This window comes from Galleria mellonella, unplaced genomic scaffold, assembly GCF_026898425.1.
Source record: "Galleria mellonella isolate WM207_F2 unplaced genomic scaffold, CSIRO_AGI_GalMel_v1 utg184, whole genome shotgun sequence".
NCBI lineage: Eukaryota > Metazoa > Arthropoda > Insecta > Lepidoptera > Pyralidae > Galleria > Galleria mellonella.
This window is the reverse complement of record NW_026442025.1, coordinates 13,023-152,500: the sequence shown is the minus strand read 5'-3', so window position 1 is coordinate 152,500 and position 139,478 is coordinate 13,023. Positions and strand designations below refer to the sequence as shown.

General features: G+C 39.6%; 11 protein-coding genes and 1 pseudogene across 18 annotated transcripts in view; 7 read left to right on the top strand and 5 right to left on the bottom strand.

The window, feature by feature from the left end:
- Positions 1–5,354, top strand: part of LOC113512097 (tRNA:m(4)X modification enzyme TRM13 homolog) — a 232,565-nt gene extending 227,211 nt beyond the window's left edge. For both annotated transcript variants that reach the window (XM_052893901.1, XM_052893900.1), the window contains 6 exons: positions 476–513; positions 625–815; positions 1,421–1,615; positions 1,976–2,230; positions 4,087–4,280; positions 4,854–5,354. In XM_052893901.1, coding sequence (XP_052749861.1) covers positions 476–513; positions 625–815; positions 1,421–1,615; positions 1,976–2,230; positions 4,087–4,280; positions 4,854–5,180 — 1,200 coding nt within the window. In that variant the 3' untranslated portion in view covers positions 5,181–5,354. The remainder of the gene's footprint in view (positions 1–475; positions 514–624; positions 816–1,420; positions 1,616–1,975; positions 2,231–4,086; positions 4,281–4,853) is intronic.
- Positions 5,355–5,870: 516 nt separating this feature from the next.
- LOC113512004 (ADP-ribosylation factor GTPase-activating protein 2) lies at positions 5,871–15,558 on the bottom strand. Of its 2 annotated transcripts, XR_008252726.1 has the most exons (11): positions 15,455–15,558; positions 15,188–15,379; positions 14,969–15,100; positions 14,700–14,816; positions 12,794–12,922; positions 12,465–12,563; positions 11,784–11,941; positions 11,188–11,307; positions 10,647–11,049; positions 10,061–10,254; positions 5,871–9,161 (listed from the first exon to the last, which is right to left on the bottom strand). XR_008252726.1 is itself a non-coding variant. In XM_026895749.3 (10 exons), exons 1-10 carry the CDS (start codon positions 15,527–15,529, stop codon positions 10,153–10,155), a joined length of 1,527 nt encoding a protein of 508 aa, XP_026751550.2. In that variant the 5' UTR covers positions 15,530–15,558; the 3' UTR covers positions 5,871–10,152. The 2 variants fall into 2 exon arrangements, 1 of the variants encoding a protein (XP_026751550.2); XM_026895749.3 differs by having other exon boundaries at positions 5,871–10,254.
- Positions 15,559–18,232: 2,674 nt separating this feature from the next.
- Positions 18,233–36,233, top strand: LOC113511990 (E3 ubiquitin-protein ligase TRIM33). The gene is made up of 19 exons (XM_052893795.1): positions 18,233–18,721; positions 21,197–21,518; positions 21,861–21,977; positions 22,226–22,340; positions 23,558–23,672; positions 24,163–24,273; positions 25,784–25,932; positions 26,370–26,677; positions 26,833–27,047; positions 27,452–27,469; positions 29,802–29,988; positions 30,565–30,696; positions 30,792–30,865; positions 30,899–31,106; positions 31,407–31,612; positions 31,889–32,223; positions 32,652–32,865; positions 33,848–33,979; positions 34,533–36,233. Exons 1-19 carry the CDS (start codon positions 18,578–18,580, stop codon positions 34,662–34,664), a joined length of 3,234 nt encoding a protein of 1,077 aa, XP_052749755.1. The 5' UTR covers positions 18,233–18,577; the 3' UTR covers positions 34,665–36,233.
- A 3,628-nt stretch (positions 36,234–39,861) lies between these two features.
- LOC113512191 (glucosamine-6-phosphate isomerase) lies at positions 39,862–48,370 on the top strand. Of its 2 annotated transcripts, XM_026895992.3 has the most exons (7): positions 39,894–40,068; positions 43,282–43,507; positions 44,460–44,642; positions 45,120–45,304; positions 45,616–45,789; positions 47,653–47,769; positions 48,198–48,325. In XM_026895992.3, exons 2-6 carry the CDS (start codon positions 43,282–43,284, stop codon positions 47,719–47,721), a joined length of 837 nt encoding a protein of 278 aa, XP_026751793.1. In that variant the 5' UTR covers positions 39,894–40,068; the 3' UTR covers positions 47,722–47,769; positions 48,198–48,325. The 2 variants fall into 2 exon arrangements, with proteins under 2 accessions (XP_026751794.1, XP_026751793.1); XM_026895993.3 differs by lacking the exon at positions 47,653–47,769 and having other exon boundaries at positions 39,862–40,068; positions 48,198–48,370.
- Positions 48,371–51,894: 3,524 nt separating this feature from the next.
- LOC113512070 (replication factor C subunit 2) lies at positions 51,895–54,085 on the bottom strand. Its single transcript, XM_026895841.3, has 4 exons — positions 53,547–54,085; positions 53,219–53,440; positions 52,566–52,802; positions 51,895–52,378 (listed from the first exon to the last, which is right to left on the bottom strand). Exons 1-4 carry the CDS (start codon positions 53,910–53,912, stop codon positions 52,151–52,153), a joined length of 1,053 nt encoding a protein of 350 aa, XP_026751642.2. The 5' UTR covers positions 53,913–54,085; the 3' UTR covers positions 51,895–52,150.
- Positions 54,086–55,271: 1,186 nt separating this feature from the next.
- LOC113512006 (charged multivesicular body protein 2a) lies at positions 55,272–61,160 on the top strand. 3 transcript variants are annotated; one of them, XM_026895754.3, is made up of 6 exons: positions 55,272–55,339; positions 56,027–56,213; positions 56,913–57,125; positions 57,581–57,678; positions 58,075–58,172; positions 58,816–61,160. In XM_026895754.3, exons 2-6 carry the CDS (start codon positions 56,046–56,048, stop codon positions 58,920–58,922), a joined length of 684 nt encoding a protein of 227 aa, XP_026751555.2. In that variant the 5' UTR covers positions 55,272–55,339; positions 56,027–56,045; the 3' UTR covers positions 58,923–61,160. The 3 variants fall into 3 exon arrangements, with proteins under 3 accessions (XP_026751555.2, XP_026751554.2, XP_026751552.2); XM_026895753.3 differs by having other exon boundaries at positions 55,293–55,524; XM_026895751.3 differs by having other exon boundaries at positions 55,293–55,578.
- Positions 61,161–61,355: 195 nt separating this feature from the next.
- LOC113512019 (lysoplasmalogenase-like protein TMEM86A) lies at positions 61,356–70,188 on the bottom strand. Its single transcript, XM_026895769.3, has 4 exons — positions 69,670–70,188; positions 65,928–66,103; positions 65,251–65,674; positions 61,356–64,393 (listed from the first exon to the last, which is right to left on the bottom strand). Exons 1-4 carry the CDS (start codon positions 69,688–69,690, stop codon positions 64,298–64,300), a joined length of 717 nt encoding a protein of 238 aa, XP_026751570.2. The 5' UTR covers positions 69,691–70,188; the 3' UTR covers positions 61,356–64,297.
- A 6,480-nt stretch (positions 70,189–76,668) lies between these two features.
- On the top strand, positions 76,669–81,556 carry LOC113512149 (zinc finger protein 330 homolog). Its single transcript, XM_026895953.3, has 7 exons — positions 76,669–76,936; positions 78,772–78,922; positions 79,019–79,130; positions 79,217–79,336; positions 80,053–80,229; positions 80,596–80,682; positions 81,315–81,556. The coding sequence occupies exons 1-7, from the start codon at positions 76,797–76,799 to the stop codon at positions 81,422–81,424; spliced, it is 897 nt and encodes a 298-aa protein (XP_026751754.2). The 5' UTR covers positions 76,669–76,796; the 3' UTR covers positions 81,425–81,556.
- A 3,425-nt stretch (positions 81,557–84,981) lies between these two features.
- LOC113512212 (rho GTPase-activating protein Graf) lies at positions 84,982–112,149 on the top strand. 3 transcript variants are annotated; one of them, XM_052893894.1, is made up of 15 exons: positions 84,983–85,404; positions 88,710–88,867; positions 93,414–93,485; positions 97,443–97,544; positions 98,181–98,396; positions 99,376–99,447; positions 99,687–99,759; positions 100,778–100,878; positions 101,607–101,687; positions 101,838–102,355; positions 103,077–103,346; positions 109,783–109,825; positions 110,309–110,462; positions 111,400–111,616; positions 111,787–112,149. In XM_052893894.1, exons 1-15 carry the CDS (start codon positions 85,245–85,247, stop codon positions 111,956–111,958), a joined length of 2,409 nt encoding a protein of 802 aa, XP_052749854.1. In that variant the 5' UTR covers positions 84,983–85,244; the 3' UTR covers positions 111,959–112,149. The 3 variants fall into 3 exon arrangements, with proteins under 3 accessions (XP_052749855.1, XP_052749854.1, XP_052749853.1); XM_052893893.1 differs by having other exon boundaries at positions 101,592–101,687; XM_052893895.1 differs by lacking the exon at positions 93,414–93,485 and having other exon boundaries at positions 84,982–85,404; positions 101,592–101,687.
- Positions 112,150–119,546: 7,397 nt separating this feature from the next.
- Positions 119,547–127,926, bottom strand: LOC128200398 (hamartin). Its single transcript, XM_052893755.1, has 3 exons — positions 127,655–127,926; positions 121,432–123,058; positions 119,547–120,690 (listed from the first exon to the last, which is right to left on the bottom strand). Exons 2-3 carry the CDS (start codon positions 123,046–123,048, stop codon positions 119,680–119,682), a joined length of 2,628 nt encoding a protein of 875 aa, XP_052749715.1. The 5' UTR covers positions 123,049–123,058; positions 127,655–127,926; the 3' UTR covers positions 119,547–119,679.
- Positions 123,091–125,122, bottom strand: LOC128200399 (uncharacterized; annotated as a pseudogene).
- Positions 127,927–129,219: 1,293 nt separating the features above from the next.
- LOC113512211 (apoptosis-inducing factor 1, mitochondrial-like) lies at positions 129,220–136,029 on the top strand. Its single transcript, XM_052893756.1, has 10 exons — positions 129,220–129,500; positions 129,797–129,840; positions 130,107–130,289; positions 132,089–132,140; positions 132,224–132,527; positions 132,848–133,227; positions 133,345–133,476; positions 134,022–134,407; positions 135,134–135,427; positions 135,888–136,029. Exons 1-10 carry the CDS (start codon positions 129,404–129,406, stop codon positions 135,957–135,959), a joined length of 1,944 nt encoding a protein of 647 aa, XP_052749716.1. The 5' UTR covers positions 129,220–129,403; the 3' UTR covers positions 135,960–136,029.
- The last annotated feature ends 3,449 nt before the right edge of the window (positions 136,030–139,478 follow it).

Below are 139,478 nucleotides of genomic sequence, written 5' to 3'. Positions count from 1 at the left end.
GGGTAAGGGATTGTTAGCAGTGGAGTTTGATAGCCCCATTGCTAGCAATATGCCTTATTAGGTCGACGTCCACGTGGTTCCCCCTGGAAATCATAGTGAACAATTCTTGTTGAATTCATCATGATAGGCTAACTGACCTATTTCATCCTCACCTATCATCCTTCACTGGTGCCTCGCCGGTGTATACCGATAGCGCGGGTAGGGTTACCATACCATTATCATCCATTAAAAAAATACCCTCTACTTTTCAGTTTAATGGTTGCCAAATAGAGAATATTATATTTATCTATTGCTATTTTTACAAACATTACTATTCTTTCTTCATTATTTCACTGACAACTTTTTCAAGCATTTTGATTGATCTTAATCTATGTAACATATATTTTTTCATAATCTTTCAATATTTCTTATCCTCTTCATAATCTTTACAATTTTCCTTTTCATTTGTATTTATGAGCGTTCAATCTATTTTCAGGTTGATAATCGCATTCCATGCCCAAATGATCCTAAACAGTGAGTTGGTTTTTGTTTTTTATAAAAAAAATATTGAATACAATACACAAGAATTTTATATATTTGTGTTAATATAATGCATATATTGTACAGTATATGTTAATTTTCTAGCACATGCTATGCCAGCAAGCTAGAGAAACATCTGAAAATTTGCAACGCCAGACAAGTCGAGCAGCCCCCTTACATCATTCCAAACATCAATGCACCTCTGGAGGGTGATGCAGGCCCCAGGAAACCCCTCGCTGAAGTATCAAGGGAAGATCTCATGCAGCTTATTGATAAAGTCAATCTGTTGTATGAAAGTAGGTAGTTAACAACAATTAATGCTATTAGCTTAGACTGCTGCTTTTTTACAATAGGCTACGTACCTTACAGTGAAGGAAAAGCCATAGTCACTAAGTCTTGCAAGCAACAATCAAAATTCTATATCTCTATATGGAGGGCTATGTCCAGCAGTGGACTGATAATGGCTAAAATGATGATGATATGGATATAAGCTATTGGCATTGGCACTTTGTTGTCGGTTATTTAATTATATATAAAAGATAAGTATAATCAGCAATGGAGTTGATAGATTTTGGAGTTGCAGTTACCACACAGTTTTTGGGCTTTAATGTATATTAACTAGCTGTATAATAATTATACTCATAGCCATATTGTAATATTGATTTAAGTAATGAATAGTACTCAAATACAAAAATAAAATTCAAATCTAATCGGTAAATGTATACATTAGCAAAAATCATTTTTTACTTTTTTATATTAATATAGATATCTCTATCTGATGAAGGTGAAATGGAAATAGATCTGTAATCTGCTTATTGAACAAATTTTGATTTCTTAAGTATGTATTAAGATTGTAGCGAATTATTAACTAAAATTAATTTAATGTTTCCATTTGCAACAGAGTATGTGCAAGATAACATAGCAACTTTTCCGGAACATCCGATCCACGCAGCGGTGCAGGCGGACTTTAACGAAAGTAATCGCACAGAGAGCTCGCGGCGGCATCTCCGGCAGGTCTCCAGCCTGCTGTGGATCGTCGAGGAAGAGGGTCTAGCAGGGGACCAAACTTGTTATGTAGAGCTGGGAGCTGGCAAAGGTGATTTTGGGAATCATTGTCACTTGGTGACTTTTAGTCACTTAAAAATGTATATACAATGCATGTGTATATGTGTGCAACGTAATTACATGAACAATGTGCAATTTTGTGGTTTATTTTCCCGATTGATGTTATATTTAGGTGCATCACACTTAATTCTAACAGGTTACATTAACTTAAAACTAGTTCCACTTCAAAACGTGAAAGTAATTAGAAATCAATTTGTTTACATTCCCGCCAAGTCAGCTTCGAACATATATAGTGCAAATTATTGTTCGATTATCTATCTCGCTCTAACAGATAGGTTATGATATTTTGTCTGCTTCGCATTAGCAATGTATATAGTTGAGACTGGTGCAGGGCGGCTGTCGGAGTACGTGGCGGCGGCGTGGCGCGGGGCGCGGGTGCTGCTGGTAGACCGCGCGGCGCTGCGCCACAAGCGCGACGGGCGGCTGGCGGCGCGGCTGGCTGCGCGACCGGCGGCGGCGGCGGCGGCGGCGGCGGCGCGGCGGCTGCGCGCCGACCTGGCGCACGTGGCGCTGCGCCACGCGCCGCTGGCCGCACACGCCACCCGCCTCGTGGCGCTCGCCAAGCACCTGTGCGGCGCCGCCACCGGTACTGCCTCCACTGCACTGCACTACACTACACTACACTACACTCTCACCGCTTTCTCTTAACTTTAGGAACTGTAAATCTATTATCGGGCCCCAGTGATATGTGACGTTTTTTTTTTTTTTTTTTACAACACAGGGGGCAAACGAGCATGCGGCTCACCTGATGGTAAGTGACTACCGCCGCCCATGATCACCCACAACACCAGCGGCATTGCAGGTGTGCTGCCGGCCTTTTAAAAAGGAATATACTCTTTTCTTGAAGGTTATGTTGTCGTATCGGTTCGGAAATACTGCTGCTGGAAGTTGATTCCAAAGAATGGTTGTGCGTGGAAGAAAGTGCCTTGAAAAACGCACGGTGGAAGACCGCCACTCGTCCAGATGATTGGGATGAAACTTTAGTTTGTGGCGGGTTGTACGGTGGTGAAAATCAGCAGCAGGTATCAATCCGAACAATTCCTCAGAACACTCCCCATGATAAATTCGGTAGAAGATGCACAGAGATGCAACATCTCTGCGCAGTTTCAATGGGTCAAGTCGGACAGTAAGGCGTTGACTATCGATAATTCGAGCCGCCCGACTTTGAATGCGGTCTAACGGAAGGAGTTGGTACTGTGGCGCTCCTGCCCACAGGTGAGAACAGTATTCCATATGCGGCCTGACTTGGGCTTTATATAATTTCAGGCGGTGTTCTGGCATGAAATATCGTCTCACCCTATTGAGCACTCCTAACTTTTTGGAAGCTATCTTAGCCTTCTCCTCCAGATGACCGCAAAACTGGACGTCGCAAGATATATCAACGCCCAGAATTCCTAGACTTGACTTTTTATCGAGGGAAGTGCCCTGAAAGTGAGGAGATACGACAAACGGCGTCTTTTTTGCGGTAAACGCGCAGACTTGTGTCTTTTTGGGGTTAAATTGGACAAGATTTTGTTCACCCCAGATCGAAACTTGATGGAGTGAAGTTTCGATTTCAGACACAAGTCTATTCCGGCACTCATCGGTATGTGCCCGCGAGATCTTTGCATGACCGGTATATAATGTATCTCCTGTACTGTCGTCCGCATAGCAATGAATATTACTTATCTGTAACATATCATTGATATGCAGAAGAAACAGAGTCGGAGATAGTACACAGCCTTGCGGGACACCAGCATTCAAAGGTTTTAAATCAGAGCATGCACCGTCGACTACGACCTTAATGCTACGTTCCTTGAGAAAACTGGCGACCCAAATGCACAGTCTCGCAGGCAACCCAAATGAAGGTAGCTTTGAAAGCAGCGCTCTATGCCACACCCGATCAAAGGCCTTCGCAATATCCAGACTAACTGCTAAGGCCTCTCCCTTACTCTCGATTGCCACTGCCCATCGGTGTGTTAAGTAAGCTAAAAGATCACCGGCCGAACGTCCCTGTCGAAAGCCGTACTGGCGATCACAGATCAGCTGGTGCTCTTCTAGGTACCGGAGCAGTTGACGGTTAATGATGGATTCCATAACCTTCGAGAATAAGGAAGTGATAGCTATGGGCCTATAGTTAGCTGGATCTGAGCGATCTCCCTTTTTAGGGATCGGATCGTGCTAGGACAACTACTATCATTATCAACCCACTACAAGGAGGTTCTCAATTCAGTTGTATATATTTTTTTTATGTCTGTTACCTCGTAACTCCTACAATGACAGACTGATTTGAAACGAAGTTACATACAACAGTAGAGTGATATAATATGTAATTTACGATTTTTTTTTTCAGTAGTTTAGTAGTTCATACCGGCGGTCACAGTTGCAAACGAGCGGTCGTTGTTTACTTTTTAATTTAATTTATTTTCGACGTTATATTACTGTAATACCCTATGTCCTTAGACTATGCCCTGCGGTGCGTGGTGAACGAGGACGAGGAGTGCGAGCGCGAGGCTGGCGGTGCTGGTGCTGGTGCTGGTGGTGCTGGTGGTGGTGGTGGTGGTGGTGACGGCGGGCGGCGGCGCGGGCTGGTGGTGGCGGCGTGCTGCCACCACCGCGCGCACCGCGCCTCGTACGTGGCGCGCGCGCACCTCGCGGTCAGTGCTCCCTCGCCAACTTCATTGTCTGCTGCCGACTGCAGCTGCTCGCCGGCGGGCCACGCGACATGGATAACGATATCATGCTGGAATTACAGGCTACGGAAATATCTCAACTCTCAGGAATTCAAGGGGAAAGGGATTATCAGTAATGGGACTAGAGGCCTCATTGCTAGCAATATACCTTATCAGGTCGACCTCCACGCGACTCCCCCTGGAAACCATCTTAATTGTTTTTATGAATTCGTCACTCTAGGCCACTTGACCCGCTTTCATCCTCACATATCATCCCTCACTCGTACCCCACCAATTTATACTGTTAGCGCAGGCGGAGTTACATTCCATTTTTATCTATTAAAAAAAAAACCTCAGGAATAACCTTGCGATAAAAATACATTCTTTGCGCGTGCTCAACTGTTTCGGTAATATTGTTACGATTCTATTACCAGGTTCGAAATGTTCGGCCTAGAAGACCCTGCAGGAAACTCGACAGTGAATCTTTTGAAATTATTTAAAATTTAATTTATAAACTTGACCGGCAATCAATGAATTAAAATGAGCTTATCTTGGTAGGAGTTGGGAGTAAACGATGCCGATCTGGACATAATGCTGGGCATCGTGTCGTGGGCGACGTGCGGCGACGGGCGCAGCCGCGACTCGCGCGGCGGCCGCCGTGACGACGCGCACAGCAACACTAACACTCAGGACAGTATAGAAGTAAAAGAACAGAAGTTAAGTCAGGAGTGGCGCGAGCGCGTGGGCCGGCGGACGAAGGCGCTGCTGGACTGGGGCCGCGTGCTCTACCTCGAGGAGAAGGGATTCGACGCTCGTCTTTGTTATTACGTGCCCACCTCGGTGTCGCTGGAAAATATGTGTATTATTGCTAAAAAAGTTAGATGAGTGTGAGGAAGTGTCCTTCGCATAAATATAAATAAATTAATTAGATAATTATTTTTATTTCAATACACTTAATAATTATTAGCGGCTCCTTCCGCTGCTATGACAATAATATTCCAATGTATGTTACTCACTGATATAATGTAGTTCTGTACAAATTAAAGTTTTTATGATTGGTTAAGTAGTTTTGAGCTTATCCATTACATACAAAAAAATCAAATCCTTCCTCTTTATAATATCAGCGGACATGACAATTGTCAATATAGAGAACAAAATTTAATAACCTTGTGGGGGAGAAAGGGATTATTAGTAATGGAGACTGAGAATCCCATTGCTAGCAATATACCCAACCAGGTCGACCTCCTCACAGTTCTCCCTGGAAACTATCATGCTTAATTCCTGATGAATTCAACATGATGGACTAACTGGCCTGTTTCATTCTCATCAATTGCCCTTCACTGGTGCTCCGCCAGCGTATCCCATTAGCGCAGGCGGGATTACCATTCCATTTTCACCCATCAAAAAAAAACTTTGTGACTTTAACTAGTACTATATTTATTGACACGATAGTTTAAAGCAAAATTTAAACTTCTAACATATTGGTCATGTTTATAAAGCAGGCTGTACCAATTAACTGCTTGTATGGTATGTAAAGCGTATCTGGAGAATATTTATAAAATAAAAGAAACCAAGGCAAATATAATTTTATATATTTATATCAATAATTAATATCTAATCAAAACAATTTGTCTATACAAACTCAACGCGCGACGCGATTTCGCACAGTTGTTTTGAAAAAGTCATAAAATTATATAATATTACAAAATACTTTAATATTGAATTAAACAAGATCCTATTGTGGTCCGCGCTCAGTCGCGCCGCCCGGTCTAGTATATCTTTAATAATTACATATATATGTGTATATGTGGCAGTCAAGACTCTCGACCGGTTAAGGCAAAGTATTATTATATGAAAAAAAAAAAGCTTTTGACCGACTGCAAAAATACTAAGGAAACATTTTACTGTTATTTGCATTTAACAATAAGTTTAAACCATTTAAAATAAAAGCTTTTTATACATTTTATTATTGATGACCGTTCAGGCCCATGATTAGTTAATTGTGACAGGTCATTGTCACTGTTTACATTGTATGCATCTCGACTTAATCAGATGTCGGTAGATACTTGAAAAGTTTATGAACGGAAAGAGCACAATTTAAGCAAATAAAAAAAAATCTAAAAATGTCTATACTTTTGCCCCGGTTAAGAGTTTTGATCGTGACACACCTCATACACTGAACTGTTATCAACAGTGATACTGAACTATATATAAAGAGTGGAAATATTCATCAAAAATCGATCCTAATAGAATTTCAGCCGATCATTATTTGATCATAACGGAGGGCGCGGCCGAGCCGCCCCGCCGACACCGCGGCCGTCACAACAACGTCACCGCTACGACTGCAGGCTGGAGGCAGGCAACCTCTGCTGCGTCCCGGCGACTAATCAACTCCACCTACTTAACCTATTACAATTGTCAAGCATCAGACATGAGGCATGCGGCGCGCTCACGAATACAACAAATTTATGTCTACAGTCCATCGTGTGCAGTGCCGCCGCGCCGCCGCGCCGCAACCACTACAAAAAATATACGATTCTACACAAATAAATAAATCATTTATAAAAATTAAATGCTGTAAACTATCTTAACTAACATAAAACTTAGTAATTTGTAAAACAAAACTAGGGCTTTGAAGAAACTTCGATATCGTAATAACCATGTTTTATTTCTCCTTATGAAACATAGTTTTTGGAAAAACAAGTCGAAATACAATGGAATGGATCCGTTGAAGCCAAATCGTACAGCCTAAATAAGTAGGGAGATGTTTCAAGAATAATCCTACTTGTTCCAATAAATTTACCCTATTTTGAAACAAGTATGTATATTTAATTATTTATTTTACACTTGATTGCACCAGTTACAAAAAGAAAAAATACAGTAAAATTTTAATGCGTAGTGATACAAAAGGCTGCCTTATCGCTAAGCAATCTCTTCCAAACAAACTACATATTACAATATTTACAGTTTTGTTAGACTAATTCGTGTGTCGTTCTGTGTTAGCAGAACAATCGGCAATCGTTGGTGGCGTTTGCTTGATTAGCAGCGACAGTGATGTAGCGGTAGTACATCAGTCAAGTATTGATAATTTTACAAAGACCACTGCTCGTCAATTACGTATTATCGATGTTATTAATAATAACATATATACTGAGCTGGGGCCCAATCATGAGGATTCCATATGTGAAGCGTTCGTTACAATTCGAATAAAAATAATTACAGCGAAACAAAAAGAACTCCATGATACAAAAGTTCGGGATGTTACTCATAATTGGTCCCAACTATTCTATAATTTTCCACAGGGTAACACAGTAAAAACACAATCTCACCACTTATCTTCGAGTGTCGTCAGAACAGTCCACAACAACAAAGTACAATGCACCAGTGAAGGAGAAAGAAAACTAGAAATAAAACCTTACACCGAAAAAGGAGCGGACACTTGCATGTTTTCTTCATGAAGTTTACATAATATCGAGGTGAAATGGTTTCTTTGATTATGTCATGTTGAAACCCTACACCAAGCCGCCTGCTCAACGTGGTGACAGTATACTTGAGCAGTGAGTATCATTCACTGATAGATCGGGTGACACTCGAGCCCGACTATGTGCTAACAGGTATTGCGATGCTGGTTATATATACATAGTTATTTACTTTTATATTAATTGATACATTGTATTTTGATTAATTTAATACTATTCATAGTGTGGATCCATAACATACTGTACAGTTAGTACTAAGTCAGTACATGAGTATAGATACTGGCATGATTTGTTGACACAGAGCTACAATAGATTTTGTTGTGGCCAATTACACTAAAATCAGGCCATGGTGTATGGTCTGTTTGGTACTACAAACGGCTAAACGACACGTTTCAGTTGAGACTTGTAAAATGCTACTGGTTTTTTTTTTATTATTATTATAATCCCTGCAGACACGCCATAATATGTAGCAACGTGTACAATGCATATTCTAGTTGCAACACTGTGCCTGCTACAGACAGATACAGTCTGATACAAGTAATATACCACCACATGTTGGTTGCATGCAAATCTTGATTTCTCTGCCTTATTCATTAATTCATGTCAGCTGTTAACAGTCCATTGCTGAAAATAGGCCTCACTTATAAGGTTTGCTAGTGGTTGCTATGTTTGGCAGGCGCGTTAGCAACTATAGCTAGGCATTTGTGGTGTTTTAAAAGGAATACAGTAGTATTCCTTTTAAAACACCACAAAAACAGTAGGCAGTAGCCTATTTCTTGACTTTTCAAGTTCCTCTAGGCACCTGCTACTACATCATTGGAAAGGGAAAAGATAGCTTGGTATGTTGGGATTACACAGTCTACTCTGAGGCAACAATCTATCATGAGGGTATAATCAGAACATATTCGAGTAACAAAACTATTTCAAGATGTAGTTCCACACATCACATTCAGTATACTGGCTCGATTACAACAAAGATTACGCTGGCCCTGAGCTCACGCGTAGCTTATAATTACAGAACCTGAAGTCTCCCTGAAGAACTACTGTAGCTATCATACAGCACGTACTCCGGGTAGAATATGGTAAAAAGTATCTACATGGAAGAGTCCAAAACATAGTATTCAATTATAAATTACATATACCGATACTAAACGTTAATATAAATAACTAGTGTATTGTATAGACTTACACTATATAGGTAGTGTCTCCATAGAAATGCTTCGAAAAAAACGGGTCAACTATTTCATACAATTTTGCGTGATAAATAAGTGATTCCTTTATAACTTGTATATTTATTTTGCCTTATAATTTCTGCATCTTTTTAATGCGTAAACTTTTATTTTATTTATTAAATAATATGTCAAGATAGATTTTATGCGTAAGTATACGAGGTCTGTCCGGAAAGTTCGTATAAAAGTGTTCTGGAATGCGAGAAAGAGGAGTGGGGAGGCCAGGTAAGCGCAGGACCCCTTCCTTATGTCCCTAACAATGCTTCAGTTCTGGTCTGACCGCCGTGCGGTGCGAACTGGCTTGTCACGCCATCTGTGAAGTTACCTCTTAACGAAACCCCGTCGGCATGGAGCCCGCTTCCGTTGAAGAGCAGCGCGTCGTAATCAAGTTTCTCTCGAAACTCGGCAAGAATGGCCGTGAAATTTTTGCCGATCTCAGAACAGTTTATGGGGATGATGCTGTGAAGGAACCAACCGTCCACAAGTGGCTAAAAAGATTCAGAGAGGGCCGAGAAAGCGTTCAAGATGACCCACGTTCAGGACGTCCTTCCACTTCACATTCCGACGAAAACGTGGAAAGAATTCGAACTTGTGTTAATGGGGACCGTCGTTTAACGGTCAGACAGGTGGCTGAAGAGCTTAATTTGGGCAAAACCGTGGTCCACGAAATTCTAAGAAACGAACTTCAAATGAAAAAAATTTGCGCCAAGATCGTTCCGTGAGTTTTTGAGTAAAAATTCCATTACGGTGACCGAACACCCCCCTATTCGCCGGATTTGGCCCCGTGTGACTTCTTCTTGTTCCCAAAAACCAAATTGGTACTTCGGGGGCGGCATTTGGGGGACATAAATGAGATAAAAAAAGCTACGACGGGGCAGCTGAGAAACCTACAACCAGAGGACTTTCAAGGAGCCTTCTCACAGTGGAAACGGCGTTGGCACAAGTGCATTATGTCACAGGGGGAGTACTTTGAAGGGGATAAAATTGATTTACCTGAATAATTGTAAAATAAAATTTTTAAAAAACTTTTATACGTACTTTCCGGACAAACCTCGTATAGAACATTGATAAAAAACGACAAAAACTTGACCCATTCTGGAGGCTGGATGTTGTATGTATACAGGCAGGCAGGTGTCCGGGCGCGGTGCATCAGTAGCCGTAGCGCTCCTGCAGCGAGGACACGACGCCGTTGGCCAGCGACGACAGGCGCCCCGCCACCCGCGACACGCCCGCGCGGACCGACTCGCGCACCTGCACCATTCCGCACTCATCATATCAACCGCTAACGCTCCACTGCTCAACATAAGCCTCTTAGCCCTGGAGAGCATTTCCAGTAGTTGCCACGCTTGGCGGATGGGTTGACAACCGCAGTTAGCCTTTGATATTTTATGAGGAGCACTGTTGTCTATCCTTCAACAATTAAGCTCCCTTAGTCGCCTCTTACGACACCCACGGGAAAGGAAGTGACCCGTCCTTTGCCGGGACCAAACGACACACGGTAACATATATTTTAGGATATATTAGTTAGCAGCCCACAGCCGCTAAGTACACTATGAAACAGTTCTATTTATTTTTTCTAAATCAACTTATTTAGTTAAAAAATGTTAGTGAGAATCCAAGTGAAAAACTAAAGTTGTACAGACCTCGTCCAGATCGGGTGCGGAGACCGTAAAGGAGGCGGGCGGCCGCTGCGGCCGGTCGCCGAAGTAGTCGGCCGACGAGATGCTGGTGCTGCCCTGGAACCGCGACAGGTTCGAGTCGCGCTCCCACCGCGACTCCTGCTCGCCGAAGAACTGCGCCGAGCTGATCGCCTTCGCCGAGCCGAACTTCTTCACGGCCGACTCGTCCTCCACGGGCTCCGGCCGCCGCGGCCGCGACCGGGCCGGCGCCGGGGCGGCGGCGGCCGCGGGCTTGTCCGGCGAGAACATGGTATGCACCGTGCGCTGCGGCTCCGGCTCGATGTTCTCCCACGACGAGCTCAGATTCTTGCGGCTACTGTCACCCAACATCGAGTCCAGTCCTCTACTGCTGCTGTATGGTTCATTTCTGTTAACAAATTGGATATCAAAAAGTTTACTATCTACTTTTTTAATATTTCACCATTCCTACAGATACTAATATGAGACAATAATACAGACAAGGAGTTTCATCACAATTAAAAAAAAATGTAGTCAATTTGCACACCTGATCATGGTGAAGACGGAGTTGAAGTCGTCGATGTCGTCGAGGTGGTCGCGCGGCGGCGGCGGCGCGCCTTCCTGCTGGATGCTCGTCATATCCGACGTGGCCGAGTGCGACACGCCCCTGACCACACATATAACACACGTTAGCAGTTGCCTACAGGTGTCTTATTTACATTGCAAGGCAATAAACTTCCACCTTCTGAGTGTGATGACGTAGGAACAATCCTTGCCATCTCCAGAATGTTGAAAGAGTCAATAATGAGAAAACTGTTTAATATGCTAGATTAAGAAAAGAAAATTATCAACCAAATGTTCCAACATTTATAACTTCTTTTGATACCACTTGCACTTCATTATTATAGTAAAACAAGTAGTTGCACAGATACAGAAGCAGTCTCTGGTTTCAATAATGACATTGACATATATGAACATACACACAATACTCAATTAAACAATAGTCATGCATAGGAGTCAGGCTTTTATCGCCCGGGTGGAGCCCCTTTCAGAGGGGAAAAATTATTTTATAAATATAATAACTATGATTTAGAATCATAACGATTGTATATATAACATAATAGAACTAGATGTATGTCTCACGCGCGAGTAACTCTGGTGGCGCCGGCGATGCCGAGCCGCTCGGCCGCGGCGGGCGGCGCCCCGCGCGCCAGCCGCAGCGCCGCCACCTCCTGCTCCACGCTCTCCAGCGTCGCGCCGCCGCCGCCGCCGCCGCCGCCGCCGCCGCCGCCCGCCGCCGCCTGCGGCACCACACGTGTTCAAATAGGCGACGCTCCAAAGGAGAGCTAAATTCATAGTACCCGTAACCGGCGAGCGTGTATGAAGAGACTGATGAGTGTGAAGGAAGCGAAGGAGAAGGCCTGTTTGCTTCTACATACCGTAATGGAAGACAGGGAGGTAAAAGGATTGTTAGTAATAGGATCTATCTGTCCCACTGCATACAATATACCCTAGTTTTCTACCTCACCAATGCTCACACACTAACAACACACTAATGTATAGCGCAGGCAGGGTTACCGTTTCATTTTCACCCATTAAAAATAATTTAAGGTAAGCGTAAAAGATAAGACGTATAAATATGATCATGCCACATCTCTTTCATTTCCGTCATATCACTAAAAACTTTGTTTTTACAACATAATACATGAAAAACTTTGTGTATTCCTTTCTACCTATTCTATGTTATTAGAACATGGTTCATCAAAAGTACTTACCATCCATTACATTGCACTCACTATGCACAATCACTACCAATTCACATACCTCCATTTTCAGTTTCTCCGCCATAATAGCTTCGCGTTCTATGTCTTCGAAGTTGGCAGCCACCTTGGTTGCGCCTAAACCGCCCTTTCGGGCGCCAATCTACAAGAAACATACGGCAATTCAATCACCTGACAGTTGTTAAAATAGGCGAACATCTGCATCATATTACAGTCATAAACTAAAATTGCATGTCGCAGGTCGCATGAAAAAGTACAAACCGCTAGATATCCCCACATCGTTCAGTCTCATGGATTCACTTGGAATAACAATTCTATCAATTTTATTTGTTAAACACTACAAGAGACATAAACAAGTGAACATGCACTTACACCACTACGTTTAGCGGCAGGTTTCCTCGCTCCGATGGAAGACGGCCGCGGTGCATCGCCGCCACTGCTGACACCTGAGTCCCACAGACGAGCCTCCGAGCTCAGGGGCTCCTGCTTGGGTGCTGATATCTGTTCAGTTGTTATTTATTTTTTGTTATTATTTCTCTTTGCATTATCCTAACCTAACCTAACCATACAGCTATTTTACCTATTGCCATACGAGATGAAGTTTTTAAGAGGTCAGTTACACGGTTGGTTTTAGCTAACGGAGTACTCATATAAGGTTAAGGCGAGACAAGGACGAAGTCACCAGAAATTAACTCTTTTCTCATAAATTCGTCACAATAGATTAGGTGATGATTAGTTAATAATGATACTGGCAGTCTGTTGTTACCAGAGATAATTATAATACCTATCAAATAAAACATAATATCAAAGACCTCTAAGCTTCATCCACTTAGTTCAATCTCAATACACCTACATCCCTTTATTCTCGCATCATATATTTTATATTGTTTACTATCCACAAAAACATTGTCAATGTAAAATAATATAATTATATAGTGTAGATATATATTGTTTGTTGTAAATCTAAACAAAAACTAGCAATAATACATCATATTAAAACATATCTTAGTTAATTTCACACAAATTATAAAAATATTTTCATCATCATCATCACATCATATCAGTTTTAGCACATAATGTTCCCACTTATGTTCCATATCAGTTAAGTACTAAGCTACTCACTCACACACTTATTGATCACTAATGTTAGATGTAAATCTCACAGTTTGTTTTCATTTTGAATACAAAAGTCAGCAATCAGTCAACAAAAGCAGAATAATTTGGGAATAAAGGGCAAATTTTGAATTGGAAAAAGTCTAAATTCCAATATATACATACAGTACATTTTTATCAAATGAACTTTTTCTTTTTATTTTTGGGGAGGCAAACTAGCAAACAGTTCACCTAATGTTGCTTGTGTGTTGCCAGCCTTTTAAGTATTTCATTTGTAGCGGCATGTATAGATTATGCAAAATTGTAGGATTGAATGTTCTAATTTAAAATTATAGAATTTACAGCAATCATCTCAAACTAAATTTTCTATTAAACTTTTAACTATAAGTTATTTTCAATGGCAGCAGCAGACAGCCTCTGTCAACAATTGAATCCTTATAAGATCAACAAAACGGTATACCAAGTGCCACATATAGCCATCATAGAGAAATCCTTCAACTACCTTATAAGACATTACAATAATTGTTAACAGGTTGCCTTTGTAATACAACACACTTACCAAAATGCCATGAGATTTAGTTTTAACATAATTAATCTATTTTCATCTATCTACAAAAAATAAAAAACAACACCTACATATATCTCTTGCAATAAAAGAAATTCAAAGAAAATGTAAAATTATATATAAAGCACACACAGATGTGTGCAAGCTTAGTGCACAGACAGTTGCTAATATTAAATCTAATGATTTTTATACAGTCTATAATAAGTATGTAAATTTTTTTAGTTTGTATGAACTTGAAAATAACTTTGAGATCTGTAATAATTTTTAAAGATTTATGAAATACACAACCATCTCCAACTAAAACACTTCTATATACTTTTTTGGCTACAAAGAATAGCCTCACAGTTTATCAACATAGCATCAAAAGTGGGTGCTTCACAAGGTTGTCTATATTATTGTATTTTTTTACTCAAAAATATTCACTGAATGTCTTTCAAGGCAAGTGAAAGTGAAAAGTTACTAATTATTATTCATAAACTCTTATAATGAAAGTCTATACAGGGAGGGATTCAATACCCTCTAATGTAGGTCCACAAATGGGTAGTGTTTATGATAGCCGTGTCAGTATAGACAGTTGGGCAAGCAGGCAGTGTGTGTTACCTGTGCAGGTGAGACAAGCTCGTTAGTATTAGTGTCACCCGTATCTCCATGCTCTGCAAACCAGTCTACCTCAGGCTTATTCTCCTTGACTTCTGTTGGTGCTGGATCCAAATGCAACTGTTAAAGCATATGTAATTAGTTTAGGTTCACTTATTATAAAATTAAAAGTACCAATGAAAAATAAATATGTAAGAAAAATACAAAACCATACAGAACACTAAATCTAAAACAGAAATATAAAAGTATATATCTACAAATTCATCACTCACTCTAGTTCCATATGTCTTCATCGCCTGTTCGGAGGCAGCACTCAATTTGTCACGGTACATCTGTGCTATACGAGAATTGTACTTCTGTCGAGCGTCATCCGTCACTAGACCGTGTGTGCGGAAAAATTGTGTCTAAAACAAAGGCAAACGTTGCTAGGCACATCATAAGGAATGAAAAATATATTTATATACAACAATAAAGTTACAAAAGCAACATACTGCATTGACGTTCCCGCCCAACTGCATATTCCTTAGTTGCTTCCATGTCCAGTTTGTGTCCAATTGTGTAGAACGCACGAATGTGAGGTGTACGCCGAGGCTGCGGTGCACAGCTGAGCAGTCCAGGCATATGAACACTCCGTACGTCACCGATGACCACGTAGGGTTCTTGGCGTTGCAGTCGAAACATACCTGCACCGAAGAATATCGTTGCAATATTCACTGAAATATTACTTCTGTGAATATAATTAAATTAGAAATACTAACTTTATTGGCCGGAATACTACGTAATCTTTGAAATATTGCTTCAATATCACTTTTAGTAGGGGCCGTATCAGCCATTTTCGACGTGTTGTCACGTAAATGTCTTGTCAAACTTTAAATGTCATTTAGTTTTTAAAATTATTTGTACCTTCATAGTTGAAAATTTTACGTTTTTGGAATCGTGTATTAACTACCTTAGATTATGTAGTACGCTGTACTAAGTCTATGTTAATTACATTAGAAATTGAATTATTATTGAATTATCATTGTTTTGTAGAAAAAAAAATCTTGAATTCATACTCCATTTTACATCATATGGCATTTTATGAAACTTTTTGGCAATCGTAATTTTTAGGATAATTCGATCCTGCTGAATACGATTCTGCCCAATATGTGGTACTGAAGGGCATATCCTTCCTATGCCCTCCTCCCCTCATTCTTCCTTTTATTCTAAACATATCCTTAACTACTGTTATAATAGAAAACTGGTAAGAAGAAATATTATCTTCATTAAATTCTCTACAATATTTACATATAGATTATTTTAATAGGACTAATAATTTGCATGCAAACATGATAATACTTTTTTATATGTATTTTGCATTGGCTATAAATTTTTTGAAGAAATGTTCATTGTTCTGATAAATTATCTAAGCAACGACTTAATATAAATGCATTTATCTATAAATTAAGATCTTATTTATTATTATTATATGACATATATTTTCCTATATACAAATTTGCAGATTAAAAATCGCATATTAAAAGCAATAATAGCATGTTCGATACACAATCGTTGTTATTCCTTTGTTATCATTTAGAACATTTTCCATGCTCTTTTGCCTCCTGTGTTGTAAAAAAAATATTACTTAGAATGGCAAATAAGCTCGCGGCCTATTTAATGAAAAGTGATTAACGTCACCTATACAACATCATAACGAATATCATAGAAAACAACGCTTGCACTCTGTAAATAAGTACCAGAGACAGTATACTCTACTGTTAAGCAAATTATCCAAATTTATTTTTTTTTATACTTAAATACTTTTTTAACAAAATTTTTATTATTGTAAAAAACAATTAATCTATAGATAAATGTGATACCTTCAATTTATTATTTCCAATGATGGGTCAATGGTAAAAATTTATAAAAAAACAAACCAGTCTTACAACAATGGGGAAATAAACAAATGGGTTAGTTTGTAATTTCACTATCAGAGATGAAATTTAATCTTCAAACCAAGTTGTCTACTGCTAACGTTAATTATAGCGTTTTGTTAAGTTAGACATTTATTTATAATCAAATCGAATCAACCAAATTCTTTATATACAAGAAATACAGGTTATTATGATGACACAATAAATAGAATATTTTTATTTACAATGAAGAAATAATAAAAATATATGCCGTATATTTTCGGTGCAATCCAATCATTATTATATAAAAAAAATTGTTTTTCATACATTACTGTGTGTGAAATTTATTTATCGCGTGGATTGTATATAATTATATAATATATCACAATAACATTAAAAAGATAAATAAATCGCACACAAAAATAAATAAATAAGTAAATAAATAGCTCTATTTTATTGTCTAGAAATTGCTGAATAATATATCACATGCCTTGTCAATGTGTATGCAATAGTATGCAGTAATTTATTATATATTTTTAGGTCATACCCAATATACGCCGTATCTTAATGCCGATGCAACATAAGCATGATATGTTATCAATACTGTAGGTAGGCTAGAGTACTTCACATAAAAAAATTTAAATAACTCCTACGTTCTATTCCAAATTTTGAAAAATCCTTCTTGGCTCATCATTATTCTAGCCGTTAATTATTTTGTTTTCATTGACCTCATGCAATGCGTTTAAGGTCGTTGTTCCCTCTAATAATGGTCATCCTACAGGCTGTATCTTGACGGATGTATGTATGTATATTCAGACACGCGTCTATCTGTATGGGGTCGCACACTTGAAAACTATTCTTCATCATTGGTTATTACTTAAAATTTCTTAGAACTAAATATTTTTCACTCATTTTAGTATTTTATTTTACTATATAGATAAAATAAGATTTTCATATTTCTTACATCACGTTTCTATAATGGAATTATTAGATAAGTAATTTTACCATATGTCAAATATTTTTAGATCTTGCAATGGCGTCCACGCTGCAAGCTTGTATATCATGAAATAAATATCATACGATAATAAATCCGGTTTTTTTTATAGTTAAATGCGTCTATATTAACTCATTGCTTGAATGGTTTATCACAGTAACAACCGTTATCCTAAAAATAAAAAATAAAAACAAAATATTTGCAAAAAAAGAATTTTCGGGGAGCCATATTTCATAATTAGTCCTATTAAAATAGTCTATATTTAAATATGAGAATTTAATGAAATTATATTCGTCTTTGACAGTTTCCGATAGATTTTACAGAAATAATAAAAAACCAAAGATTTCGGTGTTCTTAAAAAAAATCCGCAGTTAGTGATATGTTTAATGGTAACAGGAGGCAAGGATGCAAGGTAAAGGGGCAAAGAGTATGGCACTGGGCAGAATTTTATTCAGCAGGGTTGAATTACCCTGAAAAGTACTAGTTCCAAAAATTTCAATAAATGCTTATAGTACCCTATTTTTTCAGATTTTCCCACTGATCTACTATGATGATGATGCCGTAGATATCTATTTCTAAAATTTGTTTTATGCGAAATCGATTATTAACTTGTCAAAAGAGGATTAAAAAAAAAATACTTTTGTCTATGACCGGCATAGATGGTTGTCTTTCTAATCTGAAGGGACGCATGTTATTTTTTTAAATATTTTTCATGAATTTCAAAATAATATAAATACGCTTCGCACCGGAAAAATGACTAGGAATGTAATAATTATATTTAGTCTTTATAGTATAGTGCTTTTGTAATTTAGAGGGATTTAATCCTTCCTTAGAAGTCGGTTTGTCCATCTCGATCGCGATAAGTGCCTAATTAGCCATGTCTACGTGCCAAAGCCTTCAAAGTGGCGAGTGAAAGTTTCATGTTAAATCTTTCATGATCTCAAAAAAAATGTGTAGATATAGAAATATATAATAGAGTGTAAAGTGCAGTTTTGATGGAAAACGTAAACTATCAGCCTAGCGGCGAGGAGATTGAGCGGGCACTAATGGATCTCGGCCCGCTGCTTGGAGTTGCCATCAAGGAGGAGGTGCAGGATGAGCTGCCGGACGCCACTGCCGGCCCGCCCTCCACCCTTAGCGTAAGTTAATCGCTTCATACCAACTGTGCTTGGTAGAAAGTTTGTCAACGCCCGGTGAAATCGTAACTTTCTAAAGAATATGACTCCTGTATTATGTGAATATTACATGGTACAATTTTAGTATACTGTACCCCTCATAAGATGTTAAAGATGTTGGCAGGATTGTTTGAGTCCCCTGATGTACACCATGTCTTGTTTCAAAGTGTAACCCCTGCAAACCTTGTCATCAGTAGAGGAAATGCATTAAGAGTATCATGGATATTAAAATATAATTATTATTCATGTGTATAAGTACTCATATAAACTTCCTATCAGATTAGCTACGAGCTTATTTACATTTGTTGTGACTTACAACAAATATTCAGTATTCACTCTATCCTATTTAACTGAATATCTACTTACTATTCAGCTGAATACTAATGTGTTGATGTATGAGCATTTCTCTACAAACTGAAAACTTGTTGTTCCACTGCTATTTTTGATAAAATTAAGAAATTATGTATGGGAAGTTATTGATGAATATTTTTTTTATCTATAAAAGGAATTAGTACTATCCTCTTAGTTTATGATATATGAAATATATATTTTTATAAATTGTAATCTATTAAAGTATTTTTTTTTATTTTCCATTAAGTACTTAAAGTAATGATTAAAATGTCTATAAACAAAATCACTTTTACACAACTGCTCAAAAAATTAGTAAAAAATAAAAAAAAAAATAGTGACTAAAATTGTAATATTATGTCAGTATGTCACAAAATGCCCTAAAGATTTTTTTACAGAGCACTAATTTAATAATAAAAAAAAATATTATAATATTAAATCATTTAAAATTTTCTTAAATATTATGATAAGAAGTATTGATATTCATAGTGAACAATTACTCTATAATTTAATCACTTAAATTACTGATACATCAACTCATCAGAGAAATGTCAATGTCTCAGGCATGTAACTTTTCTTTACATTCTAACATAGAGCTGACAATAAATAATTATTCATTTGGCTTTGCTTTATAATGAATGCCATTAGGTGCAATTTTAAAATTATATCAGGGAAGTCCAAAAATTCTATAGACAATATGTGATTGACAATTTTTAAAATTAATAATGTACTTAAAATTATCAGTGTATATGAAAAACATGGTATTCTATTATTGCTTACATTGATGTTTAAATTCTTCTATTTTAAGAAATAAATATTCAGCATAGGACTTGTCTTCCTGGAAATGGGATTTACCAAAGGACTGTGTTTTGATGTATTTGGAAAGAATTTATTACAATATTATATTATTAAAGGAACTTGACCCTGCTAAGAGTAGTTAGCATTTTATTTATTTATTCTTATTTATTCAGTTCAATAGTTGGTATTGGACATGAGGCCGAACATATTATCTGTTCCAAGCCAAACTTATAGTAATACTAGCAACAGGTTTTGAGTTGTACGACAGGTTATGTTGTATCCTGCAGCTTCACAATGTGAATCAGTATATAATGTATCATATCTTCAAAGTTACGGCACACTCCAGACATATACAAAATTGCCGCAATCTGTGCTTGTCACAGCTATTGAAACAAGTAACATCTGTACATGTTATATTTTACTCATAGTTATGATTAGTGTGAGAAAATAGAGTTTGGGTGTTGAAGTGTGTCTGGAACGGAGTGAGGTCTGGTCGCAGCGGGTAGCAGGGAGCGTCCATACTATACTTGAGTACTATTACTTATATTGTGGTTACTGAATAATCTATCCATTATACACTAAACTTTATTTAAATCTATTTAGTAGCTTTTGTGTAAAAGGGAAACAAACATCCATTCATACATTATCATAGACTTTGATCAGTGAATATGCTTAAAGATATTAATACCAGAAACTAGCTGAACTATTTTTTATATATATATAATTTTTAAACAATTTAATAACAACAATATACTATAATATTAAAACATTTCTTGAATACAAGGACAACTTTCTAGGACTCTTTCTCTCAGGAGATATGATTATTTTACCTCTGAATAAATGAATTTTTTATTTACTAAATATTAGTGATTGCCAGTAGCAGATCTTAAAATTAACTACAATTAATCAACAATATTTATCATTACAAAGGTGTGTTATAGTAGATACCTATCAAGTATTACGACACACCCTCAACGGCGATCCGATCGGACCACCTAGCATGACGCAAGAAGGTGTGCTACCGAGAAAGACACCTGTGTTGAGTCAGCATTTCAATTCCCGTAGCAAAAATACCCATTTCCTTTATGTTTGATTTTATATGACTTCACTTACGGATCACACATCGATCTGAAGACACTTGATATTGTAATAATTAATTTTACAATTAAATTTAGTTATATTTATAAAATTGTTTTTTTTTTTTTGGTCTTCTGTCAGCGACTTCAATAACTGGTGTGTAAATGTTATTTTTTATGAAGATCACTATTAAAACAACAAATAAAACATGAACAGGTTGGTGGAGTGGCAGAGAGCACTGGGTCGAGTGCAGTGAGCGCGGCGGCGGGCAGCGCGGCGGGAGGCGGCGGCGGCGGCGGCGGCGGCGGCGGCGGCGGCGGCGCGGCGCCGAGCTCGGAGCCCGAGGCGGGCGCGGACTCGCTGGCGTCGCCGAGCGCGGCGCGGCCGCCGTTGGCTGCGGCGCGCTGCGTGCTGTGCCAGACGGCGCTGGCGCTCACCGACGGCACGCCCAAGCTTATGGAGTGCCTGCACTCCGCCTGCGAGCCCTGCATAGCCGCCAAGATCGAGGAGAGGACCGCCAGCTCTCGTGACTTTTTAGGTATGTTTATGTACATACATTAACAAGCATGGAACCATATCTATGTTAATGTGTTACACACACAATAAAATAGTTTGTTTATTAAGAAGTTTATTAATTGCCAATTTAGCATTGCGCATACTGGATTAATGTGGCTTTATTATATTCATTAATATTTATCTTGTATTAATTGTAAGCAAATTGTTAATCAGTTGAAATGTTTGGCCCTACCCTACCTGTCGCGCCAGTATGAGTATTTTCCGCAACAAGTGAAATCAAAAGTCAGACTTCAATGTTGGACGATTTGTTATAATAATAGTAAAATTTATTATTAACTTTTAAATATTAAATATAATGTTACAGGTGCAGAAAGAATCACAATAACGTGTCCTGCGTGCCGGCTGCAATGTCAACCCGCCAACATGATTGACCAGAGATTTGTCTTGGAAAAAATGGCACTTGAACAAACTGGGAACAATGGTAAATATTTTACATTTAGTAATAAACTACTTCACGCGTGACAACAGCCATGCAAAATGTAAATTAGTCTATCTACAAGAAATGTGTAACTAATAAATATATATATATATATATATAACTATCAATGTTTTGACTTTCTTATTGGCCTAAATTTTCAATTTAAAAATGAAATGATACAGTATTGCAATAGGTTTATGCAGTGTCAGTTGTTGCGAGTGAGTAGCGAGTTGTTGTGTGTGTGTGCGCAGGCGCGACGAGCGGCGAGCAGCAGTGCAACAGCTGCGAGGACACGGAGCCGGCCACCAGCTACTGCGTCGACTGCGCCGAGTTCATCTGCGACAACTGCGTGCACGCGCACCAGAGGTACCTGCACACTACACACTGCACACTACACACCGCATGCTAGTTAGTACCGCTCTGTGCCCAGCCGACGGTGTTACGATGCCCAATATAAACATGATCACCAGCCCTCCATTTATTAATGTGCATTATTTAAACTGTTTATAGTATTACAAATATATTTATCACATGAATAGGCGAGTAATAATATTTATATGCATAGGTAACATGTACCATATGTGCCATGACCACATCTTAGATCACTTCATGAGGTGGCCGACACTGTCATGATATAGCCAGTAAAAACTGACTGTATCTTTTAAATATTGACATTTAATGATATGTCAATCCACTTTTGGCTATATCATTAATCTAGGGTTTCTATTGTAACAGGTTTGTTACCACCTTACCTTATAAATAAATAAAAAAATATAGAATTTTTATTAATTTCAAAATTACTAAAATAATACTACAATTTCAATAATATTACTCCTTACAATACAAGCAATTAGTAAGTAATATAATAATAGTGTAAATTGAAAAATAATATGTGTTAAATATTAATTAATAGGCACTTACTAACATGCTAAACAATAATGTATACAAAGAAAAGCATTCACAAATCTTAGAACCAAAAACTAAAAAATAAACACGATCAAATAGTATATGTGATAGTAAACCCGGGTCGCAGTATGTGTTTAGCAAATGCAAGCCGCGGTAGCGAGCAGCGAGGCAGGGTGGGTAAAAGGAACACCATAGCCGGTCAGCGTTGATATTGTTGTTCTTACAGCGGCGCCTGGACACAGACACATGAGCGTGCATCCTTCTTACTAATTTGTTCACAACACCATGGTAGATACCACTCGGTCGAAGAATACATACTTATTTCCAGTGAACAACTAGGTAGCGTGAGTCAAAAATCTGCTACAGATGGTGTTTTTTTTAATGGATGATAATGGAATGGTAACCTCGCCTGCGCTAATGGTATACACTAGCGAAGCATCAGGGATGTGGGATGATAAGTGAAAATTAAAGAGCAGGTCAGTTAGCCTATCGTGATAAATACACCTGGAATTCAGCACGACGGTTTCCAGAGGGGACCACGTGGTGGTCGTCCTGACGATCCTTTCCGACCATTCATACGAATAAGACATATATAACCAATATTCTGGTAAATAAATGTATGTGTATATTGTGACATTGGTCGAAGGACGTACACAGATTACGTTGTGGCGTTGCAGGCTGAAGATCACGAAGGAGCACACGATCAAGTCGAAGGACGAGGCGGCGGCCGAGCAGGGCGCCGCGCCGCCGCCGCGGGCCGCCCACCACATCTACTGCCGCGACCACCCGCAGGTAGATACTACAATCAATCACCAGCAACCATACTAGTTTTATACAGATTATTATAGTTACGGTATTATTATAATTTTGTTATGATCTAAGTTTACAATCCAATTTTTGACCGAGTTCTTTCGACATGCAACGCAACACAATGATTCATGCAGAAGAATCCAGCCTACCTGCTAACATGCCCTGGATGCTATTAGAAATTGCCTGCACTCTGCAGGACAGGGATGCAGATCACTTACGAATAATAGAGTGGAAACAATCCACACGCATTACTGCAAAATCGAGGCAGCCCCGATACACCCGGAATGCATTATTACATTGTATGAATTCTTAGAGTTGCATGATGTTTGAGTACATCTTGCCCATAGTGCACTAATATAAAATGGTGACAATGATGAGAATCTTCTCTTACTACCCACTTAGTAACTTGTTTTGTACATTTAATCCTTGTATTACTGTAATGCTGTGAGCTGACGTGATGCGATATGTTCAGGAGCGGCTGTCGCTGTTCTGCGAGACGTGCGACCGGCTGACGTGCCGCGACTGCCAGCTGCAACACCACCGCGATCACAAGTACCAGTTCAGCACCGAGATGGCCGCGCAGGTACGTATCCACGCTCTCACTCGCCTCACTTCATCCTGTCCCTAACTCGCACCCTACAGTGTAAGCGGGGCAATAATACTTAATACCAACTATAATCACTGTTGTGTTTCTTGCGGGTTCTACTCAGTGGATAACAAGATCCTGAATCCAGCAGTACAGTCAAAAACATTGACGATTTGAAAGAGCTTGTATACAAGACTGTTTGAATTAAGATTATTATTATTCTATTTCCATAAAAAAGAAAGAAATAAATAAATAAAAGAAAAACATATATAAGACAGATAGATAATAATTGTAGAAACTATTGCAATTATTTCTATTATATTACATATTCTTGATTATCCATTTTTTTTTTTTTCTTACAAATATAAACAATTTACAGACATGCGAAATTGACATTATTAATATATGCAAGACTTGCTTTGACAATTGTGAAAAACAAACGTAAAAATGTGTAAGACTGACAATGAAATAACAAAGAATGTTAAATTATTAACATTTTCACTTATAATTTTTATAAAACATAGGCATATAAAATCCTCGACAGTTTAGAATATACAGTAGTATCGGCGAGAGCATCATTTACATATAGAAATAAAACATTTAAACGGGTTTTACTCACATGTTTATATAGTTAGGACTATGTACACCGACGCCCCCGTGTCCGTAGTCCGCCATACACTAATGTTCTGATCTATCGTCGACTGACATTACTGTGTATTAACATCCGTTTAAATCTTTTATTTCCATGTCTTTACTTGTGAATAATCAAAGGAGGTACTTTTAAAATTTACTATTTATTCAGAACTAAATATGAAACAATGTTAAATTGGTATTAACGTTGTAAAAGGGAATCGTAAGCGTGCATGTGGTGCAAATATTTGAGTACTGGGTGAAAAAGGTAGGGCGTATATTATGTATCTGTGTATGTTTGTACGGGCAGATACTGATCTGATGTAAAATGGTTTGAATCTACATATAATGTCAGAAGTACTACATATACAGCTACGTAACGACGATATAAATAATAAATAGGTACGCTCACAACTATAACAAGTATAAGGAAAGGTTGATGGTAACATGCAACGTGTAAGCCTCTCTACACACGCATCCACTGGACTATAACACGTTTGAAACGAGGCTATGATTCGACTTCATTGTACTGTCATTAGACGTGTCTGTGGTCGTCATTGAAAATTCGCGTACGATATGAATTATACTGGTCGAGTCGCAAACAAGTTAATACGTGTACGAAAACACTAACGGAACCTGTGTGATATGAATCCAGTGAATTTACTCGTATTCACGAAAATGACCAACTTTCCACGGGAAATTTAAATCCAAAATATGTATAAATTATTCTTTAAAATCCTAAAGCTAAGTTAAGAAAGTTTCATGAATAGTTCCATCTGTTATATTAATTTATATATATACACATGGTACACTATGTTTAATAATTTGTGGGCGTGCGCGTGCGTGCGTGCGTGCGTGCGTGCGTGCGTGCGTGCAGGCGCGGGCCAGCATCGCGGGGCTGCTGTCCGAGGTGAACTACAAGCGCGTGCTGCTCGGCTCCGCCATGAAGGTCATCCGCGACCGCCAGCAGCTCATCGCCGACAAGAAGAAGGCGCTCGTGCACGAGATCACGCAGACCGTCGTCAAGTACGTACTACACTGTATTGACTATTAACAAAATATGCTCAGTTCTACAGTGGCAACACAAAATAGGACGACTCCCACTAAGAGTCATCACTCTTAGTGGGAGTCGTCCTACTTCGTGTGTCATGTCAAGTCGTCACTTCAGATGCATTGTAGGGAGTCAACGGACGCTAGTGACTCGGGATCGTTTTTATGGCAAACTCGGAGGGAAGTCCTATTTTCAGTAGTGGACAGATGATGGCTGATATGATGATGACGTTGGTTTGTTTTACAAATGTAATTTGTACCATAATTCTACTAGTATGTTAATTATGAAAGCTTGTATATATGTTTGAATGTTTTACACTCAGCCATGTTCAAACAACTTTTTTAATACGGTTTTGTAGCTTCGAGTGAAACACGGTGTTATGTATTTGTGAACGCGGCGGGTGATGTGACAGGTTGACGAACGCGATCAACACGCGCGGCAAGCAGCTGGTGCTGCGGCTGAACGAGGTGTGCGACGCGAAGCAGCGCACACTGACGGAGAAGAAGGAGGCGCTGGAGCAGCTGGCCGCCGTGACCGACCACTGCGTAGAGTTCGTGGGCGCGGCGCTGGACCAGGGCTCGGACACGGCGCTGCTGCACTCCAAGCGCCTCGTGTCCGCGCAGCTGCAGCGCGTCAAGTCGCGCCGCGCCGACATCCCCAACCCCGAGATACCCGTGCGCATCAGCCTCGCGCTCGACAAGCTGCCCGACCTCGTGCGCGGTGAGTAGTGCCGCCCTGCCGCCCTGCCGCCCTGCCGCCCTGCCGCCTCGCACACTACACACCCGGCCGCAGCAGCCTCGCGCTCGACAAGTTGTTTCGTTCGACTACTTCATTGTTCATAGTAAATGTATAAAAAAACGTGTTTACACGTGCAGTGCTGTCGAGCATCGGCGCGATCGTGGTGGACGGCAAGGTGGACGGCGCGGGCGGCGCGGGCGCACAGGGGCCCTACCACCCGCCCGCGCCCGCCGCCGCCGCCCCGGCCGGCCCCGCCGCCGCCCCTGCAGCCCCCGTCGGCCCTGCAGCCGCCGCCGCCGCCGCGCCCGCGCACTCGGCCGTCGTCGCGCTGCAGCACGTCGCCATGCACCAGGTGACTGACATATTGTCAGGAACGGGATCTAACCACCCCATTGCTACCAACGTACTCTATATCTCCACGCGGTTCCCCTTGGAAACTGTCGTGATTATTTTCTGTGGAAATCGTCACAGTGGGCTAACTGACCTGCTTTCATCGTCACCCATCATCTCGCGATAGGGCCTCGCCAGTGTAAACCGATAGCGCGGGCGGAGTTACCATTCCCTTTTCACCCATTAATCTCCCCTTTATTTAGAAATGGCTGATGTCATATTTAGACAGCTATTTATAAGAGAGACATCTATACATACTTTCTCCAGTGTTTGTCAGTTGCTACGAGTAATTAACTCTCCACCCGTTTACATGTAGTAAGATGTTCAAATCCATCTCTGATATAACGAAATTGTTCCATGTCTAAGACCCTGGCACGGTATCAGGTCAGTCTATTCCATCTGCCCGAGTAGAAGTTGCTTTAGTTTGTGAATAATTATTATTGATGTTCATAAATGTTTTAGAATTAAGTACAACATGACATATTGTTATCATTACAGTTGTATTTGTTCATGTATTTTTATTACAATGGGATCGTACAAACCGATCCACAGTTTCCTGACGTGTAGTTAAATGGCTAAGCAAACAAAAACCCCAATTTAGGGCTTAAGGTGTTGTGAAAAAGTTTTGTATATCAACCTTAGATTATATAGATAGAGTATCTCCATACAAATGTTTTGAAAAAAGCGGATCAACTTTTTCATACAGTGTTACCAGATTAGAAATTATTGCTTTAGATTAAGGTACATAATTGAAGGTGGCAACTTAAAATATTATTAGAATTTAATAATCCTTTATTATGTTTAAATTTATTTATATACTATATCATTATTATGTGAGAGAACTTCACAAATCTCTCATATTGCTTTAAAAATTAATAATATTTTAAAGTGAAGGTTGAAAATCGCCATGTAGATTTTAAATATGGACAGATAATGTCACTAAAAGTGACAATCATTTTGAGTTTAAATTTTAATTTAACCGATTTCTTTGAATACTAATAGTTCAGGATCTTTGTCTTAAAACATGTATCGGTATTCAAATTAATTGAAGTAATTACGTGTAATTAAATTGGCTAAATTTTTTTTTATACAACTTAGAATGGCAAACAAGTTGACGGCCCACCTGATGGAAAGTGGTAACCGTCGCCTATAGACATGAGCAGTACCATCGACACAACAGAGTATACTGTTTCGCCCATGATACCCCCCATGCGTTGCCATTCTTGAGGACTCAAGTGTTATTCCTCTGTACTCTGTAAATTCACGCCATATCCCACCCTTCAAACCGAAACACAGCCATACAAACACAACTGCTTCACGGTTGTAACACGAATGTAAAACGTAATGTATTATGTTTTATCTCAAGTTTAAATTCTTAATGCTATTTCGTTAATCCTTATCCAAATAAATACTTTTATCACTTTAAACAAAACTGGCGCCTATTTGAGTAATTCCGACACCGGATCTATATTTAAAGTGTACACGGATCGTCATTCCTTTTGGTTACATGATATATAAAATAAAAACAGAGGCCATTTTCTTTAATTCTAACACCAAATTCATATTTAAAATGTATACAGGCCTTCAGATATCTATTTTGAAAGCAATCGGTTGAATAAGTCTATATAATACTCAATAATATCTCTATGTAGTTACCTATATACGTACTATACTTATATTATGTAAAAATAGCACAAAATACAAATAATATTTAAAAATAATACTATTCTTATTGAAAAAATTCCACTTTATTTCGGGAAGTTTAATTCATTTGTGGGGAATTTTTTCGAACACTTGCAACACTAAAAATGGCGCGAATTCTGTAAAAAAAAATGTGATTATTTATGCTTAAAATGTAAGATATTTACCGGTTATAAGCGATTCCTTTATTAGTTCTATTTTTGTCTTATTATTTTTGCTCCTTTTTAGTACGCAAATACTCATTTATTTAATAATTGAATATAGACCGTTGTGTGCGTAAGTATACAGAACACTAATAAAAAAATGAGTCGGCTAATTTGACAATTAGCTGACAAAAAGTTGTCCCGTTTTTGAGGCTCGAGGATCTATCTATATAATCTTAGACGGCAATATAATAAACACTGTCGACCAGTAATATTGCTATTGACACAAAACATGGCGAAGGAGTTTTACTTTTTAACCGTATTATTATACGGCGCGTCCGCACCGACAAAATTGGATGAAACATCACATATAGCCAATCATAGCGCGCTACCGAAGCGAACCTTCGTCGCAGTGATTTTGTCGCTACGGACACGCATTCTACCCGATTGAATGTTTACGTTTTACACAGGAGAATATAAAACTTTTGTAGTAATATTTTAATGTCGTGATGCATGCTATTTGTTTTACAAAGTAATATTTATGTAGCATGATATACGAATAGCTACTGATGGTTTCATTTTGATCTTAGTTAGTGTTATGTATGTGACATATTAAGACGTGCCACACAGACAAACTACCAAAACATTAAAAAAATAATATTTATTTATTTATTTATTCATAGGAAAACCAGGACTACACTACAGCAAATAGATACAGTTTTAGGATAACAAAATAAGCCACTAATAGGTTTTCACAAGTTTGAGTAAAGAATATATCGCGAAGTGTTATGCGCAGATCCTATATAGAAAATTAAAAATAACTATAAATAAACATTGTGAAAAATATATATGGATGAATGTATTGTAAACAGTCATACGTGCAATCGGTGTCGGGCGGCAGCGGAGGCGGCGGCGGCGGCGCGAGCGGCGGCTACATGTCCCCGCTGCAGCCGCTGCAGGCGCTGCAGCCGCTGCAGCAGCAGATGCGACACGCGCGCCCCCACACGCCGCTGCGGCACCCGCACGTCACTTCCACCACGCACCCGCACCACTTGCACGGTCAGTCGCTTCACTGAAGCACCAAGTAGTTTAATAAATAATATGTGTTTGACAGTTTTGTGCAATATAGGTTTTTGTATTTTATGCGCGTAAAATTATTAATCCACTCTTACGCCATTTACGCACTTTTTTTTGTACTTCTTTAATCAATAGTTGTCTGTAAGAGATTGACCTAGCGATAAGACCGCCTTTTGTATCTTTATGTACATATTTTACTCTGTACTTTATGCTACTGTATTGCACCTGAATTGTTTAAATGTTACTGTATATTTTTATATTGCTGGGGCAAAAAAGAGTTCAATAAATAAAATTCAGTGCATATAAAGTTAGCTGGCGACGACAGTCGATGCAGGTAAACAATGTATGTGAGCATACGAAGTCACATGTTGTTCCCAATTCGACATCTCGTGAAGGCCACTGTACAGTGTGTTCGGCGTCTCGCACGGTGCTGGTCATGCTTATAAGTGACTGTTGCCATGTCGGACATCTGGAGGCGGGTGTCAGTTTACTTGGTACTCTCCGTCCCGGAATGAGTACGGCGTGTAAAATGATTGAGAGATGTGTGCGTGGGCGCAGGCATGAACGAGATGAACCTGCGCGGGCTGCTGAGCGCGCAGGCGCAGGCTGCGCAGGCGGCGCAGGCGGCGCGGCCGCCGCGGCCGCTGCAGCACCCCGCCTCGTCGGCCATGCACCACGCCTACCAGCAGAGTGAGTGAGGCTTGCTACAGTTTGCTTGTCGCTCCGTGCGAGCGGTGCAGTGTGAGCGCGACGTACGAGTGTCCGAGTGTCCGGTCCGGTTGCAGTGATGGGCGCGTACGCGGCGGGCCCGTACGGCGGCGCGGGCGGCGCGGGCGGCGCGGGCGGCGCGGGCGGCGCGGGCGGCGCGGGCGGCGGGCGGCGCGCCGCGCAGCCGCGCACGCCCTCGCCCGCGCCGCCCGCGCACCTGTACCCGCCGCACCAGCAGCACGTGCAGCACCAGCAGCACCAGCAGCACCAGCAGCACCAGCAGCACCAGCAGCACGCGCCGCACGCGCTGCAGCACCAGCAGCACGCGCAGCACGCGCAGCACATGCAGCCCGCCGCCAAGTGGCACATACCGCAGCAGAACCTCGCCAACGGTTCGTACTCTCACTACCTCTTCCTACTTCATACTTCATTAATATTGTCTCTACTAATTATAAATAAATAATTCATACTGAAACCACTCTGCCCTGAGTACGATATAGAAATTTTTTTGAAAATTAATCGTTACAATTATTGTATAGCACAGCACATGGGCAAATTCCTGGGTAACAACTGAAAATTGAGAATTTGCAGTGGCACGAAATTGCCACCAATTCTTTGTGTGTCCGGAACCTTATGACTAGTATCGACTTGTATATCTATAACCGCAGTTATGCGCTATGTGTGGTCGACAGGTGGATTCGAAATGATGCCGATGCAGGGCAGCGCGGCGGGCGGCGGGCTCAACGACTTCAAGATCACGCTGGCGCGGCCGCCCGCCGCCTCCTCCTCCTCCGCGGCCGCCGCCACCTCGCGCCCGCCGCACACGCCCACACCTACGCCCACCACGCCCTCTATCGTCACCTCTACCAACCCCAAGACGCCCAGTCCCAGCTTAAACGTAAGAATTCGTCTTGTATTATTATATGTATCTAACACTATATTTCAATCAGTTTAAATATATGGAAATCTATGTATTTGATAAAAAGAAATAATCTCTAGAGGGGCTTCATTGAGGTGTACCTCAAGGCACACTTGTAGGCCCTCTGTCTTTGTCATTTAAATTAAATTTACTGTAGATATATAGATTGATGAGGTGAGAGATTATGGAGCGATCCAACTAGTGGGTCCGAGGTCGGTAGGCATGCACTGAGAGTGGCGATGCGATGGTGAGCAGGGCGGCGCGTCGTCGGAGCTGGACAAGGTGTGCGCGGAGTCGGTGCAGGACCTGATGGCCACCATCGCCAAGCTGGACTCCAACGGCGTGCAGGTGGTGGCCGAGGGCGCGGCACCCGAGCCGGCCTCGTCCGCCGAGCCGGCCTCGTCCGCCGCGCCGCCCTCGCCCGCCGCCGTGCACTCCTCCACCGAGCCGCGCGCGCGCCCGCCGCCGCCCGACCCCAACGAGGACTGGTGCGCCGTCTGCATGGACGGCGGCGAGCTCATGTGCTGCGACAAGTGCCCCAAGGTCTTCCACCAGTACTGCCACATACCCACCATCGAGAAGCTGCCCGAGTGAGTTGCAGTCGCTCCCGCCTACCCTCCCCGCCTCTCCCCACTTCTTTTACTCTTCTTCTACTTGCATTTTCAATTTTTTTGTTAATTCTTTCTCACTTCTGATCTCCTGTATTAAAAAAAATTAAACTAATAATTTTAACTCAGTAATAAGTAGATAGATGAAACTTGTTTATTTAAGAGTTTTTGGATGTATGTGCGTGTACCCACGCGTAACGCATCGTACCTGACTGTCGTTGCATTGCCATTGAATACTAGAGTTCGCCCTGCAAACAATGTTACAATTTTTTTATTTAAAATAATTATAATATACAAATAACCTATGGACATGTACTTCCTTCAAATAACACCTAGTTCAGTAAATATATATATATACTCTATCACTAAGTGACTGTACAAGAGAGTAATTGTTCGTGGTCATGTATCAGTGAGACGGAGACGTGGCAGTGCCTGTTGTGCGTGAACTTCGCGGAGCTGCCGCCCGAAGAGGTGGAGGCGGGCGGCGGCGGCGAGGAGGAGGGCCTGACGCCGCGTCAGCTCAAGATCATCGAGCGCATCACGCTGGAGCTGTACTGCCAGTACGAGGCCAGCCTGCCCTTCCGCGAGCCCGTGCCCGCCGACAACTTGCACTACCACTCTAAGGTCTCGCTCGCACACCACACTACAACACAACACAACACAACACAACACAACACAACACATCATCACTATCACTTATATAGTTCGACAAGGCCAAGAGATTGTTAATTACTGGCGGCGTCCATTACTGTTTTATTAATACACTACCAGTTAGACCTACACACAGCCCGCGATGGAAGCCATCTTGGTGAATTTATCAAGATGACCCTTTTAAACTGAACTCATCGTCACCATCATTCTGTCTGCGTACGTCAATAGCGTAGATGGTGTTAATATATAATTTATTAATTCATACAAACACTCTATTATTAGATTAACTAAAAAAAAATTTTTGGTTTCCTGAATTTGTATAATAGCATAAAATATAAGTCTATATTATATATAATTATTAAGAATGTAACCTTCAAGTATACCACCCCTGCATGTAAATGAATTAGTAATAGTGACTGTTAGAACATAACAGCAAGTACACTCAAATTTCCCGCGCCCTCTCTATCCATTCAACTTGTCAACGAACGCGACCAATCAGAGCTGCCCAGAATGACAACATTCGAGAAAAACAAATAGCATCGATGGCGGCCGTTTCGCGCGTTCACAATAAAATATTCATAACTAAAGTGCTTCAGTTTGGTATTCATACAAATTTATGGCTAAAAGTGAATCTAAGACGATCGACAACCCGTACACTTGTGGGCAGCTCCAGGCAGACTACAACAAGAATATTCCGTAAGTCCTTACCTTTCTACGTCCTGTCTGTACTTGTTCACTTGTGCCGGTATTTTACAGCAGTGATAAAGCCTTATTTAAGTTTCTACAGTCCACTTAAATCAATTTTCATACCAGTGACGTAGAAAACAAGTAGGTCCTATGAGGGGCCTAAGGAATGTGATGGTTAGTTAGTTAGGCGAGTAGCGTGTAGGAGGGTGGTGTGTGTGTGTGTGTGTCGGTGGTGCTATGTTGGTGCACGTGTCGTGTCGTGGCGCAGATCTCGCGGCCGATGTGCCTGGACCTGGTGCGGCTGAAGCTGCAGCCGCGCGCCGCGCTGCGCTACACGCACGTCGCGCAGTTCGTCGCCGACTGCCGCCTCATGTTCCGCAACGCGTACGCCTACAACCCGGTAACGTACCGCAAACACCGCAACATTAACAAACCTGTCTATAAGTATCAACATTTGTGTACAATATAACACTAATTTCATATTACAAAATAGTTTTTTTTATACAGCTTAGAATGACAAACAAGCTGACGGCCCACCTGATGAAAAGTGATAACCGTCGCTTATAGACATGGACATAGTAGAGCACACCATTTCACCCATTCCCATGCGTTGCCATTCCTAAGGACTCGGGTGTTATTCCTCTGTACACTGTAAATTCATGTCGTATCTCATCCTTCAAATCCAAACACAGCCATGCAAAACACAACTGCTTTACAGTTGAAACACGAATGGGACAGAGGTACCCAAGCAAACAACTTTTGTACAATGTCTCCCTCTGGTAAATAAATAATGATTTACTTTTAATTTGTGTTTTAATTTAAAAAATGCAGTGTATAGTACTCTCACACCTATAGTATGAGGTTTTCTAGCTTAGAGCTCAGAGAACTTTCCCAACGATCACTCAAATATTGTAGTGCGTCAAATAAATGATTGTTACGTGTGTGTGGCGCAGCCGGAGTCGTCGATATACAAGGACGCGAAGCGGCTGGAGGAGTTCTTCGATGCGCAGCTGCTGAAGTGGCTGCCCGACTACGCGTACTGCGGCGACGGCTCGCCCGCCGCCAAGCGGCCGCGCCACGACTGAGCGCCGGACACTCGCAGCCGCCTCGCACCCGGCCTCGGCCATCCGATACAGTATCAGCGGTTCACTCTCACTTGTCCACAAACAGTAACTCTTAGAAAGAAATTCATTTGAACATATACATGTGCATACTTATAATTGACAGCTTCACACAATTATGAAAAATAAATGCGCACTTAGTGTGCGCATTCGTGAAAACAGATTTTAACAATTGTTTAATTAAAAATATGGTTCATACACTGATTAACAATATAGAATTAGTATTGTTTTGGTTTAATGACAGCAAATTGAATCGCATCCTGCGTGATATGAATCATACGTGATCATCACTGTTGGAATGACATGTTAATGTCGGAGTCGAGTGTCACCCGTACACCGTACATCGTACACTGAACACTTGTACTCTGTGTACTAAACAAGCGATGGACTATATCAGTATTGTTGTAATTAGAAATTTCATATCTAAACGAGCTTGTTTCAATGAAGCATAAAGTTGCCTTCTACCAGTCGAGACATATTGATCCTCTAGCTAGTAACACTTGTCTGAAAGACTCACCAAATAAAAATACTGGGCGTGTTGTAATACATTATTTATAACTAGTACATTGTAAATTAACTTTTATATGAAGTCATTAGAGGCGACGAGACGTACACACGACGACATGGACAGTGGGCTTAATTCTAAGTCGCAACTTCTCTAAACCTATCTTTTAATCTGATATTTTAATTCATAAACTAAATTACACAAATAACACAGACTCCTGTTATGTTAATCTTACAGAAGATCGATGAAACAAACTTGAGCGACTTCAAAATATTCGTACACTGTTTATATTTAGTCTTCGCAAATATGGCCACGTCTCTGATTTCCGTGATCAACTCAAGTGGCTTCCAATTCTCTCTGTATCTATCTACTATGTTAGCCAGGTCGTCTTCCAGCGGTAAGGCCGCCTCTTGTATATACACATTCTGTATACATCTCTTATACGCAATAGAGAGCTTATTACTATATTTTTTTTTTAAATTTATAACAGTCTGTTAGTAATGTAATTAATATTGGTCCTTACAATAAAGATTTCGCTGTGATAACAAATTGAAATTTTGTCATAGGTTTAGAGAAGCCTCACAGGCGACCCCGTTGTATGTGTGTGCGTCGCGTGTCGGTGTGCCTGTGTCTGTGAGCTCGGAGAGTTGTTACCACTTTGAGTCTCATTATTTTTTTATCACTATGGTACACATCAATAATAGCGCGTAGTTTAATTTGGTCTGTAGAAACAATCGTCATCACAAAATTGTTCCGAGTGCTACCTTATAGACCGCCGTAGAGGCTGCCCTAGTTTACAAATCATGTTTCTAAACGTTTCCTACGTAATTCTAATCTACAAATCTAACTGTACCTTTAAGTACATAAATAAACAAAAGAAATATAATAATAATTATTAGAATAATTAATTATTTTTAAATAGATTCCAGTTATAATAAGTATTTAGATATTTATAAAATAAAAGACTTAACGTGCGTCTTTTCTCGATTACACCTGAGTAAAGATATTAGAAGACATTTTTTTTTTTTTTTTATTAAAAAAGTACCAATTTAGGGCAAATTTTATAATACAAAAACATAACTGTGTGTTGCAGTGTAGTTAATAACAACTGAAAAGTTCCTTTATGTTAAACAAAAGACAGGCGGACGACGAAGCGGTGTCGTCTTGGTGTCGTTCCATTGGTTGTATTGTACTGTACTGTCGATGCGAGGCGCGGCACTGGCGACGCAGCCGAGCGGCTGGCTGTTGGCCGGTGACGCGACCCAGCGCCGCCCGCTGAAGGTCCACATTCACTCAGACGCTGGATCAGGAGATCCACACGTAACGGTCTTCATACTTGTTTTTTATGTAGTTCAAACTTATTTGAATGGAAACTGAAAAAACCTGTACGCTCGGATTATTTATTTACTTAAAACATATTTTTTATCTTTTTTTTTTTTATTTACTACTTTGACCTGAACCGTGTTATGGCTACTTAATTTAAAAAAAGTTTTAACCAAAATTATCTTGTATACGTGTACAGGATAATACATATCTTCGTTAAAAGTTTCAGGCACTACTCTCAAAGGTAATAAATGACCAAGCCCGCTAGACAAGTGGCAAGCGAATTCGTCGATGGAGTCGGCATCGTTAGCGACTCCGTGAGTTGGAATGAGACATCCGACGTTGCTATCACTTTCTATCTCACAGACTCGCTAGCGATGTTGATTTCATCGTCGAATTCGCTTGCTACTTGTCTAGTGAGCCAGTAGTATTTACATTTTACATTTGTAACAACAAAAATGTGTATTACATTCTTTATTTTGTATTTTACAAATATAAAAAATACTCGACAACGTTGTCGCATGCATAAAATGCCGAGCGTTCAAGTTTTTTTCTCGAATATTGTACATTTGTTATTTATAAATTATGACTAAGTGTTAAGTGTTAAGGATTTTACAAGATTACATTAAATGTATATTAGGTATTGACGTGTGGCCGTGTGTCGGTGTCGTGTCGCTGGCGCACTGTTTAGTTCGTGCTGTCATATGTATACATTCGCTATTGTTTTGCTCGACTATCGATTGATTGTATTCTGTGATATAATGGATGTTATGGTTGCGTTCCAAGTGGTTGCCTATGTGTATAATTCAGTTTATTTGCAGCCATATAAGGTGCACACACTTAGTTCCGTTCGTGTTAGCGCTGCTGTATTTATTATATTCCTTAAGGCTGTACAACTGTGTCTGTGGGGTGAATGCTGAGGCGCCATTCGTCTAAACTTATCGCTTGAGATAATATTTTAATTTCATAATTTCACGATATTACTGTTTTATGAATCGTCATAAACTAAAATGTAAGTCATTGGACAATCATAGTAAATGGACAGTGCTCACTTTACTCTGAATAATTAAATTTTGGTTCAGTTAAAGTTATTTATAGTAACACTGTTGTGATTGTAAACGTACTAATGTTACGAAACAGTAATTTTATTGTCATAGATAATAGATTAATAATAAAAAAATAATATATTTCCACATGGTTGTCGCTGCTCGTGAAATTTAATAGTAAAAATAATAAAAACTAATTTTTTTTTATATAAATTTTATAATTAATATTTTTTTAAATTATAATTATATATTCTGAAATATATACGTTACACTATACTCTCTCTCTCTCTTCAGTAAATCAATATTTCCAGATAATTTTGAAATGTCCAGTAATTGAAACCGCTGATTGTCCAAATTCAATGATAGTCCATCATTGCTGTCCAATAGCTATGTTTCATGTAAATATATTATATTGTATATAATATGCCCAAGGTCTATGTATTTATAATCTAGTAATTTGAAATGTTATTCTCATGTTTCAGTGATTACAAGTACTAGGTTTTGGACAGCTCTAAACTAGTCCAACTTCTATATAATATATTTAAGCATACAATGACTGGTTAAACATGTAGGTACAGTAGGTAAAACATTTAATATCAACCTCTTCAAATTTCTCAAGGTGTAGAATTTCGTTTAGTAGAAGACTCTCCAGGTGTTATTATCAGTTTTTAGAAACCAGCACCGCCAGATGGAGCCGTTGATACCTGTGTCAGGTAGAAGACAACGGCCAACGACTCTTTACACTGCGAAGTTTTGGATGCTGAAGAGTCGAAAGACCATTGATATGAAAGTTATTATCTACACTAATATTATAGAGAGGAAAGATTTGTATTTTTGTGTGTATGTATATATTTGTGATAAATAAACTTAAAAACTACTTTGCCGATTTAAAAATTCTTTCACCATTAGAAAGCTACATTCACCCTGAGTAACATAGACTATATTTATTGCTAGAAAAGATAAGGAATCCTTACTAAAACTGTAGTAACATAACTCAAGGTGTAAAAAAGTGCGCTGCGGAAACTATTGGTGATAGAACAAAAATATGTTCTACAATGTTGAAGAAAATATCAATAACTACAAAAAACTCGGCGATACTATATGTCCAACTATTATCGTTATGTCACAATAACCACTTTTTTAAATATTGTAAAAATGTCCACCCGTGCGAAGCCGGGACGGGCCGCTAGTTTGTTTTATAAAAAGAAAAGTATTGTGTAGTTAAAATTTAATCGTATTATTGGTTTTATTATATTCTAAAGCTATTTAAACTCGCAACTTAGATCTGTTCGACCACTAGTCAACTGTTGTCCTATTACTGAATGTGTTCAATGACTATCAATTTGCTTTAGTTTTTTATTTTTTATTTTGCGGTCATGTTATATCGATGTATCGAAATTGATTGATAAAGGAGTTCATCACAATACCCAATAATCATTTATGTAGAAACATTTCTAAGTATTCTATATTTTGCGTTCATTTTTGCAAACCCTGTGTCAAACTGTCCAGTGTCTAACAACACTTATGTTACCCTATTATAATTTGTGACTTAAATGTATTAGAAAATTAGTTAATCTTTACAGTAAAGATGTCGCTGTGATATCAAATTAAAATTTCTCCAAATAGCGCCTCAGAATCGATCCCAATGTATATATATATATATATATATTGTTCTCATTACCCTTTTGATACGAATAAAAAACAAACCTTAGTTGAAGTCAACGTAGGTAGATAGATGATATTTTCTTTACGAAGCAGTACGCTTTTAGCGTTAGTATAGTTGATATTAAATATATGTGCTTATATTTTATGGTAATATTTTTATATGTAGGTATGTGTGATAAAAATATGAGAGCGCGGCAGACACGTATTATTTTAAAGTTTACAAACAAACAAACAAACATTACCATGATCATTACATTATGAATAATATTGTCTTTTAACCAAATATATGTAAGGTTTTATACCAGTGGAGTGTAAAGCAGCGTTCCCCGCTCTCTTACTGTTCTCGCCTCGGTCGTTCGTATTAAACTATGTTAGGTTTTACGCCCGGAAATCTCTTTAGATTGTAATATAAATAATAAATTGTCTGGTTAATGTTGATCGATATGATTGTATTAGTTGTACTTGGACATTTTGTATAATCTCCATCATAAGTATTAATGTATTAGTAATAAATTTCATTTATTGGAATTGAATGTTTGCAAGTTATTTCTACTATTACCTTTACTTTCCTGAATACGGCAACACCGCATGACTCATTTGTATATAGACAGGACTACACAGCGATCAAGGTGAAGTGCACATTCGCAGCACTAACAGAGTGTCGCGCGACCTGTGTACACGACAACCGGTCGAGTATAAATAGCAAAGCTAAACTTATTTTTTTTTATTTATATATGCAAAGTGAATTTAGAAATTGAATATTAGTATATTTAAAAAGAAAAATCACGTGTTTGTTACTTTATCTGTTTTTGTTATTGCAATTTTAAAGGTGAGTAACCTTTGAAAAAGGTCATTACCCTCCCAGAAGCAGACGGATAAAATAATCGCTGTTTTTAAAAATTCACTCTTGAATTAAGTTTAGCTTTTACCTCTTTACCTAAGAGGTAAAAGTTAATTATTAGTTATTAACTAGTTTTATATTAAAAAGTCCAGTTGTTAAAAAATATTATTATAGGGCATGTTCGAACTTTATCAGCTGACTGATACAACCTCTAGCGGCAACCACAATGACCGCATAGACATATTGGAAATAATATAAACATATGTAAATGAATAGTGCATGCGCCCTGTTTTGTTAGTATATTTTCAATGTCAAACAAGTTACGTACATACATAGGTATAACTACCCACTCTATGTTATCACCCATATCAAGTAATAGATTGCAGTTCATTTCAGATGTGTATCAATTAAATTTAATTAAAAGTTAATCAACTGTTTGTTAAAATTATCACAGAAACAGTTTCTAAATAAAATTGGAAACAATTTTATACTACATTGCACTTCAGCAAACTATTTTATAGTTTTTTTTTTTTTTTATTGATGAAAATTGAATGATTACCCCGCCTGCATTATCGCTATACACTGGTGAGGTACAAGCGAAAGGTGACAGGTAAGGATAAAGGCAGGTCAGTTGGTCCATAGTGACCAATTGAACAAGAATTAACCACTAAGGTCTCCAGGGGGAACTGCGTGGAGATAGACCAAATAGGTTAAATTGCTCGTAATGAGGCTGTTAAATCCCATTACTAACAATCCCTTTCCCCCCACTATTTTGTAGTTGGGTCAATTATTCTTGTTTACATTATCATTAAGTTATCTTGAAACAGACTACAGATGTTCATTGTTGACGGCCGCGACTTTGACATTCATAAATCTAAAGAAAGTGGCACCGAAGATTTGAAATTCTATCGTTTTTAAACTGTATCACAAAAGATATGATTTCCTCCATGACTGCACCCTATTAACCATACGATGATAGGTAACTATGTAGTTTTTATACAACGACTGTGGCAATAAGCATACGGTTCTGATGTTAAGTGGTAACTACCTTAACTTTTAAATATTTAAAATAAGTTTACTACTGTAATAGTGAACAATAAAGAGTATCTATGTAAAGGCGCCTACATGCAGGGCCGTGCCTGGGTATATGGCCGCCTGCGTGCCAGTCTGTATGGCCGCCCCCAGGATAACATTAAAAAAAACTACTTTAATTTTTAATGTTTATTATTATACACAGGGCATCAAACCGGGAAAAAAATCAGTTTTTGGTTAACCGAAATCGGCCCAGTAAACAACTTGTAAACGATTTGGCCGCCTCTTAATTTCGGCCGCCTGCGTGCGGTGCACGCAATGAACGCCCGTCAGGCACGGCCCTGCCTACATGTATATCGCAAAGATAATGAAATTTAAGAAACCAGTAAACGACACCAACGATTTAGGCGCTAGTTTTGGATTTTAAAATGTATTAGAAAAGTTTTGCCGCTCTATCTGTCTGTCAATCCATCTGTGTCAAAGTAAATCTCTTTCATTGATTGATTCATTGTGCAATGGTTTTAAACGACTATAATAAGGTAACAGACAAACAAATTCACTTTCAAATTTATAATATTAATAAGGATCGGTTGGACGCTATAGATTAGCGGGCGTTATGAACGGACTTATCGATCCTCTTGTTCTTATTTGTAATAGTCTGCAATACTTACTTTATCACGCTTAAGTAATGAGGACGTTGACATTTTATCTGTAACAAATAACTGATTTATATATATGTATGGAGAGTAATTGTAATATTGCGAAACAGTACGAGCCTATACATTATCTAAGTAGGTATTTATCTACAGGCTTCGTGAATCGAAGTATCACCGCTCTTACCCTTCATTCGTACTTTTTTTTAATTGGTGATAATGGAATGATTACCCCACCCACGCTATCGGTATACAGCGGCGGGGCACCAGTGAAGGATGGTAGGTGAAGATGAAGCAAGTCAGTTAGCCCATTGTGGCGAAATCAACAAGAATTGTTCACGATAGTTTCCAGGGGGAACCACGTGGAGGTCGACCTAATAAGGCATATTACTAGCAATGGGGCTATCAAACTCCATTACTAACAATCCCTTCCCCCCTCCCCTTCATTCGTACTAGTATTATAAATGTGAAAGAGAGATTGATTGTTATTTCTTAATGCCTTAACAGCTGAATCGATCGTCATTAAATTTGGTATATATTATATTATACACGTACAATTTGATATTTGAGAAGAAAAATGATATAGGCTAATTAATTGATCTAGATCAAGGGTTCCCAAACTTATTTTGTCCATTTTTTTCTGGGTCTCTTACCGCTCCCCTTTAGGCCTGCAGCGCCCACAAGGGGGCGTTATCGCCTACTTTGGGAAAGGCTGATTTAGATTAACAACGTATACCGAACACAAACGAAGTCTAATTGGTTAAAAGCTAATATTAGATATTATTATATTGAAAATTTATTATACAGAGCACTAACATCAGTCATCAGCAAGACAAGGAAAGTTTAATAAAAACGCTATTCTAAACCGCCTAACCGGCGTGTCTGGGGGGAAAGGGATTGTTAGTAATGGGATCAAAATAGCCCTATTACTAGCAATATACCCTGTCAGGTCGACCTCCACGTGGTTCCCCCTGGAAACCATCGTGACTAATTCTAGTTTAATTCGTCAGGATGGGCTAACTGACTTACTTTCATCTTCATCTGTCATTCCTCACTGGTATCCCGCCAGTGTATAACAATAGCGCAGACGGGGTTACCATACCATTATCACGCATTAAAAAAAAAACCGGCGTGTCTGTACTCAACACTACGACACCAATAGGATATCTATCCATATGTAAGACACCTATAATTGTCTTCTTTACATTATGCCATTACATTTTTATTTTGTCAGTTATACATATATTAAACACGTACTGTGGGGGGAAAGGGATTGTTAGTAATAGGGTATAACTGACTCCTTGCTAGCAATACACCTTATCAGATCGACCTCCACGCGGTTCCCCCTGGAAACCATCGTGGTTAAATCTAGTGGAATTTGTCACGATGGGCTAATTAGCCTGCTTTCATCGTCACCTAATCATCCCTCACTGGTGCGCCCCCAGTGAAGGCCGATAACGCAGGCGGGATAATCATTCCATTATCACCCATTAAAAAAAACACGTACTGTTTTAAGATGCGCCTGATCATCCTGGAGGACGCGAGCGTAGTGGCGGACTGGGCGGCGCAGTTTGTGCTACAGCGGATCACGCAGTTCGCGCCGGGGCCGGGCCGCCACTTCGTGCTGGGGCTGCCCACGGGCGGCACGCCGCTCGGCATGTACCGCAAGCTCGTGCAGTTCCACAAGGAGGGGCGGCTCTCCTTCAAGTACGTCACCACGTTCAACATGGACGAGTACGTCGGTAAGTAAACGCGGGCCCGATAATGGACCGGACTCGGATCACAACTGTTATGCTAGGTGGCAACACTAGGAGTTGTCATTGGAAAGGTTGATGAGAAATAGAAAAATGTAAGCTGGTTGTTGAGTTATCAGTTATTAATGTAATCATTAAGTGACATCCAGTCTGTTATTTATCAATACAAATAACGATCTTTACCGTTGTAAAGATCGTTATTTGTATTGTATGATATGTATATGTATGAGTCGTTACTCATAATCATGTTTAAAAGATCTACTTAAATATGAATTTGAAAAATTACGAAATTTCAACCTTAGGCTCTCCGAAGCGCAGTCGAGTTTTCCAACTGAGCTGTTGCCGCTTATATACTGCTAATACTAAAAGTCGCTGTATTTATTACAAAAAAAAAATTGGGGGGAAAGGGATTGTTAATAATGGAGATTGAGAATCCTATTGCTAGCAATATACCCAACCAGGTCGACCTCCTCACAGTTCTCCCTGGAAACTATCATGGTTATTTCCTGATGAATTCATCATGATGGGCTAACTGGCCTGTTTTCATTCTCATCTATCACCCTTCATTGATGCTCCGCCAGTGTATCCCGTTAGCGCAGGCGGGGTTACCATACCATTATCACCCATAAAAAAAAATACAAAAAATTATATATAAGCTAATAAACAGTCTACTATAATATGAACAGCGTCATGAATGTCACAGATTATAGTATGATCCCTGAAGCTCTCGTACGGTGCTACTAGTTGTGAAAGCTTTCTCCGAACTATATCAAGAACTCATATAAAGCCATTAGTTCCTCCATTCCGTTCTACTGTCTTGGGATCGAATCCTCCAGTGGCAAGATTTAGTCTCACTCACCATCAGGTGGAGTCAATACACTGTGTCGTGTGACAGTGATCAGAAATAATATTGTACTACTATATATATATTGTATTGAAGGGCTGCCGCGCGAGCACCCCGAGTCGTACCACTACTACATGTGGAACGAGTTCTTCAAGCACGTGGACATCGACCCGAACAACGCGCACGTGCTGGACGGCAACGCGCCCGACCTGGCCGCCGAGTGTCGCCGTTTTGAGGACCTAATACAGCAGGCCGGCGGCGTGCACCTCTTCATCGGAGGTGCGTACACAGCACCGCGTGGTATACTTGTTGACTACCTTTGTGGTATAAAAGATAAATCACAGATACGATTCTTCTTCAGGCCTATTTTTGGTTTTGGGTATATTTTTATTTTATTTTTATTTTAATATTACATCTGGAATCAACAGCTTATATCTAGAATAATTACAGATTCCCAATTTGTATACCAGACAATATTATGCTTATTTTTGTAGGGTTATCTATTGAGATATTTATTTAAAACGTCGCATCACTGTAAGTTCAGCAATAATCAGTGTAAGTGTGTGTTATTTGTGTGTGTAGTATTGCGTGAATGTGGTGTAAAAAAGTGTATTAATTATTAGTGTGAAAGTGTATATCGGTTGTGTTCCCTGATGTTTGTAGTCTGGTTTAGCATAATAAGATGTTCTAGCTTTAGACGACTTTTATTTACGATATGTGTCACACTCATACGAGCCGAACTCTAATAACTGGCAGGCATCGGTCCGGACGGGCACATCGCGTTCAACGAGCCGGGCTCGTCGCTGGTGTCCCGCACACGCGTCAAAACGCTCGCCTACGACACGCTCGACGCCAACAAGCGCTTCTTCGGCAACGACATGAGCAAGGTGCCGCGCCAGGCGCTCACCGTCGGCGTCGGCACCGTCATGGACGCCAAGGAGGTACCGCCCGCCCACCACCCCACCACCGCTACCATGCTCAGCTCACATTAACGCTGGCTCAGTAATGTAGAAGAATTTATTAACATGCTATTCGTTTTTTTACTAGTCTTTTTCGTCTTTTGAAATTACATCCGGAGAACCCATATTCCAAATTTAATAAAAATCATTGAAGCCCTTACAGGCACCTACTTATGTAAAATAATGGCACACACGTGTTCGCGGCAAATCCCTGGGCAATAGTCGCCGTCGACGTCTGTGACGAGTTTTAGATACAGTACAGTCGTTTATATTGCGATGCGGTGTGCACACAGGTGATGATATTGATAACGGGCGTGCATAAAGCGCTGGCGCTGGCGAAGGCGGTGGAGGAGGGCGTGAACCACATGTGGACTGTGTCCGCGTTCCAGCAGCACCCGCAGGCGCTGTTCATATGCGACGAGGACGCCACACTCGAGCTGCGCGTCAAGACTGTCAAGTACTTCAAGGTATACTCGTCTGCATGCTCCGCCCCCTGTGCTACTTCCAACTCGTTCGTATTATAACCCGCTTATCCGTATGTGTCGTACTTTTAATGAATTTTCAACTAAGTGTCCTCAAATTGATATCTTCAACTCACGTCTAAACAACTTTAAAAGCATTTTGCAATCGGCCATCGGGTCTCTTTGACATGTCCTTATTCTTTATGTGTTTTTATCGTTTGCATGTGCTTCGCTGTTTTTTGCCAATTTCATGTGCTTTCATTGTATAGCTTTGTAATTTGACATTGTATACCGACTGCTTTGGCCATGCTGTGCATACACGAGTCTGGGTCTCAATCTGGTTCGGTCTATTGTCTTTGTATAATGTCTATCATGTTATTGATTGTAGCCTGTTGTGTGTGCCTTTAATAAATAAATAAATAAATAAATAAACTGTTGCAACTGACGGGTGCGAAGCCAATTGTAGCATCTGGGAGCTTGATTATGTAACATAACATACTGACAAATACTGTGATTAGGAGGGAAAGGGAATGAAATTTATTAGTAATCGAGTTACATAACCGAGCCGTGTGTATAATGTTTATATATGGTAGAGTAAGACTACGTTTAAAATATCACTGATCACTGTTTCCGTGCTACTTGCTTGCATGCCCTGTTTATCATCAATACATGTCATGTCTCTGGTGTTTGTTGCAAATGTTCACGGGCTGCGAGGGCCGCATACCATCATATAGACGGACCGTATGCTACATTGCCACCATCGTTGTATAAAAATATAACAAAAAATGCCTCACGTAAAGAGTTATTAAAGAAAAGCAATTTTATAGTAAAAATTAAGAATTTTAAAAGAGTGGATGTATTTTATGGGATTCGAGTAAAAGCAAATATAAATAGAGAAATAAATTATTTCTATAAATTAATTAACCAAATTTTTTTTTTATGTTTACGTACATTTTAACAAACGAGTGATTGTTCCGGTCATAACACACGTCTGCTAATGTTCAATGTAGTACAAAAATAAAAAAATGATTAATTGAATCACTGTTTCGAGTTACTATTAATTTAAACATTTCTGTGACGACATCAACAAAACTTGGTTATCTTTCATTAAATTCTATAAAAACAGGCTATAAATAAATATATGCTTGGTCAATATTGCTCGGATCTCAAAAGGACAATGAAAATATATCAATAGATAAAATTGTGAGCCTACATAATAAATCTGATTACGACTAGTGGTCCTGAGTGTGACAGACATAGGCGTAATTGGGATTATTGTTTAGGGTGGGACGGGCTTCTTAAAAAAAGACGCAAATGAACTCTGAGGATGGGCACCACTCAATTCTAGGGTGCGCACGATCCACTCGGCCCTTCCCCTTAAATACGCCTATAGTGAAAAACAAGAATACGTGAAGTACACTCAAATTTCACCATATTACATATAATCCATGGTATTTTGGTTTGATACATTAGGTATAATTATAGCTAACATTCCTACCTCCGCTTCAATATGAATTCGAGAATGTTAATCGCCCAGTTACTTACGTACTCCCCGACCTTCCCTGCTTAAAAAAAATTGCATCTAATGTAAGCGTTTAGTGGAAATCGCATCATACACTCATGTCCTTGCTGTTATCAGAGTACTGGAACAATTGTAGACACTTTCTTTATCGGTTAATGCCTATTTACACGTTCCGAGCGGGCGGTAAAGTACCTTTCCACCACTGTCACATGGGCACAGGCCTCGCCGCCATGTACCCGGCATCCGGAACATGTGGAAAGGCACTCATGGTACAAGAGGTGCTTAGTGTCCATGCCATTGTGTATAGTATAGCGTAGTGGATACATGTAAGCCTGGGTGTACGGCAGGCGCTGAGCGAGGAACACCAGAAGATGATCGCCGACCGGCCCGTTGACGAGCAGCGCCTCGTACACTGACCCCGACCTTCACCTTAACCCCGGCAGCCGGTGTCGGCCGCTCGCTCTGTACGTACACTCTGCTCTGCTCCACTCTAGTATTATAGTCGATTGTTTATACTCATACAGTAATGTTTGCCCTTCTACACTTTATATTTTAATAAATAAATCATATTCATTTCAACACTGGCTTATGTGGATATGATGGTACATTAAATGCCGGTCAATATCAACTAAGTAAATCATTAGAAATGTACACATCGGACCCAAGTTTGCGTAGAGCACAATACTTACCTATGTCTTGAAATTAGTTTCAACGCAAGTTTTTCTAAATTAGGCTTTAGCGATTAGATCTTTATTATAGAAACATATTGTATAAATATGTAATGACTCAGGTGGCACAGAAATATATGGTCCACTTGATGGTATGTGGTTACCATGGCCTGCAATAGCTTGCAACATTTGTTTTAATTAATAAATTGTGCATTATGTTACAGAGTCTAATGGTGGAGCACAACAAATTGCTCGAGATCACACGATGAGTCACAACACATTCTATAGATTCATTATCAAACAATTATGGTTTAAAATTACTTTAATTTTTATTATTAAGAGAATATTGTAAAAAAAATATTGTATATTTTGGAATAATAATAACTTTTTGTAAAAAATGTGTTTTAATAATTATTAACCAATCAACACTTAAACTTTATTGTATCCTGACGTTTTCTCATTTTTTAAAAAAACTTATAAATTCTCATTATTTGTAGCTCATTTATTTATAATAATGTATATTATTTTATTTTACCCTTCATCAAATAAAATATCAAATAAAATAACAAATACCAAAAACAAAAATGTAAGTAGCAATAAAATTAACTTAAGCAATACAAAAGAAAAAACAAAATTAAAAATAGATCAATACCTAAAAATATGCACATACAATGTAAGATCACTCGCAACTAAAGAAAGAATGATAGAACTAAACCAAGCAATAGAAAAAATTAATTGGGACATTATGGGACTTGCAGAAACAAAAAAAATGGGAAGCGCTATAGAAGAACATGACAAATATACACTCTGTTACATAGGCGAAACAGTGGGCCTACATGGAGTGGGTTTCATTATTAAGAAGTCATTAAAGAACAATATTTCAAGTTTTGTGGGAATATCGGAAAGAGTCGCATTACTAAGAATGAATCTGAGGGATGGACCAATATCGATTATACAAGTTTATTCCCCAACTGTGAGCTCAAGTGAAGAGGAACTAACAAAATTCTATAACGACTTAACAAAAGCACAAAACTTAGCTGACAAAAACGTGCTTGTCATTGGAGATTTCAATGGAAAAATTGGACACCCGAAACCACATGAAAACATCATAATGGGAAAATTTGGATATGGAACACGGAATGAAAGAGGTGAACGTCTGATACAATATGCTTACGAGAATAAGTTGTCGATCATGAATACATTTTTTAAGAAAAAAGAATCTAGAAAATGGACATGGATATCACCAGACCATAAAACAAAAAATGAAATCGACTTCATTCTGAGCTCTAATCCAAATTCTGTAAGTAATATAGAGGTGTTAAACAAAACAAGCTTTCCGTCTGATCATAGATTAGTGAGATGCACTCTTAAAACCAAAAAGTCAAAAATAAGTAGAAGAGCTTTTAACACTTCTCCAAATCAACTGAACTCCACTGAGAAAAGAAACAGCTATATACGAAATCTGAAAAAGAATCTAGCACAATCACATGACTCACTGATTAATTTAGAAGATGTACAGGCCTTGAGCAACAAACTGGAAGAAATAATATTAGAAAGTTTAAGATTTGATAAGAAAAGAAAAGCTGGCCAACATAAAATCCTAAGCAGTGAAACACTGAGTCTAATCTCTAGAAGAACTGAACTAGTGACTGAGAAGCACAAAACCAAAGAAACTAGAGAAAAAATAAAGAAGTTATTTAAGGAAACTAATAGAGCAATTAGGAAAGACCATGATAATTACAGAAGAGCAGTTATTGAAAGAAACATGACAAAGTTCCGAAGTTCAAAAAGAGCGTTCAAAGAACTTACAACACATAAAAAATGGATACAATCTCTAAATAATGGTAAAGGCGAAATCAGGGAAAGAGATGACATAGTCAGAAGTGCAACGGCATTCTACACCGACCTGTATAAAAAACCTTTAGAAAAAGAAACATATAAAGATGAAGACATTGTGTGTAAGGAAAGCAATTCAGAAGCAGCACCGAACCAGATTACAGAGTACGAGGTCATAAAACTTATTAAAAAATTAAAACCTGAAAAAAGCCCAGGTTCAGACAACATTACGAATGAAGCCATAAAAATTGGAGTGCCTATTTTAATCACATATATAGTGAAAATTTTTAACCTAGTTTTGGAGAAGCAAGTGGTACCAAAGCAATGGTGTGAATCTGACATTATACTGCTGTACAAGAAAGGCAACCCGCTTGATATTGGCAACTACAGACCTATCAGCTTACTATCCACAGTTTACAAACTCTTTTCATCCATTATTTTGAGCAGAATAGCAACAGAAATTGACAAATATCAACCAATAGAGCAGGCTGGATTCAGACCACATTACTCTACAATCGATCACATCCACACAATAGAACAGATAATAGAAAAGTACAAAGAATTTAATAAATCACTTTACATAGCATTTGTGGACTACTCCAAGGCCTTCGATAGCATTACACATTCATCCATATGGCATGCTTTGGCTGACAATAACATAAACAGCACCTACATAAATATTATAAAAAATATTTACTCTAATAGTATAAGCAGAGTCAAACTGGAGAGGCAGGGTGAAAAGTTCACAATTGGAAGAGGCGTAAGACAGGGAGATCCACTTTCTCCAAAACTTTTCATAGCAGTACTTAACAACATCTTTAAAAGTATCGATTGGAGCCATGAGGGTATATGGATACTGAACAAAAGACTAACACACTTATGTTTCGCAGATGATATAGTACTTTTTAGCGAATCGGCTAGCAACCTAGAAAAAATGATACAAGAACTAGATTTGGAAAGTAAGAAAATTGGCCTAAATATGAATGCAACCAAAACAAAGATCATGACAAACCACAGCAAAAAAATTATCACAATAGAAGAGAACCCTATAGATTATGTGGATAGTTATGTGTACCTAGGTAAAATGGTCTCTTTCGAAACGAACAGTGGAGAAAATGAAGTCGATAGAAGAATAAACATAACATGGAAGAAATATTGGGCTCAAAAAGAAATCCTTAAAGGGAACTACAGTCTCAACTTAAAAAAGATAATTATGGATTCCTGCATCCTTCCAAGCCTAACATATGCATGCCAAACATGGACCTATACAGAAAAAATAAAGAACAAAATCCTATCATGTCAGCATGCGATGGAAAGAAGTATCTTAAAGTTAAGAAAAATACAGAAAATAAGAAACACTGATATTAGGAAGAAAACCAAAATAAAAGATGCTCTTCAGCATAGTATGAAACAGAAGTGGAGATGGGCAGGTCATATAGTGAGGTACAAAGATAAAAGGTGGACTCTCCAAACAACAAAATGGCGAGGTCCAGCAGGAAAAAGAAATGTTGGAAGACAAAGAAAGAGATGGGAAGATGACATAATAAAGATAGCAGGAAAGAACTGGACGGGTATTGCTATAGATAAGGAGAAGTGGAAAAAGATGGAGGAGGCTTTTACCCTTGGGGACCACGGAAGTGGATAAAAAAAGCTATAATAATAATAATATTATTTTATATGTACATTTAATTCTGTTGGTATTTAGAAAATATAACACTAGACATAATACATAATATGTATGACAAATACTGTACCAATCTTTTATAAAAATTAAATCTTGATCTGATCTGATTTGGCAGGAGTATGGACGAAATAAAATTATTATTATTTTTAAATTTTGAAGAATAATTAGTTTTAAATGAATGTATTTGGTTAAAGTTAAAGCTGCTGTCCCTAGGTACAACATATTTAACTTTTAGGTAAATTAGGGAAATTGCACATTTTTCATGTAATTACATTTTTGACCTTTATCTCTTTATATGCAATATTATAAAACCACCAGTAACATTTTGACAAAAATTGGTAGGAAACAAGTTATTTATTCAAACAAAGTTATCAAGAGTTACAAGGCAATAAAAATAACAATTATTTTTTGTGCAAATTTAATTTCATAAGTTCAGACCTGCACATGTACTTTGCAACTATTTTCTTGCCTCATTTTTATGATTGCATTGTCGATCTGGGATGAATAAGGATGAAGAGAATGGAAGTATAACATACATAAGTTATATCACAGTGAATTTTATGCCGATAAATAGTTACACAGATGTCCCATATTTAAATTATAGGAGTTTGTGGATCCTAGTGTAGGGTGGGCCGGTCGCTCGTCCCCAGTCGTCTGTTACCAGTGCGGCTCGTGCCCGGCGGCAACGCGGCACATGCGTGCCAGCAGTGCGGCGAGCTGCAGCGGCGACGCCAGCCCGTCCGCCACGCGCATGTGCGTCAGACCCACCTCGCGGATGAAAGCCAGCTTCAGGTCTTCTGATATGTCCAGCGTTTTGCACACTCGGAATATATTGCTCACTATATCCTCCGCAGCATAGCCCAGCTTGCACAGGTTGGCTATTACCTACATGTCGTATAATAAAAATAAACAGATAACTTTAATAGTAATATTCTAGATTTGAATACTATATTTGTGACAGTTGTCATAGCATCATCATCATCATCATCATCATCCTACCCTTATCTTAATTATTAAATGATGTGACAATTTCGATAATTATTGTACCATTTAATAATAGTGTCAAACATACCTTGTAAGCAGCATGTATATCCTGCTTAGTGCAAGCCTCCAGCATGTTCTTGACAAGAAGTGGGTGTGGTTCGTCACACACCTTGAACACATTATCAGGACTGATGTGGCCGAAGCCCTGTGCTGTGGACTGCAAGTTGTTGAGGGCGGAACGCAGGTCACCCTGCGCTGTGAACACCACTGCACTAATACCTTCCTCTGTATATGAGAGGTTCTCTTTTTGGCACACTTCTAGAACCTGAAAAAATATTGGTATCTTTGTAACTCCATAGGATAAGGTCTAAATCATTGAACGTAATAAAAAAGAAATTACATTATAACTATAGTATATATTTACTTTAGTAAGTACATCATGCAGTAGTGTTATTTAATAAATTACCTGTCCAGTTGAAAATTATACAAAATCTCGATTATTTTAAAATTACAATGTTTTTTAATGACTTTTGTACTGTTAATTAATGTAAATACCAAAATTAAAATAAATTTAGTATATATATGTGTATTACAGATAAAGTTGACATTGTTGATCGTAAAATATATTTATTATTGTTATTCAATAGTTGTAATATTCAATTTAATGCTTTTTTGTATGATTATCCTATATTTCAGACACAAAGTACATTGTTTTTTTTATAAATGACTAATGACTATTACCTTAGCGAGGATCTGTGCATCAGTGAGTCGTGAGTATCTCAGTACTGCACATCGTGATTGTATGGGTTCAATGATCTTCTCACTGTTGTTGGCGGCGAGGGCAAACCTTGTGGTACTCGAGTACAGCTCCATAGTGCGCCGGAGCGCCTGCTGGGCTCCCTCCGTCATACTGTCTGCCTCATCTAGAATTACTATCTTGTGTCGCCCTGGTGGCAATGTTACCTGCAAGTTTGTTTTTTTTTTTAAACAGCTACTATACACACATTAAAAAGCGTAGAAAACCTACTGTTTTCTCCACTGGGTTGTCTACAAACTAACGACAACAAACCTTTTGTTGCGCGAACATTTTGATCTTGTTGCGTACGACATCTATGCCACGGTCGTTAGATGCATTGAGCTCGAGTACGGCATCCTTGAATGAAGTACCGAGTAGTGCGCGTGCTAGACACAGAATTGTAGTCGTCTTCCCAACGCCGGGCGGTCCAGCTATTATAATATTAGGCGCATTCCCTGCCCGCGCAAAAAAGGCCAACCGCGATACTGTGTCTTCATTTCCAACAATATCCGTAAACACTTGTGGACGGTACTTTTCAATCCAAGGTAGGTGAGTGGTGCTTTTAGAACTTTTGTTAGACTTTGTTTGTGTTGTTTCACTGTCATCAACTTCCATAATAGTTATAATTTCGTCGCTCATTTTATAAAAACAATTAACAGTGGAAGGTTTGTTGTGAAAAAAATATTATTATTTATGTTTTCTATTCTAGTTTTTGTTAAAAATAAATAAATTCAAAATATTAACATACGCGGGAAAACAAAACGAAAAAATTTACCTCATTATCTATACTATACAGACCTATTAACAAAAAATGATAAATGTCATAATCTGTCAACTGTCATTTTATGACTAACATGCTTTAACAGCGGTACCATTTTTATATTCAATGAACAGCAAAGAATTTAAAAATATACAGCGGATTTTTTCCTCTTTTTCATTCATCATGCATTATTTTAGATTATGAACCAGTATGTTGTGGTAGGGCGGGTAATAGGACAATAATTTGCACAACATAGGCTCGAAGCTGTTTTAGCGGGAGTATGAACAAAATAATTTTTAATTATTTTTACATTTTGAAGTGAAATTAGTTTTAAGTGAATGTAATTACTTAGAATTAAATATGCTTTACTTGAATGTAATATTAATAACAGAGAAAACACAATTTTATGTTTTACGTGTATATAGGTATGCTTGAAATATTTCACTTATTTATATATAATATTTAGAACTATAACAAATATTTTGTATATGAATCGATAGAAAAAAAATATCACATTTTAATTCATTAATACTCTAAAGGGTCAAGTATTCGAATTTAGAATAATAACAAATACGTGAATATATTCTATCTACAAATTTTAACTTTAATTCTTTAGAATTTGCAAATAAATGTCAATGACATCTTATCCATTAAATCGATTCAACAGTTGTTACATGTACAGAAATGTGTATATAAAATTTTTGTTCAATATGTCAATTTAAGCAATTTGTCAATTATTTGTCAAAAACAAATTTTACATTACTACATTATATGATTATATATTCGACACAGTTTATGTAGAAAGTATGCAAGCAGCAGGTTGTATCTGAATTTGGTAGGGTTATACGACCGTATAACATTTTCTAAACACTAGCCTGCTAATTGAGACAAATAGCAACTGATGGTATATTTTTTGTCCTCTTTTTATCTATTATATTTACAAAGGAAAAAACGAGGCAACCATATGATTTAGTTTTTATTTTATCATACCTATGTAATTCCTTGTTCTTAGTATTTTCTATACACTAGCCTACTATGAATTCAAAAAAATAGTAACTGATGGTGTATCTTTTGTCCTCTTTTTACTAATTATATTTGCATAAGATGAAAGGAGGCAACCATTTGATTTATAGTTTTTATCATTCCTTCTATGTAATTCCTTGTACTTAGGCATTATCTATGTATCTCTTGTATATTTATAAAAATAAAATAAATGTCAATGTCATCATGACAACAAACTACTGATTCTGTTCTCTGTGGACTAATTTCCTTGCCCTCCCCACCCTGCTACTTTACCATCACTATTGTAAACATTTTTCCTTGAAACAATATTACTTATTATAAATTTCTCTAAAATAATATAATTATATTATGCTTCATTCACTATTTCACTTATCTAATATTAGTTTGTAGTCTTTGCTGGTGTTAATAATTTATTTTTAATAACGTGTTGAATAAATTCAAACTAGTGTGAATCATCACTCAAAAAAGGTCGATTACAAATAAAGGCAATTTCAACTGTATATGAGGAATTAAAACAAATAAGTGATTATTTCATTATTAAAAATTTTAATTTTATTATTTTAGTAATACAATAAAATTATGACTAACATATAACAATTATGACTTAATGATAACTGTACATGGGAGACACTTAAGAAAATTTAATATGAAACGTTTTAATAAGACTAATAGATGCCAAAAGAATAATTTCTAGAAATTTTGATTATTTGTCTGTTGTAAATACTGCTACAGGTTTTCACAGTTGTCTTCTTGAAGGTCCAATTTAAAATCTGTGTGTGTGTTTTATCTATACACCATCTAGTAGTGGTCTAATTAATTAGTTCACCTACTTCTGAACGAAGTAACTAGTTAAATATATTGAAATTATTAACCATTTATTATTTTTATATTTGTTATATACTATCTTAAAAAACTAGGTTTTGGAAAACAGAAAAATCTTAAATACCCTAATTTTCTAATAATTCTTCAGGACTAGATTATAATACGCAATGGAGTGGCTATTTGGACACCGTATGACGCCAGATGAGATGTTGCGCAAAAATCAGCGCGCCCTGAACAAGGCAATGCGTGACCTGGACCGTGAACGCATGAAGATGGAGCAGCAAGAGAAGAAAGTCATTGCCGACATCAAAAAACTTGCCAAGGAGGGCCAAATGGTCTGTGATGATAAATAATTAGAATCTACATAAACATATTTTTATTTAATACATCAAGTAAGCCTTACTATTATTATTTTTTGAACCAGGCAACTTGGCACCTAATAATACAACTATATTACAAAATTATAATAAAATATTGTTGTTTGGAAATATTTGTTTTTCACATCTCTCTTCACCAAAATGGAGCCTGTATAAAAGTTTACATGAATATTTCTCTTATTCATGTTTCTTATGAAACAGATGCCAATTGTTCTGTTACATGGCCTTTATTATGTTAAATGTATATTTAAAGTAAATGATAATTTCATAAATGAAATATCTCTGTAACCTAATACCATTACTTCCAAACAAAACTCATAAGCATAATTAAATATTTTTATAAATTTAGTAAGTATGTGCAAAAAACAATCACTTACAAGGCTTTTAATGCTTGATAGTGGAAAGGTAACCCCATCTGCGTTATTGGTATATGTTGGTGGTGCACCGGTGAGGATGAAAGCAGTTCAGTTGTTGCCCATCATAACAAAATCCACAATTATTAACTAAGTTGGTTTCCAGGGGAAACCACTTGGAAATCAACCTGATAAAGTATATTGCTAGCAATGGAGGTGTTAGGTCCCCTTTACTAACAATCACTTTCCCCCCTGTCTCAATTAAGCTATATTAAATAAATTTTCTTTTTATTCTATTAATTAGGATGCAGTGAAAATAATGGCGAAGGATCTGGTCCGCACGCGGCGCTACGTACGCAAGTTCATGCTGATGAAGGCCAACATTCAAGCTGTGTCGCTGAAAATACAAACGCTCAAATCGCAGAGCACGATGGCACAGGCGATGCGCGGTGTCACGCGCGCCATGGCCACCATGAACAGGCAGCTCAACATGCCGCAGATACAGAAGATATTACAGGTTTGTATTTTACACTTTCACGTTGTTTTCTTTGCCGACATTCTGAAGTAACATATCTACATATCTGATTTCAGAGTACCTATGTACTATTTATCTGTAACCGTGTCATTTATTTAAATAAAATAATTACCATCTCTATATCTCTTTCTATTGAAAGAGGAATAAACTAACTCATTCTTATCAGAAAATACAGAAAATTACCATATATACATAGAACACCGTATGCTAATGCTATACAGTGGTGTGGTGGCGCTGGATGATAATACATTTGAGATAATCATTCAGTCCATCATTCAAATTCACTAGGAATTTCCAGAGAGGACTATACATATAAATGTCGATTTAACATAGTATATTGCTAGCAATGGAGTATACCCTACCGCTTTCTAACAATACCTTTGCTTCTGTCCAGATTAATTATGTCAAATAAAATGCTGTTTCAAACTCTATTACAGGAATTTGAAAAGCAGTCTGAGATAATGGACATGAAGGAAGAAATGATGAATGACTCCATTGATGAAGCGATGGAAGGTGATGATGATGAAGAAGAAAGGTTTGTATAGCAGATTGTATCTCATTTGCTGATGTAGTAAGTTTTAGTGAATATATGCCTTCAAAGAAGGTAGGGTATGGTATAGGTAGAGTAGCATGAAATTTTGGGAATTCTCATGTGACCATAGGGGTAAATACGGGAGGAGGGGGCAATGGAGCTGGACGCACCCATGGATTGTCTCGTTCCTAACCCACGATCAGGTGTGAAGTTTCCAGCTGTGAGCAAAAACATGTGTTTCTTGAAGGGGCCAGACCCAGTTTTTTTTTATGCAACTTAGAATTGCGAATAAGCTGACGGCCCATCTGATGGAAAATAATAACTGTCGCTGATTCAAGTGATGTTGTTTTTCCTAAATAATATTTAAAATTTACGACCCACACTGTCCTGTGGTTGCAGTGACGCGGTAGTGTCGCAAATCTTGGACGAGTTAGGACTGCAGCTCAACGATCAATTGTCTGGGCTGCCACAAGCCACTGGATCTCTCTCTATTTCAGGTAATTTTTCTTATTTTATTTTTTATTTTTGTATGTAGTTTTTTAAAACTACTTAGAATGGCAAACAAAACATCTGATTGGAAAAGGTGAGCGCTCACTTTAAAGAAAACTGTAACTCGGACACCTAAGATGTGCCTCTTGTTTTGTTAATCCTAAGGATTCAAATGTACCTTTTTGTCAGCGATTGCACATTTTTTATTCATGTTTCATATAATCGTAAAGATAATATTTATTGTGGTATGTAGGTACCATAACATTCTTCACCAATCATACAATATTGTAATCATTATCATATCAGCTTTTAACTGTACACTGCTGAACATAAGTCTCCCCCTTGGGAGGTTTTGCCAGTAGTTGCCACGTTTGGCATGCGGGTTGGCAACCGCAGTTAGACTTTAGAGATGTTTTAAGAGGGACACTGCTGCCCATCCTTCGCCCTCCTTTAGATGATTCTTACAACACCCAAGGGAAAGGAAGGTGTGGCCTACTCTATGCCGGAACTACACGGCAATATTAATTACGAAATGTAATACAAATAAATTACAAATTCGGAACTTTATAGTTACATACGCGAAAGTAAATTCTGTGAATATGAAAAAGACAAATAGAGAGACAATGATACATATAGTTGGTATGGTTGCAGCGAAGACGCCGGTGGCGGTGGCGGGCGGCTCGAGCGGCGGCGGCGGCGCGGCGCTGGACGCCGACGCCGAGCTGCAGTCGCGCCTCGACAACCTGCGCCGCGAGTAGCCGCGCCGTCACCACCGACTGAACGGTCCTCCGGGCGTCGGCCACGGCAACCGCTCGTCGTTGTTAAAAAACATTGTGGGCGTGCTCGCATCCCGACCTCCTCGTGGAGTCGCATCTGCTTTATTCCAATATTACACCTAATAGATAAACTAAAAATACTGATATGGGCAAGTACTGGCGAATTATTAACCCTTTTTAAAATTACTTTAAAATACTAACATTATAAGGGCTAAGCAGACGAGTGAGTTTTCGTCAACGAAGGACGATATTCTTCATAGTGCGAGCCGCGGTCATGTGCATTTCACCTAAATTGCCTCTTCTGTAGGATGGGTGATTGCGCCGGTACTGGCGGTTGATATTGTAGCCAGCCTCAATATATCCGCAGAGGATACACTGCTTCCTGGTAGCAGTCCTTGCCTGTTTGTCTGTCTGAGTATGACAGGGAGTCGCCTCGGTTTCTTCCACTGCAGCTGGGTTAGCTGTATGTGTAGCTGTCCCGGATTCAGGAGCCCGGGTCCTGCGTTTGGTCTGGATTCTTCGCATGATGATCGTAGGATGGGCGATGAAGCTCGTGTTTCGGCCTCTGGTGCAGTTTGCATGTGGCTGCAGGTTGGATATAGGTTGGAATGAATTCTTTCCACCCGAAAAGATATTCAACTTTACACATTAGAAATAAGAAAATTTGAAGAGAATTAGAACAGAAAATAAATTGGTATAAAAGACACGACTCGAGCAAGAAAAAGGGAAAAGATAAAAAAATGAATATCAAGAATGTGTTTGTGTTTATATGAACTGGGATGGATATATACAGAGATGGAGAGATCGTGGGATGTGAAGGCGACGACGAATGGATGCGCTGAGCAGACGCCCGGTATGACATTGAGGTGTGGTCCAAGTTACAGACATGAGGCGTGGTGTCAGTGTCTACTGCCACAAATGTAATCTAAATGAGTCGCTCGTTGCCGCCCCATATATTAGTTACTTTCCACTGTAACATTGTTGAATGTTATTTTTTTTTTTTAAGAATAAGCATACTTCGTCTGTAAGTTTCCTAATCAGTTTGATTAGTTGTGTAAAATGTTTTTCTATTTGTAAAAAACGATAATCTTCTTAAATGACAATAAGGACTAGGTATCGATTACAAATATGAATCATTCAATTGGTGAATAATAATAAAGTCGTAATCTCTTCTATTTATTATTGTGGATTATTATCTTACAGATACAATACCAATACAATTGGACGTCATTTTGTATCTGTAAGGCAAAATATATCATTTAATAACTTCAACATCACAGACAAACCGGTCACGGATAATGTTGTATACTAATTGTACACATAAATTGGTGTTCGTATGACTTTTTTACAAAAACAAAAACATGTTGACCTGCCTCCATAGTGCAGTGGTCACGCGTATTAACGAGAGCCGGTTTGTCTTGACCAAATTATTATTTTTTTAAGTAAATTGTGTATGAATCTTTGGAATTGTCTATTTGTCTGTGTATCCTAATTTGAAGGTGCGATACATTAGAGAAAGCGGCACTGTTTACTTTTGATGCGAGTTACGTCAGTACTTGTACTGTTTGCAGTTTATGTTGACGGCTGCCGCGCCACTGGCCAGCCAGTATAGTCGACTTCCATTTGACACTCGAGTTACACATCTTAATCCGAGGCAAGGGGAAGCCTGCTCCGCCCCCGGCCACGCGACGTACAGTCCTCTGCGAATGTCCCGCGTCGTGGCACTATAAATAAACGCGTCCCCATCGCTCATCGAATGACTGAAATGATATTTGGTAACAAGGTTGTTAAGGCTAGTGTAGCTCGCGACTCCAGAGTTGAATTGTACATTGTAAATAGCTATAGATAATATAATTATTATGTATATTTATACACGACCCGCACCAAGCGGCCGGCGCCAGCAACACGTGGCGCCGCCCGTTCTCCTTGCAACAATATTCTTGCAGCTTATGTGTAGAAGGTGCACCTCAGGCATGGAGCCGCCATGTCGCACCTCGAATTTATACACCACGCGGGCCTGCGCGGTCGACGCACGCCTTACATGGTTTATTTTGTGCACTTTTTACTGTCTTTGCCACGCAATTTTAAGTGTTCTATTTTGACGGATAAAAATTCCATGAGAAGTGTCCGTCGACTGCGCAGGCGTTCAGTGGTCATTGTTATTGTATTTAAGATTATAATAAGATAATAAGTATATTTAAATAAATATTTTTATAATAAGTTGTATATTTTGTTTCACCACTTTAAAATAAATTATATAAATGTAAAAATGAGAGAAAATATCAACAAGATTACAAAGCCAATTAAATATTTTCCCAACACCCTCATACTGCCATTGGCAGACGTCTGTACTCGTACACTGGTCCGCCTCCATATTGTTCAATATTTAGTAAGTATAAAAAGAAACGCCAGAAATGATTTCCCATGATTTATTACACAGCACATGTATAATTCTACATTATAGTAGTATATATAAACATTTAATAAAATAGTATATATTTTATACATAAAACAACATGTAATAATCACTTCTAAAATACAAATCACCTATATAACTAGTCCCAAGTTCTGCAACAGGGATCGCTGTCGGCTGCCGCTCGGCGGCGCTCGGCGGCGCTCGGCAGCGCTCGGCAGCGCTCGGCAGCGCTCGGCTGACGAATATTGGCTCACGTGCGCGGCGCCGACGCACATTGGCTTGACTCAAAAAAATCAATGCAACGTGACGTATGATCTTATTTGACAGCAACCCTTTTACATTTACAATAAACGGAAGAATACATTAGAGCAGAGGTTCTCAAAGCCACGCGAGATTCTCCTTTTATATTATTTAGCGCTCCCGACGCAGGTTTCGATCAAATTTAAAGTTCTAATATTTGGCCTATATCCTCATAAAGATGGCCCGCGTCCCTTTTGCTGGTCGCTGCGCTCTTTTGTGCGCACTCTCACTTTGAAAACCCTTGCATTAGCGCGCTATGAACGTATTTAAGTAGATATTCTGCTTAAACGATTTATAATTTACATCTTCAATAGCTGTCGACGTGACGTGCTACGGAATTAACCACTAGGGTCAACCTACGGCTACACAAAACAAATAGTCCACGGTGCCAATAAACTACCTACTTAGCTACAATGATAGGGTCACGAGATATGTTTGTCCGCTTTATCTATTACAAAATATATTTGGTAAAACACTACGCTACACGTGTGGAGATTCCATCAAAAGACGAGATAGTTGCACCTACTGTAAATTGCCATAAAAAATATTGCAGCATATCGTGATGCGACGCGAGTGTCGAGTAATATAGCGCTTCACGAACTACAAGGCGGCCGTTCCGATCCACTTGACCGCCAGTGTATACATCTGTAATGGACGCCGCCGTACACTCGACACGTGTAAAAAAATATGTCCTCATTAATTGGCTCGCTGACTGAGCTATCGAAGCAAAACCATTGGGATTAGGAATTCAAAATTTCGAGTAATTTATCCATAGCCATTTCGGTGTGGTCCTGACATAGAATAAGCCACCCCTTCCTATCTCTTGGGTGTCGTAAGAGGCCACTGAGGGAGAGCGAGGGATGGGCAGCAACGTTCCTCCCAAAACACCATCATAGTGTAACTGCGGTAAATATTGGCAAAACCCCCCAATTTATGAGGGAGGCCTAATTCCATTGAGGACAATTTGACGGACTGAACACTTCGGGAATGCACAAGAGTAAGTGGCTCTAGAGTGGACGATGACGCGGCAAGTAACTTGTATAATTAAAGAATAAAAGTTATAATCATAAAATCTTATATTATATAGATAGTGTCTGATAGTCTCTATCTCCATAGAAATGCTTCGAGATAAACGGGACAACTTTTTCATACAATTTTGCGTGATAAATAGTCATGAGTTCCTTTTTAATATTCAATTTCTATTCCTTTATAACTTCTATATTTATTTTGTCTTATAAATTCTGCATCTTTTTTAATGCGTAAACACTCATTTTATTTATAAAATATTACGTAAAGATACATTTTATGCGTAAGTATGTAGAATACTGACAAAAAAAAAATAACAAAATGTTTGACCCGTCTTTGATGTTCGCTGCTCTATCTATATAATCTAATCACAGAATATTGAGAATAAAGACCGTTGGGCCCATGCGTCGTAAGACTCGACTTGCTGCGTCCAATGCATCCAATGTTGGCAACGACTCGGACGTCACATAAATACAACCGTCTGACGCACGAGTTATAACAATTACGAGCCCGTTAAAATATCAAAATATTGTTTACGCTTCGGTTAGTTGTATACGTAAGCGGCAAAGTGAATCGGAACAGCTGTACACGGCCGCCGGTCAACGGCCGTGCAACCGAACATGTACGTATCTCTGTGGGTATGTCTACCGTGTAGACGACATGCAGCCACAGTGCACACGTATTCAATTGTGATTAGCGACCTTCTGTCTGACGAGTAAACAAAGCCAGTATAAAAATATAGTGTTTCAGTCTTGTGTGTCACACGATGAGGAACACTTCAGTTGGTCTGCGTTACGAATTGGTTCGGCGCGGTCAGCGAGCCGCGACGGCTATAAACATAGCCGCCTCGGTCATCGCCGCTCGTCCTTATGTACATACATACATGACAATACAATTTGGAGCCCTAATGATTTTCCATAATATAGCATATTGCACAAATGTATTCCATATGCAATTACTCTGAATAATGACAAACAGATCTTTACGAGGACTTGTATGCAGCGGCCACATCTACACACACGCTGGCATCTATCGTTCATATGTTGAGTAGTGAGTAGTGGAGACAGCCCTACAATCATGTCCAGTCCGCATTTTGGAGCCGATGTAGAGCCAGAGGGGACACTCGTCACCTTGCACATATTTGGCACGTGCGCAATTGTAATCATATCTCCGTTTATTATTTATGGAATATGGTGTTAAAGCATTTTTAAAATACCTAATTAGAAGACACGGTAACCGAGCACATATCACAGACTGATCGCATCCAACATAGTTGAATATTTGTGCAGACCTCTGTCCCGCCCCCGACATACATACGGAGCACGGAGGCCAACTCCCTCATAACAACCGTCTATACCGAAACAACGTCTACACCCGCCTACTGACAACGGAATAACAATTTAAGATAGAGAGTCACGATCTATCTATACATAATTCGTACGATTCTACAAAAGGAAGATTTATATAACAATAAAGCTTAAACTAAAGGTACGCCTACAAATACACATTCATATCCAGATGAGAGGAACAGTGTTCGGGATCGGCGGCGGTGGCTCAGCGCCGGGCCGCCCGGGAAGACATCGCTGGCGGGGACGACACGCAGGCAGCGCGGCCGCTAGCGGCCGGCCGCCGCCGTCGCCGCCGCCGGCGTCTCCAGCACACTCAGCGCGATACCCAGCTGGCCCAGGTAGTACGTGGACATCACCAGCACCTGGTGAGCGTTACCGATTAGCAGAACACTTCGGTGTCTATTTATACACCTTACATTATATAGATACAGTGTCTCCATAGAAATACTTAAAAAAAAAGAGTCAACATTTTCATACAATTGTGTACGCGAAAGTGTTACCAGATAAGAAATTATTATTTAGATTAAGGTAAATAGGTGAAGGTTGTAACTTAAAATGTTATTACAAGTAAATAATCCTTTATAATGTTTAACTTTATTTATATTTTAATTATGTATTTATTACAAATGATGCGTAGATAAAGAATAAAAATGCCATAGATGGAATTTCATAATTTTTTCATATTACTTTAAAAGTGTAAAATTTTTAATTGAAGGTTGAAAATCAGTATTTGTAGATCCATGTATAGTATAAATATGAACGTATAATGTCGCTAAAAGTATCGGCCGTGTAATATACATTGTACTGAACCGATTTCTTTGAATACGAATATCTTTGTATATTTAGAACGTGTATTGTTGATGTTAGTAATAATCGAAGTGGGATCCATTTTTATTTTATGCGAGTTTTTGGAAATATCTACGTATGGAAATGGAAAATATGAGTTAATTAATTGTAATTAAGTTGAATAAATGTAAAAAATAATTGTATTTTATCTTAAAATTAATTTCTTAATGCTATTTTTTAAATCCTTATATAAATTTATTATGCGGTGAATTTGGTGCGCAAGAACTGATTATAATTAATTAGTAATTAAAAATATAGATACGGTAAGATATTTTGACAATTAGCTGACTAAAAGTTGACCCATTTTTGAGGCTCAAAGCTCTATCTATATAATGTATAGTATACGCATACTAAGTTGAAACCTGCCGCTGACCTGTTTGTACGGCACGGGCCCCGCGAAGAGGCTGTAGCCGAGCAGCGCGTCGGACAGCAGGAACAGGACGGCGCCGGCGGCGGCGGCGGCGGCGCGCCGGCGGCGCGAGGCCGGCGCGCGCGCGGCGGCGGCGGCGGCGGCGGTGGCGCGCCACGCCATGGTGGCGAGCAGCGCGGCGTACAGCGGCACCAGCAGCCGCAGCGCGCCCGCCGGCCGCAGCAGCGTCAGGTAGTGCGCCGTGGGCAGGTAGCACAGCGCCGCCAGCGCCGCCGCGTCGGCGCGCAGCTCGAACGCGGCGATGTAGGCCACGTGCGCGGCCGCGAACGCCGCCATGCCCGCCACGAAGTGCTGCGGCCACACCAGCAGCGCGTCGCCCAGCGCCGACAGCGCCAGCCCGCACGCCACGCGCCGCGCGTACCGGCCCCTGCGGCCAAATATACTCAGCGATGGCTTCGGTCGCAGTCCGGTAATACGGAAGGTGCCGGGGCAAGGGATTGTTAGTCCCCACTGCTATCAATATATCTTGTCAGGTCGACCTCGATGCGGTTCCTCCTGGAAACCGTCGCGACTAATTTATCGTTGAATTGGTGCTCTATCAGCGTATACCGTTAGCGCAGGCGGGGTTATTATTCCATTATCATCCATTAAAAAACCACGAAAGGTGCTGCGGTACTCACTGCGGCGTTATGGCCGAGCCGTGATGTAGCAGAACGACCAGGAGAAGACAGAGTATGGGCGCGCACTTGGCTGCGACGGCGGTGGCGGAGGGCGTGGCGCCGCAGCCGGCCACGAAGTACACGCACACCGACTTGAAGAACGGCACCAGCCGCCCGCCCACGCCCACGCGCTTCATCTGTGCACGCGCCACAGTTGCTATTGTTAAAGCCGACTACAATTGTGACAAAACCAGATACATATTTTGATAAAAAAAAAAACATATATACTGAACTGATTTAGATAAAATTACTATCAGAACAATCTGTAAATATATCCTTGTCGATAATAAAATATTTTTCCAAATTATCTTAAAAAAATGAAAATAAATAAGTTAAAAAGTACCGATAACTTAAGGGATATAGCATGTATTTGCAGGATAACAAATATCTATACTTATAATAAATCTGTAGAGAGGTCAATTCCGTACATGAAATATATTTCCAAAATAACTATCAGGAGGTGATTAGTGATCGATACTGATGTCAAAAATGCAATCAGTTAAATTTTTGTCTGTCTATCTGTATGTTCGTTATAGAAACAAAAACTACTCGACGGATTTTAACGAAACTTGATACAATTATTCTACATACTCCTGGGCAGGTGAAAAGTATACTATAACCTATCAATAGGAGCAGAGCAGTGAAGGGAAATGTTGGGAAAACGGGAGAAGTTACTCCATTTTTAAGCTTCCGTCACATGTGCAGCCTTAATGGCCACTTTTTAAAATGTAAAAATGTCCACCTGTGCGACGCCGGGACGGGTTACTAGTTACTAATATAATACAAACCGAGAAACTAACAACCTAAAAACAATTACACAAGAATAATTCTCATGTAATTCTATAATTTTTTACAAATACTAAGATAGACAATTTTCAAAATGAGTCTAGGAAATTAAAAAGTAGTTAAATATTTTCTTAAAAAAAAAACTTTGTATCCTTAATATTCACACTTATCATACAAATGTGGAGAAAACATTTGTCGCATATGAACATTGACGATGTCCGCCTTTACGCGTTACGAGCTGCTGTCTCCAGCAGCTCGTAGCAACCCAATACACGGGCACTGTGTTTGGGTTGCTATCTCCAACAGCTCAACACAAGATACGTGTAAGATGACATTAATGCCATGGCTATATGCCACTGATGCCATCTTACATATCTTAAATATTTTTACACATTACAAATCATATAAAAAATACACCTTGAAATTTAAATCTAATATAGGCCATGCAACTTCTGCAGTGCAATTATTTGTGAATATTATTGAGTGGGGGCAAAAGAGATTGTTAGTAATGGAGACTGAAAATCCCATTGCTAGCAATATACCCAACCAGGTCGACCTCCTCGTGGTTCCCCCTGGAAACTATCATGGTTAATTCCTGATGAATTCATCATGATGGGCTAACTGGCCTGTTTACATCCTCATCGATCACCCTTCACTGGTATCCCGCCAGCATATCCCATTAGCACAGGCGGGGTTACCACTCCATTTTCATCCACTAAAAAATATTATTGAGTTACTATAATTTCCAAAGAGGGTTGACGTCAGGTGATCGGCCGCCTGGGTTGTAAAAGTATAAGCCAAATATTTTTGTAATATGAATAAAAAACATATTACACCGACCACAAATAATAATTGGAATAAGAGTAGGGTGATGATGATGATGATGACCGAGTTACTATAATGAGTGCAATAAACAATGCAGTTGTATTATTATTACATATTTTTTATTCAATAATGTTGCCACTTGATATATTTTTAATTACTCTTATATGCCAGAGGAAAGAATTTTATGTATTATAATTTCTAAATGTTGTAATATAAATATTTGAATATGATTCACTTCTCTTAGATTATTTATTCTTTTAAATTCTTTTACCAATGTTAATTAAATTGCGTAATGCCTGTGTATGGGCAGGGAACAAGATTAATAAATAAATTAAGTAAAGTTGATACAAGTCTGTCTATTGCCTATTTTACCAATTCTTAAGTGTTCATAATTTTAGCTCACCTATGTAGGCAATGTCGCAATTATCTTTATTTTTTTATACAAGACAGATAAGAAAGACAGTGTTTGGAAATCTTTGAGTATGAATGGCTGGGCTCTATCTTTCTTATCTGGGACAGTGCCGCAAATGCCTACAGCTTGCGGGCAGCGGGCCGAGGCACGCAATCAGCCTTGCGCTTGCATCACAGCCGCTCATGATTAAGGGTCTTAAAACAAGTTGAGCTGTCTCAATCTAATTACAAGTAAGTTAAATCGGCAATTATTACATTAAAATATAATATGTGCTTATGAAACTTTTAACAATAAAATTGGAAATATTTTTTATTAGTTTGTGCACGCTAAACTCAGAAATGGCTTAACCAATTTTAATGTAGTTTTCACTAGCTTTATAATGTGCTTCACTTAATATTTAGCATTTGTTTTATTTCAACCGATTCATAAATAAATAAGTTACATCAATCTAAAGAATCACATATAAAATGCTATAAAATAACTGATCAGTTGAATTGGTTGAAACTTTTTTTATTGTACTTATGTAATAATTTTATAAAATTCTGTCTACTCATGTGAAGCCGGGTCCTTATATATATATATATATATATATATATATATATATATATATATATATATATATATATATATATATATATATATATATATATATATATATATATCAGGTTTATTATATCAGTTTGTGAGGAACACCTTTACCTTAGACCTACGTTAAACCTCTATTAATTTTCAAATACAACAATTTTTAATGTTTTTAACTGATTATTTAAAAAGTTCTCTGCTTACAAACTAAAACATTAATCATACAATAATATTGTAGAAAATGTAGTAGGTGATAGCAATAATGTGTTTGAAAAATTCCAATATAATAAAACAAAATATGCAATAGATGCAAAGTTCTTAGTGGTAGACTCACATGTAACATATTCTATGACTGATGATTTAGTTATGCTAGCAGAGCACTTTTTAAATAATTGATCAGAAAGAATAAAAAGGCCACGATTGTTTATTAAAAATTAACAGACAATTGTGATTATAAACACTTAAGAAATCTGTTCCCTGTTAATTTATAATTTTATAATACAATGAAGTGTTGCAAACTAGCAAATGTCAATTATATTGTAAAATATGATTATTTGAAGCAATGGAAATATAAACTAATGTTACTCAGTTAACTAAGTGTAGGCCACTATTGGCCAAAGAATAATAAACTAGTTATAATGTAAGCAAATACTAAAGTTTAAGTCATTGTATTATAGTATCAACATAATTTATTGAAAAACAGCTGGTATCACTGTGAATGAACTTGCTATATAAAACAAAAACATACTCTATATGAATCATTACCAATAATTTAATAACAAATCAAGATTGTGTACCACAAAAAATAAAGCAGACTTCAATTATGATGAAATCAGTTAATTTGATCTAAAAACTAAACTACTGACGGTTTTTATTAAAACGCCTATGGGACCAATGGAAAGTAAGTATATCCTTTCAGATAAAAAAAAAATAATAATTCAAATCGGTTTAGAACCGACTCAATTATTAGGTAACAAACATAAAAAATACAACCGAATTGATAACCTCTTGTTTAAGTCAATTAAAAAAAGCATAAACTTCAATTATACGTATAAAGAGTACTTTTATTGTTAATTTATAACAATAAATGAAACTAACCAGATCAGCTGGAGAAATCATTTTTTGATCGTGGTTTAAGAAGTTTTATAAATCTTCAATAAGCCGTAGACACGCTAATTGCCGACTACGCAAACCAGACAATCACAGAACAATATATACTACTTCAAACTGCGCACATTAACCTCAAAGTTTGGAACATGAGATCAGATAAACAACTATCAAATAATGCGTAGAGATATATAGAAGCTGTTTACTTGTTTAAACTAGATTTAAGATTGTAAAGATAACAGGATTATTTTCATTCGCTTCACCAAAATCGACGATTATTGATGACAGGCGTAAATAACAATTAAGTTTAGAGAGACTTTGTTTAATTTAGATAATACATTATATTAAGTCTGTGATATCTAAACTAAAGAATGACAGAAAGGCTAGATTAGAAAGATAATGAGAGAGACAATATATCTCTTAGATTATAAAGTATACTTTATACTAAGTCTACGGTATATCCACAAACGAAAAGACGATACTGTGTATGGTATATCTATATTTTTTACAGTATATATGTGTTTTAGAGATAGTATACTCTGCACTATTCGGGATAAAAACTGCCAAAGTCAGCTGTCATTATAGTCAAATAAATACAATCTCTCCAGTCTTACATAACCTCTATACTAGCTTTTAATACATAGTTTTGGTCAGAAGACATAATGCCAATGTTTAGTAAAATGTTCAAATCATAATAGTGCCAACTTAATTAACAAAAATACTGTCGAATGTGATGTAAATGACTACTTTAATTCTAACTAAATTATATTTAGAACAATTTTACATTTATATTCCATATTTCTTTTTATTTTGATGTAGAAATTACGACTATAAATGTTTAATATTACGAGGTCTACTCGTAATAAATTCAATAGAGAGAGTGACCAAATATACTGGAAGTGTTGAAAACTTGTGTTAACTATCAATAATACTACGAAATTGATATCTCAAGATATTATTGTATATAATTTAATGCAATTTAATTTAATGCAGTTTAATTTAGTTGTGCATATTCTTATATAATTTTATTAGTATCATTATCAATTTTAGTATTATTAACTAAACCTAATAAATATATTTAAGAATGTTATCTTTTGTTTCATTTTTGCTAAAAAAAATATTCATCGGAACATGCAACTTGACATAAAATTTTTTTTTTTTTTTTTTTTCTTTTTTTGTGGCGTTCACCCCGATATTAGGGTATTTTGCCAAGAACAAAACGGGGAAACGATAATAGTAATAAAAATACCTAACACAAACGAATTTAGAAAGGATAAGGATTAGGTCTAGGATATTTATAGGATATGAAACATATACTTGTACATATGAGAATATACTTATAAATATATAGGAAAAGCAATTGATGCAACTATAAATGTATTCATGTAATATAACTAAATCTTAATATTGTTATCATATATATATGAAGATAGTATTTTATAGATAATAGGATCATTGGAAGAAAGTAGAGTAAGAATAGAAGTTGGGAATGGAACACGGATGGATCGGAGATGATTAAAAAGGGAGGTGTGGTCAAATTTAGAACATGAGAAGAATATATGATTCAAGTCCGCCACTTCAGCACCGCAATTACACGACGAACTTTGTACAATACCAAGCTTGTATAAATGAGAAGGTGTGCATACGTGACCTAGACGCATACGAGTTATAATAGTTGTTGCGGTCTTTCCAAGCTTTAATTTACAAAACCATGGTTTGAAAGGAATATCGGGTTGTATAAGGCGATAAAATCTTCCTTTTATTGTACTTGTTTTTTCCCAATATTCCTTCCAGGCATACCTTAAATATATTTTTGGGAGACAAGCTAGGTCACTACAGTAATTATGATACGGATACATATCACCACAAGTTACAGCCTCTCTTGCAATAAGGTCAGCTTTGTCATTGCCGCTAATACCACTGTGTCCTGGTAACCAGGCAAAAGAAACGGAATACCCTCTCAACATGCAAAGATAAAGACTTTGTCTTATGTCACAAATAATGGGATAAACTGGTTTTGATTTAAACGGATATTTGGCTAGAGCTTGCAAAGAGCTCATAGAGTCAGTGAAAACTATTGCCTTATGTAATTTCATTAAAAGTATATATTCTACAGCTTTTAAAATACCATAGCATTCCCCGGTAAAAACTGAAGATTCCGGTGGAAGTTTCATTTTTTGAACGATATTAAATTGTGAATGAAACACACCCACACCTACACAACCGCTATTGTCTGGTTTTGATGCATCAGTAAAGATGTAGTGCCATTCATTCCATTCAATGTCAGTTATAAACATAAATTTGGCATTCAATTCTGAATCATTTTTTGATAACCCAAAATCATATTTAATATTAGGAGATAAAACTAAAGATTGATATGAGCATTTATAAATGGGAAAACAGGACGATGTAAAAGTGGGAGATTCTATGGATTTATATTTTTCATAACTTTGTATTAAACATGGAGGTTTTTTATGTTTCCAATAAGATGAAGACGAAATAAAGATATATAGCTGAGATAACTTTTGAATAAGCGGATGATCAGATAATTGTAAACAACGAAAAAAGAAGCGATCAGATAAATATTGCCTTCTTAAAACCAAAGGTGGATCACCGACTTCGAGCTGTAAAGCATTGATTGGACTTGATTTCATTGCTCCAGAGATAATCCTCAAGGCCTTTGATTGAATTAAATCCAATTTCTTAAAAGCAAATGAACTTCCTGGAGCTAACAAAAAAGTTCCATAATCAATGACACTCCTTATAAGACCATTATAAGCAAGTTTTAGTGAAACGGGATGTGCTCCCCACCAAACTCCAGCAAGGCACCTAAGAATGTTGAGGTTACGCTCACATTTCGTGGAAATATAATTACAGTGGGACAGACCTGTTAATTTATTATCTAGCACGATACCTAAAAATTTAATTTCAGTCTTTATAGGAATGTATGAGTTATCATAAAGCACCTTAATTTGTTGCGGTGATCTCATTCTTGAAAACAAAACTACACTACTCTTGGTTACAGAAAGATTAAGACCATTTTCATCTAACCACGTTTTTAACAAATCTAATGAATCAGATAATTTGGCAGAAGCAGATTCTATGGACTTCGCAATAAAATATAATAAGAGATCATCAGCATATTGTAAAATTTTGACGGATTTATCAAGGAATGATTCTAGATCGTATGTGTATATGTTGAATAAAATTGGACTGAGAACAGATCCTTGTGGAAGGCCTTTCCATACTGTTCTAGATAATTTGGTATGTTCATCTAGATCCATATGTATTGTTCTTTCTGATAAAATATTAAAAATGAAATTAGAAAGCATTACCGGTACATTTAAAGCTTGTAATTTAGTTTTTAAAATAGAAATTATTACATTATCATAGGCAGAATTTATATCTAAAAAGGCTGAGAGGATTGACAAATTTTGTGAGAAAGCTATATGAATATCTGAAATAAGAATGCTCACATTATCTAAGGTGCTCTTACCTTTCCTAAAACCAAACTGGTTCGGGGATAGTAAGTTATTACTTTCTAAAAACCATTCTAGACGGTTCTTCACTAAATGTTCAGCTAGCTTTAGTAAGACAGAGGAAAGTGCAACAGGACGGTATGAAGATGGTTCAGAAGGTGGTTTATGAGGCTTTAGAAATGGTATAATAATCTGAGACTTCCATGAAGTAGGTATATTTCCCGAAATAATTATGGAATTAATTATATTTAAAAAGTAAATTAATGTCGCATCGCTAGCATTTTTAAAAAAGGAATACGGTATACCGTCTTCTCCCGGTGCAGAGTCTTTAATACAAGCTAGAACACCTTTAAGTTCTACAAGAGTAAAAGGAGACTCAAGTTCGGATAATTCGTCAGAGACGGATAGAGAAATATTGTAAAGGCATTCCGGCACATAACTAGGAGCAAGGCGATCTAAAAATTTATTCGCTAAAGTTAAATCGAGTGCAGAACGTGATGTATGATCACTAAAGGCAGATCTGAATCTTTTAATATTATTCCAAACGACTGATGAATTAACTTCTGGACAGATAGAAGAACAAAATCTTCTCCAGCCTTCTAATTTCTTTTTTTTCAGTAGTTTTCGAGTAGAACGTGAAACTGCGGTGTAAATTTCAAAATTTTCTGGTGTCATGTAATTATTATAATTTTTTTCAGCCTCTTTACGATTTTTAATTGCTTCCGTACAATCTTTGTCCCACCAAGGTGGCGAGGGAATTTTCCCTGAAGCACTATTTTTAACAGGAAATAATAAATCAGCAACCTCCTTCATATTTATCATCAAGTCATTACAACATTGATGTTCATTTCCATGGTAAACAATAGGTAACTCCGATATTTTATTATCTAAATATTGTTTGTAAATATTCCAGTCTACATTTGATAAATTATATTTAAGCCGAGGACCACTCTTTCGACTTGAGGGAATGGAAATTGGAAAAGAAAGAATGAGGGGAAAGTGATCGCTTCCGAAAGTAGAGGAATGAGGATACCACGACAGTGAAGAAGCTAAATCAGAAGAACATATTGAAATGTCAGGAGCACTAAACCCTTCATTCGGTGCAGTTCTACGTGTTGGTACATCTGAGTTAATAATACATAAGTTGTAAGTGTCAATTATCGTCAGGAGTTTTCCACCATAAAAATTAGAAGTAGAACTGCCCCACGATTGGTGTTGAGCATTAAAATCGCCCATTACGAGAAAAGGTTTAGGTAAAATTGAAAATAATTGTTCTAGTTGTGAATATATTTGGCATGTAGGATCAGGAATATATAAAGTAACAAAACAGATACCATTTATAATTATAGCAGCTGCATTAATGCCGCTATATACAGGAAGCGAAAAAGAAGAAAAAGGAAGGGAGTTTTTGACCAATATGGCAACACCGCCATATCCGTCAGCTCTATCATCACGGAGACTTGTAAAGCCTGAAATCCTAAAAGGATATCCTGGCTTTAACCAAGTCTCTTGGAGAGCTATTATAAAAGGATTATATTTATTAATCAAATAAAATAAGTCTGATTTCTTGTTTGTTATGCTACGACAGTTCCACTGAATTATTAGGACTTTGTAATCCATTGTGAGAAGTTAATAATTGAGAAAATACATTGTAAATGGCATCGTTGGACGGTGGTAAAGTTGTTTGTATCATTTTCGATTGCGATAACACTTTAATAAGCATGAGAATAATATCAAAGATGGATTGATTATTGTCAATATTATTTGATGATAATGCACAACCATTAGAGGGAGCAGGAATATTATATTCCTTAACTATGGCTTCATGGGCAGAACGATCATATCCTTGTTGTGCTTTTTGAGGAGAGCGTGGTTTAAGTGTAACTGTTTTTTTATGTGATGATTGAATATGTGGTAATGATGATTTCTCTTTGAGGAAAGAAGATTGAAAATGAGATTTATTGGACGGAGATGATGATGTTAATACATCTGAATATAGTTTAGAAGTGGGAGGATGAAATTTTGATGCTTCAGCATAAGAAACACAACTGTGGGCCATTGTTTCTTTAATGGCTTTCTGACGTGCATATTCAGGACATTTCTTACTAATTGCTGAATGAGAACCATTACACAAGATACAAGAAACATTTTCCTCATCTACTTCACATTTATCACCTGTATGATTTTGCCTGCATTTATAACACCGAGGATTTGAACGACACTGCATCTTGACATGTCCGAACCTACAGCAGTTATAGCATTGGATAGTGGGGTAAATGTACAAATCTACAGTTAATGATGTGTAAAACATAAATACTCTTTTTGGTAATATTTGTCCATCAAAAGTAATAACAATGGTTTCAGTATTAATAAAACTTGGTTGTCCTTCATTAATGGTCTTTTTCTTAATTCTTCTGGTTTTTAGAATTCTCCCACAACCTATAGGTACTGATATATTTTGGATTACTTCCTCTTCTGTCCAATCTTTAGGAATACCCCTCACAATTCCCATACGGGTTACATGGAAAGAAGGTATAAATGCCTTAAAATTATGTGCTTCTAAGTGACTATTATTTAAAAATGCATTTGCATTTTCAAAATTTGAGAAAGAAAGCGATAAACGGTTTCTTCCTATTCTTTTGAGGCTACCATTCACTATATTATTTATCTTATTAGTGTGTAAAAAGCGACCAAATGCAATAGGATGTAATGTAGTGTTATCATTAGGATGTGTTTCATTTTTTTGTACATGAACGACATAAGGAGCTACATCCTCGGCATTGTACAAAGTTCTGCTTAAAGTACTGGGTGGAGAAGCAGGTTTAACAGACTCGGTATTATTTACAACTGGTATTGATACTAGAGTTTGATTCTCATCCTCAATACATTGACAATCACTATCTTTAATTTTAGATTCGAGACCTTTGGTGTGCCTCCTTCGTTTTTTATTGCAATGTTTGCAAATGCGACGTTCGCCACGTACTCGCTTACGTTTAGAACTTGCAACGCTAGAACCATCTGTGTCCATACTAGATTCACCCAATATATCAAAACTATTATTAAATGGGATAGTTATATTTGCAGACACCTGGGGGGTTGTCCCCCCAGGGTCTATAGGTGGATCCATAATGTCTAATTAATATAGGTAATTTACTTACCAATATTTACAGCAACAAACACTATTACTACAAAATATACAATTATATATACAATCTAATACACAATATATAAATAAAACTAATCCTTATATAATTAAAAATAAAATTAATTTAAAGAAGATCAAAAAACACTCCCGCTTTTTTAAACGTTTCCCGCGCTTTTTCCGACATAAAATTTATATATTCCTTTTATCAAATGATTCGCTTTTCTACTATTAACCTATATTTTAATTATAACCCTATTTCTCTCTATTTTAACATCAGACTGGCCAATATAAGGAGAAAAGGGGATTTTTTTTGTGTGAATTGGTTAGATGTTCCTGACCAAGTTGTTTTATGTGACTTGTATGAAGTGTGATGCCTTTTCCTTTGGTTATTATATTATTTAGTATTCTCTTTAATATCTAATTATGTTCAACGGTTAGTTGCAAAAGCAAAAATAATTTGTTTACCAGATAGTCGTTTTAGTTTCCTATTAAAAATGCCAAAAAAGAAGACTGGCCAACGGAAAAAAGCGGAAAAACAAAGACAGCGGCAAAAAGAGATCCGTAATGCTCGTGACAACGTGGACCTAGCACAGCACCCTTGTAATTTGCCCATGGACTGCGACAAGTGTCAGAAGTGAGTACAACAGCTGCTCGGTCAGTTCCTTAATACCTAAATAAAACAATTGATCTTTCAAATTCAAATCATCTTTATTCATTTAGACTTTTTTTACAAATACTTAAATCGTAATTTTTTTTAATCGACTGCAGAGTTCAGGAAGTTGTTATCTGTTGAGAAGGACCCGCAGAAAATTTAACAGTTACCTTTTTAAATCTCTGTTAATATTATGCGTATTTGTTTAAATGTCTAAAATAACATGGTCATTAAAAGGCCATTCATGAACTAACACCATGTACATGTGGCTTTGTTCAATTAGTTTTTTTAATAAATTTATTAAAATATAGATCCAAAATTTCCTTCAGTATCTCATAACATTTATCCCCACAAAAGATTTATTAACTTTTTATAAATGATATTTTGGAACAACAAGTTTATATTTGTATCTAGTGTTAAGATTATTAAGATCACTGTTTTTAAGAAACAGTTGAAAATTCCTACATATATACAAAATGTTATCTTTTGGAGGAAACAATAAAGAGTATCTATCTATATGTATTGTCAGAATGTGTGCTATGGTAAGAATATTTGCTTGTTTTTTACTTATAGGGATGCACAAATTCCCATAATCATGTGAATAGCATGTTTTTATAATACAAATATGGTTCAGATGTTGGCTGGTTTACCTTTTAACCTTTACCTAGTAATATCCCATAGGACAATATATTATGAAAGTAATTAAAATAAACTAACCTGGCAGTCTCAATATTACTACACTGTTTAACCCTGTGTACAGCATACACTACAGAACTTAATTTAGTTGTAAGGTTTTGGATTTGAGGACTCCATTGGGTTTTATTAGATAGATAGATAATTTTATTTGCATTACTTACAGCACACAAATTACAACATACATACACAAAAAAAAACGAGATAACATAAATGGCAAAAAAATACATAAAACCAAATGCAACTTTGGTTTGTGAGTGTGCCATAGCAATACAAAATATTATCAAGAGTGATTTCAAGGAAGACAGTACAATCTATAAAATCAAGAGGTTCATTATTTAATTTTACAGCATCATTGGAATTATAATTTTTAGAAAGTGAAAAATTTATGCACATAGTTTTTTTTGCATTCAACATTAGATTATTGTTTGTAAACCAATGCAAGAGAGTATTATTTACATCGTCATAATATTTGGTCAATCTGTCAACTTTAAAAAACAAAGAAGTATCATTTGCAAGCAATACTATGCCATATCTATCCTGCATGGCAAAAGCAAGATCATTTATATAACTAAAAAAGTAATGGCATCAGAATAGCCCTTGAGGTACAGCCATTCACACACATGACCCATTAGATATAACTGTATTTACTTCTACCCTTTAAATCCTGTTTGATAAATATGATTTGATTAAATTTAAAGCATTGCCTTTTATGAAACTATAAATATAATGTTGTGTAAGTCTTTTTAATAAATTATTTGGCATTAGTGTAATCACTCAAGTGAAAATGGAATACCCACAAAATTGTGAAAGATAGATGTTACTAGGGACTAACTGTGCCCAGCCAACTGATTGCTGTTTGCTTTACTGCGATTTCTAGGCATACATCAAAATATTGGCACAATCGAAGAGCCAGCAGTATTCACATATTGGGATCAGTGAATCTCCTTAGGGGTAGTGGTTGGCACTGGGGTGTGTGAATAGGGGTATTATTGAAAAACCTAAAAAACTAAATTGTAATGAATTGGATCTTGAAAAAATTTAACAGCTTTTTCAATGTCTTTGATTAATTTTGATATTTAGAATCCATTTATTAATAATTACATATTTCATTTTTGTAAAAGGAAGCAGAAGAACCGAGCATTCTGCTACTTCTGCCAGGCCCTGCAGAGATTGCCTGCATGTGCACACTGTGGCAAAATTAAATGTATGCTAAAAGCTGGAGACTGTGTCATCAGGCATCCCGGTGTCTACACTACAGGCTTGGGCATGGTGGTATGTACATTCAGCTATTATAAGTTTCTAACAACTTAAAGAACATGGCTTTTTCATTTATTTAAATGATTTGATAACATCAGTAATTTGTTTTAGGGTGCAATTTGTGACTTTTGTGAGGCATGGGTGTGCCATGGGCGCAAGTGCCTGACTGCCCATGCATGTAGCTGTCCCCTGATAGATGCAGTCTGCCTTGAATGTGAACGAGGTTACAAATTTAATGTTTTAAATTAAAATTCTGTGTAATAAAAAATTTAAAATTATGGTGTATTTACTATGAAATTCATGATACAGGTGTCTGGGAACATGGCGGGCGGGTGTTCCAGTGCTGCTTCTGTCGCGGTTTTCTCTGTGAAGATGACCAGTTTGAACATCAGGCTTCCTGCCAAGTTCTTGAATCAGAGAATTACAAATGTGAGTTACTGATATGTCATGTAACGTTTGTAAAAACGACATGCTTCTCTCATTTTTCATCTAAGAGTTTCGTCTTGTCGATGCAACTAATTCATGCATTTTTTTTTTATACAACTTAGAATGGCAAACAATCTGACGGCCCACCTGATGGAAAGTGGTAATTGTCGCCTATAGACATGAGCAGTACCATGGACCTAACAGAGTATACTGTTTCTCCCATGATACCCCCCATGCATTGCCATTCCTGAGGACTCAGGTGTTATTCCTCTGTACCCAGTAAATTCACGCCATATCCCACCCTTCAAACCGAAACACAGCCATGCAAACACAACTGCTTCACGGTTGAAACATGAATGGGACAGAGGTACCCAAACAATCGACTTTTGTACAAAGTCTCCCTCTGGTAAACTGGTCCTCCAGCTAGCTCCATTCCATGCCACATCTTTGACCTTCCTATACGACATGACATCTAATGTTTCTTTTATCTGTCCCAAATAGTTCCTCGGTCTTCCCCTTCCTCTTTTGCCTTCTTTTTTTCTTCTACTATGCTTTTAAAAATCGTCATTTCAAATAAGTTGGCCCAGCATTTTAACTTTTCTATTTTCTATTGTTTTCATTATTGTATTGACATAGTGACATGCATAGCTGATTAAATTATATTCCTAGGCATATGTTATTAAAAAGTTAATTTTATAAAGCAGACTATACGTTTTCAGGTCAGTCATGCAATCGACTCGGGCAGTACTCGTGCCTGCGGTGCAAGACGTGCTTCTGCGAGGAGCACGTGCGGCGGCGCGGCGTGCGCGGCGGCGCCGCCGGCGGCCGCGGCGCGCCGCCGCCCTGCCCGCGCTGCGCCTACCCCACGCAGCTCACCGCCGACCTCAGCATGTCCAGTGAGTAGCTCGCTGCCTCGCCCAGGGAACTGTAGTGATAACTTGAAATTGGAATGATGGGCTAATTGATCTGTTTTCTTCCTCACCTCCCTGGTGCTATATGTACTGATTACTACCATATATCACATACAATCATACATATCCCCATGTGTTATATTCAAAACCATTAATCAATTCTCTTTATTGTTAAATAAAGAGATAGGTGGGTATTAACATAGGGATGTTGTATTGTTATTTCTTATTCAACAAGCATTTATAAATAATCTTTTTTTTTTTATTGAACCGCCCATGGTAAAAACATGCAGTCATTATTTTTACGTCATTACTGAAATGTGTGTGTAATGTGTGTGCGTGTTATTTCCGCAGCCCGCTCGCACCGCTACGGCCGGCAGGGCACCACGCCCGCAGCCGATGGCGACGACTACGACGACTACGCGCCCTCCTCCCACGCCGGTACGTATTGTCACGTATTCATTATGACATATTATGCAATAGTTATCTCTTCATACATATACACGTCGCCACTTCACACAGCAGTTTACTGGGCGCGAGTCTCGCTCGCCATATGTATCTATTGTTGAAATAGTTTATTACTTGTAGAACCCCATATCACTGGTTATTTGGTTAGAATTATTTTGTTTAAATCTGCTACCATTAGTATGTGTGTAACTGCCAACACTCGAATATTGATTACCACTATTACTACCAGATAATTATAAGATTTATCCGAAGCTGCCAGTTTAGAGGCGAAACACGTATTGCAAAACGTATGTGAACAGAATGACAGTCAGAGATTGCTGTTTTTCTTTTTAGATAATATGATGCGACTTTTAAAAGTTGTACCTGGGAAATACATAATTACGGGGATAATTTTATTAATATAATAAACATGCAAATTTGTAAAGATGGATAGGTGGAGGGATGCGTATTATTCTTGCATTCACAAATTACTAAACGGGTTGGAAAGATATTTGTTATGCAGCTAAAGTTATATTCTAACTTAGCACATAGAATACTTTATGTACTGATTCACGCAGGTAGAGCCTCGGCATATACTTAATGAAACAATATATTTTTACTTATAGAGCACTATGGAACGGCAGGCGATTCGTCGTACTCGGAGACGGAGGATGATTCGGACGACGACTCGGAGGAGGACACGGAGCCCGAGGACGGGGACGAGTCACCGGCCTAGCCCGACAAACACGCATGCAGCAGTAGCGTTCACTTCTACTGCTATATTTATGTATATCTTAGTGCTTCATGTAACAAAACTATTTTTCAACACAAACTAAAGAAATAAATGAAATTACAGTATCTATCTATATGACGTTGTAATATTTTCATTTTCTGGTCATGTGATCACTTACAGGAAACAAAATTCTAATGTTCAGATTGTCTGTTTAACTAATCTATGAAAGTGCTTTATCAATTTTGATAGTGCTTTCGCAGGCCGATGACAAAGCAGAGTCACAAGAATTATAAAAATTTTGGAAATGTTGCCGAGCTCGTCCTCTTTTATTATTATTAATAATATTGAGTTGTATATATATAAGTAAATAAACTTAGAAAATTTACAACTTAATATTATTAATAAAGGAGCAAATCAAATTAAATTCTTCTAAATTTTCAAAGTAGGTAAGGGACAAGTATTAGGGGGGAAGGAGTCGGGCAAAGCCGCAAAGTTATACCTGTAGACTCTATGAGTAAAGATGTCACCACACCCAATAGCCTCATCAGCGAGCATAGCGAAATATATGATAGTGGCCTTTGTTTGCCATTCTAAGTTGCATAAAAAAATCAATATGAGTTTTTTTTTTATTGGATGAAAATGGAGTGGTAACCCCGCCTGTGCTAATGGGATACGCTGGCGGGGCACCAGTGAAGGTTGATTAATGAGGATGAAAACAGGCCAGTTACCCCATCATGATGAATTCATCAGGAATTAATCATGACAGTTTCCAGGGGGAACCGCGAGGAGGTCGACCTGGTTGGATATATTGCTAGCAATGGGGTTCTTAGTCTCCATTACGTACAATCCCTTTTCCCCCCTCAGTATAAGAGTTAAAAAAGATACTTGCATTGTGATCACCTCTACACCTCTTGTTCATATTTAATTTAACATCTGGTGAAAAAGTTAATGCTTCATAGTTATTGCACAGAATAACGGGAACATAACTATGAAGGGGAGAATGAAGGTAAATTTTTGAAAACTTTTTATCAGACAGGAAGTCGATTTATAACTGCAAATAATCCATGTTTCCACAATATTCAGCTAACTTTTGTAATTTAGTGAAAAGTTAATGTTTAAAGTGTTGAGAGATATAAAATAAATAATTATCTGAATGAAATTGACGTTTCAGTTTTAAAGTAGTATCACAGCTTTAAACTTGTAGGACATTTATTACTATATCTAATTTCATTAATCCAGCCGCATTACACGGTTCTAAGAAAAAAAGTGTAATAATCTAAAATAATTTGATAGCATTATAGCCAAGTTGCAAGGAGTATTGGCAGGGACCCCACCAGACACCAAATAAACATCTTAATATATTTAGCAATTTCCCACATTTTAGAGCAACTTGTTGAAAATGTGGAAGTCCTATAAGTTTTAAATTTAGTTTTAATCCTAACAAGACAGTGTGGTCCTTCTAAAATCAATTTGTTATATAGTTCATTGTAATCGGCGGGTGTACTTGCATTCTAGAAAAATGAACTATGGTGCTTTTTGTTACGGACAACTCCAATCTATTTTGATAACCAAATTCCTAAACATTCCAGTTCTGCTGTAAGATCTATTATTTAACTAAACATAATGGCATAAAAAAGAAGGTCATCAGCATATTATTGTAAACTGTTTAAAACCGTTATCTATTGAATTTTTCGTATCATGTGCATATACATTGTACAAAATGAGACCTAACACAGGCTCCAGTACTATATTACTCAAGTCTAATATATACTAAAATATAATAACAATAAATTCTATTTGAAATTTATTTAATCATATTATAATATAAAAAAATAACAGAAAATATTAGAACACCAAACTTTAAGATTCCCGCCCGTTTTTAACCTGTCACTGATAATGGATTTAAAGGCCCTGGATACTCGGCTTTTGGTTTATTAATGTTGCCATGTGTAATAGATATTATAAAGTTGGTGTTAGTAGAAATATTATTAAATGTGATAATTATATTACAAAATTATTGTTTCTTGCTAGTAGTTTTATAATAACTCTAGGAACATTATATTCCAAAATCTTTGTAGTATCTGTTGCGAGATGAATTGATACGACTAAATTGATAGTGATATATATTTGAAATGATTTATTAGTAACTTGCAACTGATTCGCAACCTAAATCGCAACAGACTAATAGTACAAGATAAATGTTATTACAAGTAATAAATACCAAAGAAGGAAATTAAGACAGAAATGATGGGACAATACATTTACCCAGTAAATACAGTGATAAATTGTTAATTATTTAACCACTTAATAATAAATGATACTCTTTATATTTTTGAGATTTTTCTATGAGAAAGAGGTAATCTTTACGAGACAAATTAACATAAAAACTAATCCGTTTGCGCAATCAGTTTACATTGAAAAGACGAGGACGAAACCAGATTAGTCAATTCACTGTGATGAATACATAAGAAATTAACCATAGTGCATGGAAAAATCTTCATCTATCTAAAAATCCTATAACTACCAATATAAAAACCCTATTGATAGCAATATGCTCACAAATTTCCATTACTAACAATCCTTTTTACTCTACGAGAAATATTAACTTTAAGTATCTAATTTTAAAATAATAATGAAGAATATTTGATAGTAGTATTTATCTTCGACTTCGTCCATATCACCGAAATATGGTATATTAAGGGACTAAAATAAAAAGTAGCCCATGTCCTTCCCCATTCCTTATTAGGAATGTAATATTTTACACAAATACATTTTAAAATTATATGAGGACTGGTTGAGTTGTTAAGAAGTCAATTAACAACAAACAAACATATTATCATTTTTATTTTATTAATATGTTTAGTTATTAACCTTTTGCGAGATAAAAAATATTCTTGATAGTATAAAAAAATTGAGCTTGTGGCTGTATTCGCGTCATGTTTCAGTACAAAAAATGATGAGGGGCTTACTACGGGTTTTCTCATTGAACCCATATTACTATAATCAGAAATAATATGCGTGAATGCAGAATACCATGCTAATGATTAAGGATTGTATTTGGTTTTCCTTATAAAGCTAAATTTCTTTTTTATAACATAAGGGGCAAATGAGCATCCAACTCACCTGATGGTAAGTAACTGTCGCCGCTCATAATCACCCGCAACACCAAAGGCGTTGCAGGTGTGATGCCGGTCTTTTAAAAATTAATATGCTCTTTTCTTGAAGGTTATGATGAAGAAAATACTACTGCTGGAAGTTGAATCCAAAGCGTGGTTGAATGTGAAAGTAAATGCCTTGAAAAATGAACGATGGTTAAATTAATAGTTTATCTTTAGGGGTCAGTTATTATCAGGTAACTGCTAATATAAATAATAAAAATTATATCCATAATAAAATAAAAGTTGCAGAAATTCTATGACGGAAATTACCATAACACTTCATATTATATGTATATGCAGCTTTAGAATTTAACTATCAAAAACAAAATCAATAAAACAATGGAAACGGTATAATTATAGTAGCATTTTGTATTAATTGTTAGCAACATTAAGATCAATTGACAGATACGTAACTATTTAACAATTAGTACCTACATATCTATCTAAATACATATCAATTTGACTGAAACGAAAATATTGTACTTTTTATTAATGTTTCGTTAATATGGTAGAGTAAGCGTACATTTTGTTTGAGCACATAATTGAATCTGTTCTGTGATAGTGTGGTGCGTAATGATGCGTCGCTTGAAGGGCGGACAGGGGCAGTGAAAGTCGGTGGAGTTGTGACCGTGATAGAATAGAACAGAGTGAGCGAGTGGGTGACGATGGGCGTGGGCCTGCAACCGCTCGAGTTTACCGAGTGCCTTGCGGACAGCCCGCAGTTCCGAGAGAACTTGCAGCGCCACGAGAAGGAGCTCGAACGCACCAGCCAACAGATCAAGAGGCTCATTAAGGAAGTTAAGGATGTCGTACAGGCGGCCAAACGTGAGTTCACTGCTCGAAAACTGTATTTTACTGGTTTTTATATTAATCTTTAGCATTAATATACTTATCTAATCCATTGAGTTTATCTTCAATCTTATGTAAACTTTTCACATCTGTATTAATTGAATGGTAATATAACTAGATGGTGTTGATGTATATTTTATAAAAACAAATATTTTGAACCTGAGCAAATTGGGGTCTATCCATTGATAAAGGGAATTTGGGAATTACAATAGGTACTAAGTATGTTATGAGAATATATCGGTCATATCAAGTTTTACAATGGAAAGAGAAGTTCTAATCATTTAAGTAGGTGCATTTGAAAAACTGCCAATATTTACATTACATATTTTTTAAAAACAATCAATTTAAATTATTTTTAGAGCACCCTCTTAAAGAATTATTTTAATAAACAATCAATGAGAGTTATAATTAGTAAATATTTACTTCAAAAAGCATTAAAGAACTTTAGATATGAACATGTTTAAGATTATTTTTCACAGAGGGTGTGGCCCTTTAAAGAAGGTGCATATGTAGTCAGAAATGTGTTTGCAAAGCTTCATTTACATCTTTGGGTGGGTACCGGTCAGTTCTATGGTGGGTCCATAATTTATTTCTTATAAGTTAAAGTTAGTAAATCATGTTGGCATGAATATACATATGTAACATCATATGAGAATAGATCTATATTTATTCTCATATATGGGTCATAGAACAATATTGTCAAATGAAAGTATTATTCCAGCTATTTTAACATGCTAATTTACATACATTTTATAACACTGTTTTCTAATCAGTAGAATGCAAAATGAATTACAGGTTATGAATTATTTTGTGTGTGGAAATAACCATTACATAAATTTTGAATTCATCATAGATACTATTTATTTATATTCACCTGTTGTACTTAAATTAGTACTTAAGTACATATATATACTTATTTAGTTATATATCCTAAATCATTAACAAAGACTAATGACCATGGATTGTTACCTTTTTAATGCTTTAACTTGTTTCCATTTGGAATCAACTATCCAATATTGCTTCAATTTAGATAGGAAAAGGATTTTAACTATGTAGAGTTATTTAACTTCATAGATTTTTTTTATGATACTCAAAATAGCTACCAATCTGACAGTCCACCTGATGGAAAGTGGTAACTGTCATCTATAGACATGGATAGCACCACATATTGTGATGCCATGGTACCCCTCATGCATTGCTATTTCTGAGGACTATGGTGTTGTACCTCCATACCCCACAATTCCAGTGTCGTATTCATTTCACAGTAAAGACATGAGAGAGTTAAAGGTACACATGTAGATGACTTTTGTACAAAGTCTCCCTCTGGTAACCAAAAAAAAGTTGATTTTGTCCAAGCCAACCTTCTTAAAAAGTTGTCCCCCTTTCCTTACTAAAAGAGGTAAAGAGTGATGACAGATGTTGTGGCATGCCATCAAAAGTGTCATCGACTATTGGTCATCTTAATATGTCATTCTTATATTGTGTTGCATTAGGGCAGTGTTTCTCAAAGTTTTCATCATGCGACCCCCTCAGTATGTGACAATATTTTGCAACCCCTTACCCTCCCCAGTTCCTATCTTGTATGTATTTTATTATATCCCAAATATTAAAACATTTTATTTCTTTTTTTCATAGTCAGGCATCCATTAAATACAATGAAATAATACATAATGAAGCACCTAAAACACCTATTGATTACATCTGAAACGCCCCTGTGGAAAATCAATATGACAATTGTAGAATTAAACAGCAAATTTAACTATGTTGTATCAAAAATATCTTGGACATTGCGAATTTGAGTATGTTTATATTCAATATCGTAACATCTTTTATAAATATTTAAGACAAAGGAAGTTATTCAACTATCCATTGGGATACAGGTTCGGCTTAGTTTGGTGGCTAATACATCTAACTAAATGTAATTTATATTCAATAAAGACAGTTTTTATTAAAAAAGAAAAAATATGCACACTATGACCTTTTACGACCCCCTTGTAGAGGTTTGGGGACCCCCTAGGTGGCTGCGACCCACACTTTGAAAAACACTGCATTAGGGTATTATCACTCTTTGAATGGAATGTTACATTTATATCTATCTTAGCACAAATGAATTATTAGGTGTCATTAATGATCATATGAATAATATGTTGTTTGTTATCTGAGTGCATGTACTCGTACTTGTACATAATACACTTGTATTGACAAATGCTAATAGGACTAATAACATTAGCATTTAGATAACTACACAAACATTAGGAAATGTTTAGGTAGTTGTTGCCTAAACTCACAATAATATTGATTGTACATGCAATTTCTAAATGCATCACTGCAATTGGTATGTGTGTCAATGACTTTCTTAATTAGTGCACATGCAACACTGGCACACTGGCGACGCTCACAACCCTGAGCACTAACACACCTGTGTGTCGGTATTGTAAATAGTTATTTTGTATTGGTTATCTACTTATTACATGGTCCAGTATCACTTATTGGCAGTTGGTATTTGTAGGTGTATCGCTACAGTTGCTTTGCATATACATGTGAATGTTTGAATGTATGTGGCTCACTTGTGAGATAAGTTTGAGTCACGACTTCCGTAACGGGTGTGAAGCTGACGGTGGCCAATAACAAAAGAGGCTGTGTTCATTAGCTTGCTGTTAACAGTACTGCGGAACCGCCTCGCCTACACTGCATGACACGGTGACACTGCTGCTCGACTATTGATTTAATATGGCTACAGGTGTAGGACGTATGGCTTGTGAAATAAATGCAGTCACGTGATCACAGGAAATAAATTAACCTTTAATATTAATTACCTTTTGTTTCTTGTTAATTATGTAGTTTTTTTTTATAGGCGAAAGAATTTTTAAAATCGGTTGAATAGTTTTTGAATTTGTCCGTTACAAACAAACAATCAAATCTTCCCTCTTCATAATATTAGCATAGATTAGCTTTGACCCAGTTGTCGCTGTCTACTCACTTATAATATTGATACAGAATATTGATTAATGAATGGAGATCGAGCTGTGTTACCTATTTGAAATTTATCTATTATATCGCAAATTTTATTCTTCTGCCATTACACAATTCTATAGTTTATTAAAATAGTTAGGACACAAAATGGGAGTACAGAGGGATGTTTGAGTGCGAGCCTGAACAAGGCGTGTGAGGCGTGCGCGATGGGCAACCGCGTCCTTGGAAGGCTCCATACATCGACGGCGATGTGATATGTAGCGTAGGGTTTTATTGTGTTGAGCTGATATGTGGGTGTGTGCGCGCAGGGCTGGGCGCGGCGCAGCTGGCGCTGGCGACGAGTATGGAGCAGTTCGAGTTCGCCTGCATCGGCGCCTCCATGACCGAGGACGAACGGGTCATCTCCAACTCGCTGCACCACTTCGCGCATCTCATACGCACCATCGAGGACGAGAGGGATCGCATGGTCAGTCATATAATTTACTACACGTATACAGTCACATATACGTGCGGACAGTCAAGGCCGTCCGTCCGCGTTTCCCCTTGCATTATGGAGGACGTCACATATTTAAGTTTACTCCACAGCCCCTAGATTTATGCAGAATTACGTTATGGAGTACGATGTGCTTTTTAACAATATTATATAATCATCACATCGGTTATTTTGATTTAATAAGCAGTTTACTGAATTGACTTTGATGAAATTTCTATGGAATCAATCTAAAAGTTTCAGACAAAAAAGAGACTTTGCAAATCGGTTTATAAGTGACGGAGTTCTGAGGAATTAAAAATACATCCGAATTGAGAATCTTTTAAAAAGTAGGTCGAAAAATAGTTTTGAACAACATGCAAGAGGGATAGTGCATCGTGTGCATGCAACACGTAACGAAGAGGTGTTCTCCTGCTTCTGATGCTACTTCCCCGCCTGCGAGCCCGTTGGCTGTCTGCCGCGACTGTGCAATCACGGCGTCGCGCGTCGATCCGTGAGCTTCGCGGCGTTTACTTACGGCACACATGTCGTATGTATACATACATACTAGGTAATACGTGGAGGTGCTATTATGTATTCAATGTCCGCGCGCCGCCGTGTACGTGTGTGTACACTCATTGACAACTACGAGTAGCCACAACCGCAGCGCTCTCTTGTCCTCCCTCCGTTACTCACCGCTCTTGTTCAATACATACTCTTACAATGGTCTCCACTTTGAATAGAAATGATACAACGGTTTGAATGGAAGCCGTATTCAAGTTGAACTTCTTTGTTGTCATTTGCAGCAATTTGTTCGCATGTATGTGTTTACTCACTATTAGTTACTCACATGGGGACTTCACCACTCTAATTTCTGTTGAAGCTCCCTAAGTTTCCCCTCGTTTGGAAGACGAGAAGATTCCGGTTAGTTTTGTATACAGTCTCAGTTATTAAGTGTCAGCTTAAGTAAAATAAATACATTCAATGTCCGGTGTTTAAGCTTGAAATTATAGTGTTCAGAGCTTATATTATTTTGTTGATATAATTATATGGCGTGATTATGGTCACTTCAGCAAGAAGGAAAATTTAAACTCTGTCAATCTAAAAGAATATTACACATAAGTACTTTATCGTATTTATTGGTGCCATATGACGTATATATTATCATAGATAAAGGAAAAATAATCAGCAAATTCATTGCACTAATAACAAGGTCATCTAGTTTGATTAGCTTAGCAGCTAACTTATAAGGCAAGTCATCGGACACGACAAACATAATAAGAACTACATTCTTAATTGTCTAAGCCTTAATTTTTAATAATAATGTACAGGCAGACATAGGGAGAAGACATAGATCAAGGAATAAGACAAAGCGTTGTTGCAATCATAATATCGTAGAAAAGCAACCCACTGTTCTGGTGAACAACTTGATGATTGTATGTCTTGTGGGGAAAGTGGCAGAGTAGTACAGACTTCGGGACGTTCTTTGGGGATACTGAAACACTGATACTTTGTCACGCGCCATGCAGTGCATGTTTAGGATAGCAGAGCAGAGCGTGCGTGCGCGAGATGTCCATATGCGTTTCGTAGCGAGCTGACATACTAGGCATTCATTGAATGTATAGAATGAAGAATGGCTGGAATAGAATGAATTGCGTTATTATGCAGAAGAATTTTTTAGCTAGATATTAATTTGGGTCAAGAAGCTGCATAGTTGTTTCCACGCTGTTACATGTTAGCAAGCATATATTGAGGAGTGCATGCGTCGGAGGAGGCCGAGATCGAGTTATCAGGATTATATATGTACTGTATGATACAGATATAAATAAGTGAGGACGTGTGGATGTGGATAAGGATAAAAGCCTTTGGTATTTGGTATTCTGCCTGTACAGTAAGTGATGAAATAAAAAAAGACGATTTTTTCCTTTTTCGAATGATATGTTAGTTTTTAGTAAACGATATATAAAACATTTTGGGTACCATATTCGGTATTGGGTACCATACGTCATAGTTAAAACGTGGCTACGCAACTCTTCCAATGCGTGCCAGACTTGCTCAGGGCCGGTTTGTTTACGTAGGTACGCACACCCTGTTCTTCCGGCACGAGTACAACACAAAGCAGGTAGGTATACATATAATGTGACGTTAGTCACCGACGCGGCGCGGCGTCCTTACGACAATGGCCGTTTAGTTATGTTACATTCGCGACCTTCACAACCACTTTCTCGCATCGTATCGATCGACCTGGCCACCGGCCGGCCGGCCACCACTGAGTGACCACTTTTACTTGTGCGGCGCACGTCGCGCGCACGAGCTGGTATGCATCTCGGGTCGCCGCCTCACGAATGCTAATTAATTATGACGGATTGAGTTGCCTGACACACGTAACTGGCGATGGAGCGCCGTGTCTGTTTGGAACGCGCCTTGAAATGGTTCGACTTGAATGAAAGAGCGCGTGTCATTGGGCGGCGACAGTTGGCATGTATGTAATGTACTCGTACCATACATACGGTTATTTATCAGCTATTGTTTGTACACACCAAGAGCATGCATACGAAACTTTACTTATCATTTATCAGAATCGATCCCACAAGCAGGACATAGGGTATGAGTTATGAGCTGTCTGTGTTCTATTTGCAGTGGTTACGATAACCATGTTTGCAGTACACGCAAGTACCGGTCAGTCGCAATACATGTGTACATTCAAATTATCATTCCACTAGCTGTTCCCGCCACTTCATTTACGAGACGAAGAGAAAAGGCATGCCTAAGTACCTCTCTAGGTGTGCCAAATTTTACAACAATTGGTTGAATCGTTAAAGCGCCAAGAGTAAAGAAACAAACAAACATTCGCTTCCAGTGTTGGTAGGGACTAATTCTTATGGATGTCTAACAACGCTCCGTTGTTTGTTAGTCTGAGTAATACGCAAGTACCTGCACAACTTAATACGATGAGTAGCGACCAATTGTGTAGTGGAGTTAACTCAATTATGATTAAGCTGTTAACCAGTTTATCATGACACCGAGCAAAAACGAATATAATTTGCATGCAGCCATTGTGGCTGTGCGCCGGTGAGGCAATATAAAGCCAAAATATGACTGTATGTACATATATTTTGGAAATCGCATTGTCGCTGTTAATACAATAGATAATTAAATAATAATGCACTACTGCCGGCAATCAGTGTATTGTAAACTATGTAATTCTCTGCACTAGCGTATAATATAATATAATATAATATAACGGTGTAACTACGAGTAGTTCTGCAGGAACCTCGTTCATTAGTTATCCCGCGGGAGAGCGGCATCAAATAAATACTAATGGACACATCACTCAGCGTTATCTAGTCCCAAACTAGGTAGAGCTTGCACTATGGGCGTTCAGTGGGCAATCTGAGCGACATATTTAAATATTTTGACATTTTTGTTTTTCATACCTATTATACATAAAAAGCACACAGACAAATATAATCATGAATACAAATGTTGGTATTGTACGGCGAGCGGGCCCGCCCGTGTTCACACACACATGGTGAATTACTCGTGTAAATGTCAAATTTTACTTCTTCCAATCCAGTCAATACAACTTGTACCAATTTTAAACAGAATGTTTGTACCGTTTTAGTATTGGTTATTACATTTCATTGTACCTATATTAAAATATGTTGTAATGAGCTATCGTCTGGCCGCTGTGACTCAACGCTTTATCTTTGTTTTGTACGTGTACACTGTGTGTTGCACCTTCTGTGTAATAACATGTGTCCCATCCATGCGGATCCACCCACTTCAGGTTGTAAATAACCAATAAACATCAGTTTTACACGAGTACTTTCTACTTTCCTCGACTTAACGGTCCGTCCCATGTCTTGTCTGGAGTGGCGACTCTAGCTTTCCAGTTCTGAAGCAAGCCAACTGGTATATAACTAAGTTGGTGTTTTTACTTGTTCTAGACGTGGGTAACTCAACGATTTTTTTGCCTAGTTAACTCAGTAACTCAAGCGCACTTCACTGCGCCGACTCATTACTCAAAATATGATTACATGTATAGTTTATTTTTGACATGTGCTAAAACTAAGCAATGAAAAATAAAACAGAATTTCCTTAAAATTAGTAAATTCTATCGATGTACTATATTTTCTTAAATGCGCCAAAAATAAATGTCAAAAAAGTCCTCCGTTGCTTTAATTCTACTTTGCTTTTCCTTAAACTCATTAATTCATTTTAGCGCATTTATATACTATTAAAAGAGTCCCCACAAGTCAACCCACGAGTCCAAAAAATTACTCTAATTCCCTCAAGCTTATTTCACTTTCCACAACACTGCGCTGTGCACCAAGTCATTTTGAAGAAGTGAGTCGACACATCCAGCACAGGGAGGTGGGTTGTTGCAATTACGCGCCGCAGTAGAGTTTTATCCATGTCTAACCTACGATAACCATATTTCTAGATTTTTTACTACTAAAATCTGGCTGCAATGTCGTGCCATGCTATCATATGTCAGTACATAACAGCTAATGTCAGTGTCGCCGTCGTTGTGTTACAGTTGGGGCGCGCTCACGAGCAGATCATCCAGCCGCTGGAGCGCTTTCGGAAAGAGCACATCGGCGCAGTTAAGGTACGTCCCAGTACGGTAGCGGCCTGCTACATTACACGCTCAGTACGATGACGCGGAACAAAGCACCAACACCGAGCGACGGTGTCGCTAATTCAACAACTATTTAGCACATTAACCTGCTGTACATAAGTCAATGAGTATTTGTACTGAATTTATTATCTTTTTACTAAAACAGTAATGCCAATCAAATTTTTAGTCTTGTGTAGTCCTCGGTGCGTTCTCTTCATCGGTGGAAAAAATATAATAGAAATTTTAAAGATTTATTAAAAATATGGCTAAGAATTCACGTTAGATAGATAGATGTGTAATTTATTCGCATTACTTACGGTACACAAATAACAACAGACGTAGATAGACATGCGCAGTGAAAAGAGATAAATGTTTGTGACTTTACATTTTTACTGGGTGATAATGGAATGGTAACACCGTTTGCGCTGTCGGTATACGCTGACGCGGCACCAGTGATGGATGGGGGGTGAGGATGAAGGCAGGTCCGTTGGCCCATTGTAATGATTTTAACAAGAATTAACCACGATGGTTTTCAGGGGGATCCACGTGGAGGTTAACCTGTTAGGGTACATTATTAGCAAAGTTAGAGGCATTTGACGTCAATTACGGTTGTGGTGATGATCAGATTGGATATCCGCACATTTCAGCGGGCACGTTGGAATCCTGTGTCAGAGGCGGACAATTCATAAGCAGTGCAGCGAACAGTGTTATATATATTAAAAATAATAATAGGTACTACTGTGTTACTGTGCTCACGTACTGGTTCAACGCTGTAGTGCGTCGCTATGAACAGTGCGCGCGCTCGCTACGGCTGCAGTGGAGGCGAGTGGACTCCGCACTGCGACCGCACGACGCCGCGCCCGCTGTAGGTATACAAACAAACAAACCGGTGCGCCCGCGTCGCCCGCCGCGCCCGCGTCGCCCGCCTCGATCACGTAACACAGTTAATTACACTTTCGCTATCATCAAAACTGTACGATTATAAAATAAGAACCGGTCAGTGCGAGCCGGATCAAACGTCTCTAATTAATATATGCATAGATTTAATTTTTTGAAATGTCAATTTATGTTGTTTTATTGTAAAAGATTATGTCGGCAGAATTTGACAGATAAATGTTACCTACATTATAATTAATCAAATCAAGAGTATTAAAAAACACATGCATTTATTTATTATATCATATCATTTAGTTATCACAGTATTAAATTTTATCTTATGGCCATTTAGTTGTTACAATCGGTTAAAGTTTTTAATAACACTTTATACCTATTTATTTAAACTTAATTTTTCCGTTTTATACTCTTTAATAATTATATATATTTTAATTATTTAAGTCATGTTTTAAGTCGATAGCATTTGTGTTTGGTTATATAGTATAAGAAAGGTTCTTTTTTAAATCTTCACGACGGACCCGTAATTATGGATAAAAAAATATATATATATTCCAGAAATTGTTTGCTTAGATCCCCTGGTTTGGCCGCTTTTGAATCAAAATAATATTTTGATCACTAACTATAAGAGTAGGTCGCTTATGCACAACGTGAATTATACTTACAAGTCAATATAAAATTTGACGAGACCTTGTCTTTACATTATCTATTGTTCCGTGATACGTACGCTGCTGAGTTAAATAAGTATTGAACGTCATTGACGTCGCGTCGCTCGGTACTCGTAGCGAACATTCGCGGCGATGTTCGTTGCGATAATATTATTCACACGTCAGTACATTAATATGTTTATCATTGGGGGGTTTTGCCAGTAGTTGCCACGTTTGATATGCGGGTTGGCAACCGCTGTTGGGTCTTTTAAGATATTTTAAGAGGGACGCAGCTGCCCATCCCTCGAACATAAATTAATCATAACCAGTGCGTGTTGCCAGTGATGACTTATGGAACCGAAACATGCTCCTACATGATTGCCCGTATGCAAAAGTTCAAGTTACTCAGCGGGCTATGGAGAGGGCCACGCTCGGAGTCTCTTTGCGTGATAGAATCCGAATTTAGGATATCCTCAAACCAAAATAACCGATATATCCTGAAGGATAAGCAAGCTGAAGTGGTAATGGGCTGGTCACATAGCTCAAAGAACCAACAATCATGCTACTACTTGTCAATGACACCATATATTGTAAATATCTGGAACACCGAGCTTGGTACAAATAAACAGATTAGCGAACATGTTAACTTTTAATATCGGCGGGTGGCGATTGGATTGACTTCCCGCACGCACTGCAACTTCAGTCGTGGCAGTCGAGTAGCTTTTTGATAGCTCGATGCACCGACTGTTCCCACTCCGCCGTTGCAACGCGTCAAACGTGTTGTTGCATCGAAGCAATCGATATACTCACTATTTTTTATGCAATTTAGAATGGAGAGCAAATAGACGGCCCACCTGATGGAAAATGGTAGCCGAAAGAGTCGATTTGGAGCGAACTACGAGAGCATTCTATCTGTTCTGTATCTATTTGTACCGTGTTATTCATAAAAATTGTCAACATTTTATAAGCCCTCTATAACAAGGAAATGACGTGATTATAAAAATCTTTATTCATAAATGCACTGTAATTGTGCAATAATTGTTCAATAGAGACGTCACATGTAGATGCTCTATAAACCTATTTTAAGGCGAAAACGTCAAATATTCCCAACCAGGTCGTGGTGCTGAATTCCAGGTGTATTTATCACGATGGGCTGATTGACCTGCCTTTTCAATCTCACCTGTCGTCCCTCACTGGTGCCCCGCCAGCGTATACCGTTAGCGCAGGCGGGGCCACAATTCCATTGTCAACGTTCAAAAAATCTCATAAGTCTATTTTAACTATTGAACGGTTTTGTCTTTTTCTTTTGTACTAAATTCTTAGTTTGAAAGAAAGTGACAAAACAGTGTAATAGTTAAAATACGTTCGTAGGAGGTTTTAGTTTTTAGTGGGTGAGTCACAAAGTCGCATATTGCTTGAGAAGATCTCTAGGGCTCGATTGTATCTTCACTTAACCATACATTCTATCATTTTTAAAGGTTCAAAATTTTACACGAATCGCCAGCCGTGGTACCAGTTATGGTATGAAAATTAAAATTAGATTCCAACTTTTGGTTGATGTGCCTTTTTTCGCACTATCTCGGCATATAACAAAGTTTCACATATTTGGCTTCATTCAAATTGTGCAGTGTATTTTTTTTTTTTGCCTTGGTGTCCTTCAAGATGTGATAGAGAGAGAACAAGTTCTGTACATAGTTCCAACTTTATTCAATTATGAACATTAAAATGGGTCGACAAACTGTGTCGCTCGGCGTAGCTATATTGTTATAACAATAACGCAATTTATTTGTACTCATTCACCACACGAAATGTTGACTAACGCCTGACCTTTGGTTGGCTGGTCTAGTCTGGTGAGACGTGCTTCAGTCTGACACGGCCGTCACCGTTCGTCCTTGTTACTCACGGTTTAAGCAATATATATATATATATAAATATATATATATATATTAAGATTAAACAGGACGTATAATTATGTAATCATACTTTTATATACATAATGAATATACAAAGATTCTATTACTGGAAGACAGAGAGAGAGAGAGTTATCAAGCTTTACGTTCGTTTCTGCACATCTGTATTATTAGGGGAACTCGTCTTTCTATTGAGGGTCTGGATAAGATCTGAATCTGTCGTAATGTGATAACGGATCAAATGAAGGCAACTTATATAACGTTGGTACTAGATCTTGAAACAATCTCATTCATTTATCTGCAATACGATTGTAAATTGTAATGTGATATTAATCATTTTGCTACGGACGACTGTCCGTGCGTACTTCGTGTCAATAAATTGCCGCTATTGAGCTGCTGCACTGATAAGATAATATTATGAATGACATTACACGCGTACACAGGTGCGTTGATGCGTACGCCGCGCCGCACAGACTAACACGGCACCTTGTTGTCCGCAGGAGGGCAAGAAGAAGTTCGACAAGAAGACGGCCAAGTTTTGTCAGAGCCAGGAGCGGACACTGTCTCTCTCCACTAAGAAACAAGAGAATGTCTTCCAAGAGGTCAGTATATTATTTGAGGCAAATTAATCGTCAGGCATAACAAATCACTCTTGTTTTTCTATTATTAGAGTATTGTAGACTCGCGCCAGAGACAGGATACTTTCTATTCCGATAAGAAAAAAAACAACCGGTCAAGTGTGAGTTTGACTCACTCGCCGAGGGTTCCGTGGAGATGATGAAATAAAATTACCTTGCATTTCTTGTACGAAATAGGCATCTAGTAGTTGTTATTATTGATACTGTAATTCGTAATTTTTTATTTTCGGCCATTATTTGGGTTGTAAACTGGACCGCATAATTGAATTTGTTTTTTTAAGGTTGATATTTTCGCAAGAACGATCCTAGTTAAAGGCATAGATTTATTTTCCTCTAATATTTTTTTATCTATACTAATCTATATTATTAGATACGCATACGATTACGAAATGTCAAAATCGGACCAGAATTGGTGATGTAATCACGTAAACATATTGGCAATTTGAAAGAGAATTGAGAGTCTCCTTCATTTGGTGATCGTTTACCAATTACACGTGATTTAATTGTTTGACATACAATGAATATAAAGTTGTACAGTTATAAAATATTACATTGGTTGTCACGCGGCGGTGCGCGGCGGTGCGGCGTGGTGCGGTGCAGGCGGACGCGGCCATGGACATGGCGGAGCGCGACTTCTGCCGCGCGTCCCTCGAGTACGTGTTCCAGCTGCAGGCGGTGCAGGAGCGCAAGAAGTTCGAGCTGGTGGAGACGCTGCTCGGCTTCGTGTTCGGCTGGTGGACCTTCCACCACACCGCGCACGACGTGCACGCCGACGCAGAGCCGCGCGTGCGCGACCTGCAGCTGCGCATACAGCGGGTAACGACACCTGCGCACACACACGCACACACATACAGTTATAGTGGTTAACAGTCTTGACATGACAGTCCATTGAAATGACATGGCATAACATAAAATGAAATCGCTACAATAAAAAGAATTGTGTTGTTCGTCTTACTTTTAAATGACTAATTTGTGCAACATGTCATGTCAAGATTTTTTATGTATGAAAATCATAGTGTATTACGTACTGCTAATACAAAATAGATAAATTAAGAATTTTTTAATACGTCTTGAAGGTTCTGGGTTGACATTCTAATATGGGATTAACCGACGACATGGTGAAAATAGCAGCAGACCGCTGAGTGAATACTGTAAATAATGTACGATATATTATAGTAACCATCGATCATAATGAGTTCCTGTTGGAAAATGTGAAGTTAACACCGTACGTGTGGTCCGCCAGGGGGCGCGGCGCGGCGGCCACTGCCGACGAGATGGAGCTCGCCACCCGTAGGTCTCTGTCGCTTACGATATAATCATGTTGGGTTCTTTGCTCCTTATACTTAACGTTTTTTTCGCTTCTGGATGCCAAAGTAACTGAATTGTCTACAAGTAATACATTTTTATTCCCAATTTTTATATGTAGGTTCGACTTTGATGCATCTTTCCGATTCTGTTATACTTAGCCACTCACTAGGACGATAGACCCGAGATCACCGCTTGTAGTTTTAAACATAGGATTTTTGCCTAAACCATTAACTTGGAATTGTTTAGTTTTGGCTGCAATTAAAACATTCCGTATCCATACTCGTACACCATGTTTGTTTTGTTTTGGTAACATACATTCCTAATGCATAGTGTGAATGTGTGACGATAACACTGTTTCTGCGGAGTCCTAACGAGACGGCATGCATGGTGTGAATGCGGCCCCTGAGTGAGTGTGCGTGTGTGTGCGTGTGCGTGTGTGAGTGCCGCGTGCTGCAGCTGTGTCGGTGACGCGCGCGGTCGGTTGCAGACGCGGACCAACTTCGAGGAGACCAGCAAGCAGACCGAGTCGCTCATGAAGAAGATGATGGAGGCGCGACAGGTGAGCGTCACTCTTATATTTCGTCGCACGTCCAACACACTGCCGGTTGCCTTCCCACACACATTAATATTGATATTTTTTTAAATTATGTATTTAGACAGTATACCCATCATTCTTTGATAACTGAATATTAACATTGCTGAATATGCTTCTAAATAAAATAAATAAATAAATATAACATAATGCAATATGCCCGATTATTACTACTGAGAGTAATCGTGTCGTGTCGTGTCGTATAGAACAAAGAGGAGGAAGCCGGAGACGAAGGCGGCGGCGTCTCGCGCGCCGGCTACCTGTTTCTCATGGAGAAGAGTGAGTACCATTCACACAGTCACTGTCGCCGTAAACCACAAGCTTTGTTGAAATAACCACAGGAACACATTCCAAATTAAATTATTCACAAATGGAAATATTTATTTAAACTATTTATGATTTGCGATTTACTGGTCATTAGATGACCGCTCGAGTCAATTATTAGTTTATTTACATTTTCTTTAAATGTTGTGCATACCGAGTATACATCTGTTTTTACCCGCTCACATTCAGAGCAGTGCCGCCGCCACCGTCGGCGCTGCATTATCTGGTCTACTGCTGCAACGACCAATCGCAGGAGCCGCACGTTGATCACAGCTTCATTTTTTTTTACAACTTAGAATGGTAAACAAGCTGACGGTCCACCTGACAAAAAGTAGTAACCGTCGCCTATAGACATGAGCAGTACCATGGACCATGTGTTACCATTCCGGAGGACTTAGGTGTTATTCCTCTGTACTTTGTAAATTCATTTCCATATCCCACCCTTCGAACCTAAGCACAGCCATGCAAACACAACTGCTTTTCTTTGCTTTCTGCTGGTTACTTTCAGATTAGTACCATGAAATTTTTATCATAATCGTGTAGTAGTACTTAGAATGACAAACACCCTGACAGTCAACCTCATGTAAAATGGTAATGGTTGCCTATAGACAAAAGATCATACTGTGTTGCCCATGATACTACCCTTCATGTGTTGCCATTCCTGAGGATTATGGTGTATATGATGTATCCTGTAATTTCATTGCCATAAGGGTGGACCATTCAAACAGAAATACAACCATACAAACACAACTACTTCGCGACAGAAATACGAATGAGACAGAGGTACTTATCCATGCAGACTACTTTTGTACAGTCTCCCTCTCCGAGTTTAGTTTTTAAATCAAAATTACTGGTCTTGCCACGATTGAAGGCGATCTTTCTTTTTTTTTATATAATATATTGGTGTGTATATAAATTAACATGTGTTTCGCTCGTTTGTGTGTTCGCCGGCGATGGCTGTCCGCTCGCCCAGAGGCGTTCGGCACGACCACCTGGAGCAAGCAGTACTGCACGTACGAGAAGGACTCGCGGTTGCTGTCGCTCACGCCCTACAACCAGATCAACGTCAAAACGGTACCTGCGCCCTCTTATTACTTGCATAAAACATATGTCTCCTGCGTACGTGTCCCACAGTAGTGCGGCGTGTGTGGAACGAAACGCACTGTTCCTTAACAGTACGGTGGTGGTGTTACTTCTTAATTTGATGATGGAATAACAAGGAGGAATGTGTCACACCATGCATGCAGATACTGAGAACATGCCCCTAGCATTGTATATTATATGAAAATATTTTACATTAAACAGAATATATCCTTTATATTATACAACATACAACGTGATCCGGTACTTATGATTTAATATTATATTTAATTTGGACATGGCTATCCTGCAGCGAGTTTAGTGAAGCCAGAGATAAGATTTAAATAGAAACGCGTTCTTTAATGAGTCATTGAGCATGTGTAGTGTTTTAAGGCTTTGCAAAAGGTGTGTATTGTCAGCTCGTATTAAATACATTGGAAGAGAAGAAAATTTATAGTAAAATTGATCTGCGCAATGTCCTAATAGACACTTTTTGCTTCCTCAAAACAAAAGCAGGTACACAAATTTGTTGGTAGCAGCTATATATTTATTTGAATTTGTTTGTGTTTGGAAGCGAGCGGCTGCATGGTTTGATTTAGTACTGACTTAATTTAGCTTTTTAAAAGACTGCTGATATTAACATTGAATTAAATTTGCACTCGTCGCTCTTCGCATATGCGGCTCGGTGTCGTTGTCCACTTCACAAGCTCCTCACGGTGCAGGTGGGCCCGAGCGAGACGCTGTGCGTGTGCGGCGCGCGCGAGTGCAGCGACGGCGCCGTCGAGCGCCGCTTCTGCTGGGAGGTACGGCCGCGCCGCTGCGCCCGCGCACTCGGCCGCGCGTGACCTTACGTTTGTTTACAAGTTGCTTTGACGTCGACGTAGTATATACATATGCGTGGTCGGCGGTACTCGTGGGAGAAACGGGGCCGTATGAACGTGTAGTTTCGCCAGGCGCTGCCGGCGGAGCGCGAGCGCGCGGCGCTGACGCTGCAGGCGCCGAGCGAGCGCGAGCGCGGCGCGTGGCTGCGCGCGGTGGAGGGCGGCGCGCCGGCCGCGGCCGCGCTGGCCGGCGCGCCGCCGCCCGGCTGCGCGCTCGACGCCGCCGGCTTCGCGTTCGTGCGCGCGCTGGCCGCCGCCGTGGAGGCGCGCGGGCTGGCCGAGCCGGGGCTGTACCGCGTGGCCGGCGTGGCGTCGCGCGTGGCGCGGCTGCTGGCGCACGCGCCGCGCCGGCCGCCCGCCGCGCTGCGCGACCCGCTGGCCTGGGACACCGCCACGCTCACCTCCGCGCTCAAGGCCTACCTGCGCGCGCTGCCCGACCCGCTGCTCACGCGCGCCCTGCACGCGCAGTTCATCGCCGCCGCCAAGTGCGAGAGCCGCGCCGACCGCGTCGCCGCCGTGCAGCGGCTCGTGCGCGCGCTGCCGCCGCTCAACCACGACATGCTGCGGCTCGTGCTCGCCCACCTGCGCAAGTACGTACACCCGGCACGGTACCGTAACCGCGGTACCGTCACTAGGTCGGCAATACCAACGAAACACCTCGACGCCGATTGAAAATCTATCTACTTCTCTATGATATTTAATGCGTTAAACGAGCTGATCGCCCCCAATGCTAGATGAAATAACCATCGGCTATAAACATAGATGCCCATAGCACTCCTTGTGCGTTGTCGTTCCTGAAGACCTAGATGTTGTATCTCCGTACCATACCACATAATTCCAGTGCCATATGTCAGTGCTATTTCTAATGTTAATATACTGCCGTTGTGAGGTTTAATTTGTCCATGATATTTAAATGTATTTTATTTCGTATATAAACGACACGCATATCGTTGCGAGCGCCGTGTCTGTGAACACGTTAAAAATCGGAATTGAAAATGGAATTACTATCAAGTTGGATTACACGTTGCACGCCGCACATGCCTATAATCACATACACGTTAGATCACCAGCAAGAAAATTTATCCACCCGGCCATAACCGCCGCTCTTAGTATACGTCTGTAGTTTGTTAACATCTGCTTATTATGACGAGTCACTATTGTAACAATCTGCGTTTACACCCAACTTGGTAAATTTTCTTGCTCTTGTGAACGTGGAGAGCGTATGAGTGCGCGTGCGCGTGCGTTCGTGCGTGTGTGCGTGCGTGCGTGGGTTGTGACCGGTGTGTGTATATGTGTGTGCGCGCGGTGCAGCGTGGCGGCCAAGAGCGACAAGAACCTGATGACGATCTCGAACCTGGCCGTGTGCTTCGGGCCGACGCTGCTGCGCGCCGAGCGCGAGACCGTCGCCTCCATCCTCGAGCTCAAGTTCTACAACGTGCTCGTCGAGACGCTTCTCGAGCACTACCACGACATCTTCGGCGACTCGCCGCCGCCCTCCGCAGCCCTCGCCGCCGCCGACGCCGACGACGCACCTCCACCGCCGCCGCCGCCGCCCGCGCCCGCGCACAACGGCATACTCAGGTCAGTGCTCTTGTTATTTTTTAATATATGAAAGTGGAATAGTAGTAGGTACGCGTTAGCGGCCCGTCGTGACAAATCCATCAGGAATACAATAGTTTCCAGGACTGCCGCGTACAGGACGAGCCAACAGGGTTAATTGCCAGTCATAGGACCACTCATTCTATACTATACTATATTGTAAAGAAAAAAATCCTGACACATTGATTTATCAATGCACTGCTAAATACTAAAGTTAAAATTAATAAATTTTGATAGTAGATTCCTTTTATAACCTACGCAAATAATAAGGAAGGATTCTCGAAATTCAACTCCTAGCGTTGTCAAAGTAGGGCTGTACATTTATACGAGAAAGTATATTTTTAAACTGACTTTCTTGAAAGTAATCATATAGTTCTTATTAGAAACTTAATTTCAGTATTTCTCAGAATTCATCCGCTAATTGTGTTGAATCCCTCTAAATAAGGGATTATGTTGTTTTCGACCACGAGAAATTCTCATTCTGTTTGCCTCCAAATGGCTACCTACGCTCTTGTTCAGTGCCATTGCCTCGTAGATTGTGAACTCGACGTGCGTTACCCGTGCGGTGACCGATGTGTCCTCGTCTTACTGGTGGCATTTTATTATCAATAACAACATTTATATTATGTATGTACATCGTAGACATTATGGCGTATAATAAAGAGATAATTATAATGGTTGGCGTGTTGTTTGTTGACGCCGAGCCCACGATCAAAACGGGGAAACGTCGTCTACAAAGTAATGTTGAACTTATCAACTGCTGGCTGAACAACCAACGTGAACGTCAATCTGGCAAAGTTTTGTCAATATATTGACGATCTCATATGTCACAATCTTCTGTCCTTATTATCTTACTCGCTTTTCATATTATGATATTTAAAAAATACTGTTTGATTTTTTAAATATTCTTCTATAGTCCTAGTTTTGACAATAACGAACACAAAAAAAATATATAATTTTTGCGTGTTTTTATTACGCAAAAACTCTTTTATTTAGAAATAATTTTAAATACGTTAAGAAACGTCGTGTGCGTAATTATACAGAACACTATTAAAAATGAAACAAGTCGGCTAATTGTCGAATTAGCAGACTCTTTTTATATTAATAAAAGATTGAGCAGTTTTTAATGCTCGATGCTCTGTCTATATAATCTAAGATTATTAAATACGACAAACAGTTCTTACAAATTAAGCGTTTTCACGTTCAATGTATTTTTTTTTTATTGCGGAGCAAAGTGATTGTTATTTTTAGCAATTAAATACGTAGGTTGTAATGTTGGTCGATAATCATCTTCATAATATCAGCATCTATAACAGCATGCGACGACGGTTCGAGCATGGGGAAGGAATGTCAGATGAAAGGAAAGGTTGACAAAACTGATATACAGTGCGATAGAGGATTAATACCGGGAGAGACTTAAACTAACCTGTTATGATCATAGGACGTACCTTGAAATGTTTTCCGAAATTTTGAGACCGAACGAAACAAAAAATTGATATTAAAGTTACGTAATTTCATCATTCATTACCAGAGGGAGTCTTTGAATAAAAGTCGATTGCTTGGGCACCTCTGTCCTATTCGTGTTGCAACCGTGAAGCAATTGTGTTTGCATGGCTGTGTTTCGGTTTGAAGGGTGGGATATGGCGCGAATTTACTGGGTACAGGGGAATAACACCTGAGTCCTTAGGAATGGCAACGCATGGGGGGTATCATGGGCGAAACAGTATACTCTGTTATGTCCACGGTACTGCTCATGTCTATAGGCGACGGTTATCACTTTCCATCAGGTGGGCCGTCAGCTTGTTTGTCATTCTATGTTGTATAAAAAAAGTAATACGTTTAAAAATATTACAGAATGTTAAAATATCGTCCCTTTGGATTTAAATGGTCGGATTTATGACGAACGAAATGTTCTTTCGGCTTCATTTACTGGCACGATTCCGTTATGAACAAAAATACGAAAATGAGTCAGAAAATTTACAATTACGTTTCATGGTAGACCACCGATAGTCCGTGTTCTATACGAATGTGAGAGAGGAGTTACAGAGTCCCTGGAAACGTATATGAAAGAATGTCCCGCTTGCAATTTGGCGAGGAGATAGATTGTAGTGTCGTAGTATGTTTTTTAAGGGATTACAGAAATGTTCTGTTGTAAATAAAGTAATTATCGTTTTACCAATCACTAAAGGTTTTAAAAAACAAAACCTAATTACGATGTAAATATTATTATGAAGATACGGATTCGCACACCTACGGCCAAACGTCTACGTAGATAGTACATACGAGCCTACATAAATAAACATTAAATACACTGAAGACGGCTAGACCGGTTTGCATATTTTTATTTAATATTCATCATGGTCCGATTATAAGGTTTCAGTGGAAAGTAAATAATAATTCGTTATATAGAGAGGACATCTGTCAGATCAGCTAGTGTGAAATGTTTGCAAAAGTTTATATTCCTAACATTGTACACGTGAAAACTTGGTAGTTCGTTGCTCAACCGCAACTGAATACATTTATTTTGTATGGATATTCGACGCATTGACAAGTCAGTTAGCAAGCACAATGGAAAAAAGTAGGAACAGATTGTCAGCGACGGAGCGCGTATGTATGGCCGGTCACCGGTGCACGAGTCACAAGACAAGTCGTATTACTTACGACTGCTTCCGTATTAATTTTATAAGTCCACCGAGCGCCCGTTATACAAATAAACGAATACATTTGGTATCGCGCTCAGTCAGGTCAGGATGGGCTCCGTCGAGCGGGGCTCTATTGTGCGGGGAACGTTTTGTAAAGGGATCCACAATACAATCAGCGCGCATCGAGAGGAGGCGGGCGGCGGCCGCTCGCCAGCTGTTGATGCAAAAACCTGAACAAAAAATGCTAAGAAGCCTCGCGCACGTTATCTGTACCGCTCCGAGTGCGTCGCTCGCACTACCTCTATATTATTATATTCGGTTTACCTTGCAGGTAAATAGTGTGCGTTTAACAAACTGTATCGTCTGGGCGCTAAAGATAAACATTTAAATTTATATATCGATCCAATATACTGATATCCGCTGTACGAAAAAGGTTTTTGATTTGAAAGATTTATAAAAGAATATACCTACATATATAATATTACCTTATTACCCGCTACTTGGCGCGTGTGGATATCCGAAGTAGGATTACCAATGGAATACGCCACTACTAAATGACGTATCAACATGAAACATACACCTGATTTGCAGTTATATAACTGTGAAAACCGCATCTAATGTGTTATAGTAGTTTTTGCGTGATGCCGGAACAAACATACAGACAGACAAATTTTTTAAAAATTATTATTTATATATCTATTAGTCTTATTAACTCCTCATTTTATTATATTTTTGTTAATTACTTCCCATGTATAGACATTATTTATCTACAGTTTTATTACGTCAGTAATAATTAATATTGCAAAAATGATAAATTTTTGTAATAAAAAAAAAATATTTTCATAAGACTGGAATAATTAGCGACATTTACTGTTAGGCAACCAAGGTGTAAGACAACTGTAGGTGTGCGCATACAGAGACACTACATATCCACAGACAACAAGGATCCAGTGCAAACGAAGCTGCTGAGACCCTCCCGGCCTTGACATTTGTTATTTCCTCTGTATGTGAGTATATAATTGGTACATCTAGAAATACGGACTCGAATATTTGACTCTTTATTGCACCTAATATATTAAACAAATATACACAATGCCAATAGAAAATGTAATGTTGAAAAGACAATCTTATCAATGAAATTAAATAAGTGGGCCCTTGTGAATAGTTGTGTTCACAAGTAGTTACGACAAGTGTTATTGCAATGAAGTGCTTACCGAACTGTACTCTGTGCACATGTTATTGAGCTATTATTATGGTTGTATGCAATAGTCGCACTGTAATAGTAGAGAGTCTGCCGACCAAGTTTGGCTGAAACACTACATTACATTACGAACAAATCGAAACATCCCATTTATTTATTTGTGTGGTACATAAACAGATTACAAGCAAAACTTTTAACAACAGAATACAGAATACGTTGATTTTTAATACAAAAAGAATGTTAATGAATGATAAAAACTACATACAAAATAAGGACCAAACACAAAACAATCGACTTATCGTTATAAACTATTTGAACTATTCAATCGATCAATTGATTGTCGGTTTGCACTACTGTGGGACATCAGCAAACTGCGTTTTGGTCGGCTCAATTATTCGTTTGTTTACATTATCATTAAATTATAATAAAGCTGACCATAGCTATTTATATTCATATTTACTACTAATTCTTGGCCGCGTCTTTTCTCGCGTGTGGTATTATGTAATAAATTTCTCTTCCACTGTTAAAATAAAGAAATGCCATACAAAATTTTAAACTCCGTTTTACCCCCTTAGGGCTTGAATTTTTAAAATTTGTTTCTTATTGTTCACCTACGCTATATAAAGGACCTATATGCAAAATTTAAAGATTCAGCGTTCAGCAGTTTGGGCTGTGCCTTAATATATGGGTCAGTCAGTCAGTCACTCGGCATTCTCTTTTATATATATACATGAGTATGGTGCGCGGATACGGTCATTGGCCATCGAGCATACATATAATGCACACATGAGTGCATCGGTAGAAGCCCTGCAGGGCGCAGCTCGGAGATAAGAATGTGACAGCTGCGCGTGCGCAGCGCACGGAATTCACACCTGCCGCCGCCGCCGGCTCGCTCCTCCTCGCGACGCATCTGGGTTTCTACTGCACAAAGCCAATTCATCGTGTTTGCGTATACATAGTCTTTGGTTTGATTATCGATCAGGCAAATTTGAAACGAACTAGTCTACAGGAGCTCGAACCTAAATGTCGTGAGGCAGGGCTCAGTTGGTTGTTGTCGATCTGGTTTCTCATAATAGAAACAGTATATTCTAATTGGAGGTGCAAACGATTTATATATTTATTTTATTAATTGCAACTAGTGATGTTGTGTGACTAGTGTTTGATTACGGTCTAACATACGGGCGATGTATATAATAAATGTCATTCAACTTCGTCCAACTCTTTGTAACATTTTTTAAAAAATTTTTGGTTTATAATATTAGTAGAATCTATATATATCTAATAGTTTAATATATAGCACACAATACTTTTTCTAGAGGATATTTTTTGTGGTGGGTAGAGGTGTTAAAGAAACTCGAAGAGAGTCAAGCGCGATCATTCGACGCACACGCAAAGTCGTTTCACTTCATGTCTACGGTGCGCTTGTAAAATACATAATATACATATAAATTATTAATATTTTAATTATATTGTGCATTACTAAAAGAACTCTAATTGTTCTCGTAGTAAAGTGGTAATTCAGAATGGAGATCGTCTCAATTTCTCAAGCGCGAAATATAATTTTATATCAATTGCTAGTTATTCATTGTTAGATGTAAGCGTTACATTAACGATCAGTCGAGCTTGTTTAAACTAAAATTAAGGAAATTTATTAGAGGGGTAGTGTACTATAGAGTGTAATGAAGGGTGTAAGGTGCGGGATTGATGCGCGGCCTGGATGGAGGTGGGCGGACGCGGTACGGCCCGAGCCAGGTGGCGGCCGTGGCGGTGGTGGCGGCGGCGGCAGGTGCGTGGCCCACGTGTGCGGCACCTGCCGCCGGCCGCCAATCACGCCGCATCCCGCGCCTATATACAGCGCGAGCGCGGCCGCCGCTCATTCACTCGCTCACTCGCACAGTGCGCGGCCGCCGGTCCGCGGCCCGTTCGCAACTCACGACGCCGGTGCACGGTGACTGCGAACAGTGTGTCGTTATATTCAGTTCAGTGCGGAATGATTATCTGCCTGTCGGGATTTGTGATCGCCGGGTCGGTATATTTACTGATCATATTCAATATATTGTATAGCAGTTTAATTGTGCGCTATTTATTTAATTACAAAACATAATCAGTTGTGTTGTGTAGTATCGGCAGGCCGGTAGTTGTAGCCAGTTTGTTTTATCATATTATCTACTCGTCAAGTTGAAATCAGTTTTTTATTTTATTTTAATAAGTGTTAGATTATATAGACAGAGCATCGAGCCTCAAAAACAGCTTAACTTTATGTCAGTTAATTGTCAGAATCGTTTTTTTCATTAGTGTTTTATATACTTACGCAGACAATGTACCTTGACGTATTTATATTTAATTATTTAATAAATAAAATGAATTGTTACAAAATTTAAAATGTCTAAAAATTCTAAGACCAAATAAATATAGAACTCAATAAAGAATCACCCATAACTATTTGTCATGCTAAATTGTATAAAAAAGTTGAGACACTCTTCTCACAGCATTTGTATGGAGACACTATGTATGGTATATAATGTAAGCGTCCACTGTATTGTCGTAACTGAAGTGTGCGTATTTCATTTCACAGTGCGTCGCCGACGTCGCTGCCCGCGGCGGCTCGTAATGACATAGTGAGTACATATACCTTGTTACAAATATTTATTACATACTTAATGACACTTATTACAATATTTTTAATCTCATGTACATTTTGTATTTTTTTTTTTTTTGCTTGTGTTTCTATGTATCTGTTTGTTATAACTTTTCTATGTTTTATTCCCTTAAATCTACAAATTTTGATCAAATTGAAATCGATTATTTTGATTTATCATTAACTGATAAAAATAAATAATGAGGTACTTTAAATGTTTTATTTTATACCAGATCGAAGTGACTAAATAATTTTGTATTACATATTTATAATTATGTGTGTTGTTTACATAAATAACATTATATATAATATTCAACAATGATTAATTCCGTGACGGGCCCGCCGTGCCTCTTTTAGCGACGTCGATATTTTTACAGCACCGTTACACCGTTACAGCAGCATGTCGCACGTGTTGCAAATGAAAATAACAATATGCGGCTACATGAACAATACTTGGTTTCAGACCGTGGGCGTGGGCGTGGGCGTGGGTGTGGGTGTGGGCGTGGGCGTGGGCGTGGGCGTGGGGTGCGAGCGGCTGGCGGCGGGCGGCGCGGGCCGGTACGCGGCGCACCAGCACCAGCTGCTGCAGCAGTTCGCCGCGCCCGCGCTGCGTGCCGGTCAGTACGGCTGAACACCGCGCACTCTGTCACCACCAGTCAACTCCTCCCCCTGGAAAATAGTCCTCATCAATTCCGTGGCAGTTGCCTTATGAGTACATTGTTACCGATGGAGACCTCCACTACTGCCAGTAGTGTTGAAACTACTCAACAGATTCGCCCTCCTTTATAATAATTCCATCTACGTGTCGTACTCGAGCACCGACGGTTCCGTACAAATTTAATTTATAAAAAAAGTGATAAGGGTTCCATCCTTCTATTCGAGGTACGGAATCCTAAAAGTATAAAGTCAAGAACAGTATTTAATTGATTGGTTCGGTGACGCCAGAGATTGCACTGATGCGCTACAAGTCGATGTCGATGTTTGTTCAGTAACTTGCAATAATTTTCTTCGTGGCTGGCGTGTCGCTTGTCGCCCGCAACACCGCACGCGTGCATGCAGGTAGTGGGGAAACCAATTAAATAGATTGCTTCTTGTTAATGTAGCAACATGAAACATTCTTGTTGCTACATTAACAAATTGCTACATAACTGGTTCTTCAAAAGGGAGGTAAAGAGGTTTCTTCAGGGTCGGCAACGCGCGCGTAATACCTCTGGTATTGCAAGCGTTCATAGGCTACGGTAACCGCTTACCATCATGTGGGCCGTATGCTTGTTTGCCACCTCAGTGGTATAAAAAAAATACACTATATTTTAAGTTAGACCTTCAAGAGGAATACAACTACGAAAATCGCATCCAAGTTGGTGTAGTCCTTTTTGCGTGATACCGGAACATACGTACAGAGAGACAAAATAAAAAAAAATGTTTTTGCATATATTGAGGTTATTAAATTTTCTTTGATAATTCTCTCACGTATAGATATCATCCATTTACAATTGAATCATATCTGTACAATGATTTACTTCGATATCGCTACAACGGACAATCAACTTGCAGGCGTGGGTCGGTCCAGCAGTAGCTCGGCGGAGTCCGTGTCCAGCCACAGCGCGTCCCCGCCGCCCGGCGCGCACGCCGCGCACGCCGGCCACGCCGGCCACGCTGGACACGCCGGACACGCCGGACACGCCGGACACCCGCCGCACCCCGGACACGCCGGACACCCGCTGCACGGCTCCACTACGCTGCTCGCGCGCACCCCGCTCTATAGGCACTCGTAAGTATGCCGGTCCCGGTTTTATTTAAACTGAAGCTCGTAATAGAGGCTGGTACACATAGAGAAAGTGAAATAGTGAAAGCATGTTTGTATAAGTAAGGAGCGCGACCGCACCGGTCGGCGTCCATGGCGTCGCTACCTGACGTACACGTGCACGCACGACGTTGCAGGCGGGTGCGCACGCTGTACGCGTGCCTGGGCGAGTCGGAGGGCGAGCTGTCGTTCGAGCCGAACCAGATCATCACCAACGTGGCGGCGTCCGGCGAGCCGGGCTGGCTGCGCGGCACGCTCAACGGCAAGACCGGCCTCGTGCCCGAGAACTACATCGAGCCGCTGCCCTGAGCCGCCCCGAGCCGCCCCTCTAGTATTATGTTGTTGATTATTTTGTACGCGTTTGTATATTTTGTACATTGTAAATAAGAGTTTGTTGAACGTTCTATTTATATTATATTTTATGTTGTGAGTTTTGTACCAAATATAATGTATTATCCACCCGTGGATTCTAGTTATAAAGAGTAATTTAAACTGAATAATCTCTTTTATTTTGCTATGCGAGCGAACACAGTGGGCACGCTACCTTGCGTCGCGAACACCAGTGACAAGACCGAGGTCTGTTGAGCGGCTGCGGTGAAATGTAACCTATTCTAAGCGCAGCCGACGAGAGGCAACATGTAGGAAACTTGTTTACACATTTGTATCAGTAAAAGTAGTATAAACATTTATACAGTTAATTATTAATAGAAAAATTCCACTGTTTGTTCTGTCCCTCAGTTTTTTTTTTTTTTTTTTTTTTTCATAATTGGTTTAGATTTGACGAAAATATCGAAAGAAGCACGTCCTAAAACGAACTTGAGAACTTTCTCTGTTGTAAAAGTTATACGCCTGCACCAGTCCTACTGAATCCCAGGACACTATGAGACAACAGCGGAAAACAGGCTCTGGTCATCGAAACAGTCGAGCAACTGTCATATACTATACGGGTGCAAGTTTAGGCGCTGCTAAACAGGCTCTCTGAACTGAAATGCATCTATCTAAAGAAACATTTGCGAGTGTCCGCCCACAATGCCCCGCAGAAGGATTATACGATCAGTATAGTATGAGACATGCGGCTAGTGAGTGACTCTTATTCTTTCTCAATAGTAAAAACTGAAATCGCCTAAAAACTAATATTGTGATATATTTAAAGTATTTATTAATACAACGTTGAATGTGAAATGAGCTGACAGCGACGTACTGAGCTGACAGTGACAACTATCGCCATAGGTTCTTATTCCATACTCAATTTCCACCACATCTTAGATCTCGAGTAAGATTGCATACCAATGCGAACAACGATCCCCGCCTGCGCTAACGGTATTCACTGGCAAGGCCCAAGTCAGGGATGATAGGTGAGGATGAAGCAGGTCAGTTAGTCTTTCGTGATGAATTTAACAATAAATCAATCATGATGGTTTGCAGGGGAAACCGCGTGGAGATCGACCTGATAGGGTATATGCTAGCAGTGGGATTGCAAATCCTCATTACATTCTCACAACAATCTCCCCCCCCCCCCCCCTCCCACACACACTTCTCCGATAATATCCCGGACATCAGTTTACACGAGATTGAAATGGCTTTCAAATAGCTTAATGACGGTAGTCCTGTTCTTCAAGAAGGGTGACAACACCCTGTTGAAGGACTATAGACCGATATCGCAATCGTCTTACGCAACTTCAACTTCCAACTACTAACAAGTGAGCTTGCGAAATGCGTTACCACCATAGACCACATACCTACGCTATGGCACATTATATTTTTCGATCTCCTGTGTAATCTGACACTATGTCTGACGTTTGTGGACTATGAGAAAGCGGTTGATTCGGTTGAAAGATGGGCGGTACTGCAGTCCCTCCGGCGGTGCCGGACTATCCTTACGTATATTGAAGTGTATGTACAGTAAGACTACGATGTCTATTTGGGTACAGAACCAGAGTACGAAGCCCATTCCAATGCAGACATGTGTAAGACAGAGTGACGTCATATCCCCGAATTTCTTCACAGCTGCATTGGAAGACGTTTCCAAACTTCTAGACTGGAAAACATATGGTATACCTAAACATCAATGGCGAATACATCACTCACGTTTTATTTGGCGATGATATAGCACAGTCCCTGAAGGACTTGAACACTATGCTCAATGACCTCGATAGTGCTTCTCAACAAGATTAAGATGTACATGAATAAGACAAAAATCACGTGTAACGTTCCTATCACACCTATATCGATTGTAATTAAGAGCACTACGCTCGAAGTCGTAGCTAAGTACATACTCGTATATCTGGGACGACTTGTCCGAGAAGGTAAGTCGGACTTCGACCGAGAGGTCAACCGACGAATCCAACTCTACTAGGATTTTGTTTATTAAATAATACGCGCAGCGTTATTTTTGAGGGTCTATTTATTGGAGCGATGAAAATATGCCAGTTATCAATTATCAATCAACTACAAGTTTTTATTCCAGGACACCATTACATAGCAAACATGGAACACAGACAATAACGGTGTTGTCAAATTATTTTTTCACAGTTATCCAAAATCACTTCAGCCGCATATGTAATTTAAAGTTATACTATCTATTTAAAAAATTAATAAATTCGACTGGGTAGCGTTCGGAAAACTGCGCCACATTTTCTCATCCAAGATAGTTGTTTGAAGACGAAGGTTTTTAACGAGTGTGTGTTGCCAGTGATGACCTGTGGAACCAAAATATGGTCCTGGGGGGAAAGGGATGGTTAGTAATGGGGTCTAATTGACTCATTCTTAGCAATACACCCTATCTGGCTGACCTCCACGCCGTTTCCCCTGGAAACCATCGTGATTAATTCTAGTGGAATTCGTCACGATAGACTGTGCCCGCCAGCGTATCCCGATAGCGCAGGCGGGGTTACCATTTTATTATTATCAAGTAAAAAAAATATGGTCTTACACCATTGCCCGTATGCAAAAGCTTCAAGTTATTTAGCGACCTATGGCGAGGGATATGCTCGGAGTTTCTTTGCGTGATAGAATGCCAAATGACGATATTCGTAAAAGAATTAAAATAACCGTCATAGCCCGAAGGATATGCAAGCTGAAGTGGCAATAGGCTGGTCACATAGCTTGAAGAACGGACAACCGATGGGGAAGAAAGGTTCTTGAGTGGTGATTCCTACTAGATGGAGTTACGACCTCAAGCCACAGGGAGTTGTAGCAGTTTATGGGGTAAGCTTATGTTCGGCAGTAAACAGATTACGGCTGATATGATATGATGATAATCCCATCTGCAACTGGAAACGGCTACAGAAGGACAACTGATTGGATCTAAATCATGAGGGGGACAGACGTACATGCGGAAATCTTTTATACATAGTTTCCCACTTCCCATTTACGCAATCAAACTGCATTGGTGAATAAGTAATTAAAAACAATCTATTTAATACAATATTTTAATCACAATTAAAGGAGATGTTTCAATAGAGGCCCAGACTTTGTTTTACATACAAACATAGTAGGTACAAACTTAATTATAAAAAAGAAAAAATTACAATATGTATGTAGCATAACAATCAGCGGCTACACGCAGGCGCACCACATACTTTATAATTTAATACAAAATATCTTTTTTTTATTTTAGGTATCATTTTATACAATTACATATAATACATGTATATCTATACAATTATCAGCGAGGCACGACGTGACACTCTTGTTAGGAACCCTGTGTCACTCGGCCGGAGCTGGTCCGTTACTAATACAATTATTAGATCCTATTTTTCCAATGCAACATAAGTACTACATATAAATAATGTAATTATTCTCATATAACAACTGGTACAAGTCTCACTGTTGCGTTGCAACACGCTCCATTAGCGAAGCATATATTTTACCAATAAGCGCACAACGAATATTCCAGTTTAAAGTATGAAACAATTCTAAAACACCTCCTTCGTCAGTAATAGTAGTAAGCCTTACAGTAACATAACAGCGTTGCAATATCAAATTATATTTTATACAAATACAGAAGTGTGAAGGTTGACATTTGAGGTGGTGTACAACCAGTGCGGAAATGTAACATACATACATACAGAAATGTTATAAGACAACACCATCGAACTCGGCAGGTCATACGCTAAGAGCCGCCATAACATTTACATACACACGTACGCAGTATAGTAACGTCTCAATTGACGGTCAATTATCGAAAACACGTTTTGACCGCTCTCAACGACAGTACCTGCGACGGTCAGTAATTAACGACTAATTTGATATAATGTCAAGTACACCTTAACTCAAATACAAAGTAAAAAAAATTAAACATGTTTTTATCGAAAGGATCTAAAAAGTAATCAGCCCGCAACACCATGAAACTATTGTTATCGTCTCTGTTCTCATAAACGTATTCTGTTTTCTAATTACATACTTATTCGTATTCTGTTACTGATCTAGACCGATACACAATGTCCTATCAATAAAAATAGTCACAATTTTTTTTTACATTTGATTTTTATTGACAATTAAAATGTGTATACAACACAGAAGTGTGCAGTGGCGTACATACGTGTATGTACACTAGAGCTCCAAAGTATTTGGTTACCTGCATTTTGTTCTGGTTACAAACAATACATTTTAAAGAGATCATTTATTAGGTTCCATTATTTGTATAACAACGCAAAACACGCTCTCCGTTGCTCAGTACTTAAAGTCTACCACCAATTTTTTTTTTATTTCTCACTTCTGAGTTTATTTTTTGTAGAAAATGGGTAAAACTAAAGAATATTCCCAAGAGATCAGGGGCATAATAATTGGTCTTCATAAATCCGGTAAAAGTAATCGTATAATTTCAAGACTATAAGAGATACCAAGACAAACGTCGTTCAGGCAGACCGAGAGCCACAACTTCGAGTGAAGATTTGAGTATAGTTATTAATATCAAACGAAATAAGACGATTAACTGCACCGGAAATAGCTGCACAGTTTAATGCGGGTAGTGAAAAAGCAGTCAGTTAAAAGACTTTGTGGCGCAGGACGCAAGGGAGGCGTAGCGGTCTTAAAACAAGTTCATAAATTCATTAACAAAAAGAGACTTCATTGGACGAGAGAACACAAGAACTGGACAATAGCAAATCGAGAGAAGGTTCTCTAGATGGACGAATCAAAATATGAAATGTTTGGAACTAAACGAAGTGTATTCGTAAGGTGGCAGTCAAACAAATGTGAATGACGCGTGTACTGTGGCTTCACTTAAACTCGGCAGACGGTCTGTGATGGTTTGCGGCTGTTTTGGTGGCTCTGCTGTAGGACATCTTGTGCGAATACAAGGAATCTTAAAAAAAAGAAGGTTACAAAATGATATTGGAGGACAGTGCAGTGTGCAGTGCCTTGTGGAACCCATTTAATTGGACAGGGATTTATATTTGAACATGATAATGATCCGAAACACACGTCAAGACTATGCAAGGACTTTTTAGAAGAAAAAGAACAACATGTGATGAAGCTCATGATATGGCCTCCACAGTCCACTGACTTAAACTATTGAGGGATCAGCTGCATAGACAGGTGTGAAAACGTTGTTCCACATCTCAGGAAGACTTGTGGAAAAAAACTGCTAGAGAAATGGCAGAAAATAATCAAGACAACATTGGAAAAATTAATAGCTAGGTAGCCGAAGATTTGTGAAGCTGTCAATAAAAATAAAGGTGGACACATAGATGCGTCCTAAATTTTAAAATTATATTCTTGTTATTTTTAAAAATGGCTATAAACATGTTAAAATAATTACGAGGTAGTTTCACTCAATCAGACTTTTACAAAATGTATTTGACTAGGTGGCCAAACACTTTCGAGCGCTAGTGTATATGTTGATTTCACAGTAATAAATTACAAATACATTTGTTACCGCTACATAGTTGATTGAGAAAAAAAAATTGATATCAACACAGAAGGACAGAAGGGTAAATAAACACATTTCAAATTATTTAACAACTAAATAAAAGCGTACATATTAAACATAACTAAGTAACTAATCATAATATCGACAACACAAGTAGAATCAGTGACGGCACAATGTTTCAACAACCTCATATTTTAAATTACATTATTAGAACTTCACATTTATATATCAATTTCATGTGATAATTAACGAAAAAAATTTTTTTAATTAATTCACAGATTAGTGCGTCGAGGTGGCTGACATACGAACAGCACTTCTTAATTTTTAACTATAATGTCAAATACATAATTTATAAACGAAATGAGATAATGACATTGATTACCTTAGCGAAATTATCCTTAAAGGTAAAGCGTGATCAGGATATTAGTCGGTTTTTTTTAATTAGCTTCGAAATGGATTTATTACAGAATAAATAGTTTTTATACAATACTTGCTCAGAAAGTGTCTACATTTTTTGCTCAATATACGAGGTCTGTCCGGAAAGTTCGTATAAAAGTGTTCTGGAATGCGAGAAAGAGGAGTGGGGAGGCCAGGTAAGCGCAGGACCCCTTCCTTATGTCCCTAACAATGCTTCAGTTCTGGTCTGACCGCCGTGCGGTGCGAACTGGCTTGTCACGCCATCTGTGAAGTTACCTCTTAACGAAACCCCGTCGGCATGGAGCCCGCTTCCGTTGAAGAGCAGCGCGTCGTAATCAAGTTTCTCTCGAAACTCGGCAAGAATGGCCGTGAAAGCAAAGAGTGGAAGACATCCGGGGAACCACGAACAAAAAAATCAAGAAAATCCCGCTCAAATGTCAAGACAATGTTGATTGTTTTTTTCGATGTTCGGGGGATTGTCCATCAAGAATTCGTCCCTCCAGGCCAGACAGTTGATGGAAAATTCTACGTCGATGTGCTCAGACGCCTCAAAGCTCGTGTGGCACGAGTTCGTCCAGAATTGGCGCGAGAGGGGCGTTGGATTCTTCACCACGACAATGCCCCTGCCCACACCTCTCTTGTTGTCCGTGAGTTTTTGAGTAAAAATTCCATTACGGTGACCGAACACCCCCTATTCGCCGGATTTGGCCCCGTGTGACTTCTTCTTGTTCCCAAAAACCAAATTGGTACTTCGGGGGCGGCATTTGGGGGACATAAATGAGATAAAAAAAGCTACGACGGGGCAGCTGAGAAACCTACAACCAGAGGACTTTCAAGGAGCCTTCTCACAGTGGAAACGGCGTTGGCACAAGTGCATTATGTCACAGGGGGAGTACTTTGAAGGGGATAAAATTGATTTACCTGAATAATTGTAAAATAAAATTTTTAAAAAACTTTTATACATACTTTCCGGACAAACCTCGTAAGGTATGAAATAAAATTTATATTGACGAATTTTTGTATCGTTTATCTTTCTGCTATACCTATATAACGTAACATAAAGGCCATAGGTTTGGGTTTTTGTTTGTGATAGATATACTCAAACAAAACATAAACGATAAAAAAAATATGACACGTAGAAAGCTACATATCATCGGCTATTTTTTATTATTGTAATTTTTCCGATACTGGCGCGGCATATTGACATTGACTCTACAGTTACCTGATGGTAAGTCAACATGACATGTATGTGGGTGGCAGGTATAACGCGGGGCTGCATCTCCATGACCTGTGCCTCAATACGATCGCTAGTTTTTACAGTCAACTATCCCCACGGTATATGGATGGATCGGTAAGGTTTGTCAGTTCATTCGGTAAGGGATATATTTATGTACAGACACGTTCGGGCGGCCAGTCGACCGAGCGAGTAAAACGAGCGACAATAGAAACGTACAATACTATCTACTTAACAATAATAATATGTACTATAGACATCGTAACATCTAATAGTAATCGTACGGCACCCGCATAACTACAGCTGCAGGGAGCCGTTTACAAGTATGCGCACTGCCGGCCCGGGGCCGAGGGCGACACAAACGTGAACAGATTCGTAAATATCGCAGCGGCGGCTCTACTGAATTCAAAGCGAGGGCGGGGCGGAGGCGGCGGTGATACGAAATCGCGCGGCCACGCGGCACCGGAAGCCGACCGCGAGCGCAGTCCGTCCGGCGGCGGGCGGTTAGCTGCGGCCGGCGGCGGCGGCGGCGGCGGCGGCGGCGGCGCCGGGCTCGGGCGGCGGCGCGGCGCGCGTGCGCTGCGCCGGCCAGGCGGCGGCGCGCAGCTCCAGGCGCCGCGCCTCGTTGGCGCGCACGATGCACATGAGCGCCGCGTACTTGTCCTGCACGGCCGCCAGCCGCGCCGCGCCCTCGTCCGCCGCCAGCTGCGCCGCGCGCTTCAGCTCGGCCAGCACCGCGTCGCGCGCGCCCAGCGCCGCCTCCAGCTCGTGCGCGCGCAGCGCGGCGGCGTCGGCGCGCGCGGCCGCCGCCTCCGCGTCCGCCTCGGCGCGCGCCAGCGCCGCCCGCAGCGCGCGGTCGTCGCCGCCGGCCGGCGCGGCGCGCCAGCCCGCCGCCGCCTCGGCCAGGCGCGCCTCGCGCTCGGCCAGCACGAGCAGCTCGCGCCGCAGCCGCCGCACGTGCTCGGCGCGCCGCTCGGCCGCCAGCGCGGCGCGCGCCAGCGCCTCCACGTGGCGCGCCGCCTCGTACGACTCGGCGCGCGTGCGCTGCAGCTCGGCGGCGTCGGCGGCGCGCAGCGCCTCGCACTCGCGCAGCGCCGCCTCGCTGCGCAGGCGCGCGGCGCGCTCGTCGGCCAGCGCCGCCTCGAGCCGCAGCTCGCGCTCTGGCGGCGCGGCGGCCGCGGCGGCGGCGGCTGGCGCGGCGGCCGGCGGGCGGCGCGCGCGCAGCTCGTCGCGCTCGAGCTGCGCGGCGCGGACTCGCTCGCGCAGCGCGGCGTTCTGCAGCTCGAGCGCGCGCACCTGGCGGCAGCGGCCCAGCAGCCGCCGGTTGCGCTCGGCGTGCGCCTCGCGCCGCCAGCGCTCGTACATGAGCTGCGCGTGCGTGAGCGCGAGCTGCTCGGCGAGCTCGGCGCCGCTCGCGGCCGGCCGCGCCCCGCCGCGGCCCTCGTACATCTCCGCGAGGTACGCATCCAATTTCTCGCTCGGAAGAGTTGACGTTTCGAATTCCCGGTCACCGATCTGTCGACGATAAGAAACACTGATATGTAACGTCCGGTAGTACACTGTACCGCTAACTTTATTTAATTCTAAGGTCCACAAGACGTGTACTAAGTTAGTTTGTGTATCTGTTTTTATTGTATTTGTGAAAACCTGTAATTGGTTTTTTGTCTTTAATATTTATTTCTTTTATTACGAAAAGTTCTGGCTGTTGATTTTTCTTTATCTGAAAATAAATAATTAAATAAACTTCCTGATATGATAAAATTGTAACTACACAATGTCTATATATGAGAAATATTAAAGAAAAATTAAGGAGAGGTCTTAATAAACGCAACAGAAGCCAATACAATATTTTTTTGAAATTTTGTCTGTCTGCCAGTTTGTTTTGGTATCACACAAAAGCTACTGCACCAACTTAAAAAATAGTCTGTTTTTTACTTCAATACGATATTTACAAATGGTCTAATTCATTAGTCAGCCTACTTCTGAAACTCCAATTACAGTTGTACTCAACATTCACAGGGGTGAAACAGAATAGGTTGATTTTGAATACAAAAAAGAATGAATGATAAAAACTAAATGCTTATAAACAATAGGTTATCATATATCATATCATATCGATACGATGAAAATTTCTAATAGAATCAACTCAACAACGATTAAGACCGCGAAATTTTAGCCATAGTGGGTAATACACTTCGTTGATCAGCATCAGGAAAATGACGGAAACTGTCGATTCGCGTGGGTAGCTCCTCTTACCTGTTTACGGGATTCGTCGGGAAGATTGCGATAGAAGTCGGCGATTAGAAACTCGTATGGTGCTGGCCACGTGTCGACCGTCTGAACGGCGACGGACGAGTGCCGCACGGCCGGCAGGCGCGGCGAGCACGACGCCGAGCGGCGCGGCGGCCGGGAGGCACGCGCCGCCCGCGCAGGCCGCGCGCCGCGCCGCGGATCGCGCGGCGGCGGCGGCGCGCCGGCCTCCGCCTCCGGCCACGGGCACTCGGACGCGGCCCGCTCCGTCAGCTCCACCACCTCGCGGTCCACCGACTCGGCCGTCTCGCTCGTGTCTTGATGCGGGCGCGACGGCTCCGGCCGCGCCAGCACCGCGCCGGCCGGCGGCGTGCCGCCGAACGGCACCGGCGAGTCGGCCGCGCGCCGCTCCAGCGCCACGCGCGCCAGCCGGCCCGCGTACGCCTCGCCGCCGCACGGCGACGTCTCCTTGCGCGGCGGCGACGCCGGCCGCGACCGGCGCCCGATCGCGCGCACCGTGCTCGACTCGGGCGGGTAGCGGAACTGCGGCCGGGTCTCGCGCGCCGGCGTGTTTTCGGGCGTCGCCTCGACGGCGGCCTCCGGCGGCTCGCCGACATCTGGCTCGCAAGGAAGCGGCGTGTTCGGCGCCGACTCGGCCCCGCAGCGGTCGCCGAGCGGGAACCAGGGCTCGGTGCCGGGGCGCAGCGCGGCCGCCGAGCGGGCGGCGTGTGCACCCGAACCGGGCGCGGCGGGCGCGGCGGACGCGGCGGGCGCGGGCGACGGCGGCGCCGCGCCGGGCCCGGGCGACGGCGCGGGCGAGGGCGAGGCGGCGGCGCGCAGCGACAGGCGGCGGCACTCGGCGACCACGTCGTGCGACTCGAGCCGCGCCCAGCGCGCCGGGTCGGCCTCGCGGTGCCGCGAGCCGGTGACGAGGCCGGGGTGCAGGCGCACCGAGGCCAGCAGCGGCGCCAGGTCGCGCTGCATGGCGTCGCGCGCGGCGGCGGCGGCGCCGGCCAGGTCGGCGCGCAGCGTGTCGAGCAGCGTGCAGGGGTGCGTGGCGTAGAGCGCGTGGAAGAGCGCGAGCTGCGCGAGCTGCAGGTGCGTGCGCGTGGCGGGCGGCGGCGGCGGCTCGAGCGCGGCGGGCCGCAGCAGCACGTCGGCCAGGTCGGCGCAGTACGGCGTGGCCAGCGCGGGCGCGGCGGGCAGCAGCGCGGCCAGCGCCAGCAGCGCGTGCAGCAGCGGCAGCGGCTCGCGCTCGAGGCGCGCGGCGCGCAGCAGGTCGCGAGCCAGCGGGTGCGCGGGCAGGCGGTGCAGCCAGGCCGGCCGGCGCGCCACCAGCGGCGCCAGCGCGGCCAGCGCGTGCAGCCGCGCGGGCCGCTCGCGCTGCAGCTGCTCCTGCAGCGCGTCCAGCAGGTGGCGCGCGTGCAGCTCGGGCGCGCGCGCCAGCAGGTCGAGCGCGCGCGCCGAGCCCGTGCGCGCGTGGTACAGCAGCAGCGCCCGCGTCAGCCACGGCTCGCGCACGCCGCCGTACAGCGCGACCAGCGCCTCGGCCGCCTCGCGGGCGCCGCCCGCGCCTCCCTCCAGCAGCGCGAACACCTCGCCTGCCTCGCACGCCACCAGCATCTCCGACCACCTGGTCCACACATACGTATTATACTCGAGCGCAACAATTTATATATTTATTTGGAGCTGGGCTGGCTGTGCTACCATGACTCGAACACCTAGTGGGCGTCTCTGTACTTTTCCGTAGAACTTGACGATATCGTACGTTTTTATCGTCGCAACACTGTGGGAGAGCAAAATGTATGCGTTTGTATGGAGACACTTTTAATTATCCCATACCATAAGAACGTGACCGTTCACGATCCCGGCACTGCCGGAACCCTTCCGTGGCAGACCTAGGCTCTCCTATAAGATCGTGGCGGCAAATCTACGCATGTATCATGTGTATGTATATACAACGCGTGTATGTATGCGTGTGCCTGTCTGCGCTGCTCCATAGCCCGCTGAGTAATGCATGAGTTTTTGCATACTGGCAATCGTGTAGGACTATGCTTCGGTTCCATAAGTCACTGGCAAAACACACTGGTTAAAGACCTTCGTCTTCAATATTTTTAAATATTATATATTTTTAGATATTTTGAATGAAAAGATGTGACATAGCCGAGATGGATTCGTCGGTTGACCCCTCGGTCGAAGTTGAACTTCAGACAAGTTGTCCCAGGTATACATACTCGTCGACATTAAATAAATAAATAAACAACTTCGAGCGTAGTGTTCTCAATCGTAACCGGAATACCTGTGACATGATTTTAGTCCTATCCATGTTCATCTTAAGACCTACCTGTTGAGAAGCACCATTGTGGTCATTGAGTATAGTATTCAAATCTTCCAGGGATTCCGCCATAATTACTATGTCATCGGCAAATCGAAGGTGAGTGATATATTCGCCATTGATGTTTATACCATATATTTTCCAGTCCAAAAGTTTGAAAACATCTTTCAATGCTTCTGTGAAGAGTTTCGGAGCTATGACGTCACCCTGTCGTATACCTTTCTACTGTGGGATGGGTTTCGTACTCCGGTTCTGTACTCGGATAGACATCGTAGCCATCTCGACCGAATCAAAGGCTTTTTCATAGTTTACAAACGCCAGACACAGCACCAGATTGTATCCTTCGGTCTTCTGTATAATCTGCCGTAGCATATGCATATGGTCTATTGTGGTAAAACCATTTGGAAGCAAGCTTATTCGGGTGGCTTGTGTTCGGATGGTCATCGAGTTGCGCGTAAGACGATTGTCAGGACTCCTGCAAATTGACGTTCGGGATATATACCGTACAGTGTCGGGTAACTTTAGCTCTTTGATCGTTATTCGCATTAGTATGCGGTGTTAACGACGTTGTGTACAACTGTCCACAGAATTTCTTAATTTCACTCAAAATATCAGATGTGGCGGAAATTATATAACCGGTGTCGGTCTTCAACTTTGTCAGTTGGCTTCGCCCAATAGCCAAATCTCTGGCGAACACTTTGGAGCCTTGATACCGCCTGTTCAATGCATACAGTATTGAACTCGCGTATGTTACGTTGTATACATATTGAGGATTTGCCTAATAAGCTGTCTATATTCTTCCATAGACGTTGAAGACTGGGATCACATTTCAGGCTATTTCCCCATAAGATCTAGAGTACGGCCAGAGAGTTTATGAGTACTTTTCGAGTTTACAAAATTTAGCTCCCACTGCTTGGACAGTTTCCACTAGCTTATCGTTGATATCGTCCGCTGTTTCACAGTTCGTAAGGTACTGAAAGCGATTCAACAATTTGAGTTGAAAACTCTTGGGGGTTTCGATAACGGCATACGAAGGTCGGAGCGCAGACTTAATCAGACGACACCTTTCTAGCCTAATATTCAGGTTCAATGTGCCTCTTACTATTCGGTAATCACTTCCTGTTTTAAACCTATTGATCACTGAGATATCATTGAATAAATGGCGATTTGTCGTCATGACAAAATCTATCTCATTTTTTGTCTATCCGTCGGGGCTAGCCTTGGTCTATTTTTTGTGTGGCCGCTTTTAAAAGGAGTTAATCATAAAGAGTCCCTCCTTCTCCATTAAGTCAGCCAACTGCTGTTGACTGGTGGGATAAGGATTATTAGTAATGAGGTCTAATAGCTCCATTGCTAGCAATATATCCTCTGCCTATCCTATGCCGTTCCCCCTGGAAACCATCATGGTTAATTCTTGGCGAATTCATGGTGGGCCAACTGACTTGCATTCATTATTACCTATCAACTTCCACTCATGCCCTGCCGATATATACCAATAACGTGGGCGGGGTTACTATTCCATTTTCACCCACAAAAAATAAAAACTGCTGTCCCCTAGGATTTCGCTGTCCGATTCCATAGTTCTTCATTCTTGTCTCATCGTTTTGTCTTGTGTCCAGTTTAGCATTGGAATCTCCAATATAATAATACATAGCTTTTCAGTGAAATTTCTATGAATTTGTAATCAGGTTTAATTATATTAGCATATAGTCTGAAACAGTTTCTCATGTTCATCATACTTCAGTTCAATCATACTTGTTATTGCTGCATGACCCCAATAGGAAATGTAGCATGACAAAATGGACTGGTAAATGGAATAATAAATGGTCATGAGTATGTTTATGCTAGCAGAATTTCTCAGTTTTAGCATCACATGGGCATCCGGATTTTATTAGATATAATTGATGTTTATTTTTTCTTTTTTTTTTATATTCCGATTTTGGTCAAGTTGTACTCCATTATTACTACTTACTTTTTATTGCACAATAACTTTTTATAATTGGCGAACTTAATGGCATATGACATTCTCTACCAGCTAAGGATTAGATAAGAACCGAAAGCATATGATGAACGAAAGCAGTAGAGGTGTAAAATATGTGACATAATTATACATAATCTTACAACAAAGAGTTTCACCCACATACTAGTGATAAACTGTATAGCAGAGTCTGTATAGTCAGTTCTGTATTATTGTGTTGGTTTGGTTTTTGATTGGTTCATTTGAGTTGTGAACAGAAATAGTTTATAGTGTAGGATTATAAAGTAAACCACCAATAGGTTCTTACAAATAGTAACACATTAGAAATTCATGTGTCAAACAACAGAAGCAGGAATGAACAAAAATTTATTTCTAATGCTCCTCTCCTGCACAGTGAGTGCACATATTATGAACTGATATGATTATTATTATTTAAATTTTTAGAAAATTCACATCTCTCCTCTTAAGGAGAGGAGATGGCAAACTAACCCCCGGCAGAAGCACAGTCGGCCAGGGTTCATGGCCCCAGGGAGAGATACAATCGGTGTACAATGCAGGTAGAATCTAAGAGCACCGCTTTCTGTATCTTTCCCGGGAGTGAGCCGCCTCGGAATTCCAACCGTATTAACCGTATTCCAACCGTAATATTGTTATGATTATTAATCCAGTATGTATATGTATATATGGACTAACCTTGTCTAAAATATATTATCATATCAATAATACTATAATTTATTGCATTCTACAAACTTTAAATAATAAAATGTAACCATATAGTAATTTGAAACAAAAATCAGTTACTCTTGACTTTTTTCATGAACATACATAATAATTAAAACAAATTATTCATATAAATCATACATCTAATCTTATTCATCTCAAAAATAATAAAATTGTACACGTAGCAGATACTTAGGAAAAATTGATATAAGAGGTCTAAGTAAGAGCAGAGAAACCAAATCAATAATATTTTTAGAATTTTTGTCTACCTTTGTATGTTTCTTACTAATATTTTTCATAGTTGTATTTCTAGAGATCAAAGTTTAAAAATCTGGTATAATTTTAATCTTGACACACCATCCAACCATTATCCATCTCATAATTCATGATCTTTGTAGAGAGACTCGCAATTTTCAAATTGTAACACGATTCTAGCTATGAAGAATGAGCAAGAATCTCGGCTGTTGTATTTTTTTTTCTAACTAAATTGAATTTATGTGAATAAATAGCTCAGGATTATAAATATAAGATATTATTATAAGATTAGATGTTAACAATAAAATGCATCAGAAATAAATCATAGGAACTAGAGCAAAAGTGTTCCTACAAATAGGACCTAATCATAAATAAATGCTAATACTTTAGAATTATGCAAAAAATTTGTTGCTTTTCAGCACCAGTTGAACCAATGACTACGGAATTTTGCTTCAGATATTACTTGTGACAGAGAAAGACAATGTTTCCAGTAATGTCTAATATTTTTTTCCATACAAAGGCAGTTGTGGGCATTAAAAGCAGATTTTACTATATACAATAGTAATTTCAGAATATAGTTATAAGGACCCATATTTAATTTGTATTTCATCATCAACATTTCAGCCACCAACTATCCACTGCTGAACATTACATTTCCTCCTTGAGGGTTTTTAGGGTTGTCATGCTTGGCAGGTGGATTGGCAATCGTAGTTAGGCTTTTGATTGTGTTTTAAGAGGGATATTGCTGCTGCCCATCCCTTAACCATTAATTTATGCTTCCATAATTGAAAATCTATTACAATGAATAGAATCGAATCACAAAATAAATAAAATATTGGTTGTAGACATAGGTAAGTCGCAATAAAACAACGAAACAAAATTCTGACATTTTAACACAAAATATAATGCTACTGACACCAATATTAAATCATACACAGTACCAATTAGTAGTCCGGAGAGAGGATTCCTGTGTCGCCGAAGCTGGAGGAATTTTGGTATCTGTTCTACCCGCCGATTGATTAGATAGATAAAAATTAATAATTCACTCTGGCACCAGTATACGAAAAAGTTTATAGCATTCCTTCAAACGGTTAATATTTATAATAAAAAAAGCTGAGATATTTTGCTAATTATTTTTGATTTTTTTTAAATAAAATGAAACACAACTAGTATGCGTACTTAAATTATGTGGTACTGACTGATTGATATGAATGACAGCTTTGACAGCCAAACTGAATTGACCGAGATCACGATTACGAAAAGATATGAAATATATAGATTGGCAAAGTAAGAGATATAATAATTAAAATAATAATGATAGAGTGAGATATACTCGTAAATGATTTGGCAGGAGTATGAACGAAATAATTTTAAATTATTTTTATGTTTTGAAATGGAATTAGTTTTAGCGAATTACTGGCTTATGGCTGGATGCTATCATCTTTTAAAAAGGCATGAGTAGCGTCGGGCAAATCTTTGAAAAGAAATAATTCGGGTTTTTATGACGAGAAGCTGGAATGGGTCTCATTTGTGACATGATTCTGCGAAGTCTATGTACAAAATCGAAAGGATCTTTTAGTCTTCTGGAAAGCTACAGGTGAACAATTCTCCAGGAAGGTAAAGGGATTCTTCATTCAAAATTTTAGTAACTGAAGAGCCAATATCTTCTTTTAATGCTGATCGAAGACCTAACAACATCAAAGTAAACGAGCTCAACCAATCGTCGCGGTGACACATTAGTGCGGCCTTTAGCTGTCGGTGGAGGCGTTCCACCATGCTATTCGCCTGGTAACTGCGGATGGTAACTGGTTATCCGCAAATGCGATGAGTCACAAAGTTTGATAAGTCGATTAAATTGATTAGACTCAAATTGGCGACGTTGATTTAAAGTGATGTTTTCGAGTACCTACACCAAATCGTGCGAATCAATTAGCCAGAAATGTTTCAGCAACCGTTTTGGCAGTCATTGAATCATCGGCCATAGTAAATATCTAAATGTATTTCTTCCTCTTTCAATCCTAGAAAATCCCTTCGCTACAGACAATTTCAACTTCAAATTTCAAAATAAAAGCTAACATAGAACATGGCAAGGAAATATTTTATTATCTGAGATAGAATGTCTGCGTCCGTTCTCAAGATGATGAGTATAGTAAAACTGCCACAGTTGCCCAACGCACAGACCGATATTCTGACTTAATAAATACCCCTATTGAAATGCAAAAGTTTCATGTTGATCATATAAAGATATGAAGAATTGAAGAACATTTATGTTCACTTACTATTATTAAGAATAATCAATAGAAGACATACAACAAAATATACCAACATCATCAAAAGAAAGATATTTACTTTTATATATTACTATTAATTTCGATTTCTTGTTCTTAGTTTTAACTTGGTATCTATTTCTTTGCATTTGATTTACTGACTGACATTTCCATTGTATTTGCAATGAACAAACGTACTAAAAAAAATGTATTTGCAATGACAGTTTGACTGTCAATTTGACATTTATGCAGACGGGTAACTGTTTGCTTGCCGAATTATACTTAACCTATTCGTATTATTTAATTATTTCGAATAATAGTTTTATTTACCTATCTAAGATGCATGGAAATGAATCTGAGTATTAACTTAAACCCTATAGGCTTTTTTTAATATTTATCTTTTATCTGAAAAGTGTGTAAACTATGCTCAGAGCAGTTTCAACAATTTATATCGAAGGCCAGGCCCTCGAGCTTCTCATCAAAAATTCGCGAACGAGAAGGGATGTTTTTAAATTATTTCGTAAGTGAAACATTGTTAGCCTTATCTTTAAACGATTAATATGATTTTTGACGGGCATGTTTTAAATTAGGTTCAAGTTTTGTTAATGGGAACCCCTAGAGGCGTTCGACTTTTCTTTACTTATCCTAGAGGTGATCTTTATGATTTAATTGACTGTTTTTATGTACTAAATTAAAAAAAAAATTTTTGCCTATTTGTGGTTCTTGTATAGCTTTATTTATTTTCAAATAGGCTTAGATAATTCCATATAATAGGCTGGAAACAAAGAAACATTGATAAATAATTTATTTATGCAGGCACAAGGCTGCTGTCCACATCTGCTGCTCTGCACAACACACAGGTGAGCTACTGGTTGCTATATGTTCAGTATGAATATATGTATTGGTTCTTGTGCAATCAACTGATCACTGTTCATTGTAATTTTTAAGCCTGCAAGGAAATTAAGGAAATATAAAACGGTAATATTTTTTATTAAATGTAATTAATTTTGTTCCTGTAAATTGACTGAGCTTTGCTCCATACATTGCTGAAAAATCTTGTTTAACTGACAATGTATCACTTAATATGTATACATTTTTAATGTAGATGATAATCTTTACCACATAGACTGTGCTGACCACTGATGGAGCACGATTGGATAGTGCACGAGCACAGGGAGAGTCGTTGGCCACACCACCCCTCCCTTCCCAATCGCCGCCGCCGCCTCCGCCACCGCCGCCACCACCACCCTCGCGTCGCTCATGGACAGTCGCTGCCACCACACTTGCTATCACAGCCTCACTCGGAGGGGTAAGCTTTATATTACTGGTGCAGTGTACCCATATTATCATATTATGTGTGGGTACAGGTAAGGTACATGTTTACATGTTACTGTACTTGTATAAAGAGCTTTATGTCAATTCAATTACATGAATTTTGTTAATTATTTATTTATTTATTAAAATTACTACTAATAAATTGAATATATTATAATTATTATTACTACATACATTTTAGATTTAACAAATGAGATTTGTTCAAAGTTCCTGCAAAGAATTCAAAATGTATTACATTTTTGACAATATATTCAAGCTGTACAGTATGGGAGACTCAGGTGTACCACAATGGGTATACAGGGTGTCTGGTAATGAATGGATAACCTAGTTCAACTTATGGTCGTCCTAAAAAAATATGAAACAAAATATATCATAATTTTTTTTTATCTTATTTTACTGTCCTGATCACTATGACCAGAAGTGAATGAATTCTATTGGTTTTTTGTTGTTTTATTATTATATACTAACTGTGCTAATAGATAGAAAGAGAATAGTATGACTAGCTATTGCAGTTTTTTTTAATACCCAAACTAATTTATTTTGGAAAAATATGCAAAAAAATTTTTTTAAGCAAATTTTAAACCTCTAAGTTATAAAAAAAAATTATGAATACATGGGTGACCAATAATTTTAAAATAATGTCTGTTTCAAGTAGATTTTACAATGGTACAATTCATAACTATCTATCATAAACTTATTGCCATTTGTGTAGAAAAGGAGAAAATTTGACTAAATAACAAAATTTGTAATATGGGAATATTTTTTTTTAAATTGAAATGTATCTCCATCATTGGGGTGTCATAAAAAACAACATTTGATATTCAAAATAATTTATTTTACATATATTTACAATAAATGTAACTATGTTAATTCTCCGTAATGTGATGTACCTATTGAAATAAAATAAAAATAAATGCTCAAATTGTTTTCCTCCCACTCTTATGCATGCCTTGCATCTTCGGATAAATGATCTTCTGAGCACCTGAATTACCGGGGAATTTAACAGGGCAAAGCTATTTGGTGTTTCTTCAAAATGATCTCCCCAATTTATTAGAAGAGGTTTCCGAGGAGCTGAAGAAATCGTATTGGCAGGCTCCATTTTCATTTTTACAAATCTAAAAATATCTTGTACATAAGTGATCAATTCATTTAATAACTGTTGATTTCCTTACGGGTTATTTTCAGCAGATAACATTCCCAATCCAGCAGTAGAATCATAAGAATTGATAAGGGTTTTTTATTCAAACATGCTTGGAAATGTAAGCATTATTTTGACAATCTTCTTAGAGATAAATCAAAATTGCCGTACTGGCCATATACATGCGGGCAGCGGCCGGCAAAAGGTGTATGAAAATCCATATCTGTTGTGTTTTGCGGCCAGATAAATTACTATGTAAACTCATATCTGTCCTATAATTTAAAAATGGAATGACCTTTTATTTCGAAACATGGTTACCAAGGAGGTAACTAATAAAAGGTTTTATTTAAATTTCGAACTGGATTGCAAATAGAAAGTTGTTTATTGAAAAAAAAACAAAGGAACATTATGGCGCGTGAAAAATTATTACTGTTCGTTATTCGTCAGTGAACTTAAAAAGTAAAATTGTGTTTTTGATTTCGGCGCATTGTTTGAGAAAATTACTATACAAGCCTTGGCCACAACTAGGCATTGATGGACTCACTTTGAATGTTCGTCCGTCAGTGCTTCAGTTGCTGGCTGCTGCAGTAATGTACCATTTAAAAGTATTGAATTTTTTTTTTTTTTTTTTGCAGGTGTACTTTTATCGCAAGTTAAGTGAGAAGGATTCTCCTGCAGCCGGCGACGGTGAGTTATATTAGCACATCTTTATAAAGTTTAATTAGTGGTGCGTCTCAGCAGGAACATATTACACTATCCACCTGGCGCAGGCGGCGCGAGCGGCGTAGACGGCGCAGACGGCGCGGCGCCGGAGCCGGCGGCGGCGGAGCTGCCGGAGCGCGTGGACTTCCTGCTGGTGGGCGCGGGCACGGCCTCGTTCGCGGCCATGCGCGCGCTGCGCGGCGCGCGGCCCGACGCCAGCGTCCTCATGGTGGGCGACGAGCGCGAGCTGCCCTACATGCGGCCGCCGCTCAGCAAGGAGCTGTGGCGCGAGCCCGGCCTGGCCGCCGCCGCCGCCGACCCCGCGCGGCTCGGCGCGCTCACCTTCCGCCAGTGGAACGGCAGGCGTCGCAGGTTTCCGCTCTCTATCTTGTATTTACTCCTCCCTTGTGCACTAATTTTTCTGCGCATCTCGATGTAGCGAGCGTGCTGCGACCTCCCACTCGATGGAAAGCGGTATACATAGGACGGGAGGAACACCGTGTCCCCGGAGCACGCTGAGGCGTCTCGGGATTCTCCTGTAATTTTGTCGCTATGTTCCACGTGCTGAAACGAAATTAGCCACGCGAGCACAGACGTACTTCATATACATATATTACAAGGGCACGAGTGTGTATATATGCGCGTGTGGTACGCGAGTGGTATGTAACGTGGCGCGCGTGTGTGTGGCGCAGCGTGTCGTACGAGCCGGCGTCGTTCTACGCGCCGGCGGCGGCGCTGGCGGCGGGCGGCGCGGGCGCGGCGGTGGCGCGCGGCTGGCGCGTGACGCGGCTGGACGCGGCGCGGCGCGAGGCGCGGCTGGAGGCGGCGGCGGGCGGCGGCGCGGCGGCCGCGCGCGTGCGCTACGGCCGCGCGCTGGTGGCCACGGGCGTGCGGCCGCGGCGCGCGCCCGCGCTGGCGGCGGCGGCGGCGGCGGGCCGCTCGCTGGCGCTGCGCGGCCTGCGCGACGCGGCGCGGCTGGCGGCGGCGCTCGACGAGCCGCGCGTGCGCCACGTGCTCGTGCTCGGCGGCGGCTTCCTCGCCTCCGAGCTCAGCGCCTCGCTCGCCGAATGCTGTCAGTACTTTTTTTTTTTTATATTTTCTTTGTACAGCTGTACTACACGTACACAGTCACGTAGCATTTCCTGATCGATCGAATCGTTTACGATCACATATTGTCTATTTCCCGCAGTGCGATCGAGTGGTAAAACGGTGACGCAGGTGTTCCGCGAGTCGGCGCCGATGGCGAGCGTGCTGCCGCAGTACCTCGCGGCGGAGACGGCGCGCCGCCTGCAGGCCGCCGGCGTCCACCTGCTGCCCGACAGTGAGTTGTTTGTCACGCGCCGCGCATGACTCCCGTTAACTTACCGAAGCTTTTAGTTACTTTCGTCAGTACGAATTCCTTCATGTTAATTCATGTAGTGAACAAATAATTATTCTAGAGTGGTTCATATCGAATCCAGCAATTCTATAAAAAAAACTAGCTGACTCCGTAAACGTTGTTTTACCTCTTATTGGGAAATATAAAAATCGTGATTAAAATATAGGAGTTGATCGTAAAACGATGAAAATTTAAAGTTGTATGTATTTTTCAATGCTTAATCATAATAAAATAAAAAGGGAAAAAATTTTGGGGAGGGTCACCCTTATCATTGAGGAGTATGAAAAATAGATGTTGGCCGATTCTCAGTCCTACCCAATATGCACACAAAATTTCATAAAAATCGGTAAAGCCGTTTCGGAGGAGTTTGGTAACAAACACCGTGACACGAGAGTCTTATATACAAAATATAAGATATATTTTTAGTAGAAATAGAAATAAACAAAATAGTGGTGTGAACTGAGAACGCGCTGGTCTCGGTGCGGCAGCGGAGGTGACGGGCAGCGAGGTGGCGGCGGGCGGCGTGCGGCTGCGGCTGGCGGGCGGCGGCGCGGCGGACGCCGACCTGGTGGTGGAGTGCGTGGGCAGCTCGCCGGACGACGCGCTGGCCCGCAGCTCGGGGCTGGAGACGCACGCGCAGCTCGGCGGGCTGCTGGTCAACGGCGAGCTGCAGGCGCGCAGCGACGTGTTCGCGGCCGGCGACGTGGCCTGCTTCTACGACGCGGCGCTGGGCCGCCGCCGCCTCGAGCACCACGACCACGCCGTCGTGTCGGGCCGCCTGGCCGGCGAGAACATGGCCGGCCTCGCGCCGCCGCGGGCCTACAAGCACCAGAGCATGTTCTGGAGCGACCTGGGGCCCGACCTCGGCTACGAGGTAAACTCAAAACGCCAAGAGGTAGCAAACATGTAGACAAACTCCCTTTGGTATTTGTAACATTAGTCACGGTGTACGTACTAACGATTGTTAATCGTAGAACTTATGAGCGTTCATAACTTTTACCAAAATGTGGCAAATGTACAATCATGTGTAAATTTTCAACTCTGTACCTATCAACTATAGGTAGATATATAGATAGATACTCTTTATTGTTTCCTCCAAAAGATTACAATAGTAAACTTATTATAAATACAAACAATTACAAGAAATAATCACAATGAGAAAACAATGGGCGACCTTATCGCTAAGAGCGATCTCTTCCAGGCAACCTTTGGATGGAGAGGAGTAATTATAAACAAATTATAATTATAAACTATATTGTGCTTTGCAATTCGTTTGAATACGTAATACATTATGAACGTTCATATGCGACAAACCACCAATTCCTTTGAGTACAAATTTTAATTTAAATTCAAATAATTTTTTTTTTTCAAATACTTTTTTTTTTTTTTTTTTTTTTTTTTTTTTTTTTTTTTTTCTAAACGATACTTTGGAACATCAAGTTTGTATTTGTACCTAGTGATTTGAATAATCATAAGATTACTCAAATCGATGTTTTTTTATGAAACAGTTGAATTGATTTCTGCGTATATACAAAAAGTTTGCGTATATGTATTGTATAGCTACGGCAAGAATTTATTAAATTATACAATTTGATTTCAGGCGATAGGCATAATAGACTCCAGTCTCCAGACCGTGGGCGTATTCTCAGCTGAGGCGGTGAAGGACGCGGCGGTGACGGCGCGCTCGGCGGCAGCGGACTCGGACACGGCGACGGCGACGGCGACGGCGACGGCGACGACCGCGGGCGGCGGCGCGACGCCGAGCGAGGGCGGCGCGGCCGGCGACGCGGCGGCGCGGCGCTACGAGCGCGGCGTCGTGTTCTACTTGCGCGAGAAGCGGGTCGTAGGCGTGCTGCTGTGGAATCTCTTCAACCGGATGCATGTCGCTAGACAGGTCTCTATTTGCCGACTAACAGTGCCCTGTCCGATGATTATTAATGTCCTTGACTATTCATTTCGGATAGGGAAGAAAAGTTCTTGAGTGACGACCACACACGGGTAAACGCAGTGCAGGACGACCCCCCACTAGATGGAGTGACGACTTGAAATGCGGTGCAGGGAGTCAGTGAGATGCAGGTGGCTCAGGGCCGTTCCTTGCGGCAGTCTATGGGGGAGGCTTATGTTCAGCAGTGGACGGAAAATGGCTGAAATAATGAATGATGATCTATATATGATGATGATGTGATGAAATCATCGATTAGGAGAGGTGAGTTCATGTTCATGATTAGGACAAAAAAAAAAAAAACAACAATTCATGTCATTCCTTTGTATAATATGTAAGTGGATACGATACGATACGATACGATACGATATCGTTGTTGTTGTATGTTGTATTGTGTATTGTTTATGCGTAGGTTCTGGCGCAGGGCGAGTTTGAAGACTTGTTCGAGGTGGCCAAGCTGTTCTCTTTGCACGAGGAAGACTGAGGAGACAAATAAATAAAATATTTAGCATTTACTGTAAATAATAATAATAATACATTCACACACTTACTGATATATGTGTTTTACTTACCGCATCCATGTTACCTGCCGACTAACCACCGCTCCCCTCCACATTTGGAGGATTGTTAGTAATGGGGACTAGTAGCCCCATTGCTAGCAATATACCCTAAAAAAAAAAAAAAAAAAAAAAACATTTATCCATTAATTGATTGGGATTGGTATCCCCGCTCGTGCCATCAGTTCCAAGTCTTTTGCTTGGGTAACTCTGTCCCATTCGTGTATCAAAAAAAAAAAAAAAAAAAATCTATCGTCTCGGCCGTCAGGCGAGCTACGATCATTACGGGACGACTCGGTGCGACCGCGATTTGGCCTCCAGGGATCGGGTTTCTTGTCGGTATCATTGGTGAACTTGGCGTGTCAGGCGTCGCCAAGGTCGGTGCAGTGGGCGCGGTCGGCACGGCGCCAGGTGCTGCCGGCGACCACCTTCTGCTCCACCAGCCGCCGCGCCGCGCCACCTCCGTCTCCTTAGCGCGCATCTTTGCTTCCGTGCGTGCCAGCATCTCCTGGTGCTCTCGTTCCTCTCGCTCCTTTCGCTCGAGCAATGCTGCAAGCTCCTAATGCTGCGAGCTTCTCCTAGTGTTTTCGTTCGCGCTCCTCTCGTTCCCGTTGCTCCTTCTCCTCGTGCAACCATCGCGCTTCATTTGCAACGCATTCCTCCGCATGACGCTTTTCAGTTAACCACTCCAAGCGGCGGCGCCCGGTGCGCTGCTGGCGGCGGACGGTTTGCAGAATAGTACGGAACCATTATGTCGCTAGTGGCGCAATTCGAGAGAGTGTGAGTTCTCAACTCCAATATCAATCTATTGGAATTTATCCTGGAGTCATGATTGATGACTCCTTCTAAGGCACATAACGGTACGGATTCTGCAATGCGATTAATTCTACATTATATACCGAACAATCTATTCTTATATTATTAAACAACACAAGCGTTCATTCATTTAAAGACTTCACAGAGGCAACTCAAATCAACTCTTAAGACGTGACCGATAGATGGCACGATGCGAACAAGAAATTGGATGAACACTAACACTACGCTAATTTGAATGGAATGGTTCACTTTAAACTCAAGAGATGGCCCCTCTAGAAATCTATTAAACAAGCATCAATTTATTTAACGAGTTTACAGATACAACTCACAACTAATATCAACTGATATCAGATTTACATTTGGGTGTATTTAAATATGACTGATAAATGGCGCGATACGCGGTGCGAAAGAATGAACACTAGCGCCACGCTAATGAAATGGTTTACTTAAAACTCAAGAGATGGCGCAACAAGAAATTTGATCGTCGATATAATTGTCATGGTAAACTCTAACACATCTCCACACTGATGACTAAAAACCTTCGGTTTAGGTTAGGTTAGGTTAGGTTTTTTTTTTTTTTTTTTTTTTTTTTTTTTTTTTTTTTTTTTTTTTAAAAAAAAACTTTGTTTTCTGTCGCTGTGTTTTTTAATGCGACAACCTTCTAGTCTGTAAATTTGATATCTGTGTATTTATAACAATGGTTTTTTTTTTTTTTTTTTTTTTTTTTTTTTTTTTTTTTTTTTTTTTTTAATTTAGTGTATATAAAATTGTAAAACTATGTAAATATGAAATTGTATACCATGTGTATAACTGTGTATAAACCTTTGTCGTCTTAGTCAACTATTCTTGCTCCATTCTCTCTTGCCACGACCCTCAGCAGAGACTTTGCGAAGTTAAGGAATATATCCCTGGTTTCTTTATTCTCAAATATATATTCTATATTGCTTTCAGACAGTGTTGCATCCAATTTGAACTCGCAGTCAAACCGTTTTTTAGCGAATCTTTGGCAGTCGAAAAGTATATGCTGTATGGTTTGCGGGGTTTCACTGTCACATTGGCAGCTGGGGCTATCTATCAGTTTAAACCTGTGAAGATATGATCGGTTTCCTCCATGTCCGGTGAGAAGGTGAGTTATTGTATTATCTATTTCTATTTCCTTTACTATCTTATATGCTTTTCGAATATCTGGTAAGAATATTTTTGTTACGGCTGCTGTGTTGGATTCTATATATAATTTTTGGCACTTATCTAGTGATTTTTCCCTTAATACCTTTTTGGCGTACGTTAGAGGAAACCGATCATATATGGGCCTTGTCTTCTTTTTCAGAGCCGCTGTCTTGGCGAGGTCGTCCGCGCGCTCATTGCCAATTATTCCTGTATGAGCTTTCACCCAATAGAAGCATACTTTTCCACCGCATTGTTGGAGATTCTGAATTTTTTGCCGGATCTTCATGGTGAGGGGGTGGAGTGGACATGGATCTGCAATACTCTCTAAAGCTGATCTCGAGTCACTCAAGATGTTTGCAGTATGGAATCTCGACTTATTGCACATTGTCTCGATGGCTTTCAGTATGGCTGCTAGTTCCGCCTGGAAGACGGAGCAAAAATCTTCCAGGCGGAAGCTGGTTGAGTAGACTTCTTTACCATCGATCCAACATGTGACAGAACCGCCGACTTTACCCTCTATCTTGCTGCCATCAGTATAGAACCTCGGCCAGTTATTATCTATAACCTCATCTAGTTCGGTTTGACTGCTTATGATTTTAAAAGGAACTGTATTTCTATTGGTTGGATGTGGTAGTAAGGAGACCGGTGTGCGACTTTCAAATTCTCTGCCAGGCAGCGCTCCCAAGGGTTCTCCCTCTTAATTAAGTACAACTCAGCCTGTTCGATCGCTTTAATTTTGAGGGGAAGAATCCCCGCAAGCACCACGCTGGCAGAGAACGAGGTAGTTCTATGTCCTTTACATATTTTGATTGCGAAGAGCCTGGTGACTCTGTCAAGAATTTTCCCAACATTGTGATTCGAGGTGGTATGGGCCCAGCAACTGGCGGCATAGAGGATGGTCGGTTCTACAACTGATTGGTAAATTAACTTGAGGACACCGGGATTCAGGCCCCATTGAGCCCTGGCCATCTTAGACACTGATTTATATATGTTTAAAGCCTTTGCAGAGACAGCGCGAATGTGAGAATTGAAGTTAAGGTTCCGGTCTATGGTTAAACCGAGAACCTTAACTTCATCCCGCAGTTCAATAGATGTTCCGTCCATCACGAGCCTAGGAGTATGATACTTGAGTTTCTTGGTGAAGAGAACTGCTTGCGTTTTGTGTGGGGCAAATTTGAGCTTGAGCTTGTTGCCCCATTGAAGTATCTTTGAAAGCGCTTGGTTCAAGTTTCTCTCCACCTCCTCTCCAGTGCTACCCCGGGCTATGAGGAGTATGTCATCTGCAAAGGCTTGTATGTGTACTCCGTCATATTGGGAGGGTTCAAGTGCCTGATTCAATTGAACGTTCCACAGAATCGGTCCACAGACCGATCCTTGGATACAGCCCCTATCAGTTTTCCTGTTGACTGTTGCACCAGAGTAATTAATAGTTATTTTCCTTCCCGACAGATACGAGGTTATCA

Bases quoted from the DNA above. Each gene is read 5' to 3' on its own strand.
- LOC113512004 (XM_026895749.3), bottom strand. From the start codon at position 15,529: ATGGCTGATACGGCCCCTACTAAAAGTGATATTGAAGCAATATTTCAA. The intron at 15,380-15,454 runs GTTAGTATTTCT...TCTTCGGTGCAG, and splicing joins GTAGTATTCCGGCCAATAAA to GTATGTTTCGACTGCAACGC. The intron at 14,817-14,968 runs GTGAGTGATGAA...ATGCTTTAACAG, and splicing joins TGAAGACATATGGAACTAGA to TTGCATTTGGATCCAGCACC.
- LOC113511990 (XM_052893795.1), top strand. From the start codon at position 18,578: ATGGAAAACGTAAACTATCAGCCTAGCGGCGAGGAGATTGAGCGGGCA. The intron at 24,274-25,783 runs GTACGTATCCAC...GCGTGCGTGCAG, and splicing joins GCACCGAGATGGCCGCGCAG to GCGCGGGCCAGCATCGCGGG. The intron at 26,678-26,832 runs GTGAGTAGTGCC...TTACACGTGCAG, and splicing joins GCTGCCCGACCTCGTGCGCG to TGCTGTCGAGCATCGGCGCG.
- LOC113512191 (XM_026895992.3), top strand. From the start codon at position 43,282: ATGCGCCTGATCATCCTGGAGGACGCGAGCGTAGTGGCGGACTGGGCG. The intron at 43,508-44,459 runs GTAAGTAAACGC...ATTGTATTGAAG, and splicing joins CAACATGGACGAGTACGTCG to GGCTGCCGCGCGAGCACCCC. The intron at 44,643-45,119 runs GTGCGTACACAG...AATAACTGGCAG, and splicing joins CGTGCACCTCTTCATCGGAG to GCATCGGTCCGGACGGGCAC.
- LOC113512070 (XM_026895841.3), bottom strand. From the start codon at position 53,912: ATGAGCGACGAAATTATAACTATTATGGAAGTTGATGACAGTGAAACA. The intron at 52,803-53,218 runs GTAATAGTCATT...ATATTTTTTCAG, and splicing joins ATGCACAGATCCTCGCTAAG to GTTCTAGAAGTGTGCCAAAA. The intron at 52,379-52,565 runs GTATGTTTGACA...TACGACATGTAG, and splicing joins ATATACATGCTGCTTACAAG to GTAATAGCCAACCTGTGCAA.
- LOC113512006 (XM_026895754.3), top strand. From the start codon at position 56,046: ATGGAGTGGCTATTTGGACACCGTATGACGCCAGATGAGATGTTGCGC. The intron at 56,214-56,912 runs GTCTGTGATGAT...TCTATTAATTAG, and splicing joins TTGCCAAGGAGGGCCAAATG to GATGCAGTGAAAATAATGGC. The intron at 58,173-58,815 runs GTAATTTTTCTT...GTATGGTTGCAG, and splicing joins TGGATCTCTCTCTATTTCAG to CGAAGACGCCGGTGGCGGTG.
- LOC113512019 (XM_026895769.3), bottom strand. From the start codon at position 69,690: ATGATTTCTCCAGCTGATCTG. The intron at 66,104-69,669 runs GTTAGTTTCATT...GCGCGTGCACAG, and splicing joins TGATTTCTCCAGCTGATCTG to ATGAAGCGCGTGGGCGTGGG. The intron at 65,675-65,927 runs GTGAGTACCGCA...ATTTGGCCGCAG, and splicing joins GGCTCGGCCATAACGCCGCA to GGGCCGGTACGCGCGGCGCG.
- LOC113512149 (XM_026895953.3), top strand. From the start codon at position 76,797: ATGCCAAAAAAGAAGACTGGCCAACGGAAAAAAGCGGAAAAACAAAGA. The intron at 76,937-78,771 runs GTGAGTACAACA...TTTTTGTAAAAG, and splicing joins GACTGCGACAAGTGTCAGAA to GAAGCAGAAGAACCGAGCAT. The intron at 79,337-80,052 runs GTGAGTTACTGA...ATACGTTTTCAG, and splicing joins TGAATCAGAGAATTACAAAT to GTCAGTCATGCAATCGACTC.
- LOC113512212 (XM_052893893.1), top strand. From the start codon at position 85,245: ATGGGCGTGGGCCTGCAACCGCTCGAGTTTACCGAGTGCCTTGCGGAC. The intron at 97,545-98,180 runs GTCAGTATATTA...GGTGCGGTGCAG, and splicing joins AAGAGAATGTCTTCCAAGAG to GCGGACGCGGCCATGGACAT. The intron at 100,879-101,591 runs GTACCTGCGCCC...CCACTTCACAAG, and splicing joins ACCAGATCAACGTCAAAACG to CTCCTCACGGTGCAGGTGGG.
- LOC128200398 (XM_052893755.1), bottom strand. From the start codon at position 123,048: ATGCTGGTGGCGTGCGAGGCAGGCGAGGTGTTCGCGCTGCTGGAGGGA. The intron at 120,691-121,431 runs GTAAGAGGAGCT...TATCGTCGACAG, and splicing joins CCGACGAATCCCGTAAACAG to ATCGGTGACCGGGAATTCGA.
- LOC113512211 (XM_052893756.1), top strand. From the start codon at position 129,404: ATGCTCAGAGCAGTTTCAACAATTTATATCGAAGGCCAGGCCCTCGAG. The intron at 130,290-132,088 runs GTAAGCTTTATA...TTTTTTTTGCAG, and splicing joins TCACAGCCTCACTCGGAGGG to GTGTACTTTTATCGCAAGTT. The intron at 133,477-134,021 runs GTGAGTTGTTTG...TCGGTGCGGCAG, and splicing joins CGTCCACCTGCTGCCCGACA to CGGAGGTGACGGGCAGCGAG.